Genomic DNA, 125996 nt, shown 5'->3' on the forward strand with positions numbered 1-125996 from the left:
GCCCCAGCTAGATGGCAATATATAGTCGATCTTAATGGGTCTTGGTGCTAATGAAGTACAACTGATTAGTACTTCTGAATTTTGTACCTGTCAAGGAAACTACAATATAAACATCCTTGAAGTCACAGTAGACTTGACCAAGTTCCTTGTTAGTGCTTATTCTTTTGATCCACTGGAGGCAGTCCTCAGGGCTTTTCAACCTTTTCACACACTGTACCACTTTTAGGATATGGCAACATCCGAGTACCACCAGTTGCCTAGCTCCAGCCATCTCTCGCTTAGGCTTGTGCGGTGCTGCCACCAGTTCAGTTCATTCCCCTTGCCTGCTACTTTTCTAGGATGGTCGCATACCACCTGCCAAGTACCAAATACCACAGGTGGTACCTGTACCACTGGTTGAAAAGCCCTGCTCTAGCAGTTGTAAAGCGAATGGGACCTGATTTTATGACTTTTCACCAGGTTCATAAAGAAAATCACTGTAGTTAGGTGAATTGTATGGTAAAATGAATCTGGCTCCCCCCAACTGGGCTGGTGGTGACAGTAGTTAAGACTGGTCATAATTCACTTTTTTTCAGTGCTGCTGGAGGACAACCTGTAGGGAAGTCTTCCCATGGATACGCCAATCTCCATCTCACACAGTATTATTCTGCCAATATTTATCAATCTCCCAACCCCACCCGTTGTTTTTATGAAGAGATCTCTCCATGTTTTTCCTGCACACCAAACTTCTTTCAGCTTGTTTGAATTACTGCAAACTATATGGCAAAAAGGGACGTGGTGTGGCTCAGTGGGTTAGGATGCTGAGCTTGTTGATCAGAAGATCAGCAGTTTGGTGGGTCAAATCCAGCGTGCCGTGTAGCAGAGTGACGTGTTACTCATCCCAGCTTCTGCCAACCTAGCAGTTCAAAAACACGTAAAAATGCTAGAAAAATAGGGACCACTACAGTGGGAACGTAACAGCGTTCCATGAGCCTTTGGTTTCTAGTCATGCTGGCCACATGACCATGCAGACGTCCTCAGACAAACGCTGGCTTTTCGGCTTTGAAACAGAGATGAGCACCGATCCCTAGAGTTGGAAACAACTAGCATGCATGTGCAGGGGAACCTTTACCTATATGGCAAAAATCCCTCTAAACTTACAATCTAAATGCACCAGATATTCATAGTTTCTAGGATAGCTGGAATTGGTATTTTCCATTTTGGAAATGCTCTCCATGTTTGTTTTAGCAGTCCCTCACACTAAGCTGTTCATAACTGTGGGACTACTAGTTCCCACAGCAATTCTTATAAGGTATATTTTTAAGAATTCAAAATTTAATCAATGTAATGTCGTTGCAGGGGTCTTCAAACTTGGCCGTTTTATGACTTGTGGACCAACTCCCAGAATTCCTCAGCCACAAGTCTTAAAAGGGCCAAATTTGAAGACCCCTGTCTGATTGTGATCCTTGAGGTCTTCTCAAAAACTGCTCTTTCCATTTCCTAACACTCCCGTGTGATTTAAATTATAAACCGTTGTTTTGTTTTTTTTTAAAAAAACTTCCTGGCAGTGCCTCTGCCACCAAGTTGCATATTTGCCCACATGAAATGTTTGTATCCTAAATCCCGCATTACCCTTAGCCTCTCATTTCCCCTTTCTTATATGTTATGCACAATCCTTCTTATAGTTTATCTGTATAATATTACATGTATAGATTCCATCAATCCTGCTTATATCTACACATTATGGGGTAAATTGTATTTGAAAGGCATCAGGTTGGGAAAGATCATCCAGTTTTGACTCTGCAGTTACACTAAGTGTAAGAACATTTGTTGGGAGTTTTGAGAAAGACATCTTTCGTTCACTGAGCTTCCTCTTATTTTGAAGACAAGATGGAAAAACAGCTATTCTTTTTGTGCTGTTTTTACACAATTGCAGTTCTGTTATTATTGTTGCAGATTTTTTTCACCAGTATGAATTGAGGTTGGAGATCTTGAGCCAGGAATTTCAAGAAAATGGATCCTGTATTTATTTTATGATTTAAAAAGAAATCTTGTTGGTTTTCTGTGTAGTAACGTTAGTATGTTGCTTTAATTTTTTTAAGAAACCGGATGAACTTAACCAAAGAAAGAAAAGTTAAGTCTAGCTTATGTCTTTAATCCAAATATGCACAGAAAAGATCCTCAGTTTAATTTTGTAATTATACAAGAAAAAATAAGAAGTCAGAAACTCTGGAGTACACATCTCAGACAGGGCTAAATTGGGAAAATGATAATTATGTTAAACACAACAGTACAAAGAATGGATCTAATCAAATGTGATTTAAGCATGACATTATATGAAGACAGACTTGATTACACTTACAAGTCAAATTATTATCTCTCGGATAATAGCAGCCCGCTTACATTAATTGTTATGAAATGTTTCCAAACTGACAAGACACAGAAGTGGCAAACATCATTTATTTTTTTTAACATGAAAGAGGCCAAGTCTATACATAAGCAAAAAAGCACATCTCCATGAAAATGTATCTTGGGATAATAAAACTACTGGGCCAGAAGCTTCTGAAGAAATGTAGAACCAGAAAGGACAGCTACATAGAAGGAACATGTGGGCTAAAAATCTACAACTACCCTGACCTATGGAAACAGATGCGACTCCTCTCCTCTTGAGCAAACAAAACGAAAACCAAATGCCCCATTTGGACACAGGAGCATTTTCAGAGAAAGCGATCACCACTTGAGAAGAAAGCCGTCATGGAGGCCGACTGTTGCTTTTGTCAGCTGTCCATCTAGGCTGGTATCAGGATTAAGAAGAAGTTCACGAGTTATGCCAAAACATGATGTTCTTTATCTTCTTATGAAACAGATGAAACAGATGTTAAAACTGATCTTGATTCTCAAAACAATTTATGTCTAAAAAAACTCACCAAGAGTAGTCCAGTTTATTTGAAGGGGCAGTAATTCTTTACTGGGGGATTCAATAACAGCTTCTTCCTCAGTGGTTTTAAAAAATGAATCTCTATATTGTTCCCACTAGGAGTAAAAAAGGAGTCAAATTGGAGAGCATAATTAGCTCAATATGTTACCATATTAAAGCAAAAAAAAAATCAGTCTGTCAAACAAAAAATGGAGATGTTCAAATCTCTATAACCATTATCTAAGTAATCATTTTAGGGAGAAGCAACCAGGTTTTTTTCCTTGATGAAAATTTGGGAAAGAAGTGTTTATAACAAAGGGAACCTGTATACTGTTCCCATTAGAACGTGTAAAAAAATTCAACTGGAGAACATGATATATATAGGTTTCTAGATTATCTCAAATTAATTATCCTTTCAATAAAAAAAAGAAAATCATGAAGTATCTCTGCGAGAACAAGAGATAAAATTTATCAAGAAAAAAACTGTTCAGACCATTTTAACATTATCTAAGCCAGTATTTCTCAACCTCAGCAACTTTCAGATGTGTAAACTTCAACATCTAGAATTCCCCAGTACCATGCTAGCTGGGAAGTTGCCAAGGTTGAAAAACACTGATCTAAGCAGTCAAAATCTACAATAACTCTCCAAAAAAAGCAGAGAGGTGCAGAAGAAGAGGACAAAGGGGGACCAGAAGAGTGGAGGGAGATAGGTGAGAGTAGATTAAAGTTGGCAGCTCCCTCATTTTGTCTCCATGGAATGTGGTCCATTGAAACAAGTAGTACACTTTTAGATTGCCATTCCCTCATCCCCACTGCTACTATCAGCCTTAGAAGACATGGCCTCACCCGGATCAGTGACCGGGGAAACATGGGAAGCAAGGGTGTTTTCTTTTTGTGGCTCATCAATGTTGATTGGCTCACGTAGTGCTGAAAATTTCCGGTCACCAAAGGAAGCACTCAGTTTGGCTTCAAAGAAGCGTTGCAGAACAATGATGGACTGGACATCCTCCTTATCCTAAAAAAAACAGGGGGAGAAAGAGGGTAAAAATGGGGGGGGCAGTAAAACATTTGAATCCTGCCTGATACCACCAGCCAAGATCAGTGCAAGCGGAATGTGCCACGTTCCCAGATGTCATATATACTCAAGTATGTGACATGTATTATATCAAAATCAGCAGCTGTAGCTACTGCCAGAAATTGATGCACCACCCCCTTTGCAAACAGATACAGCGATGTATTTGATATTTTAATTCATTCAAATTATATTCAACTGAATATTCTAAGAGGCCAACAGATAAAAAGATAATGTCAATGCTGCAACTTTATTTTCAGTTGCCACAGTTTGGGGGGGGGAAATGTCTGCTTTCACGGTTAGACAAAACAATAAATTTTCCTGTGGGAACCAAGGTCATTGCTGCTTGGGTTTTGGCAGGCTGAGCTTTCCGTTAGAAAGCCTGCCAAGTAGTTTATTGGGGAATGTGATTAATGACATATTACTGGGGTGGGAAGTTTTCAACACAGGAATCATGCAATCCCATTATGATACACCAAGTGATTGCCTAGCTGTTCTATCTTTCACCATGTGAAGTGTCCACGTGTCAAAGAAGGTTCATGATTGTCCTTGTGATAAAACCTCACCTCAGTCAATTTGTTAAACTGCCTAAACATCTTCCAAACATCATCTGCAAATTCATCAGGAGATGTGTAGGGTGGTGACAGCTTCCGCTGTAGCTTTGCTCTAATCAAAGTCAAGTCAATTGTGTTCTGCCCCTCCTGGAAAATAAAGTAGAAAGGAAAACTTTATGGTTTTATCTTCAATATTCTATCAAAAGGTATTCCAATCATATGCATTTTAGAAGACCACAGCTAACTTTTCTCAATAACTTGTAATGGTAATTTGTGAATATGATTGTAAGCAGCTACATGAAAAACAAAAGCATTTTATTTATAAAAAAAATATCCTTAAGAAATTATTTTTAATATACCGTATTTTTCGGACCATAAGACGCACTTTTCCCCCCCCCAAAAGTGGGGGGGAAAAACGAGGGTGCCTCTTATGGTCCGAAGGTGATCCGTATGGCCAGCCCCAACCTCTGCAAGTGGAAAGCAAGGGGAGATTGCCAGGAGCACGAATCGGCATGTGCTGAGAAACGCTGATCTCACGCTCTTGCACTCTCCCTCGCTCGGTTTCAGCTTCCCTTGCTACAAGAGAAAGCAGGCTGAAACGGAGTGAGGGAGATTGCCAGGAATGCGAATCGGCTGATCTCGCGCTGCTGCAATCTGCCTCGTTTCAGCCTGCTTTCTCTTGTAGCAAGGGAAGCTGAAACCGAGCGAGGGAGTTTGCAGGCGCGCGAGATCAGCCAATTAGCATTTCTGGCAATCTCCCTCACTGCATTTCAGCTTGCTTTCTCTTGTAGCAAGGGAAGCTGAAACCGAGCGAGGGAGTTTGCAGGAGCGCGAGATCGGCCGATTCGCATTTCTGGCAATGTCCCTCACTCCGTTTCAGCTTGCTTTCTGCAAGAGAAAGCCAGGCTGCAGGGCCGCCTCCATGAGTACTACTCTAATGCAGAGAGGGAAGGAAGGAAGGAAGGAAGGAAGGAAGGAAGGAAGGAAGGAAGGAAGGAAGGAAGGAAGGAAGGAAGGAAGGAAGGAACAATGGAAGAGGGAGGGAGAGAAAGAGAGAGAAAAAAAAGGGAGAGAGAGAAAAGGAGAATTTTTTTTCTTGTTTTCCTGCTCTAAAAACTGGGTGCGTCTTATGGTCCGGTGTGTCTTATGGTCCGAAAAATACAGTGTTTATAAAATACCCCATAATGCTTATATTACTCTAAATGTAAACATTCATACAAATATACCAGTGTTAATTAATAAGAGCAGACCAAAATGACAGAACTAAGGAGTCAAAGCTTGAAGCACAGAATTAGATTTCTTCTTTGACACTAAGGAAAATAATTAATACTTGCCAAGCATCTGTTAATTTTTTTCAACTACATTAATTGCGCTAGAATCCAAGATATTTAAATTTACAACTCTGGTTCACAAAATATACAACTTGATGGGAAAAACTCACTGGAGTGTTGGAAAGCCGGTGAAGAGGTCTGCATGGTTCAGAACAAAGTAGCTCAAGAAGAACTCGTTCACATCTCTATAGAAAACAAGGTGCAAAGCTAGATTAATATCTAGTCTTAACAACAAATGGAGATCATTTGTTGTATTACACTTCACTTCCTTATAATCAGACATAATTGCCAGATTTAAATAAAGCAAAAGGTTTTTTTAAAAATCAAAACAAGCCTCCACCCTAACAGATTTATCAGAAATTTCTCATTTTCTTCCCTAATCTTCATGGCTTTTATGTTTTAGATATAGGTTACAATTTTAAAAAATTATAAGCAGTATATTGTCCAGTACTTAATCACAGTATTTTAAAAAACTTTCCTTCTGTGTAATGTAGAAATCCTACACTCACATTTGCTGCCTGGTATTTACAATAATTTACAAGGAGGTGCTGGTGGTGGCATCTGTAAGTCATTCTTGACTTCTGACAATTTTCTGGACTGCCCTTGTAGTTCTTTTGGCAAAATTTTCAGAAAGAGTTTGTACTCCCTGCTTTTCAGGATTAAGAATGACAACTGGCTAGACTAGAATTCATGACCTCCAAGTTTCTACCCTCTTTAACTTTTTTTTTTCTTGTCAATGTTGCGCTGTCCCATTTGGTTATGGGATTCAAAGCAAAAATTTGGCCTGGTCTCTCTAGTACAGACCTGGGCATTTTACAGTCCAGGCCTTTGCCTATCCTCATCCAGTCTGCATGAGGTCAATTAGGAATTAGAAATCAAATGTAAACAAGTGCTGGGAGAAGGAGAGGCCATAGGAAGGCAAGAAAGCACTTTTCTGCAGGAGCAGAAGTAACAAGGCCTGGCTGATCTGAGGCGAGATTGCCTCTTTCCTCATCATGTCAGCGCCAGTGGCTAAAATCATCAAGGAGGAGCTTAACTCGCAACTGTGACTGGGCTGAGGAGATCTCCAACACAAGAAGCAACAGGAAGCAATTGAACGTTTTAATGAAGTACAGAATGAAACAAATTGAATTCTATGCCACATTTTCATAGCCTTACTGTAACATGTATTCTTACCAGTAGCAGCTAATCAAAATCATATAATTTACTGCTTTTTATAAAGTAATAAAAGTAATATTAAGCAGTATTAAGTTCAACCTATTGGTTCAGCCGTCCACAACAGTCCCACTCCTGTTCTAAAACTAAAATATACTCTATTATGGGCAAATTCCAGTAAGCCTTGCCTCGTTCTTTGGAATGTGTGTGGGTAAAGAGACTAGCTAGAAGCTTATCATGGCCTATTCTAAATCTTCAGCTGATCTATCCATCACACTCCAATAGGCTCCTGGATACTAACAAGATCAGGATTTCAATATTTGATGTCTTTTATTGTCTCAAACCAATTCTGAACTGTGCGTTTAGCATCAGAACATACTATTTTCCCTGCAATCAGTGTCACCCCATCTCTCAGACCAACCTTTTGATCAACATTTGACAACATTTTTGGTTCTCCATCTTTGAAGATTGCAGCCAAGTCAGTCCCATCTTCTCCAATGGCTATTACTGGATCAGCACATAGTAGACATTTCCAATCCTGGCTGCAAAATGAAAAGCATGTACGTTGACTATACAGATCAGTTACAGCTACAAGGCAGGCAATGGGGCATCTAGACGCAGATAGGTATAGCAACTGTACCCAATAACTGTTCAGATTGCTTCTAATTTTAATTTAATTTAATTTATTAATATTTCTATACCGCCCTTCTCCCGGAGGACTCAGGGCGGTGTACAGGGCAAGAATAAAACACAAAGCTACAAAAATTAAAAAGTAATTAAATACATGCCCAACAATAAATACATTAATAAAACCCCAATAAAATGATAGTAAAAACCCCACCAATCCCCCCTCAGGCCAGGCCGGCTTGTTCGAACAGGTATGTTTTCAGATCGCGGCGAAAGGAGCGAAGATCGGGCGCCATCCGGAGCTCAACCGGTAACTGGTTCCATAGCTCCGGGGCGCCCACAGAGAAAGACCTCCCCCTGGGGGCCACCAATCTACATTCTCTGACCGGTGGCACCCTGAGGAGGCCCTCTCTGTGGGAACGCACAGGGCGGAGGGAAGTTGATGCCGGCAGCAGGTGTTCCCTGAGGTACTCCGGACCCCTGCCATGTAGGGCTTTAAACACCATGACTAGTACCTTGAATCTCACCCGGAAGACAACTGGCAACCAATGCAGCTCACGGAACAGAGGTGTAACATGGGAGTATCGGGAAACTCCCAACACAACTCTCGCGGCTGCATTCTGTGCCAGTTGGAGCTTCCGGGTGGTCCTCAAGGGCAGCCCCATGTAGAGAGCGTTGCAGTAGTCTAGTCGAGAGGTCACGAGCGCGTGAGTGACCGTGCATAGATCATCCCGGCTTAGATAGGGCCGCAACTGGCGCACCAGGAGAACCTGGGCGAAAGCCCCCCTAGTCACAGCTCCTATGTGGTCTTCCAGAGTGAGCCGTGAATCTAGGAGGACTCCCAAGTTGCGAGCCCTATCTACGGGGGGTAATAATTCGCACCCCATAGAAAGAGATGGAATGTCCGAATAAACCCGGGATGAAGGTATGCAAAGCCACTCGGTCTTGTCGGGGTTGAGTTGAAGTCTGTTCCTCCCCATCCCCATCCCCATAATTAAAGTTACCATGTTTATTCTCCCAAGAATGCTTTTAGGCCCTTCTATGTAAACCCAGATACAACTAGAAAATACTCCTACAACTAGAAAATACTCCTTCTACAATCGTAGAAAGAGTCTTAAGCTATAGGGCTGCCTGCCTTATGTTCAGGTTCTTGAACAGGTAACATGTTTTTTTGCCTGGCCAATTTGACTTTCTATGAAATAAATGAGCTCAATCATTTGTACCAACATCAATTATATTCTGAACCTGATTTGGAAGACTGGCAAAAATTATGGGATAGAAATATTAAATTGACTAAAGCAGTTTCATATAAAGAAAATTTATATAAAATATTTTATAGACGGCATATGACACCAGTAACATTAGCTAAAATATTTAAAAATACTTCAAATAATTGCTAGAAGTAAACAAAGGCCAGGTACCTACCACCATGTCTGGTGGGTATGCCCTAAAGCGAAAAGGTTCTGGCTTAAGATACATACATGGTTGGAAAAGATGACTAAAATACAGGTTGAATTTAAACCAGAACTGTTTTTGTTAGGAATATTAAGAGCTAAGTATGAGAAAGAGAATGTGTATCCAATATTGCCATGTATTGACAGCAGCCAGAATAGCATTTGCGCAATACTGGAAAAATGAAAACCTACCGAGATTTTAATCAAGAAAATTTTAGAATGTGCAGAAATGGACAGATTAACTTTAGAGATTAAAGACTAAGAGGATTCAATTTATTTTAAAACATGGGATAAACTTTACCAATGGTTAGGAAAACGAACTAGCGAGAAATGAATGTGATGTTATTTTGAATATTTATTAGTAAGAATGATATGTATTGACTAATTGATACCGTATATGATTATCTTTTAGCATATATATTATAGCTATTTACTGTTATATTAATTAGTGTTAATTGAACATATGTACCCAGACAATAGTCTGTTCGCTAAAGCTTGAAAATGTTATTGGGGTGCAACCCCAATGTTGTTCCCAACCCTGTTCCTACCCCAATCCCGATCCTAACCCCATCCCAAATCCTGATCCTTACCCTGCTTATATCCTCTTCCTAACCCTATAAAATTCAATAAAACTCTTATAAAAATTATTTTCTAAACTTAAAAATTAGATCAGCGCTATACATGTCATCACTGTTCGTCATATTTCTTCCCAAAAAATTACACTGATAGCCTGTTCTAGTCAGACCACTAGTCACTATATGCCACAATGTTTAAAGTCATAGTTTTTAGTGGATGAGCGCTTATGCTTTTTATTAATGTTACCCAAAGATTTTGTTTGAATATTGATAGATTCTATTATACTACTCAATCACAACTTTGCTGAACTTAAGATCTGAAAATATTTGTTGTTTAAAAAATCTAGTATTTTACATCTTTGTTACTGCATGCACCATAAATAGTACAAGATGAGGGACTTAAAGCAGTGACTAACTTATTTCAACGGAGTCACCAAACTTCGTAACAAACCCTGTCTGCACTTTTCTTCCCCACCACCAAGTGCCTGAGATCACATTAGAACAATTCTTACATTGTCTGAAAAGGGTGCTTTTGTTTCATTTCCAAATCTTATCTGGCTTAGAAAAAAATGAAACGGACAGCTATTGTTGTACCATATGAGCTCAGCCAAAAGGAGAGAAAAGGCAATAGTTATAATGACACAGACACAGCAGCTCCTTTTCTGGGATTTTGGTTTTGCAATAGATGCAAGGACGAAAACACTGGATTTGTTGCAACTACATTTTCTACCTTCTATGACAAGAAAAACTGCACACACAAAAGCCTTTACCCAGGGATTTCCTGAAGGGCAGGCAGGTGACAATCCAGGTGGTAGCACTTTTTGCAGGTATCACACATGACCACAGCACCAGCTTTCAGGCAGATCCTACAGCAAGCATTTTCCTCCCCATTAGCTGTGCCATCATGGCTGTGAACGGACTGCATTTCCATTGCAGAGCTGGTGCTGCCACTGGGGGAAATCAGTCGGGGGGCTGCAGAGCCTTCTGGAAGGAGGGCATCCTGGTGCAAGACAACTGGCTTCGTGTCTTTAGTATCTGGAGCAGAAGTAGGATGCTCGATAGCTGCCTCCATCTGCTCCTCCTAGAGGATAAGAAGAGAGTGACAATGCGTAAGAAAAATAGAAAAAAAAGCAGAGCAAAGAGGAAAAAAGCAACAAAAGGAAACTCGTTAGGACAGATAATTTAAACTGTATCCTGGCATGGACTTGGTAGTTTTATTACTCTTGAGAAGATCTCTATACTTCATGATTCATTGTTGTCATCTTTATGGGTGATTGTATTCAAGGTAGAGGAGATCCTAGACCAGGGGTAGGCAACCTTGGCTCTTTTATGACTCATGGACTTCAACTCCCAGAATTCCTGAGCCAGCTCTGGTGGCTCAGGAATTCTGGGAGTTGAAGTCCACGAATCATAAAAGAGCCAAGGTTGCCTACTCCTGTAGTATGGTTTTATAAAGCGGTACTAATACTTCACATGGTCTTGATTCTATGCCTGTTTATACAACCCAGGATTGATTTAGCTTTTTTGGCTGTTGCTGCACACTGTTCGCTCATAGTCAAGTGATCGTTCACTAGGTCCCTCTTACAGTTACTGTTTTAAGTCAGGTATCGCCCAATCTGTACTTGTACCTTTGAGCTATGCTGGCTCAGGAATTCTGGGAGTTGAAGCCCATGAATCATAAAAGAGCCAAGGTTGCCTACCCCTTGCCCTAGAGAATCACTGCAAGTCGTACTCGTATTACGTGAAATAGTTGTCAATTCCAAACCCAGAGAGAACACAGCAAAATCCAATCAAGTTCAATCTTTTACTTCTGCCTAATGGACAAAATTGAATCTAGATATATCCTCAGATATTCTAGGGTGTGGCTACCCTCAACTCTCTCCCTCGTCTCCTACCATCCAGCTTAAGACTGTGCAGTTTCTTAATCTGGGCCTCTCTCTGGCAAAGCTGTCTGCTGTCCAAAATCAAGGGAGGATTAGGTTTGTACACATTCTATCACAATTTTCTAAACTTCTCAGAAACTCCCCAAAAGCCATTTGATCAGCTGTAGCTCAAAGGAGATAATTCCTTCTAGGCGATTATGACCCCCTGAATAGGCATCTTGTGGCCTACTCCTGCTTCCATACTGCAAGAGTTGGTGCTGGCATTTCATAATATATGCAACAGATAACAGCTGGATTAGCTTTAGGACTTCTATCAAGCAACCAAACAACTGCCTGCTGTTTCTGCCAACTTATCCAGAAGCAGACTATTCTAAAAAACAAAACAAAACACTCAATGCTGACCTTCACTGCAGCACCTGCAGTTGGTAGCCCTGCTTGTTGGGTAGCAGCTTGCTGACCTCCTTGTTCAATCACAATCAGATTGTAATCTTCACGGGAATTGCCCGGAAAGACTTTGAAGACAGGTGGCTGGTTATCTGATGTCAAGTCCACATCTAACCTCTCCAGACTAACCCGGGGCACTTTCCGCACAAGACCAGTTTCTCCATCCTGGACACGGCCTCTAGGAACACGCAGGGATCGTATTAGGTTACAGGCCAGAACTAATTCTAGCACGATAAAATCCTAATTCACTGGGCTAAATTAAACTTCATACTGAAACATTATCATTTTTTTGACAAGAACTAAGACTTATTTCACAGTAGCTAATCCAAAGTGTATCTCCAAGTTCGGATCCTTAAGACAATTATCTTATAGGCCTTTCTCCATGGAGAACCCTGCTTATGATTGTAGATCCTGATTGTACAGTTGCATGGAGTTCAGCAGTACATTTTTTTAGTACTGTTACCTTTTGGAGAAGGAGGGTATCTTGTTGAGTCAACTTTAGAATAGTCAGATCTTATACATTACTCTTTCCTGTAGTTTGTGCCAAGCAAGGAAAAAAAGTTTATACAACTTAGCTCCATGGCAATGCAATTTAGTATTCTCAATGGCTGTCCCCCATCTACTTTCAGAAAAAAAAAACAAATGTATTATTTATAAATTAATCTTCTCTTTTCTGTATAAAGTATTCTAAGCAGCTTATAAATCTAAAAGGAATGTTGTCATCAGGAAAAAAAATTATGAAGATTTGCCATCACTCATGATCACAGACATAAGGGGGGGGGGTTTTCGCTACTCTCCATATGTGGAGTTCATATTGATGGGACCAAATCCTTTAAATTCATCCATAATAACTTCTACAATTAAAGTCTTCTCTGTAGATCAGGGGTTCCCAACCAGGGGTGCTTGTGTCCCCCCCCCCGGGGGTGCAAGACGATATTCCAGGGGCTGTGAAAACTTGGGTTTAGAAGTTCCAAAATTATAGCGTATATGCATTATTCATTTTGAACTTCTGTAAGGGGTGTGAGAATATATCAGAAACATTCTAGGGCTGCGGGGTATAGAAAAAGTTGGGAACCACTGCTGTAGTTCAAATGCTTCTTCAGTGGCATTTCCTGTATTCTAGTATATACAGACAAAGGATATGTAATAAGACATGTTTCTCTGGAGTAAAATAAAATAATTTCAACAGTTCAAATAACCCATTTTAAGCTCCAATCTGCTCTAAGATTTCATTCTCAATATAAAGCCCTGAATGCCAATACTGCTATCCATAATCAAGCAAACTTTTGTCTGTAGGACAAGAGCTTGTTTTCTGTCACATAACAGGAGGCATGATTAGGAGTAAAAAAAATGAAATGGATGTTTGAAAGTCCCAGTACTCAAGACATCTAGAGCTATTACAGGATGGACTCCAGCACTCTAAAAAGACAACAAAAACAAACATGATTTACCTTTTCATTCCAGATACTTCACCAGAATATGATCCTTCTGTCATACAAAAAGAAAGAAAGAAAGAAAAGAAACAAGTGTCAAGAAGCTCATGAGTCATCCCACATTCTATCCTTCCAACAAAAATTCACTGAGATTTTTTGCCCAGGAATAACATTTTACTTCTATTAAGCCACAAGCAAAGTGAAATGACAACCCAAGAACAAGTTTTCCCTGGGTTTGCTCTAGACTTTTTTTGTACACAGGACTTTCCGCTTATTCCTTACCTACACCAAAGCCATCACCCATGTCGATTGGCTGAAAGAAATTTGAGAAAAAAGTCATATTAAATGCAATACACGGATAAGTCCAAAACTGCTTCCTCACCATCTTTTAGCAATGTATATTTAGTTGTTCTTGGCCTTGTATAAAACAGGCCCCCCGACTGCAGGCTTTCAACTTAGAATTTTCTCTCCTAGGAAGAATCAGCACCAGCTTCCGTCTCATTTCAAGAGTGCACTATCAAGCATGCTCGTGCATTAAGGAATCTTCCATGTCCTGTGTTCTGCTCACCTGTCCAGCAGAAGAGGCACTGGCATCATTGATATAGCAGTCGGGGATGGCCTGCCGCTGGCTGTTGGAAGGCAGCACAGGCTGAAGCAAAGCTCCCTTATTCATTATGCTTGTCTGCAGAGACATCTGTTGGACACCCTACATAGAAAAGTGCACCACGAAGCCTGTAACTGCCCTGTTAGCATCTCCCAGATTGTAGAGACGGGTTGACCAGCTGAAACTGCTGGTTCAGATGCACCAGGCTATCACTGGAGAGAAAACTGCACAATCAAAAACCAGTACCTGAGAAGGGGGGACAGAACCTTGTCTGACCGCCACTCCTGATGCAGCAGAAGCAGCATTAGTCCGTTGTTGGGGTGTTTGGGCATTAGCAGTGACCGGCAAACCACTCCGTTCTGAGACTATCTGACCTGAGGAAAAGAATAAAAATCTGAATCTGGCTGGTATTTCCAGTCCCACAATATCAACTTTCAATTAATGCTTTGGAAAACTCAGGATTTTCCACATTCTCTAACTTTGCCAATCCTTACCATTTCTATCCTGATGCATCCCCTTGAAGTACAACTCAAATCAAAGACTCCAACATCTTCCTGAACAGGAAGCATTTCATTTCACCATCACTTACCAAACGTCTCTGCACTCTTGATCCAGGCATTTAAGTCCCACTGGAATTTCATGTCTCCATGAGGTTCCACAGGATCTACAATCATCTTTAGAGCCCTGTGCAGCTGAAAATAAATCTAAAGCAAGAAAAAAATGGGAGAGGATAAGAGAGGGACAAAATACCAATTATATGTGAAACAATAATAATATCCTATGTTCTGCACTGCCATTAGATACATAAAAATAGAAAAACTGAGGCAGACCACCTGGTCACTTAACCCTTAAACTTCATTTTTCCCCTCAAATCATTTATTAACCAAGAGACATTTACCAATTTCTTTGAAAGCAGCAATGCAGTGTTATTGTCACTCTCCAAGGCCCAATTAGCAAAGCGCAGGATATGTTCTTGGTGACGCTGCAGCTTAGTCATAGCCCAATGCTGCCTCTCCAGTTTCTCTTGTTGGCCCTCAGTGACTTTCTGCAAAACAGCCAAAATTAGATGAAGAAACAAAAGTGGGAGATACGTTCACATAATCAATGCAGAGGCAGCCTTTCCTAGAAATTTTACAGTGATAGCATGCAACCTCCCATGATTCTGTGCTATCCTGTCCCTTGTAGATCCATTTTTTTTCTAACTGAAAGCAGATCCTGAGAATAGGAAGACAGCATAGGTATCTAGTGTAGATCATTGGTTAGCAAAAGGTTAAGCCACAGTAGAATATAGTGCAAGCTATTCAAAAGATGCTGCCTCAAACTAAAAAACAAATTTAATTTCTGGAGACTGTGTGGTACTAGGGATGGTTTATACCTCATTTTACCACCAATCAAAAGCTTCAAGGACTTAATTACAAGGTGAAAGACTAATAAAGTTTGATTAATTCCTGACTATTTCAAGAAATAAAGAGACTGCTTTCTGTGGACATCTTGTATTAAGGTTACAGATTTTAATCTTCCATTTGTTTTGCATGTCACAGTTATCTAATGTGGATTCAGGGGTTCTGCAAGTCCAAGAGTTTGAGGAAGCTTGAGGAAGGGGAATATCCAAAAAGCTTCTTGCATAAGGAGCAATTATGTAATACATAGAAAAGAGGCTTTTCCCACGAAATGGGAAGTGAAATCTAGCTGTGGGATTTTGCATTCATTGGATGACAGATCACTAGCCATTTGTTTGACTAAAGAAAATGAAAAACAAAAGGAAAAACAGTGAAACAATACACTGTAAAGGTAATTGTTAAAAATCTGGAATATTTTAAAAGAAAGATAAAACCAAATCATTTCATCGTGCATCATCAGTCAAATACTGTTTTACTTTAATAAGGGCGATTTAATCACTTGTGCCAGTATGAAATCTCCAGATCCAGGTAACAAATTAAAAACCAAATAGATGCAAGAAACAGATGAAAGACACAACAAAAATAAAGAAAGGATTTACAATGGTTAATGTATTTTCAAATAATGGGGGGGAAAAACCTTTAAAAAAGAAAGTATCTTGAGAAAGACAAAATAATTTAAAACATATAGAAAACAAGATCATTTATTAGATTGTATCTATACACTGGAACTGAAACACTACACTCAGACAGCAATCAAAAATTGTGACAAACTCAATAAAACATTGCAAAGAAGTTAAGTACAGTGGATCAATGAAGTTATGGGGGTTCCATAAACCCCATCCAAGTTCTAATTTAAGAAAAAAAATGAATTCCATTGTTAATTCTCAAGATGGACAAATTACATAACAATAAATAATGGAAATATCATAAAAAGGGACAATTTATCCTAAGAACATTAGGTCAATTTTTTAAAAAAAAATAATGGAAATAAATCAAAACATTCAGGGAATTTAAAAATAAAATCTGAATTGAAATCACATATATATTTTTCTTAGAAATTATTCAGAGTATAAATGTAAAGTATCACAACAGCAACAAGAAGCAGTTATTTCAATTTGGGAAAGAAAAACCTTGTCAACAATACAAGAATCAAAGATCAAAATTGGGAGAACATGCAACCGTAAATTATATATATTCACAACAGAAGTCAACCCCAAACTCAAGAAGAAATGTGTCTTACAACAGATTATACAGCAAGGCAAACAACGGTATTTGGAATGTAGCTTTAAAAAAAAATACTAAAAGCAATTTGAAAAAAAAATGACTTAAATTGATATCAACAGCTATTAAAGTTTAACATATAAATATCTAAGTAAGAGTGCTTGTTGAAAAAAATGAAGCAATTGAACTTTTTACATTTTAATTATACTGTTACCCTACTTCTTGCATTTCTATTTTTGATCTATTTTTTCTACAATCCTTAGACTAATAAAACTAATCAAATACTTAAAAAAGAGAAAATGAAGACACTGTATAAGATGGTATTGAATCCTACAATTATAGAAGTTTGTAGCTCAACATTACATACACAGCACTAGCCAATATTCTCTTTCCTGTCTTACCTGTGCATCACTAACCAGCACTTTAGCACGTTTATTGAGCTCCTTCATAATTTGCAGGATAGACATCTTCACATCTACCTGCACACGTTTCTGCACATCTGCCACCTGCCGGATCCTGTTGAGGCAATAGCAAATTATTTATCATGCAAAAAATGAAAAATACATTGTTTCCAACCCAAAATAAAGATATTATTCTTGTTTCAAGTAGGCTACTGTTTGGAAGATGTTATTTCAGGTTTCAGCTGAAATAAAAACCAGAGCTTCTCATGGAATAATTTATGCCCTTTTCTGTTCTACATAACCTACATGTGTGACAACCTTCCTATCTTCCTTAATCTGCCAACACTACAGGTAGTCCTCAACTTACAATCACAATTGGGACCACAATTTCCATTGCTAATCAAGGCAGATGTGTGAGATGCCCAATTTATGACCATTTTGCCATGGTTAAGCAAATCACAAAGTTAAGTGAATCACATGGTTAAATGAATCCAGCTTACCCTATTGACTTTGCTTGTTGGAAGCCAAGTGGGAAGATTGCAAATGGTGATCACATGACCCCCACTGCAATCATTGTAAATAAATGCCAGTTGCCAAGTGCCTGAATTTTAATGAGTGTGGAAATGCTGCAATGGTTCTGAGTGTGGGGCCTATTCATAATTCACTTTTTTCATTGCCATCGTAACTTTGAATGGTCACTAAAAGAATGGCTGCAAGTCAAGTACTACCTGTACAAGTCTGGAACATATTTCTGCGTGCCAAATGTATTGTGCATCCCTATTTATCTTTGGTGCCAATCTTTTGTAGAAAGATTGCAATTGCCACCTTTCGTGAACCAGGATTCATTCCGCTCAGTCGTTCAGTCCCTGGTGATCTCATGGCTGGATTATTGTAATGTGCTCTACATGGGGCTACCCTTAAAGAGCACCTGGAGGTTACAGATGGTGGTGAGTGCAGAGGGGCGGGCAGTTTTGGGGGTATCAAGAATGGCCGCTGTAATATCACAGCTTCACAAGCTGCACTGATTGCTGGTCTGCTTTCGGGTGCAATTCAAGATGTTGGTAATCACCTGTAACATGGCATGGCCCCGTACCACTCATGCTGGCAGAGGAGGCATGTTGCCCGATTATTCCGCCTGGCGGGGTCCAGGAGGGCCTTCTCTGCTGTTGCTCCTACCCTCTGGAACATCTTGCCCGCCCTCCACAAGTGACATTGTCCCCAGCCTCCTCTTTTCATAAGGGCCTAAAGATATGGCTCTGCCAGTTAACCTGGACCCCAGTGGGGGAAACAGCACAACAGAGGTAGTTGATCAATCAGCAACAGATCCCACCTCCTCCATTCTGCCCCTGCCCTCCCCACGTGTCCTTGGTTTTTAATTCTTGCTTTTACTTTATTATGTTTTAATGTGTGTGTGTGTGTGTGTGTGTGTGTATATATATTATAAGCCACCCAGAGTTGATATCGTAAGGTTGACGGCCAATAAATTTTATAAATAAATAAAATACTTCACAGAAGATTCTCTATACTTTAAAAGATCATTGCTGTGAGAGCCCTTGAAAATGGCGCACTAAATGGTGGGCCTTTCCCCCCCCCCCCATTTGCTGACACAAACAGTTAACTTTCCTGTCAGAGTTGGCTCTCTGGACGCATGCTCCTCAGATTTGAATGGAAGAAACTAGAGATGACCAATGACAACCCTTGGATGGCCGTGTAATTGCCTGAGAAATCTACACAACTGCAACTGTAAGTAAGAGCAGTTGGGTCTCCATCTTTTCTTGCAGCTGTTTGTATTTTTAGGCACACTTCTGTTTTTAATATCACTTTCTGAAGCTTGTTAACAACTTGGTTGAATGCTGATTTTCCTATACCTTTTTTCTTGATTGCAAAAGTAAAGTTTGTCTTATTTTAGAGCTTTAAAGTATTTTCTCTTTCACTGCAAGGAAATCAGCAATCCAAGGGTTTTCTTTTTTTAGTGTGAGTGATCTGATTTATAACCTTTATTTTAGGATGCTATTCTAAGGTTTTTGTATTTTACTACTTTTTGTAAAAGAACTCTGTTGCTTCATTTATATTTATATATACTTTTTTCTTTATATACACTCTTGTTCTCTTGTTGTTGTTTATTCTCTTGCTGTAAAAATCATTACCTTAGTTTCTTCTGTGGTTAATTTGTTATAGAAATCTACTCTTTTGTCCTTGATTAAAAAAACTGCTTACGCTTTGTTGTCAAAGCTTGTGTCAACCCTACAACGAACCTGGCTGCAGCCATTTTATTCATTCTAAGTTTCCACAAGATTGGAAGGGTGGATGGGTGGAGGATTTCTACTAGTCTAAACATTTTACTGTCCTGTGGGAACCAAGGTCATTTCTTTCAGTTAGATGGGGGCATGAGCATTTAGTTAGAAACCCCGCCAAACTCTTCTATAGCTAATTGCATAGCACTGGGGTGGGAAGTTTAACTTTGTAATATTGTTTCTCTCTGAAGGGAACTTCAGACTTGGTTTCACTTTTGACCATGCAGATACTATGTAACCAATAAACATGTTCTTTGAGGAAATCTCAAGCCTTGGAGTTCTGATTTATCTGGTCTTGTCTATCAGAACCCTGACAGCTTGGTTATAAGGAAAAGTGGGATTGTATTAAAACCAAGGCAATAATAAATTAAGGACTCTGAATATTATACATTCTATATGTTCTATAATGCCCCCCCCCCCCCGCAAAAGAGATATAAAAGAGATGGGACTCAGATGATTTTAACATTAAAGCCTTCTCGGAAACCTTTGTAAAAAATTTCTTTGCTAACTTACAAGTTTAAATGAAAAATTAGCAAAAGATTTGATGAATTTGTCACTATTTCAAATCATCCTAATCAGCCATGCAATTGGATAAAGTGAAAATAAATTTGCTGTTAAGATTTGAAAGACAAAGGGTTTGCTTGAAAATTGGAGATTTGCTCGGGAAGGCTAAAAGGGGTATTAATGAACAGGACTTTCTTAGGAAAGTTGATGAATACTGTGGGGAAAAACCGTCATGTATAACAGCTGTCAAGAGACATGATCCAATTTGCAGGGAAGTTTATTGAACAAGTACTATGGAGATATCTTTAATGCAGAGCTACAATTTTTTGGGAGTGAGAAGCAGATTCTATTTATAATTTTAAAGAAAAGATGATAGACTGGAGGTTTTTTATTAGAATCAATCGATATTTGATCCTGGATGAATCAAAAACAATGATTGCAGTGGATTTATGAGAGATTCAAGGCTACTTGTGGAATTTCTGCAGGTTAAATATAATAATAGATTGCTAACAAAGGGCTTTGAAGTTTAGCTTTGTTGTTGGAACTATCCGTTACCTGCATTTTTATAGTAGATAGTAGGTCCAATCTGTTGATGGATAATATATTTCTTTCTATCTATCTATCTATCTATCTATCTATCTATCTATCTATCTATCTATCTATCTATTTGATTTATATACTGCCCTTCTCCCGAAGGACTCAGGGCGGTGTACAGGGCAATAAGAATAAGAATACAGGATACAAGATTTAAAGTTAAATGATTGTGCCCAATGTAGTAAGTTAGTTAAAAATAATGTTAAAACCCCAAACCCATCAGACCAGGCCGGCTTGTTCGAATAGATAAGTTTTTAGATCACGCCGGAAGGAGCAAAGGTCGGGGGCCATTCGTAGTTCAGCCGGTAAGCGGTTCCAAAGGACTGGTGCGCCAAGAATGCTCTCCCCCTGGGGGTCACCAGTCGACATTCTCTGACCGGTGTTACCCTGAGGAGGCCGTCTCTGTGGGAGCGTACAGGACGGAGGGAAGTTGACGCCGGCAGTAGGTGCTCCCGTAGGTAATCCGGACCCATGCCATGTAGGGCTTTATATGTCATCACCAGCACCTTGAATCTCACCCGGAAGGCAACTGGGAGCCAATGCAGCTCACGGAGCAGAGGTGTAACATGGGAGTATCGGGAGACCCCCAAAAGAACTCGCGCAGCTGCATTCTGTACCAGCTGAAGCTTCTGAGTGGTCCTCAAGGGCAGCCCCATGTAGAGAGCATTGCAGTAGTCTAAACGAGAGGTCACAAGTGCATGAGTGACTGTACGTAAGGCATCCAGGTCCAGATAGGGTCGCAACTGGCGCACCAGACGAACCTGGGCGAAGGCCCCTCTAGTCACAGCTCCTATATGATCTTCTAAGGAGAGCTGTGAATCTAAGAGGACACCCAAATTGCGAGCCTTATCTACAGGGGGTAGTAACTCACCCCCAATAGTAAGAGATGGGATAATCTGAATTTCCTGAGATGCCGGTATATACAGCCACTCAGTCTTGTCAGGGTTGAGTTGAAGCCTGTTCCTCCCCATCCAGACCCGGACCGCTTCCAGGCAACGGGACATCACGTTGAGGGCATCACTGGGGTGGTTTGGGGTCGAAATGAAAAGCTGGGTATCATACCCCACTCCAAAACCATGGATGATCTCACCTAGGGCTTCATATAGATGTTAAACAGGAGAGGTGAGAGGACCGACCCCTGAGAAACTCCATAAATGAGAGGTCTCAGGGTCGATCTCTGCCCACCCGTCAACACCGCCTGTGAACGTTCCAGAAGGTAGGAGGAGAACCACTGAAAAACAGTGCCTCCCACTCCCAACCTCCTGAGATGCCACAGTAAGATACCATGGTCGATGGTATCAAAAGCCGCTGAGAGGCTTTTATTGTATTTTAATATGTAGCAATTTTGCAAATATAGATGTAGAGGTTCATAAATTATGGACCTGTTTTGCAAGTGGGGGAACAGCTACAGCTGAAATATATTTATCAGCATTCAACCAGGGGACATTTTATATATATTTGAATACTTTGTCCTATACATTTTTTTCTTTGTCTTTGTTTGGTATTCTTTCTTTTTCGAATCTATATTTTAACTTTGAAAATAAATATAAAATTTACAAAAAAATCATCTCTGGAAATATAGAGCAGCAATCCAAACTAGTGGAAGATGTCAAGTTAGAGAAGACTAAGCTAGTAGCAGATATACAACAATCCAGGGAAAGTTCTCTTTCCAAATAGGTGCCTTCTTAGATTGACAAATATTTGTATTTTTATTATAATTTATTTATTAAATAATTATATACATGGATAAGTTCCATTATATTAGTTTTAAGGAAGAGATATGCACCTCCTAAAACCTGTTCATGGCTGGATAATGTATCACAAGACAAATCTAAACATGGCCAATTATGTTTTACCCACAGAATAAACACCACTTAATTGTTATTTACAAACCACAATGATTATGTTTAGACACAACACTAACCCAAAGTTAACAAACCATTTTATTGCTGTGGAGAATGTGTAATGAGAAAATTGGGTCTTTCACATGAGCCACAAAACAGGCCAGCTTCAAAAGGAGTTAAAGGAAGAAAAAAAATAAAGTCCACATTGAGTTTGGTTATTTCCTATTATATATATCTAAAAAAAAATTTACACAAATATGAGCTGTCACTGTTGTGACTACTGCCTGTCGATGGCCTTTGGTTAGGCTGAAACAGGAAATAAAGATTTGTCCCATGTTTGGGGCCTAGCAAGGTAATCTAAATAGTTAACAAGCATTTAACATATATACAGTCATGCTCGAAATTGTTGGCACCCCAGAAATTTTTCCAGAAAATCAAGTATTTCTCACAGAAAAGTATTGCAGGAACACATGTTTTGCTATACATAGGTTTATTCCCTTTGTGTGTATTGGAACACAACAAAAAAGGGAGGAAAAAAGCAAATTGGACATAATGTCAAACAAAACTCCAAAAATGGACCGGACAAAATTATTGGCACCCTTTCAAAATTGTGGGTAAATAAAATTGTTTCAAGCATGTGATGCTCCTTTAAACTCACATGGGGCAAGTAACAGGTGTGGGCATATAAAAATCACACCTGAAAGCAGATAAAAAGGAGAGAAGTTCACTTAGTCTTTGCATTGTGTGTTTGTGTGTGCCACACAAAGCATGGACAACAGAAAGAGGAGAAGAGAACTGTCTGAGGACTCGAGAACCAAAATTGTGGACAAATATCAACAATCTCAAGGTTACAAGTCCATCTCCAGAGATCTAGATTTGCCTTTGTCCACAGTGCGCAACATTATCAAGAAGTTTGCAACCCATGGCACTGTAGAGCCCAGTGTCAGAAAGCTGGGTTTGCGTCCGAGATCTTGGGTCTTCCAGCAGGACAATGACCCCAAATATACGTCAAAAAGCACCCAGAAATGGATGGCAAGAAAGCGCTGGAGAGTTCTGAAGTGGCCAGCAATGAGCCCAGATCTGAATCCCATTGAACACCTGTGGAGAGATCTTAAAATTGCTGTTGGGAAAAGGCGCCCTTCCAATAAGAGAGACCTGGAGCAGTTTGCAAAGGAAGAGTGGTCCAAAATTCCGGGCGAGAGGTGTAAGAAGCTTATTGATGGTTATAGGAAGCGACTGATTTCAGTTATTTTTTCCAAAGGGTGTGCAACCAAATATTAAGTTAAGGGTGACAATAATTTTGTCTGGCCCATTTTTGGAGTTTTGTTTGACATTATGTCCAATTTGATTTTTTTCCTCCCTTTTTTGTTGTGTTCCAATACACACAAAGGGAATAAACCTGTGTATAGCAAAACATGTGTTCCTGCAATACTTTTCTGTGAGAAATACTTGATTTTCTGGAAAAATTTCTGGGGTGCCAACAATTTCGAGCATGACTGTGTGTGTGTGTGTGTGTGTGTATGTGTGTGTGTGTGTATATATGTATGTGTGTGTGTGTGTATACACACACACACACACACACATATCCATTCAGCTTATTGTTCTTACAAAGAATTCAGATCAATTAATTTCACGATTTTATCCTCAAATTTCAAGATTAGCAAGGTTAGATATAAAGACTCTTAACTCATAACTATGTTTGTCAATTTATAGCCCAAACTCCACTAAAATGTATCAGAAGGAGCTGTCTTTCTGTCTCCTCAAGATTAGACATTCAATGTTAACTCATAAGGATCACAGTTTCTTAATAAAGGACACTTACGAGGTGCGCACTTCCTTGGTTGATTTCTGGAGATTGGCATTTTTATCCCCAAGGCGCTTGACCAATGAAGCCAGCATCTTGCGTTGATTCTTGACTGCATCCTCCAAGAACTGGTACCTACAGACATATTATTTTAAACATTTGTTATCAAAAGCTTTTCATGAGTACACAGTTAGTTTAGCAACCACAGGAGAGAGTTTTCCTAAAGTATTTGACATTACAGGGACTTAATGTTAATTGACAGCAATTGGGACCAGAATTGCCATTGTTTAGTGACACAGTCATAAAGTGTGACATCACATGATCATGCCACAGAGTGATAGCAATTCTGGCGGTCACAATTGCCTTTAGTGAGTATCACATTGGTAGCTAAAGGAGGATCCACATGAATTCAAGCTTTGACTTTCTTATGGCTTCCTCGCTGAAGTCAGCAGGGAGCATCAGAAATTATGATCATTTGATTACAGTATCATTGCCACAGCTGGAACTCCAAGGGCCAGTCATAAGTACAATTTGTTCAGTATTGGCGCAAGTGCAGTCACTGAACAAAGCACTACCTGTATCGATACTCCATTTCAACCAAGGCCAGAGAAAGAAGACTACTGCTAGACATAAAGAAGACAATTTGCTAGACAGCACACAAGTTCAATTATCTTCTAATACATTATATTGAGTTTACCTTTTTTACAAAGTGGGAAAAGGAGAATTAAACTTATGAAAGCTGCTGAATACAGAAATAGTCTATGTGTATTTTAAGCACATTTAATGGAACATGCACATACGTACAACAAAAAATAAAAAGAGAAGCAAGATTAGAATGATCACTTGAAACTCTGTCCCCCAGAAACTGCAGCATTTGCAGCATCCTCAAACAGTACCTATCAGTAGTCAAAATACTCAAAATGTTAAATGCTCAGAATCTCAGGAAATAAAACTAAATATCTTAAAATCACCATATTCTTATGTAGATATCATTTTAAAAAATGTGTTAAGAGGAAAGTTCACAACACTGCACAAAGACAGACAGGAGTATCTGAGAACCTGAAAGGACTACTAAGCCATGGCCCAGGATTATGAACCCTACACATAAACTGCAGAATCATCCAAAATTAATGGGTACAATCTACAGAAAAGCTTACTGGTGATCTTTGTGAGCATTCAGCTGACAGTCCCGGCACGTCAGGGTGTCACAGGTGTCACAGAACAGAACTAGAGGCTCATGTTTATGGACGGAGCAGTAGATAGTCTTCTCCCTTGCCTGTGATTTGGAGGAGCCTCAACAGAAACAGAAGCAGTAATAGAATGGTTACTTATAGTTTGGCTTGCAGAGACCAAAAGTATAGGACAGGACTTTTCAACGGGTGATACATGTACCACCTGTGGTACTTTGCCACATGGCAGGTGGTACGCGATTGCTAGCCAAGTGTAGCAGGGGAGAGGAATAAGCCGAAGCAAGCCAAGCCTGAGGGAGAGGTAGCTACAGGACTGTCTGGGCTTGGTAGAAACCCCAGGAGCCGGCAGAGCTCCAGCTAAATGGTGCTTCCGGAGCTGGAGGTGAACCGAAGAAAAAAGGGGGGGAGAGAGGAGAGGCTATAAAAGGAGGTGGTTTAGGCAGGAAAGGGGGGGAAAAGGGGAGAGGAGAGGTCAGCCGGCAGGGAGGAAACGGACAGAGAAGCAGCAGCTGTTGTTGAAAGAAAAGGTCCCCTGGTTCGTTTTCTCCAGCCAGGAGAATGCAATCAGCGCTGATGAAATAAAAAGCCGGCATGTCGGAAAGGAGGTGGGTTTATTTAGTTCTGGGTCAGCTGGCAACTTGATTGGGTTACCGTACAGATTTCTGTAGTTTTTATAGCGTTTTGTAATTCAGAGGCTCCTTTGTGTGCTTTGGATATTGGAATATTTTAGTCTGTATTTTAGGCCAGGGCTTTTCAACCTTTTCACCCATTGTACCTCTTTTAGGATAAGGCAATGTCCGAGTACCACCAGTGGCCCACTAAGGTGTCAAAAACTTGACCCCCCCAAAAAAAGGAAAAAAATTGATAAAGTACAGGTAGTCCTCGACTTACAACAATTTGCTTAGTGACTGTTCAAAGTTACGACAGCATCGAAAAGTGACTTATGACCTTTTTTCACACTTATGACCATTGCAGCATCCCCAGGGTCATGTGATTTACATTTGGATGCTGGGCAACCAATTCATATTTATGAGTCACATTGTTCCAGGGTCATGTGATCACCTTTTGCAACCTTCTGACAAGCAAAGTTAGTGGGGAAACCAGATTCTTAACCACGTTACTAATTTAATCTCTCTCTCTCCCTATTTTTCTCTCTCCCTCCCTCTTTCTCCTTCTCTCCCTCTCCCTATTTCTCTCTCCCTCGCTTTCTCCCTCCCACCCTCTCCCTTTCTCTCCCTCTATTTCTTTCTCTCCCTCCCTCTCCTTCTTTCTCCATTTCTCTCTCCCTCTCTCCCATTGTCCCTTCCTTCTTTCCTTCCTTCCCTCCCTGTTTTTTCCTCCATCCCTCGCTCCCTCCCATTGTCATTTCCTTCCTTCCTTCCAAACCCATTTTTACCAAGAAACCTGATGCCCACTTAACTCTTTATGAAGCACCGGAGGAAAGTTGGGGAAGATCTATCAACGATACTCGGAGGTTGCCAGCTCATTTAATAAGCTTTATTCCAGCAACAGAAACACCTCATATTCGCTCAGTCGATCCATGTGCGCCAACAATGCTGCTGTGGACCGCAGGGCAGGAAGGCGCCCTTCACACGGGAGGGATGGACGTCACGCCAAAGCGCCCTTCGCCCCGCTGCCTTCTGCAGATGCGGCTGGAGTCCCGGGTGGGGGGAGATCCAGGGCTGAGGCGCACTCAGGGAAGCGCACGACAGCAACTCACTCCAGCTGCTCTTGGGGGACAGAGGCACAAAGCCGGCCAGACAGGGCTCGGAGTGGTTGACCATCCCGGACCACAGCTGCGCTTCCACCTTTCCCAGGGCGGCCCCCACAGACAGAGCGCAGCACAGGGAAGATGCAGCAAAGCTCGTCCCGGAGCCTCCTTCTGCTGGAAGCCTGCGGTGGTGGCATAACGGGGCTTGCAAAAAATCGGGCGGGCGGCGGTGGCTGCTCACAGCGCCGGCCAAGGCCACTATCAAGCTCCGGGCTTGACAATCAACCAGGCGGGGGGGGGGGATCCACACAGCAACCCGGCTACCCGGATTTGAGCCACCGACCAGAGGAGAGCACTGCTGATCAGCAACATTCTGCAACCTTCTCTCGGGGCCGCTAGCACAGTCAGCTGGGAAAACCGGTGCTTTTGAGCAGGAGCAACTTATTATTATTAATTTTATTTGTATACCGCCCTTCTCCCGAAGGACTCAGGGCGGTGAACAGGGCAATACATGTTAAAAGACAGGATACAAAAATTAAAAAAGATTAAACAAGTGCCCAGAACTCTTAAATAGATTAAAACGCATTTAAAAGTAATAAAAACCCAACCCCCTCCCATCAGGCCAGGCCAGCTTGTTCAAAGAGATACGTCTTTAGATCGTGCCGGAAGGAGCGAAGGTCGGGCGCCATCCGGAGCTCAACCGGAAGACGGTTCCATAAATCCGGCGCGCCCACAGAGAACGCCCTCCCCCTGGGGGCCACCAGTCGGCATTCTTTGACCGGTGGCACTCTGAGGAGACCCTCTCTGTGGTAGCGTATTGGGTGGAGGGAAGTTAATGCCGGCCACAGGTGCTCCCCAAGGTATTCCGGACCCATGCCATGTAGGGCTTTGTAGGTCAATACCAGCACCTTGAACCTCACCCGGAAGACAACTGGGAGCCAATGCAGCTCACAGAGCAGAGGTGTAACATGGGAGTATCGGGAGACTCCCAACACAACTCTCGCGGCTGCATTCTGTACCAGTTGGAGCCTCTGAGTGGTCTTCAAGGGCAGCCCCATGTAGAGAGCGTTGCAGTAGTCTAAACGAGAGGTCACGAGCGCATAAGTGACCGTACGCAGGGCATCGGATGCCGGTATGCACAGCCACTCAGTCTTGTTGGGGTTGAGTTGAAGTCTGTTCCTCCCCATCCAGACCCTAACCGCTTCCAGGCAACGGGACATCACGTCGAGGGCATCACTGGGGTGGTTTGGGGTCGAAATAAAAAGCTGGGTATCATCAGCGTACTGATGATACCCAACTCCAAAACCACGAATGATCTCACCCAGCGGTTTCATGTAGATCGTTGAACAGCTGTCAAACCCCGGGCTCCCAGCTGACTGGCAGCCCTGAGAGAAGGTTGCCGACGCTCCCAGCTGTTCAGCAGCATCAGGGCTGCTCACTGGGACTTCCAACTGGCCAGTGGCGTCGGATCCAGAGTCCCAGCCTCCCAGCTGATCGGCGGAGCAACGAGCGGCTGGCAGGCCAGGTAGCCGGGTTGCTGCGCGGATCCCCCCCCCCCTCGGTTGATTGTCGAACCCGGGGCTTGACAGCCGCTCCTGCTTGAAAGGCAGGGCTTGGCAGCCTGTGAGGTGCTCACTCGGGGCTCTCCCGGGGCTGGCAGGCTGAACGGGGACTGGCCTCCCCCTCTCCACGCTAGAGCGGTACCCGCAGAGGTGGCCAAGGGCAAGCAGGGGAAGGCCGCTCCTGCTCAAAAGGCAGGATTCAGCAGCCAGCGAGGTGCTCGCGTGGGGCTCTCCAGGGGCTGGCAAGCCAAATGGGGACTGGCCTCCCCCTCTCCGCGCTAGAGCGGTATCCGCAGAGGCAGCCAAGGGCAAGCAGGGGAAGGCTGCTCCTGCTCGAAAGGCAGGGTTCGACAACCAGTGAGGCGCTCGTGTGGGGCTCTCCCAGGGCTGGCAGGCCGAATGGAGACCAGCCTCCCCCTCTCCGTGCTAGAGCGACACCAGCAGAGGTGGCCAAGGGCAAGCAGGGGAAGGATGCTCCTGCTCGAAAGGCAGGGTTTGGCGGTTGGCAAGGTGCTTGTGCAGGGGCTGTCCAAGGGCTGGCGGGCCATGGGGGAGGAACAGGCCGATTGTCTTACTGGTACCTGGGACTCTGACGCACCTTCCCAGCCATGTGTGCCCCAAAGAAGCGCTGATCAGAAGTCAATCCCGTAGCTGCACGATGAGTCCCTGGGGAGGGTGGGGCCTCGCTCTGCACCTGCGGGCGCCCTCTGTAGGATTTTTGCAGGCTGCTGCCAAGCAGCATGCTTTCCGGCAGCAACTGAGCTGGGAAGGAGCGGAGCACAGGCAGGGGGAAGAGGAAAACAAAACACCGGAATTTGGGGTTGTTTTTTTTGGTGAGCCTTTCTTGCTTGATTCCTGTGTCTTTAAGGGTACAGGGAAGGGATTTGGGGGGGAGAGGGGTGCATTGTTACTACACTGTGGAAGGAGAACTAAGAAGGGCTGACCAGCTAGCTCAGGGATGTACAAAGTTAGAAACTTTAAGACCTGTGGACTTCAACTTCCAGAATTCCTCAACTAGCCATGATGGCTGAGGAATTCTGAAAGCTAAAGTCCACAAGTCTTTAAAGTGCCAAGTTTGAAGACTCCTGAGCTAGCTGGTAGTGCTGCATATTAATAAACATGGATACATTCATCATACATTTGTCAGTGCAAAGGGAAAGTGATTCAGCAAAGGAACAGCCACCAAAGAAATTAAAACTGGTACTTTTTTTCCTTTTTTCCTACTGTTTGTAATATTTTATTAGATTATAGAATAAAATACAAAAGCAAATAGTAGGACACAGTGGGGAGGAAAAAGGGGGGAAAGTGAAGGGGAGAAGGGAAAAAGAACAGACTTCCTCTGTTGCAGTAGAAGGAAACATTAACGTGGAACCTCAACTTTTTACTTTTCCATATTATAAACTAGCCATTTCTATAACAACCAATGAATCTAATCAGTAAAACCCAAAATCCTCCCCCTTTTTTAAGTCATCACGTTTTTGACACCTTGCTAAGCACTGGTGGTACTCAAATATTGTCATGCCCTAAAAGTGGTACAATCTCTGATAAGGTTGAAAAGCCCTGGTATAGGAGATGCCAATGTGTATATGAAAACAGCTTATTTCAGTGTACCAAGTGTAGTAAGGTTAGAAGGATGTTCATTACTTTTCTCAGCCACAATTATTTGTATGCCTTATCTGTTTAGCATATTCACCAAGTCAAGTTTACATTTTTTTTCATACCTGTCTCTATGATTAGTATCATGAGGCCTTCTCTTTGTGTTACTTCATACCTGTGGATCGGACTGTATGGTCCTTAGTGTACTTCACTCTCTGATGGGCCTCCACACATGTCTCACACAGAGGCTCTTGGCACTCCACACAAAAGCTGGTGGCAGGAGCATTATCCTCACAACTAGTGCAACACTAATAGGAAAAGGCTACTGATTAATCAATCAAATAATAATGATAATGATAATAATGGTAATAATAACAATAATATTTTTTTAAAAAAGGTCTCATCTCCAAGTCTGGAGATGTAAAATAGACAAGCCACAACTATTACCTGATTAGCATCCCTAGCATCGCCAAGAGCTTCCGTGTCACCATCCCTCAAAAAGTAATTCTCCACAATGTCTTTAAGATAACATTGATGCTTGCAAACTGGACAATCAACCACTGGGGGATAAAAAAGGAAATTTAAAGTCTACAGGTGTATAGAACAAAAGCAAATACTTCTTTTCAAATATCATTCTAGCTATATTTTCAGCAACTTTTCCTGATGGCAACTGATCACTTTACAGTTAAAACCAGCACTTTGAATTGTATTTGGAAGCTTATTGGTAATCATTTCAAGGTTCAGAAAAGTATATAATCTAACATGTGAAGATCTTTGCAGTTACACTCACATCTATTGTCAGTTTCCAATAGGAACAGGCAAATAAAAAGCGTGTGAGAGCTTGCTTGCTCGCTCTAGATGTATTAAGTCTAATAAACTACATCTATGGTTGATCAAAAGTTTTTAAAATATAAAGGGTTGAAAAACTTTATTCTGTCAAAATACTGCTGAATTTTTCTTTGTTCAAATTTCCTGTTTTCTATAAATTTTGTTTATAAAAATTAAGAGTAATATTGCTACTAACATTACTGATTACTTATATTTATGTCACACTCCTGTCAGAGATTATTATCTATGAGTATGACCAATGCCATTTCGGTTCCATATGTGAGTCCAAAACCTGACTAAAAAGAGTCCAGATAATCTTTTTCCACCAAGATTCTCTGGAGTTGTAACGCCACCACCTTCTCAACCACCTTTCCTAGAATGGGGAGATGGGAAACTGGAAGAAAACCATCCAGAATGGTAGGGTCCAGCAATGGTTTCTTGAGTAGGAAGCAATCTTTAAAAATCGGGACAATCCCTCCAACAAAGATGAATTCACCATCAGATGGAGTCACCCATATGATACCTAAGAGGCAGCCTTAACCAGACAGGAGGGGCATAGATTAAATGCACACATGATGGTGTTTGCATTCTGTAGGACTCTCTCTACTTCCTCAGGTCCAACAGAATCAAACTGATCCCAGATATTTGGGTAAAACTGCTTCCCGGGCCATCTTCACAGGATTTGCTAACAAGCTTGGTATCCAAATGGGAATGAATCTGAGCAATTTTATATGTTCGGAGAATTCCTTCACACAACTCTGCAGATGGATCTTTGGGCCTTCCCTTTCAAGGAGTCTGGGTGAACCTAAACAGGACCACCGGGTAGCATTCCGTGGATGCAGTAACAGCTTCATTTTCCTATAGACATCTGGACTGTTTTTAGCTCCCTCGACCTCAATATTATTTATTGCTTTTATTTATATAACTTGCCTTTTGTCTAACTTTTTCTAAAACACTTGTCTTTAGGACTTTCCAGACACCTGTTTCAATTTCTACTAGTTGAAGGCCAAAAGAATGGGAAATATGGCAATATTTTGTTTATTTGATAAAATTATATAAAAATGTTCTTAAAAGCACATTCAGAGCCCAATGTTTTTTCTTTCCATTAGCTGGCTTTCTTATCTGTTTATTAGCTTGCAAGCACCAATGATTGACTCCATTGGCCTCTCATTTGTACACTTATCTGACATGCAGGCTCTCAAAAACAGATGATATTCTTCTTTCTCTTTTCTCCCCCTCTTCCTAGCCATGTCCTCATTGATTGCGGTTACTTAGTAATCAAAGTATCTTCATTATGTCAGATCCAGCAGCTTGCATCAAGTAATCTTACTCTTAGCCATTTTACAAAAGAAATGCTTACAACAGTGCTTTGTCATTTAAATTAAAAAAGAATCCTCTAAAGCACTCATGACATGGGGTGGGCACGGTTTCCACATTTGACATGCCTGCTCTAAAGGTTTTTCAAAGGCAGTATCAGGAAATAACTCATTTTCAAATTATGGTGCATCACCAGGAGAATCTGGGATACAGTTGCAATTTCCATGCCAGAGCAATTTTATGTTTTAAATTTTGCTTAGAAAAAAAACTTGTTCAGTTCAATAAAACCTTACTCAAATCTTCTGGTGTTATTTGATCTAGATCCAATTAAAATCATTTGGAATTTATTGAACATAATAGCAATTATTTGCTACCATAATTTAAACTATCTTGTTGGAACTGCACAAGAAAAATTTGCCTCATTTTTTTAACACACAAATAATATTTACATACACATGCATATACATGCGTGCATCTCAGTTTCATCTCACTGTAAATCCTGGTTTCTTGCTCAGACATCCTGCCTTGCATCCTTCCTATAATTCACAGTGGCCCCATCCTAAATGATGACATTCTGTCCCCTTAAGAGATTATGGGGCAGAATTCAGCAAGGCAAAAAGCAATGTTTTCAATAGATGAACCAAGAAAATTAAGTCTGATAGGGTGTGTATGAACATACCTACCACCAGATGTTGTTCAGGGAATCAAGTTCTATTTACATAAAATAGTCCCAGAATTAAACTTTTAAATACCACTATCTCACAACATTCATCTGCAATAATCAGGGCAATATTATCTCCTATCATAGTAATGTTTTCAAGACTGAAACAACAATATAAAAGTATGTGAAACATGACTTCCATAACAGAAAAACTATCCAGAGGTAGAAGAGGCCCTACAGATGTCATACATACCCAAATAATGTGCCAGACTAGACTAGTTAATAGTTTAATCAGAAGCAGCTTCATATAGTCAACGTAACTACAATCTGCTATTTACCAGTAGCATAACCATGCAGGAATAAGTACACCTTAGATTAGAATATGGCTGAACATGTATCAAATTAAAATCATTTCTTAGGTTTGTTAAGATGTCAATGTAGAAATTGTTTTGCCTGGGAACAACTTTGCTTTAATACTTTCTCTCACCTACCTTATTCAGTTACACATTGCCCTTCTTTGAAGCATATGAGCACAAAGGTTTTGCACATAGCTGAGTTCACAGTTCTGGGGCAAATCTACCTTCATCAAAATGTATTTGACTAGACCCTCTAATCTTGAACAAAAATGAATCTTTCAGGGAAGAATAGAAAACAGCTGCAGGTAGTATATCTAAATATGCAAATTATTTTAACTACAGCTTATTTTGCTCTCATTTTCATTTGTACATACTTTAATATTATGTGATTAGCTCTAAATAGAACCTAAGGAGTGAATAACATTATTTCACAATGTCTTCTCAAGCTTCAGTTCTGATGATGTACACTATACTTTCTTGAATATTGAATATAAATGGTTGTTAACCAAGTTTCCATCAATTTGAATTCTGTTTCCCAATCAAAAGACATTCACAGGTAGCATAATATGAGAGGATAAAAATCTCCTGATGTAAGTGCTTACCCTTTATTATTCCTGGAGACAGGAAAAATCGGTTTAGGGTTTTTTTGTGTGCTACTTTGGGTACCATTTACTCCCACTAAAAGGTCTACTCCAGTGTTTTTCATTTTTGGCAACTTGTACACATGGACTTCAAGTCCCAGAATTTTCCAGCCAGCATGCTGTGCAAGAGTTGAAGTCCACACATCTTTTAAGTAGACAAAATTGATAAACTCAATCCTGTAAAATCCCAATAGGAAAATAGTTAAGCCTTCACTTCCCTATTACCTCCAGAAAATAGGAACCTGTGCACTGCTTTTAGCAAAAAGAAAAATTAGAAAAAGATATGTTTTTCTCATGCCATGCACAGTAACCTGTTTGCAATAGGAAATGGATACCCTTAAAAAAATCTATTCAAATCTATAACCTAGCCTGCAGCTCTCAGAGAGAAATTTATCAAGGGAAGATGCAGTCCCTGGCAGGAGATAGCTATTGATCTCAAAATGGTACTAAGGACGTATTGTATAGTTCTTGTTTTGCTATGGCTGCTCTTAGATAATTGAAACTCCCATAAAACTATTGAAGAGACTTTGTCTATTCTTTCTTTTCTTGCATAAGTTACATCTATGGAGATGTAATTAAAGGGTCAACACCAGAATCAGATCTGACATTTTAAGAACTGGAAAAAAACCTGCATTGCTGAATTGGTGCTTCTTTCCCCATTTCTCGTTGCTTTCCACCTATCAGAAAGCCTATATAGTAACTGCCTGATCAACCAGAGGTCTGCTGGAGCAGAAGTCCCCAACCTTTGGGGCACCAGGTATCAGTTATGTAGAGAGCTTTTTCCGCAGACCGGAGGGGCCATGGTTTAGTGTGTTGCCTGGTGGATGGGGCTCCGCTTGTTTGTGGGACCCGGTTGCTGGCATGTTGCGGCCTGGTATTAGTCCACCGACCGGGTATTGGGGACCCCTGTGCTAGAGTAGGGCTCTGGTCAAATGAACATGTGGACTTTAAAATCTTAGCTCTCTTAAGTGTGCCAGACATTCATTCATTGGGTTTTTTGGAAATTTTGAGAACCAATGTCAGAATTGCCATTATTTGCTAGCTGCTAGTCTGTGTGTGTGGGGGGGGGGAGGCCTGCAGAAGGAGGGAAAATGCTTATCTCCAGAGACACCATCTCAACATCTCAAGGTCAAAGCGCTGAGAATGAAATGCAACTGGCTGTTGAAGAGACAGTTCCCAAAACAATTTATTCAAATACTATTGGACAAAAAGGGACTTGAAAGGGGGTGGACCTGGGGAAGAACTGAACAGATAAAGTTAACTGGGAAAAGTCAGTTTTGACTTTGCTATATTGTAATCCACTTGGTCTTTAGTAAAGTAAACCTTTTATATCAAATGGAGTCAAGGATCATTCTTACTTAAGGAACCAAGTTAGGGCAGGACTGGCAACCAGTTTAGTCTACTGCTTAAGCCACCAGGCTAAAAAGTGGGAGATAGTCCTGTGTTAGGCATGAAAGCCAGCTGAGTGACATTGGGCCTGTCACTCTCAGTTCAACCCACCCTCCCCTTGTTGTAGGGAAAAATAGGAAGATGTGTTGATATGTTCCCCATATCAAGCTACTTATAAAAATAAAGGCATGGTATAAATAAAACTATTTTTAATCACACTTTTATTGTTTTTATAAATAACTTAAGGCGGTGAACATACTAACAGTCCTTTTTCACACAACTACCCTGTGAGGTGAACTATGCTGAGAGATATTGGTTCAAAGTCACCAGTCAGCTTTCATGTCTAAAGTGGAACTAGAACTGTTTCCTGGTTTCTAACCTGGTGCCTGAACCACGAGACCAGGGGTAGGCAACCTTGGCTCTTTTATGACTCATGGACTTCAACTCCCAGAATTCCTGGGTCAGCCATGCTGAGGAGAGGTTTCCATGCTGAGCCATGCCGGCTCAGGAATTCTGGGAGTTGAAGTCTACAAGTCATAAAAGAACCAAGGTTGCCTACCCCTGCACTAGACCAAACTATTCTGAAGACCTGGGATTTCTCTTCCCCTTTTATTTATAAGACAAGCAATGTTTAATTCAGTAGTACAGATTTCTTTTCAGTCAAGCAGCACTTAAGCTAAGACTTAAACAATTATTTCATCCCTTTTCTCCTCCACTCTCCTGCTGCCTTTCCACTTCTTTTGTGCTAAGGAGGCAGCAAATCAGTGACTTGATTTATGAATAGTTGTTCAAGCATTACTAAGTTAACTATTTTTGCCTATAATGTAATTAGGTTCAAGCTGTACAATTAGTAGCTATTTGTAAACACACACACACACACACACACACACCAATTAAGAATTAAGCAGGACATAATTATACTTGAGAGGCACTTTTGGTTAGCAGGACATTTGTATTCTTTATCTTCCTCTGGAAAATGATCTCACAACGGATTATCTTCCTACACGTTGTATGGTCATTTCCTTTTTTCAGTGGTCTTCTGGAAATCCTTCAGCAATTAGCCTGACTCTGGAAGAAGTTTGTCTTCAGCAGTTAAAGCATCCAAAATTATCATAATATCTACAGTGTGCTCAGTTTCCCAGAAAAGGGGAGAACACTACAGCATGCTTGCCTGATTCGAATAGCCCACCAACCAGTTTTCTCCTTCTATCCAATTAAGGGCTTAAATATTGTATACTTTTACTGCACATAAAGAGGGTATTTGTGCCCTGAAGATCTGATTTAGCTCTGTATGCAAGCCCTTAAATTTTCAGAGGGTTACATAACCCATTCTGAAATTTGGGCAGTCTTGGGATTTTTTAAGTGCCAAGATGAAAGATAATCAGGAGCCAGATTACATTAGAAAAATAAAAATTAATCTTATAGTGCAAATGTGGGAATACATGCACATACTGCGGTCCTTATTTCTGGCAAGTAACTTTGTGTTTCACTCAGGTTGCACTAAAGACTCATTTTTAACCTCATTACAATCATTACAATCTGTACAGTTAACAAAACAATAAACAAATCTTAAGATCATGAAAAATTGAACACCCTTCCAGACACCAATAAATCCCTAAAAGGTAGTTCTTTGACTCTTGTTACAATGCAATCCTCTGTGTTTGAAGAAAATCTCCATTCAGGAATTTGCTATTACATTACTGTAAAATGAGATGGATTTTCAAAAATTACTTTTTTATTGAATTAACGTTAACTCAGAAATGTAACTACAAATAATAGTGTCTGAGACTGATGTTATTAGGGCTTGATGATGCTACTCCCCATGATGTATCCAAAATACATAGTATTTTCCTCTTTCCACCAATTCTTTTAGTATGTAGAATCTATACAGGCTACATGATTGTCATCCATTATATTTTTAAAAAGGTGAGATGACCTGACTATGAACAGATACATTTGGGAATGTTGGGAAACACAGGTATGTTCAAATTCCTCTGATCACTGGGCGCTAAGACTTCCCTTCCACAGCAATTTGCCCTCCCTCTCATTTTTAGAATTTCTTACATATCCCTCACTTTCTCACTCCTTACTTTACATGTCAACTTCTCTCTAGGCTTCTAAAAGAGAACAGATTTATTTTATTTCTGGAAGAGGAGACAAGTTGATATTATTCCACTTTAAACTGTATTCTGAAGTTTATCTTTACCTTTAGATGCAATAGCATTGTTTTGCTTGACTGCAATATGCAAAACATGAGTTCCTGTTATTTATGTGAGATTCAATCAGCTCTCCAGAAAGTAGTTTTGCCCAGAAGGTTGCTTTAATTTTCAGTTCTACAAGAACTAGATAAGATATGGCAGGATCTGTCTCCCTTCTTTCTGCTCCTGAAACCACTCTCATTTTTTTATTATGCATCATTTTAACTTGGGAGATGCTCAAATGAGAGCTGGGAGGATGAACAAACAAACCAGATCAGGGAAGTCTGCAGAGTTCTGAATTAGGCAAAGATTACTGCCCCTATGTTCTGAATGATAGATGGTTTTCCCACTACCTGGTGATATGCTGAAAAGGTATAGTAGTTAAACTAGGAAGAAAACCAAAACAAATTATCTTGCATACAGTAGAAGGAATGATACAATAAAAACCAGGACACACTTAAGCAACTTTTCAGAAGAGAGGGAGAAGAAAGGAAGACAGGACTGATAACAGGACAAAAAATCTTGTGCCATTGTGCTGGATAGCACTTGAACACCAGCAGTATGAAACAACCCATTTTTTGTCATCTAAACATTTTTTGGGGGGGAGAGGGGGCATATGACTTTTCCGTTCAAAAATACAAGAGATGAAAATCAGAAAAGAACTGAAAAAATATTTTTATTCATTCTTTAAAATTCCAATATTTCTGGTTAGAAAGGAAATACCCAAATGTACTCCATCTTTTTAGGGGAAAAAATACCTACATCCAATATACATTTAGACTCTTAAAAATAACATGAATGCACATTTCCTATGAAATTATAATTAGCATTTTGCAGTTAGTTCATTTGTAAAGGTAGTCTTCCTTGCTATAAACTGTCATCAGGATTTAAATTGCATCACCCCTTTTATAAACTATCCATTTCAATGACTTTAGAGAATTAAAAGTGGTGCATTTTCCTTATACTGTTTTTCTTTAACAATAATGTATAATCCACATAAAAACAGATGATTCCTAACTGTACGTCCTAAATGCAGAGAAAGCCCATGATCTGGGCTAATGCCTCCTTAAGTAACACCAGCTGCCTGCAATTAGTGCAGGTTCGCATCCCACCAGGCTCAAGGTTGACTCAGCCTTCTATCCTTCCGAGGTAGGTAAAATGAGGAGCCAGATTGTTGGGGGCAATTAAGCTGACTTTGTAATAATGCCGCTGGGGGGGGGGCGAAAGCCCTAATAAGCAGGCATATACATAGAATGAAGGTTATTGCTAAGCACATTGATTTGTGCTTTAGTTTGTAAGCCGCCCTGAGTCTTCGGGATTTAAAAAAAAAAATTAGCTGCGATTACGCAAGCAATATAAATTTGAGGGGGGCTGCCCCCCCAATACTATGAACTAGCTAAAACACGGGTTTGCGATTTTTCAGCCCGCATGTCGTGAGAATACGAACAAACACACGGGATTAAGGAAGCTACTTCCTTTCAAAAATGAAGAGAGGCGGACACTTCAAGAGGTTTTCAGCCTGTTGATAAAAGCAGCCTTACGACTTAAAGAGGGGGTGGGGGCTGTGGCGTCCCCCTCGCCCATCCCTCGTAGGCTTCACTTCTCGCGATACGCGCTCCAGGACTGTGCACGCTCGACTCGTCGGAATGCGCATGGCTACGCCCCTCCGACTGCACCTCCGCCGCCATACATCAGTCCTCCCCGAGCAAGCCAGACCATCCCCCTCCCCAAGCCCCTTATCAAAAAGAAGCAAGCTAATGCAAACTTCCCCTTGCAACAAGTTCTGTCATTAAGGAACCCAAAATGCACAGCTGGAAGAAAGATCCAAGGACTGAACCCATTCACACACACCCCCCGCCGCCTCGTGTGTTTCCTCCACTACCCTCTCCCGCCTTCATTCACCGCCCCTTTTCCTTTCCTCCATTTTTTTTCACACCAATCTACAGACGTCCTCAGCACAATCGCGCGGGCCTCCCACCCCACCTCCCTCGCGTAAACACACCTCATGCAAGCCTCCCCTTATGCGCGGGACCAACCGCAGTTAAGAAGCGGATTAGTCCATCGGGAGACAACTCTCTGGTACGGCAAAGAAATAACGGGGACAGGAGAATAATAAAAGCTCTCCGCAAAAAGCACGTTTGCATTCTCCGCCCATTGCAAACCTTTTTTTCTTGCCCCTTGCAGAGAAGGGCCAGCATCCTCTCCATCATTTACCCCAGAAAGAGTTCCCGGGCTCTCCCTGCCCAAGCTCGCCACTTCCAGGTCTCTTACCTTGCCCATCCTTGTTGTTGCCGGCCGAGACAGGCTCGACTTTGATACACTCCTTGCAGACGGTGTGGAGGCAAGGAAGGAGCCGCGGATCACGCTCGGAGCGGAGCCGCTCTCGGCACACCCCGCATTTCTCTAGCAAGTCGATACCTTCCACGTTGAGAGGAGTAGAGGAGGAGGAGCGTTGCTTGTCCCCGGCGGTGCCGCCTCCGCCGGCTTCCGCCGGAGCAGAGGCCGTTGCAGTCCCAGAGGCCGACATCGCCGTCCCGGAGCTAGTACTGCTGCTACTTACTGTCGCCGCCACCGGCACCAAGCCGAAAAGCCGCGAAAACGTAGGCGCGAGCAGGTGTGGACCTCGCGAGTCTTGGAACCGCTGAGGCCTCGACGGCACAGCACGCGAGGTCGCTAGACAACGAAAGCAGCGCGCGCAGCTCACCGTCACAGAGGAAGGCCTGATTCTGTCCCCGCTTGCTCGCTTCGGTGCCCCTCCTCCTTATGCACCTCCCACCTCGCCGACTGAACCACGGGTAATTTGAGGAGGGGGCGGAGGGGGAAGAGAGCAAGCTGCTTAGTCTTTTACTGTTCTCCGCCCAGTTGGACCGTATTCTTCAGAAAGGGTGTTTCATTATTAAATAGACATTCAATCCAGCCAATAGTCAAAGGTTGTTTTTTTTTAAAGGAAAGTTCACGTAAAAGAGAAAGATATATCTACCCAATGGAATTCGGCTAGTTTTGTTTAAATTTTTATTCCAGGACAAAAGTTCAAGATCCGCCTCTTAAACAAGGGGTGGATCAAACGAAAGAAGATTTAAGAGATTTGAAACCATGGCAACGTGGCATTCATCCGGGCTGAAAGAGAGTGGGGTTTGGGATTGGCGGGAAAACAGCCAGTAACTGCCTCAAACTGAGAAGCTACCTGAGGGTCGGGCCAATCATTTGATACATCTGTGCGGCTTCCTAAGCGAATTCCTCTTAGCCTCCATGTTGGAAACCAAACTGCCCTTTTCGAGTAAATGACTGAAATGGGTGAAGCTTTTAGGTTACTTACTGTTTCCTAGATGACTGCAAATAGATTCTCAAGTGACAGTATATGGAGAGAGAGAACTATAAGCAGAGACCAGCTTTTGGAGCTAATTTTTTAAAATGGTAGCTGAATTTTTAAGTTACGAATGCCATTAGCCAAAACAAGCCAGAGTTCACATATTAAACTTAAATGACTATTTTGAATCCACAGTAGCTGGGCTTACATATAGACTAGTTTACAAACAAAGCCAGTTGCGGTTAAAGCATCAAACTGGCAATGAGAAGACGGGTTTGGGTTTTAACATGGCTTTTAACTATTGTATTATATTGGGCATGATTATTTAATGTTTTTTAACTTTTGTACTTTGTATTTTGATATTTATTGCCCTGTACACCGCCCTGAGACCTTCGGGAGAAGGGTGGTATAAAAATTTTATAAATATAAATATAATATAAATATAGTTCCAGTCCCATCTTAGGTGTACAGCTGTCTAGCATGACCTTGGTCCAGTCACTAAGCCCTAGTAAGGAGGCAATAGCAAACCACTTGAAAAACCTTGCCAAAAAAACTGCAGAGACTTGTCCAAGTAATCTGAGAATTGGACATAATTGAGTGGAAGAAGTTTATAAACCAGTATAGCTGAGCTCACACAATAAATACATACAATGTGTGAATGCAGTATAGGTGATGCTAAGTTTTGTTGGGGATTCATATACCAGTGAAGATTGATCCACCACATTTTTTTATTTTGCTGATTATTGAGCGCTTAGAGAAATAAGGATAGTAGTATATGCTTAAAATTCTGCAATATTTACGGTAATAAATATATTTATTTATTTGTTTTTATATACCGCCCTTCTCCCGAGGGACTCGGGGCGGTGTACAGAGTAAGGTAGGTATACAGTTAAACAATAGTAAAAAACGATAGTAAAAACAAATGAAACCCCAAGAGCTATCAGGCCAGGCCAGACTGCTGGAACAGGTAAGTTTTTAAGTCGCGCCCGAAGGTCGGGGGCCATCCGGATTTCGGTAGGCAAGCAGTTCCAGAGGGTTGGCGCACCCACTGAGAATGCCCTCCCCCTGGGGGCCACCAGCCGGCATTCTTTGAGCGGTGGCACCCTGAGGAGGCCCTCTCTGTGGGAGCGCACAGGACGGAGGGGTGTTGACGTTGGCAGAAGGTGCTCCCGTAGGTAAACCGGACCCATGCCATGTAGGGCTTTGTATGTCATTGTTAGCACCTTGAATTTCACTCGGGAGGCAACCGGAAGCCAGTGCAGCTCACGGAGGAGAGGTGTGATATGGGAGTATCGGGAGGCCCCCAAAAGTGTTCGTGCAGCTGCACTCTGCACCAGTTGAAGCTTCCGAGTGGCTCTCAAGGGCAGCCCCATGTAGAGAGCGTTACAGTAGTCAAGGCGGGAGGTCACAAGTGCATGGGTGACTGTAGGTAAGGCATCCAGGTCCAGATAAGGTCGTAGTTGGCGCACCAGTCGAACCCGAGTGAAGGCCCCCTTGGCCACAGCTCCTATGTGGTCTTCCAAGGATAGCTGTGAGTCCAGGAGGACACCCAAGTTGCTGGCCCTATTAACAGGGGGTAATAACTCATCCCCGATGTTAAGGGATGGAACGTTCTGAGTATCCTGGCATGCCGGTATGTACAGCCATTCAGTCTTGTCCGGGTTGAGTTGAAGCCTGTTCCTCCCCATCCATTCCCGGACCGCTTCCAGGCAACAGGACATCATGTCGAGGGCATCACTGATGCTGTTTGGAGTTGAGATGAAAAGCTGGGTGTCATCAGCATACTGATGGTACCCTACTCCAAAACCATGAATGATCTCACCCAGCGGTTTCATGTAGATGTTGAACAGGAGAGGCGAGAGAACCGACCCCTGAGGGACTCCACAAACGAGAGGCCTCGGAGTCGACCTCTGTCCTCCTGCCAACACCGACTGCGAGCGTCCCAGGAGAAAGGAGGAGAACCACCGCAGAACCGTGCCTCCCACTCCCAATCCCCTGAGGCGCCGCAGCAAGATACCATGGTCGATGGTATCGAAAGGTCTAATAAGACTAGGACAGAGGAATGGCCCCTGTCCCGGGCCCTCCAGAGATCATTCATCAGAGCGACCAATGCCGTCTCCGTGCTGTAGCCCGGCCTGAAGCCCGATTGGCACAGGTCTAGATAATCCGCTTCCTCCAGGACCTGAGGAAGCTGATGCGCCACCACACTCTCAACAACCTTTGCAAGGAAGCGAAGGTTGGAGACTGGACGAAAGTTATTCAATGAAGCTGGGTCTAAGGTGGGCTTCTTGAGGAGTGGTCTCACCACCGCCTCCTTCAAGGAGGCGGGGAAGTGACCCTCACTGAGAGAAGCAGAGATGAATGATGAAGATCCATGTTTTCATGAACTGAAAATACTTTTCACAAGTACTGAAAATCTTAATGAAGACATGCTACACTATATATTTTATATTGTGACTTTTAATACAGTCAAGGTGGTCTACATGGGAATTACTACTTTATCCCAACAACAGCTTTCTGATGATTCTGGTTGACAAAATGATTGGCCCAAAGACATCCTTATGCCTTCATGGATGAGAAAGACTTAAGATTCTTTCTGGATTTAAACATTGCAGTAACTGTTAATTAAATAATGCCTAATATCATGTCTAATGCTAACTTAAGTCATGTTTCAGAAATCAAAGTGGCTGGATTCACACATGTAAAACTGAACCCTACATTATGGCTTTCCTTGATGTTGAACCCCAGTAATTCTGTTTTTTTTTCTTCAGTTAACAGTGAATAAATAAACATTGGCCTTATGTGGTGTCAGGACATATCTCAGGCAGTCAACATTTCAGACTTATTTTAGAATATGACATAAAGCCAACTTCTGATGTTCATGTATTTCATTAAAGAAAAATCTAGCCTGCAAAAGCTGAAGTTGCTTTTTGTCTTTAATATAACTTTTTGATTTGCTATCTAAGAGTAGTACATAACAGAAAATATAGGAAGTGATGAAGGGAAATACAACCCAGATAAAGCATTCTGAGAGTATGAAGTATCTGACTTATTTTCAACCAATGTATGGTATGGGAAGTTAGCTCCCCAGAGAAGGAAATATTAAAAGGGCAGGAAAATACATTTCCTAAAAAGAAGTTAAAAGAGGCAGAAAAGCATGCCCAGTTTTTCTTAATAGCCCCAAGTCTCCCTCCCCCAAGCAGAAACCAACTCTATAGAAATGCAGATGTAAACCATTCAGGAAGGTTGAAGCTAAGAAGACTTCAGACATCTAAAATCTATAAACCTTGGCCCCAGGGAGGTGGGCTGGGACAGACAACCAGCAAGAATCCTAGGGGGGCACACCTAGGCTCAGGACAGAATACGTGACAAAGGAAATACAAAGCTTGAAACAGGAAATAACTCCAGACAATAGAGTCCAGGGGGTATAAAAACCCACTACCCACATGTGCACAGTCCTTTTTCTGTTGGATCCATCTTTCTGTCTGGCTTTCCTCTGCAATAAACTACAACCTTCTTCCCAAAGCAGTTGCCATGTTTATTTCCTGCTTGGAGGAACCATGATGAAGATTTTTCTTCCTACAATGGCAACATATATTATGACATAGTCTAGGTTCTGTAGTGATATGTAGTATAATGTACTAAAACGCACCAAGTTTAAAATTAGCAAAGTTTAGCATGTGTGAATGTAACTTAAGACAATGAGATTTCTTTGGGTCTACATTTTACCTTATAAACAACTCATGTGATACACAAACACATTGTTTTGAATTATTTATTACATTGAAGTCTCTGCCTTGCCAATATATTGAAAAATTACAAGATTGTAAAAAAACACCTCATAGTACAGTTGTATGGATGGCAATTTTAAAAAGCCTATATTGAATATATTGGGCAAATCACAATAACTTCCTCTATTTCCTTAGTACGAACCACCTGGAGGGTAAAAGATAAGGCCATTTAGATGTTAATACAGTAAAGTAGAACAATCAGGATTAGTTGTTCTTTTACACTGTCAGCAGAAATACAACCATTTCTCTTCTTTCTTTACTCAATTGCTACATAACAGAATATCTTGAATGGGGATGGGAATAGAAAATATAAAGGAAGATGGGCATTTAGTTACATAGCTTCTCTGTCCATGTGCTGTTCATTCTTTTTGAATTTATTAATCCTTGGATGACTTCCTGGTATTCTTCCATCATTCAGCTCTATGTTCAACATCTCACCTTTTGTTAAGTGTCAGAGGTTGATAAAACTATAAACAGGAAGCCCTATCTTATGTTTATATTAGCTATAGATCCTGGGGGTGTGAAAAAAGACAATGAAATGACCGAAAATTGTATTCAGTATAACCAGCATTATATACTGAAGGACACTGATGTATTAACAGGGAGTATGGATTACAGTTAGGTTCTATAAATGGTGGACAGAAATTGTTCATCATTTCAGGTATATTAACCTGAACTTACCTCTTTTCCCAAAAAGTGGTGCAGCTTAGACTCTACATTTCATGATGTAAAGAGACAGTGCTTTTAGACAATCATATCTTACTTGAAAATGAATTAAATGAATCCTCAATTTAACAGGCTAATGAAGTCTGTTAAAGTAGAATGTCTGTTGAATCTCATAAAATAGCAAAAAGACTTAGGCATCTGTATGTATAAAATAGTGAGATTTAATATATGGTATTTTACCAAAAATATAGGATATGATTTTATGGATGCACAGGAGCCTATAGTGTATTGAGGGAGTTTATTTGCAGTTGATTTTTTTTTTTAATTTTTTTTACAAATTTTTATTGATTTTCTGATATTACATTCACATATTTGAAAAGCAACGTGGTGGCTGAGTAGTAGTAATTCAATTACATAATATCATTAGTACAGATTTCAGATTGCTACCATAAACATTTCCTCTCTTTTTCCCTTCATATATTTGTAAATTAAAAGACAAGTTTTATCTTATCAATCACATAGAAAATAACTTCCTTACATATATCCATAGTTTTTAGTTAGACATATTCTAGTTATTTTAACATACAATCTTTTAAACAATCAATGACCTAATAGTTTCAATTTCTACTAACATTTAGATTTGACGTTTGATATTTATCATTCCCAAGATTTTTAATATACTCATCTATCACCATTCCTCACAAAATCTAATATTCAAAATACACATCCCATCTACTTAACTTCTCACCCTTTATGTCAACAAATTAAGGATACAATATGATATCCTTCAGTTTTTTGTTTTTTTAGTAATCAAAATTGCTTTTTATTTCAGTATTTAATATTTCCTCTCTTCCTCTTTGTATCTGCTATCTCTTGCTTAAACTAATAATTTTCATTTTTAACGTTCCATATAGACCTATTTATTACTTTCAACAATAAGTTTTTAGCTTATCTACATTATTCACCTTTACATGACCTTTATGCACAAATCAATATTCAAATTAGTTATTAGTATTTATACTGCTAAATTTTAATGACCAAAAACTTTTCTTTATCTCAGTTCATAACAATGTCTTGTATTCAGCATACACATCTATTTAAGTACATTCTGTTTTAGATTTCAATAAGATGGTCAAAACTCCATTCTTTTTGAGTCTTATTCTGGCTTTTTTCCTTTGCCAAATCATTTTCCATGTCCTTGTTTTTGGGTCATAGAACCAATCTCCTTGTAATATCATGTATATTAATTGATATTGGCAAAACCATCCAGTCGCCATTTTTTCAGAGGACTTGTAGGTATAGTACAGGGGTCGGCAACCGGAAAAAAGGAAAAGAGCCACTCAGAACCGGTTCCATCACACAAACAAAAAAGTGGGAGCCGCAAAAAGTGCGCGCGTGTGCATCCACTCACGTGCATGCGCAAAAAACATTTTGCACATGCGCAAAATGGGAGGCACCTACGTGGTGACGGGTCTCCCCTTTGGAGAGGTGCGCGCCGTCCCATCCGGAGACCTGCCGCGTTCGTCAAACGGGGCCAGGCCGGCGCGCGCAGGAGGGATGGGGCGATGGGGGCTTTTGTCCTAAGAACAGCGGCTTTTAAAAGTGGGAGGGTCGGAGCGCCGCGGGCAGGTCCGGAGAGGCGGGGGACAAAGCCCCGCTTGCCTGTAGGGGGGGCAGAGAAGCGAGCTACTGCAGGTCTCCAGATGGGATGGCGGCGGTTTGGCGAGTGCGCGTGCACCTCTCCCAAGGACGGCGGCGGCTTTCTGACACCTCCGGCTGGAATCGCACCCGTTAGCAGCAGCGCCAGGAACGTCCGCCGGGGCAAACGAGGGGAAGGGCGGCTCCCCCAGCCTCGCAGATACTTGGGAGCGGCAAGGACCGGGTTTCTGCTCAGAGGGAGGGGGGAGCGCAGCTCACATGGTCCGGCTTCGTCCTCTGGCCCGGGCCAAACGCCGCCTCTCTTGCCCCCTGCGCCGGGGCGCGCACCTCTCGGAACGGGCGGTGCCACTCTCCATTTGGAGAGGTGCGCGCGCACCACTGCCCGTTCGAAGAGGTGCGTGCGCACCGGGTGGCTGGGAGCCGCAGGAGACAGCTCAAAGAGCCGCATGCGGCTCCGGAGCCGCGGGTTGCCGACCCGTGGTATAGTGGGTCCATCTCTTTATTCTTCCATATTGACGTGGTTGTTCTGAATTGTTTATCTTCTCATACAACTGTTCTTTTTATAGATCCTCTAGTTCCTTCTGAGTTGTGTAATAAACCTTTTACTTTTTCCAAGTTGTTGATGTCTTTTCTGGATTTTCAAATATCAATATTTGTTGAATAGTAGATTCTTCTGTCATAGTATTTGAATGTTTCATTTTTTATGTTGTATTTTGTATAGATGATTCTTTAGTTGTGGTCAAAGTTTGGGCTTTCATATCTGGGCTGTCTTCTTGTTCCTTCCCATAGTATTTCATTGGTTGTGGTAAGAGTTTGAATTAGTGATTTCAACATATAGAGAGTTTGTTGATCTTCATCTATAAGGAAATTTTGTTCCTGGTCTTCTTCCATATTAGTATTTTTAACTAAAGGCTTTACACTTAGAAAATCCAAAAGAGAGAATTTTTTTCTAGGTAGGGAACCCAAAGTCTTTCACAGCTGTTGTTTCAAAGTTCTCAAGGTTATGTATCTTATCTATTTCCCTGGGCAGTCAGCCAGGCCCCTTTAAAAGTTTCCCTTTGAATCCCAAAGTTATTTCAATCTTTTCAGTTTTTCTTTTTTTTTAATAAGAAAAAAACCAGATTTCCAACAAAAGTAAATAATGAAACATAAAAAATCTTTCCGTCCACATGCTTGGAGAAGTAAGATTCCAATTGGGATTCAGTCACTTTTTCAACTTTTATTTAGTCACTGCTCTTTCTGGAGGGAGGGCTGAAATCCCCCTTCCCTCACTGCAGGTGGGGAGAATGCTTAGCAGCTTAAGGAGGTACAGAAAGTAGTTAGGGTATAAAAGAGATAGATCTCACCCAGACTCTTCTGCACTGCTTTAAGAGTTGCCTGGTGGAAAATGTGACCTTGGCTGTTCACAGCCTAGGGACAAGCTATAATGGCCAGTCCTTTCATCTGCCGGTTTGGAGGGATTGCCAGGTCTAACGGGAGAGTTCCGGCTCTCCCACGATCTAGTGAGCACCCCCCTTGCTGGTCGCCTCTTCGGGGCGACTTTCGGCCTTTTTCAGAGCCCCCCAGCAATGTGAAACTGGACATGGGAATGAGAGCAAGTTTCCCAGCCATCCATAGTGGCTGCGTGGCAAACCGGAAGCCTGAATTTTAAAAAATGTTTACTTCATACTATAAAATTGCATTAGTAAACAACTAATTGGCTGCTTCTGACTTTAAGTGATCTTTTTAAAAAGTATGACAACGTAACAGTAGTTAGGACAGGCTTGCAGTTTTGCAATTGTAGACTACAATTTTATGATACAGCTCTAAATGTACACAATTCAAAAGCAAGGTCAGTAAAGCCTTTAAGTTAAGTTCTTTGTACTCATTGTTGGTTTGTTATTTACCAGGCCATCTTCCACAGTAGATCTTAATTTCTTTGTCAAACTGTGGGTTCATTCCTTTAACTTTGACATGTTACTGAATCACAATTCCCAGAAATCCAAGCCAGAATTGCCAATGATGAGAGATGGATGGTAAGAATTGCAGAGATTTCCCAAGATCATAGATTACTTTTACCATATATCTGATGAAGAGTTTTCCTTCAAGAAGGAAAAGTCTTCATCATATCTTATTCCTGAACCTTATTCAATATCTCTCTAAATTTCAAATCCATCAGAAAATTCACTTTTTTTAGTTATTTCCCTTTTTTTGGTTAAAACTGCCTTGTAAATTGAATTCAAAATAAAATCATTCTGAATGAATCAAACATTTTGATGATCTGCAGAGATATATGCAAACGGAATAGTGTAAATAAAGTTAACCCCTAAAACAATGGTAAGATAAAAGACAGTTTCTAGTAGTCTTCTCACAAAGGTTTGAAAGTTTGCCTTATTTAGTACCGTGTGTGGATGGGCTATTTTGAAAAACAGTTTGCTGTTGGAGAGAGAAGAACTAATTCTTCCTAATGCTATGAATCCATTCTACAAAATATTTCTAGGCAGCAAAAAGGAAAGAGCTGTTTGTTCCTTTTGAGGATCTTGTAATCTCTCCTTAGATAACACATGGCATCAGCAGGATTTAAAGCAGTTGTCATTGTTGTCATTTTACATTATCTATCCATGGAATTTATTGCTGAAATACAATGCCTTCTGTGCAGCAAGAACTAATGTTGTGATTATCTATCTCCGGTATCTTCCTTTAGCTAGCCAATTGGAATGACCTCCACACCTGCTGGAAATATTCTTGGCATATACTCCTGGAATTTTCACTCATCACTCAGTCAACACACATCTGGCTTCCTGCTACAATAAGGCAACTCAGTGGGGCTTTAGGAAGAGAATAACTAACCTAAAATTATCAAAGATAAAATGTATTATCAAAGAGAAAAAAGTGATATTGCCATAGGTGTATATTGCAGGCCACCCAACCAATCAGAAGAAATAGATGAACTGTTTGCCAACCAGTTAACAAATGTATGTAGGAAGCATACCAGGAGACTTCAACTATATAGATCAGGGGTTTTCAACCTTTTCACCCATTGTACCACTTTTAGGATATGGCAACATTTGAGTACCACCAGTCACCTAGCAAAGGTATAAATTTATTTATTTATTTATTTATTTATTTATTTATTTATTTATTTATTTATTTATTTATTTAAATTGCATTTATATCCCGCCCTTCTCCGAAGACTCAGGGCGGCTTACAAGCTTAGCAGTAGCCTTCATTCTATGTATATGCCTGCTTGTTAGGGCTTTCACACACCCCCGCAAGCGGTATTATTACAAAGTCAGCTTATTGCCCCCAACAATCTGGGTCCTCATTTTACCTACCTCAGAAGGATGGAAGGCTGAGTCAACCTTGATCCTGGTGGGATGCGAACCTGCACTAATTGCAGGCAGCTGGTGTTACTTAAGGAGGCATTAGCCCACTGCTCCATCAAGGCTCTTTTAATTTGATGACACCCCCCCCCCAAAAGGACAAAAAGTGATGAAGTACAGGTAGTCCTCGACTTACAACAGTTTGCTTAGTGACTGTTCAGTTACAATGGCACTGAAAAAAGTGCCCCCCAAGACGCCTGCCCGCCCGGCGGCGCTCTTCCTCCTGTCCGAGGTTTTTATTGTTGTGAGCATTTGTGTTGAGGATTGGCAGCGGGGGTGGGGTGGGGTGGGGGGGTGTTTGGTTTTTATTCCACCTGTCTCCTGGGTGGTTGCAGAAGGTTTTGGTCACTTCACATGACCCTGGGACACTGTAACCATCATAAATATGAATCAATTGCCAAGCATCTGAATATAAATCACAAGACTCTGGAGATGCTGCAACATTCCAGCTGATTGGCGCTTCTTCTTGGCTCAGAAGTGCCAGGATCAGCACCGAGCTCCAACTGGAGCCTGGCGCTGATCCTGGCGCTTCCACTGAGCCCTGACAGCCCCAAAGAAGCACTAATCCTGGCGCTTCCACTGAGCCCTGACAGCCTTGCAGCTCTAGCCATCTCTCCTCAGGCTTGTGCGATGCTGCCACTGGTTCAGCTCATTCCCCTTCCCCGCTACCACTTTTCTGGGATAGTCACACACCACCTGCCGGGTGCCAATGTACCACAGGTAGTACCCGTACCACTGGTTGAAAAGCCCTGATCTAGATATCAACTGGGAGACAAACTGTAGCAAGCGGGAGATCAAACGGATTCCTAACCAACCTAGCCGACAACTTTGTCACCCAAAAGGTGTAGGAGGAAACTAGATGTAAAGCTTTACTGGACTTAATTCTTACTAATAGAGAAGAAGTGATAGAGGGAGTTGAAGTTGCCGGAACCTTGGGTGAAAGTGGCCACGTCGTACTGGAATTTAATATAATGCAAACACTAGCAATAGAAAACAACCCAACCAGTGTCTTAAACTTCAAAAGAGCTGACTTTAAAAAATTCAGAGAGAACCTAGGAAAGATCCCATGGATGGAAATCCTAAAGGGGAAAACAACCCAAGAAGCATGGGAAACCATGAAAAATATGATCATAAAAGCCCAGACCAGCACAATCCAGTGAAAAAAGAAAAAAAAGACATTCAAGAAGAAACCAACATGGCTGCACAAAGATCTCTCTGACAAACTGAAAGACAAAAAGGACACATACAAAAAAATGGAAAGAGGGGCACATAATTTAGGCCGATGATCAGCAGACAGCCAGAACATGCAAAGATGAAGTCAGGAAAGCAAATTCTCAGAACGAACAAAAACGTGCAACAGAAATCAAGGATAATAAAAAAAAAGTTTCTTCTAACATATTAACAACAAGAAAAAAGTCAAGGAAACTGTAGGTCCACTAAAGAGAGAAAAAGGCAAGGAAATAACAAGGAGAAAGCAGAGCAGCTTAACTCATACTTTGCATCAGTCTTCACACAAAAAAACCTCTAGCTCAAAATACCAAAAAAACCCAAAAGACAAACTAGAAACAAAAAATTAAATAAAATAGTAAGAGAACACCTATCTGACCTTGATGAATATAAATCACTGGGACCCAATGGATTACATCCCAGAGTTCTGAAGAAGCTAGCAGATATTATCTCAGAGCCATTGCAATACACCTTTCATAAATCCTGGAACACCGTGGAAGTACCTGAAGATTGGAAAAGGACTGATGTTCCCATCTTCAAGAAAGGGGAAAAAAACAGACCTAGGAAACTACAGACCAATCAGTTTAACATCAATACCTGAGAAGATCCTAAAAAAGATAATCAAATAGCAGATCTGCAAACAACTAGAAGCAAACAAAGTTATAACTAGTAGCCAGCATGGGTTTGTTAAAAACAGATCATGCCAAACGAATCTTATTTCATCTTATTTTATTTAAAGTGACTAAACTAGTAGACCAGCAAAATGCTGTGAACGTAGTATTTATTTATTTATTTATTTATTTATTTATTTATTTATTTATTTATTTATTAATGGGACTTATATCCCGCCCTATCTCCCGAAGGACTCAGGGCGGCTAACAACAATAACATATAATAAGTACAGAAATTAAGATAAAATTAAAGTCATCTGTGCAATAAATTAAAATTAAAAATTAAAAATACATTAAAAATTGTAAACATAATTAAAATGCCTGTCAGTCCAGGTCAGCCAGGTGGAAAAGGAGTGTTTTGAGGCCGCGGCGAAAGTACTGGAGATCTTGGGCCATCCGAAGCTCAGGGGGGAGCTGATTCCATAGGACTGGCGCTCCCAGAGAGAAGGCCCTTCCCCTGGGGTTCGCCAGCCGACATTGTCTAGCCGACGGTACCCTGAGGAGGCCTTCTCTGTGTGAGCGTACTGGGCAATGGGAATTCGTTCCCGGTAGCAGATGGTCCTGCAAGTATCCCGAGCCTAAGCCATGTAGGGCTTTAAAGGTAAGTACCAGCACCTTAAATCTCACCCGGAGGGCAACCGGTAACCAATGCAGCTCATGGAGCAGAGGTGTTATATGGGAGTATTGGGGAGCTCCCATCACTACCCGTGCAGCCGCATTCTGCACCAGCTGAAGCCTCCGGGTGGTTTTCAAGGGCAGCCCCATGTAGAGAGCATTGCAGTAGTCTATACGGGAGGTAATGAGTATGTGGGTGACTGTACGTAGGGCATCTCGGTCCAGAAAGGGGCGCAATTGGTATACTAGGCAAATCTGGGCAAATGCCCCCCTAGCTACGAATCCAATATGATCTTCAAAACTGAGTCGTGAATCTAGGAGGACACCCAGATTGCGTGCTCTATCAACGGGAGGTAACATCTCTCCTCCTATAATCAAAGATGGAACCTCTTGGACTAAACAAGATGACGGTACGTAAAGCCACTCAGTCTTGGTCGGGTTGAGCCGAAGCCTGTTCTTTCCCATCCAAATCTGTACCGCTTCCAGGCAATGGGACATCACATCGAGGGCATCACTGGGTTTGTTCGGGGTGGAGATGAAAAGCTGGGTATCATCAGCATATTGATGATACTTCACCCCGAAGCCATGGATGATCTCTCCCAGCGGCTTCATATAGATGTTGAACAGGAGGGGTGAGAGCACCGACCCCTGAGGCACTCCACAACTAAGTATACTTAGATTTCAGCAAGATATTTGATAAAGTAGACCACAACATACTCTTTAGTAAGCTAGAAAAAGATGGAATAGACAACATCACTTCCAGATGGATCTGTAATTGGCTGGCAAATCGTACTCAATGAGTTCAATGGTACTACATCCACATGGAGAGAAGTAAGTAGTGGGGTACCACAAGGTTCTGTCTTAGGCTCAGTACTCTTCAATATTGTCATCAATGACTTAGATGAGGGAATTGAAGCAGAACTCATCAAATTTGCAGATGACACCAACTGACAGGAGTAGCCAACACCCCAGAAGACAAACTCAGGATCCAAAAAGATATTGACAAACTTGAACAATGGGCCCTATCCAACAAAATGAGTTTCAATATGGAAAAAAGCAAAGTTTTAGATTTAGGCAGGAAAAACCAAAGGTACAAGTACAGATTGGGCGATACCTGACTTAAAACAGTAACTGTAAGAGGGACCTTGGAGTCCTAGTGAACGATCACTTGACTATCAGCCAACAGTGTGCAGCAACAGCCAAAAAAGCTAAATCAATCCTGAGTTGTATAAACAGGCATAGAATCAAGACCACATGTAGTATTAGTACCACTTTATAAAACCCTAGTACAGGGGTAGGCAACCTTGGCTCTTTTATGACTTGTGGACTTCAACTCCCAGAATTCCTGAGCACCACAGCTGGCTCAGGAATTCTGGGAGTTGAAGTCCACGAGTCATAAAAGAGCCAAGGTTGCCTACCCCTGCCCTAGTAAGACCACACCTGGAATACTGCAGCCAGTTTTGGTCACCATATTACAAAAAAGATGTTGAGAGTTTGGAAAAATTCAGAGAAGAGCAACTAAGATGATTAAAGACCTGGAGACTAAAACATATGAAGAATGGCTGCAGAACTTGGGTTTGGCTAGTCTAAAGAAAAGAAGAAATAGGGGAGACATGGTAGCAGTATTCCAGTATTTGAGGGGATGCCACCAAGAAGAGGGGGTTTCATTTCTCTCTATTCTCTCTATTCAAAAATACAATCAAAATACGGCTGCATTTTCCAAATCTCCGTGTATGACTTCTTCGCTTTTTTCATTTCCAGCTCAGCGACTTCTATGGGAAGTTGGCGTGGCTTACTGGTTGGCAGGAAGAGGGTTAAAACCATAGAGCTGGAACTGTCAAGTAAAGCGGAGGCGGGAGACAGGATAGACTCGAGGGGTGCTTTCCTGTGATTGAACCCGCCACTGCCTACACACGGGCACGGGAGTGGCTCTTTCCCAGGCCTGCGGTTGGCAAAGGCGTGCAAATCCCGCTTGGATTCCTTCAGTAAGAATGAATCGGTGAGATTCTGCAGAGAGACCCAAGGTGGAGACCGATTTATGGGGACAAGGACGGGCAGCACGTAACGCATAAAAACATCCATTTATGGGCGAACGCCTGTAAGAAGAGCAGCTCCATCCACCGCCTCCATTCACTCTTCGTCTCCCAGAGTAGTTCGCAGCGGGGATGATCTGCCGTGGAAAGTCCTGTCTATATTTCTCTTACGGCTTTTTCTCTCTTTATTTTATCTATTTCTGCGACGGGAGCATGATTGATATTGAGCACGATTCATTACTATACTTGTGTAGCATAATGGACAGTATTGGCTGTAACCTGTTTCGTCTAGGTCAGGGGTAGGCAACCTCGGCTCTTTTATGACTCATGGACTTCAACTCCCAGAATTCCTGAGCCAGCCATGCTGGCTCAGGAATTCTGGGAGTTGAAGTCCATGGGTCATAAAAGAGCCGAGGTTGCCTACCCCTGGTCTAGGTTGTAGCTGTAACGCACTGGTCTTCAAACTTGGCCCTTTTATGACTTGTGGACTTCAACTCCCAGAATTCCTCAGCCAGCATGCCTGGCTCAGGAATTCTGGGAGTTGAAGTCCACAAGTCATAAAAGAGCCAAGTTTGAAGACCCCTGCTGTAACGCATACCTAGAAAATACAAACACTGATTTCTTTCTAAGGGTATCAACATTGTTTATAGAAATGTTTCATTTAATTCTTCCACATTCTTTTCCTATTAGCCATGTAAAATTTAATTTATATTATGTTTATTTGTATATCAAACCTTTATTATTTTTATAAATAATTCAAGGAGGAGGATACCCCCTCATCCTATTTTCCCCACAATAACAACCATGTGAGATGGATTGGGCTAAGACAGAGTGACCAGCTCAAAGTCACTCTGCCAGCTTTCATGCCTAAGACAAGATTAAAATTAAGAGTTTCCCAGTTTCTGGCCTGGTGTCTTAACCACTAGATCAAATTTATTAAGAAAGCCTTTTTCTTATATAACTACAGAAGGAAAGTACTGAAGTTAGGTTAAGCCTGTTTGTCTAAGCAATCTTATTGAATGCTCTAGGAGCAGAATGATGGTATATAAATTATAAAAATAATAACAGTGTTAAATATTAATTGAATGAGGAGCAATATTCTAGATTCTCAGGTACACATTTTTCTATCTGAAAACTTTGAAATGTAAACTAAAACAAGTATCTACTGAACATATATCGCTAACAATACTGAATCAGGTAAAAAAAATCAGTAGAGATATAACTACCAAACAAAGTGGTGCCAAATTAATGGTAACAGTGCAATATTCCAGAGGCTAGTATTGCAGATACTTTAAGGCAGGGGTCTTCAAACTCGGCCTTTTTGTGACTCATGGACTTCAAGTCCCAGAATTCCTCAGCCAGCATTCCTGGCTGAGGAATTCTGGGACTTGAAGTCCATGAGTCACAAAAGGGCCAAGTTTGAAGACCCCTGCCTTAAGGGAACATAATTTCAATATATTTTAAAAAAAAATCCAAAATATATTTCTTTTAAAAAGGTACATTTGCTCCAACACATAATAAAAAAACAATATTGCTCTTCTAAAATTTTGATTGAAATGCTGGCAACATAACATATAGGCAATATCAAAACTTCTTTGGAAATGATTTCCTGATTTCCTCCATTTACGATGCAGAAATTAATTATAGCAAATACATTTAGAACTAATTTGCTCTCAGAAGACATACTAATACAATCAGCTACTCCTATTAATTACATTTTTATACCCTCATCCAACGAAGTTGATACTTTTTTCCTTTTTCCCTCTTAGGGAAAACTGCATAGAACCCTATTGGTTTACTTAAAAAGAAAGCCCATCCAATCATTGAGAGGATTTTATTTTCAGATGGAGTAGAAAACTACTTAGCATATCAAACTATCTGAATTACAATTCCAAACCTCCATCATCATTGGTTATGTGCTGGGAGCAGCTTTTAGGCAAAATTGGACCACAAATACCATACCCTTGCTGTCAGGCAAGTGTGTTAAGGACAGTATAGCCTATAAAAATGATCAGGATCAGAAGAGGTTGGCATATGATTTTTATGCAGTCATGGTCTTGTTTACTTTGCGTGTATTTAAATTATAAACTGATTTGGAAACCTGTCATTTTGAAAGAAGAAAAGTGAGTTGAATGAAAGATGAACCACTACAGATTAATACATCTAAATTTCACTGGCTTGACTCCAGACTTAGTCATGCTTATAATAAATTTATTAGACTCAAGATGACGCCTCAGACAAGGATCCCACTGATTTCAATGAGCCTACGCTAGGCATAGCTAAATCTGGATCCAACCAGTAAAAACAAATAATTGGGACCATTTATACTGATACTGAAGGGATGCGGTGGCTCAGTAGGTTAGGACGCTGAGCTTGTCAATCAGAAGGTTGGCAGTTTGGCGGGTCGAAACCCGAGTGCCGCCTAACAGAGTGAGCGCCTGTTACTCGTCCCAGCTTCTGCCAACCTAGCAGTTCGAAAGCACATAAAAATGCAAGTAGAAAAATAGGGACCACTACGGTGGGAAGGTAACAGCGTTCTGTGCGCCTTTGGCGTCTAGTCATGCCGGCCACATGACCACGGAGACGTCCTCGGACAAGCGCTGGCTCTTTGGCTTTGAAATGGAGATGAGCACCGGCCCCTAGAGTCGGAAACGACTAGCACGCATGTGCAGGGGAACCTTTATCTTTATCTTTACCTATACTGATACTAATCATTTTTAATTTACAGAATTTTCATCCTCAAAGAGAGAATATTCTGAACATATAGCACCATTATAACTTATTTTTAAAAAAGGAAAAAAAATCTGGATTATGCATATGTGAATTACAGAGCAGATAAGAATAGAATATATTTTTTTAAGCTCCATTTGTATTACATTGTTTCTTTTCCACCAAATTACTCAGCTTTTGGCAGGAGCGTGTGACTTTTTTCTTTTTTCTTTTTGAAATTCTGTTTTTCTCCCCAGCAGGTTCTGAAGGCAAAGTTATATCCCAGGATCTCAGAGGTGTTTACCAAGCTTTAGAAGAAAGCCAAAAGCCAGAAAATCATAACCAATATCTCAGTTCAGGGGTTGAAGGAGTCTTTTGAGGTAGAGCACTTTAGCCTCGTGTCAGAGGAGCTAGCCTGAAGAGTGTCAAGACAGGGTCTTCTTTTTCCTACCACCACCACTCTCGCAAGACTGGCAACCATGGGGGAAAAGTCCCACACTTGCCCTTACTGTGGGAAAGGTTTCCGGCGAAACTCACACCTTACTAGGCATTTAGCTACCCACTCTGGTCTGCAGCGCCCTTTAGGTGGGAAGCGCCTGGGACAGCAGGTGCCAGAGGAAGACCGTCCCTTCAGCTGCAGCTACTGTGGGAAGACTTTTGCCCGCAGTGCCCATCTGGCCCGCCATCAGGAGACCCATTCCGGGGAGCGACCCTACAAGTGCACCTACTGTGGCAAAGCCTTTGGGCGCAATTCCCACCTGACCCGCCACCACAGCACTCACACTGGAGAGCGTCCCTATGAATGTGGTGTTTGCGGCAAAGCTTTCACCCGCAGTGCTCATGTTACTCGCCACCAAGGAACTCACACCGGAGAACGTCCTTTCCGCTGCACACGTTGTGGCAAGTGCTTCACCCGCAGTGCCCATCTCCAGCGCCATCAGGGCATCCATAGTGGGGACAAGCCCTTTTCTTGCAGAGACTGTGGAAAGGGGTTCACCCGTTATGCACACCTTGAGCGTCACCGTGCTACACATTCAGGAGAAAAACCCTTCAAATGCGCCAGCTGTGGCAAAGGGTTTGGGGCCGCCTCTCACCTTGTAAGACATCAGAAAACTCATAAAGTTTAATGGCTGGTTTTGCGTCTGCCACCATCCAAACAAGTATGAAAATTGGCCAGTATGAAGTACTTGGACTTATCCTTTGTATCTGTTTTCTCCATTCTAAAATCTATTTTTAGAGGGAACTGAGTTCAACCCATTCAACAATATTTACACTTGATCTGCAGACAAATTGAGGCACTTTGCCACTTCAGTTCAGCAGCACCCATAGCAAAAACAATTTTAGATAGTAAAACAGCAAACTATTCTAATTTTTTTTCCTTTAGGAAAATGAAATCTCAGAACTTTTCTGGTAAGAAAGATTCCAGTCTTATGCATTTATGACTCCCTGGAAAGTATTTCAAAATCCCCTTCCTTGTCCTACAGCATCATCTACGTTGTGCAGTTATGATGTAAATGTGACAATCTGAATCAACAGAAGCATCTTTTTGACAATTCCCTTGGAATGTACTTGGAAAAAGTCTTTCATCAGCTTTGGATTTTGAACCTGTGGCCTGATCATATTGTTAGAACTACGTGCCATGCTCACCTAAGAGACAAGCATTGGAATAAGGAGTTATTGTGCCTGCATCTTAAGCTCCTCAGTAGCCTGTAGCAGCAGAAGAAATTCTTACTGCATCTGAGGCCAATTTTTAAGTTTTGTCTATCTCTTCCATGCCTCTCAAAACTTTGAGGCTTATCATCTAACTACAAGTGGTGCCTGCAACACCATATTTTTAGCCATATCATCTTTCAGAGATAACTCAAGTTATTTTTCCCTTCCTTTGAACTGTTTTCCTTTAATAGCATGTTGGAGCACCTATGCATGCTCTGACATTGATTTTCTTTTTAATTTTCTTTTTTTGAAGGGAGGAAGTTACTGCCTTTGGATTTTATTCCTAATTATTTTTCTCTGTTTTTGCAAATTTTGGTATTGTCACATGCTGATAATTTTCCACTTATTTCTCTTAGCCCCATTTGGGTTGCATAGCCATCATAAATGTGCATGTACTTACCAGCAATATTGATAGCTATTCCATGTCCAGTACTAGATAATTTTTTATGGGAGAAGTAAAGAATAGACCAAGACTTTTATCAAGTGACTTGGAATATGAAACTGCAAATATTTCAAGTCTTTTCCATTGGAATATATGAGTTCTTACATCTCCCAATCCTCCAGCTTTAGTGAATCTGAACTATTTTTTTCTTTTTTATAAATAATAGCTAGCACAGTTATACTGATAAATTTTCTTGCATAACATTCTAGTGTAGGTAAATAAATTAGACTCAGATTCAACAAATCACATTGTTGAAAAACCTGCTTTAATTTTTTGTTTATTTAAACTCACATTTTTTAATGGAGAAGGAAGATTTTAAATAGTTACTGTCTCAACAGAAAGAGAACTGTAAAAGAAATATGGAGACAGCTAGAACCTTTAGTAGAAATTTAAATGAATGTCCTGCTGTTCTGAAGTGCAACAGAAGACTAGAAGAGGCAGCAGGTAGTTTTTTAGCTGGAATTCCAGATAAACTGGCTACCCAAACTTTTTCTGCTTTGATTCTTCTGGGGAAACTTGCTAAGTTATCACAGCAATTTATTGTTGCTGTTGTGATTCTTATCTGCCTCCTGATCTGTGATTCTTTGAGGATGTGGGATTCCCAGAATGTTTAAAAGCTCTAATTATGCAAGAACCTGATGATTTTCTTACATCAAGGATGGCTACAGAATGCTCACCATCCCAATGATTGAGTTATATATGACATTTGGACATGAAAACAGCTACAGGCAACTTGGCTCTGTTGTATGGTCTGGTAATAACTTGGGCTATGTGGAACTCACCAGTAAGACTGCAGTTGTGCAGCAAAACTGTCAAAAGGATTTTCAAAAAGAAGTGGACAAGTAATAGTTGGGAATAATTGGAAATAAGAACTAATCACAACTTGCAAAATATAAATATTTTCACTTGATTGCCAAGTAAGCAGTGCTTTTAGCCTAAGTGAATTGCATCTGAATGAGCCTTATACAAGTTATGGTCAACTACTCTGAATTCATTCTGTTTTAACAGATGGAGGAACCATTTCCTGTATATTCCAGCATTTCTTTGATGATTATCTTGATCCAGCATTTGGAAAGAATATCAAGAATTAACTCTCCTATTCCTCTATGCTCTTGCAAATCTCTTATTTTCATCTATGTACACTGCCTGTGATACACCAGCTCTTTATACCAGAATATGAAGAGCAGTACGCTTTCTTTGGCTTTCTATGATTTGAAAGCTGCATTAAGCTGGACATTTGTTTTTCTTTCTCTCAAGTTGATAGGACACTGTAGAAATGCTGAATCCACAAATACTACTTTATTTGCATATTATTCTGTGTTGTAAAAATGTGTGATCCTTGGCTGCTTTTAGCATTCCAGGAGGCAGCAGTTGCTGAACTGTTCTTCAGATATTCTCCCTTACCCTAACCTAAAACATGGAAGGACTTTCTCTTGCATTTGGGGGGAATACCCCAAAGGTGCATTTTCAAGAAGAGGCAACTGGACTTTCTGGGGTTTATTCCCGCTTCTCATCCAAGAAGCTTCTTCAGCTTTGAGGGGAATAGTTTTTTCTGCTAAAGTTGAGGCTGGTCAATTTGAAGAATATAAGTCAAGAATATCCAGTCTTGCTTTAGTAAATGACCACATCTTTTTCCAATTGGGATTCAAATTATTATTAATTTTGATAGCACCTATTAAGCTATTGTAATATGCCTGGATTCACATATTGCAGTAAGTCATTATAGCTCTTTTGTTTATTTGGGGGATAAACATGTTGGATGAAGCCAACCATTTTGATTTGTAAATTATGATTTATAGTGTAATACGTGCAAATCTTGTCAGAGGTATAGTTCAGTAAAGCGTCATTGAACAAACCATGGCTTAATGGAATCTGTGGGGCCAGCCATTGCCTCCTACTGAATATTGAGCTTATGAATGGAGTATGCAGTTGCTTACATATAATTCAATCTGATCATGGAGAACTTTTTATCCTCCATTTTGTTTATTCTAGATTATTTGGATTAGAAAAATCCAAATCCCTATTGGTCAAGATTTAATTGTTTCCAGTTTATGTTTTAGAACCTTAACATCAATAGGGCAAGTTTGTCACAACTGTCTCAAATCCCATGGCTTTTGATGGTACTAAAATCCCCTTCCCAATCAGATATTCTTCAGACATGTTGGTTTATACACATGTAATGCTCCTGCTTGCAAAGATTATACAGGCCAGGAGACTCAGCAGGCCTGGAGGAATATCCACTGAGAATAGCTGAACTGGAACACCTTTTAACAGATAGATTACTATCATTCTTCCACTAAATCCTTTTCCTGATATAGTTTAGCCATCCCCCATATTGTGAATGCAGATTTATGCTAAAAAAACAGTTAATACTTTAGTCAGCCTATCGATGGCACAGAAGAGAAATACAAGTAGTCTTCACTTAACAAACACAATCGGGACTAGCAATTTCATTGCTAAATGATGCAGTCAAGTGAGATATTATAGCACTACAACTTGTGATTTTACTGCCAGCTTCTCCATTAACTGTTTATCAGAAGCTCCCTGTGAAGTGTGCAAGTGGTGATCACATGACAGCAGGTTGCAACGGTTGTAAATGCCAACCAGTTGTGAAGCACCTGGAACTCAATCACATGACCATGGGGACACTCCAATAGCCATAACTGCAAGGACTGCTCATAAAGTTAGTTTTTCACACTATCATATACTAAATAGAACAATCCTTAAATGAGGTCTGTCTGTACTGTTATGCTGTTCCTGAGCCTAAATCAAAATGCACCTATAAAAAAGAACCAGAGCCATGCTCATCTCTTTGAAGGCAGAAAAAAAACAAATTTGAGAATGAAAGAGCACCATGGGATAAATGACTTTCTAAAAAGAAGGAACCCGTTCATTCCCTAGTCCAGGGGTACGCAACCTCGGCATAGCTGACTCAGGAATTCTGGGAGTTGAAGTCCATGAGTCATAAAAGAGCCGAGGTTGCCTACCCCTGCCCTAGTCTGTCCTAAAAGATATATTACCTGTCTCGAAGAAAAATCTAATGAACCTTTCTTGTACAATCAAGTTGTATAATACTAAAAGGAGAAAGAAATAGGGATGTTTGGACTTGGCTGGTATTGTGGAAATGTTTGAAAGAAAGAAGGAAGACTATTTATTGATCTGGTGTTTTATCAATCTGTATACATTTTTCATGTGTATACTGTGTTTTTCTTGTTCATAATACAAATGCCATATTTTAGAGAAACAGAAAATAGTATGGTCACTTGGTGATCCCTCCCCCAAGATAAAAATAGAAAATAATTGAGGAATGTGAGTGGCAAAAGAAGTTTATAAAATATTTTCTCTTTTGAAATGAGTGAAATAGAGGATTTATTCAGAGTGTAGTATGAATATTTTTATGTAAAAGAATGCACAAAATTGGAAGGTGATTATTCCTATGTATAAGCAGGATAAGCAGCTTTCAAATATTATGGCCAGGTAAGCAGAAGTTGACAGGAATTGATAGCTAAAACTTCTGAAGAGCTGTTATCTAAATGCATTTCTATACTTTGAGTGCTGCCATCATTTTGATAGAATTCATGCCTTTTTAGTTAGAAATTGTGAATGTTTGCTGATATGCAGTGATTTTGGTTTGGAAACAAATATTCCACAACTGTTGATCTTTTGCATTGATTCTTTTGCATGTGAGTTAGATATTTTGTACAAAAATAAGAAAAGGTTTCAAGACTGTTTTCATATGATCTCTTACTTGGGATCCAGTAACTTCATGGAATTAGGAGTCTTGACTTTGAATACATTAGGTTAAAATTTCTTAGTAACTTTCTTAAGCCAAACACTACAATTCCATGTGTTCAATTATAAATGATGTTCTTTATCTGGTTTTTTTTAAAAAAAGAAAATACATGAAAAAATCTTATATTGCATGGATTTCAGGCTTTCCCAACATTTCCAGTTTTTATCTGGAAAGAAAACTACTGTGTTTTCCTTCAATTCTTCCAAACCTTTGGCAATATTACAAAACATTGGTACGTATGTCATTCTAACCAATATTTATATTTACATAGCATATCAAGATTAGGTATTTGATTATAATACATTTTCTGGATATGTATGCTGAATTATGAAATAGCCCATGAGACTGGATTCATACAATACATTAATTAAAAAAACATAATCAAATCAATGATCTGGTACAGCAGATTACATTAGGTCTCAGGTTTATCTAATCAGTGACTTTGATCATATAAAACGTAAGAAAAATTGCAAACCAAAAGTGACATTCTAAAAAGGCTCTACATAGATTTTTTTTATATTGTGTGAGTGTTATAAGACTAATTTTAGGGTTACATGCTATTTTTCTTCTATAATTTTAAACAAATGAGCTGAGTTTATACTGCCTTCCAACAAGATCTAAAAAAAGCAAAGGTTAATTCTCAACAGCTGGCCATCAGTATTGCAGTTGATGTATGCACAGCAGTCAGGGCTGTTCTTCAGTTCAAATTTTATTTGGATTTGCAAAGAGAACACAGCAGGTTTTCCCTTGCAAATATCTGCTCTCAAATTAATAATGGAGATGGATCCTTCCCTCTCTCCTCATTATTTTAATTCTGTGCAGCAGCTCCAACTAGTGATAGTTAGTGATAATGATTCCCAACTAGAATAGCCAACTATACATTGCCATGAAAAAATGCATCATCAAAAGAAAATACATGGACATGGATGGTTAAAATTCAATACTGTAGGAATGCAGTGGATTTTCAGTGAAATGAGAGGTGATAGAAAAAGCTGATATGGTTCACCCATTGCACTAAATCATATATAATCGCTTTTCAGAGTGAGATGGAAAGCGTGTAAACTTGCTAAATTAAAAAAAATGTACGAAGCTTTTCACCCAACAGTTCCTCAGTTCTTGAAAGTTAGCAGTAGGGATTCAAGGAGATAGATGTTTGATAAAACATTTTTTATTACAGATACTAAAAAGGCAATAATGGAGCAGATAACCAGTAAATGCCAGTTGCATGCTACAAGCCAAGTGCACATGTAGCATTCCCAAAGTTCAAACCCTACATCCCTGAGAGCAGGTTTTGTTTCAGTGGAACGGGTAGAATGCATTTGTTCATTGATGTTCTTCCACTGATGTTATGGTCCTGTCTGATCTTGGGATCTTGACCTTTGATCTTGATTATTCTGGCCCTCATAATTTGCTTAGTTTGAGTTTAGTATATTCAGCCAAATTTAGTTTGCAGATCCTGGTTTGTAACTTGATATACAAAGTTCTAATTGTGATTTATTCAATAAAATGTGGCTAAACATACCATGGTTGAGCACAGTGTGTGAATGCAGTCAATGACTAAGTAACTTTTATGCCTACTCAGGATGTTGCCTTGGGAAAGTTTATCAACCTTCATGTTTAGATTGTTGTTCCTTTCTGGATGGTTGTGATTAACCTGGACTTCTGAATAGAGGTGAGGAGAGAATCTTTGTTTCCCAGTGTTTCTGAACTTAAATTTCCAACATTATTCAACTCAGTATGGTTTAAGGTGCCATCGGGATGATTTTTTTTAGCATAGTTGTATTCTGTAACTCAAGCTTCCCCTGTAGCTCCATTTTAATTAGAAGATTGTAAATTCTAAAATAACTCTTCTACACTTCAAACTTGGGATAGGATTTTTTTAAACTATGAAGTTTTATTACATTTTAATATTAGTGTACTAGTCTCTTTAAAATAAATATGTATATGTTAAGGTTATAGTAATCCATGCTTCCTGTGCTCTTTTTAGGAAAGAACAGGACAGGATACAAAAGGATAGGATGCAAAAGATCCTCTGGAAAACATCTATAGACTTCTTTATTTGTGGGACCTCAACTAATTGGCCATACCTGTCTGCTTTTTCTTAGATTTTTCCACTGAAATATTGTCACTTCCTACATTCTGTAGGTTCTTGAGAACTTTAGTTATACCATAACTCAGATATTTAGGGTCCAAGTAGTTCAAAATGCAGACATATAAAAATGGTCTCTGGTAACAGGTGATAGGCAGGAATCTTTGCTTAAATTACTGAAAACCCAATGTAATAGTGAACTTCAAGTTATTGAAGACCCAATGAATGATTACGCTGATGAACAAATTGCATTTCATTAATATTTTCCAATGTACCTGGCTGGATTTATATAGCAGTAAGCCAGAATTTGATTTTATCTCTCGTTTTTTTTAATCTAATAAACTGTGCTTTGCAACTTGTAGTTTATTGCTGAGTGTTGTATGTGTATCCAGCCATTTTGGCTTATTCAGCTTACCATGATTAAAATAAACCATAGGCTTGCATGGTTCTACTTTCCACTCCAATATATATTAGTACACTTTGTTGTTGTGCAGCTTTAAAGCATTGTATATAATATACTTTACCATTTTTGAACCTAGTGACTTCTTGGTATATTGGAGGATAATTCTCACTATTTCCCAACCAAAATAGTTACGCAGTTTTGTCTGAACGGGGTTAAAACAGTTAACAGTCTAAATGTTTCTGAACTTTGCAACTCTAAGATACGTGGCCTTCAACTCCCAGAATTCCCCTGCCAGCTGAAGTACAAGATACAAATTTTAGAGTTGCCAAGGCTGAGAAACACTGGTCTACAACATTTAGAAAGCCAACAAAATTAGGCTGTGGTCTCCTCCAGTAAGATGAAATAGTTGCTAAAAGCATCATATGTCTAGCCAGGGCTTTTTTTGTAAAAGCAAAAGGTGCTGGAACTCACACGTCACACAACCTGCCTTGCCTACCCTACAAGGTTCCATCCAAAAAAGGTGCCGGAACTCCATTCTGAGCGTTCTATGAGAAAAAATGCCCTGTGTCTAGCACAGACCAGTAACTTGCTAGTTACTGGGCATCTTTGCTGTAGTGAAGAGAGTTTTATCTTATGGGAAAATATAGGTACCTGCACTGCAGGAGGAGCAGTCATAAGGCAAACACTAGAGACACAATTGATCTCTTCTTCCTCTCTGGCTTATGAAAATCTATTTAAGTATTTAAGGCCCACTCTATAGATGAAATGGAGAAGGGTCAAAGAATGGATTACCTCAATTCAAGCTGTGGGTAGCACAGTCCAGTTGTGAACATTCTGTATTAAAAATAATCATGCACATATACAAACCTTTATGCATTTTAAAAGCCCAGTAGGAAAGAATGCTTATCCATCTGCTAGATGTTTTGTTTTTCTGTTTGTGTATATGTGCTTTTGAAACAGCTAACACCATCTGCATTTTCTGTCCATTCTGTCTTCTTCCTGACCCCATTATTGCTATATTCTGCTTTAGTGTAAACCAGATTTCATTCTACAAGCATTGGTTTTGGACCTGTTGTCTTTAGTTCTTATTTATCTATTATTTCACCTTACTGATTCCTTTCCCATGGTAAGGAATCATGATAAATCATGATAGTAAGGAACATATGACAGGAAAAACTGAAGTCAGGGCAAAGATCATTCTGGTACATTGTAGGCTTGGGCTAAGAAGAAAAGTTTTGTTCATAATGTATGGTCTGAATGCACCCAGCTATGGTACATTTTCAGTAATCCATTGTTAATAAACCACTTCATTTTTCTCCTGATTGCTCCCATCCTAAACACATTTTTCCCCAAATATGATTAGGTTTTGGTAGCATTGGTTTTCAAGCAAGCCTGATTTAAGTGGCTGTCTTTCAGATGCAAGTTTATGATTTCATTATAACTTTTGGTATTATCTGCAAATGAAGTTGTGGTATTGTTTTTCTGATTAAGGAATATTAATGGAAAATGTGTTTCATTTGACATAAGGTTGTAGCCAGTACCAGTTCAGTTAAAACAAGAGCACCAAGCCTGATTCTCTCTGGCTTTCTTTCACATTATAAATTCATTTTGGCTTGCTGTGGCTTGGGTGCTGTCTAGAGGGCAAGAGTAAATTTGTTTTGCTTGTATATGCTTTAAGGCAGGATTAGACTGGGATTTATTTGGCAGACTGTTTAGATTGTTCGTATTTTCTCTTGATTTGTAATAGTGCCAAGGGATACAATTTAACAATTATAAATAGTATTGCAATATAGCAAAACTGATGTCTGGGTTTCCCAACCCCTTAGTTTTCCTGATATTGCCCTTGGTATCTTTCTCTGTTTTCCTATTATATGAATAGTATCTGTCTTTTCTCTGTATGAAATAAATTCTTTTGAAGAGGTTCTGAAATGTCTTTTTTTTAAATCTAGTCCAACTGTGATGCCTGTGATTATTTTTACAGGAATTGGAGACACTTCTAGAATGACTTAAATATAAAACAGCAATTAATAATGATGATGATGATGCCACTGCTTGTAGTCAGTCTGTATGATCTTCTTGCAGCAGCTTACCAGTGGACCACAGACTGACTACAAGCAGCGGCATGACAAAGTAGCAACAATGGTGCATTGGAAGATCTGCAAGAAATATCATTTGCCTGCAAGCAAGAACTGGTGAGATCATAAAATAAGAGAAAGTCATAGAAAATGAAAATGTTAAATTGCTCTGGGACTTTAGAATTCAAACAGACAAGCACCTGCCACATAACACCCCAGACTTGTCTATAAGAAAGAAAAAAAAGTCTGGATAGTGGATGTGACAGTGCCTGGAGACAGCAGAATAGACAAGAAATAACTGGAGAAGATAACAAAATACAAAGACCTACAAATAGAAATAAAACGACTGTGGCAAAGGCACAGAAGCCTTGGTGGAGCAGTGGGCTAATGCCTCCTTAAGTAACACCAGCTGCCTGCAATTAGTGCAGGTTCGAGTCCCACCAGGCTCAAGGTTTCCGAGGTAGGTAAAATGAGGACCCAGATTGTTGGGGGCAATAAGCTGACTTTATAATAATGCCGCTTGGGGGGCCCCAAAAGCCCTAATAAGCAGGCATATACATAGAATGAAGGCTATTGCTAAGCACATTGGTTTGTGCTTTAGAATTGTAAACCGCCCTGAGTCTTCAGAGAAGGGCGGGATATAAATGGGATTAAAAATAAACAGATAGTACCAATAATAATAGGTGCCTTAGGTGGAATCCCAAAACAACTGCCGCACTGCTTGAACACCTTTGGCATTGACAAATTTGCCATTAGTCAATTACAAAAGGTGGCCTTACTAGGGACTTCTTCCATCCTGCGATGATACCTGTAATACGATCAATTCAAACATCAACATCTGCCTATCCCAGGTCCTTGGTAAGGACTCGATAGGTAGACAAAAATGCCAAATCGAGTCTGAACGTCTGGCTGACTGTGCAAATAATAATAATAACAACAACATTGGAAGGGATCTTGGGGGTCATCTAGTCCAGCCCCCTGCTCAGGCAGGAAACCCTATACCATTTCAGACAAATGGCTGTCCAGCCTCTTAAAAACTTCCAGTGTTGAAGCATTCACAGCTTCTGGAGGCAGATTGTTCCACTGATTAATTGTTCTAACTATCAGGAAAATTCTCCCTAGTTCTAGATTGCTTCTCTCTTTGGTAAGTTTCCATCCATTGCTTCTTGTCTTGCCTTCTGGTGCTTTGGAGAATAGCTTCACTCCCTCTTCTTTGTGGCAACCCCTGAGATATTGGAACATTGTTATCATGTCACCCCTCGTCCTCTTCATTAAACTACACATACCCAATTCCAGCAACCGTTCCCTATATGTTTTAGCCTCCAGTCCCCTAATCAACTTTGTTGCTCTTCTCTGTACTTTTTCCAGTCTCAACATCTTTTTTACATCATGGTGACCAAAACTGGATACAGTATTCAAAGTGTGGCCTAACCAAGGCATTGTAAAGTGATATTAACACTTCACGTGATCTTGATTCTATCCTTCTCCATAGGTGGGTAAATAAGAAAGTAAAACAGTTATATTCTAGAGCTGATATACAATTTCTTCATATTTTGAGTCTGATACATGGATCTGGCATTCAATAGATCCTGACAGATGAATTTGTATCCTAAAAACCCCTCAATTTTTATTTTAAACTATAACATTTATAAAAAGTTTCCCACAGCCAAAGCTTTCAAAATAATAAGCAGTTTAAACAATTTTAAATTGCAAATCTAATAAAATATCTGAGATCACTACAACTAAAAAAAAAGATCCAAGGAGTTATAATTAAAATCAATAGATTCATAGATTTGTCTCATAGTATATCAAAGTATCACAAGTGTAATGGATAAGATGTTCAAGAGATGTTGCCACAGCAAGACTTCCCTGCTAATATTCCATCAAGGTTATTTTGTAATGGAATATGTCAGTAAAGGCAGGATGTATGGGTGTCCTTATCCTTTGGCTTTGTTCCTTCTCGTGCCATCTTGGGGCATTCCGAGTATGTTGCCCCAATGGATTCTCCAAGAAAGCATAGAAAATAGTTACATTCAACAGTATTGGTTTCTTCCAGAAGTGCAGCCTAAGCACATGGTTCCCCCTGGCCCTCAATTTCTATTTTTTTGTGCACATAGTGACCATGCGCAGGGCAAGATGTACAGTTTAAGACACAAGGCCATTTGCTGAATAATAAGGATGAGTAAAATTTGAATATAAGTTCCTTGGATTCCTGTCCGGTGCTTCACCGTGTACATCTAAGCAGTCCTCTGTATTAGCAACTCTGATAAAAAAAAAACAAACAGACTGACTCTTGCTTTCATGCCTTGTGTTAGGACTGCCAGGAATAGTGTTGGCAGATGAAAGATAGTGCAGAGCCAGCATGTCTATACATCTTCAAGCTACCAATGTTGAGAAATAAAGTCTAAGGTCACAGTTAGGAAGAGAAAAATAAGATTTTTTTCTGTTCAAAACTGCATTTAAACAATAAAACCAGCCATCTCTTGTCCCTGTCAATTCCCTTACCTCCATGTATACTGTATGACAGTGTTTCTCCATCTCAGCAATTTTAAGTTGTATGGATTTGAACTTCCAGAATTACCCACTCATACATTGTGGAATTCTGGAACTTCCCAGACATAGAAAGGAAACTGGAATGCTATGACTGTATTTTTTTCCTCCTTGCCAGCAAAATATTCCTTTAAAATTCACAACGGAGAATTCATGTCACCATGGATCTCTTCACATCCACCTGCCCTTCTTCATTTCATGTTAATTTCCTGAATTATATTTCTCAAAGGAACAAATTGATGAAACAAATAGGTGGAAACTGAAAGTGATGTTGCCTAAATGTAATAAATAAAAAGGGTGATGGTACAGTTATTATAAAAGGGACGCGGTGGCTCAGTGGGTTAGAACGCTGAGGCTGTTGATCAGAAGGTCAGCAGTTTGGCGGGTCGAATCCCGAGTGCCGTGCAACAGTGAGCGCCTGTTACTCGTCCCAGCTTCTGCCAACCTAGCAGTTTGAAAGCATGTAAAAATGCAAGTAGAAAAATAGGGACCACTACGGTGGGAAGGTAAGAGCGTTCCATGCGCCTTTGGCGTCTAGTCATGCTGGCCACATGACCATGGAGATGGACAAGCGCTGGCTCTTCGGCTTTGAAATGGAGATGAACACTGGCCCCTAGAGTGCAGGGGAACCTTTATCTTTTTACAGTTATTATATGGCCTTTTCTGGAAGTGTCTCAGCAACTGGACCACTGACTGGACAACTTATCAAATAACTTAGCTAATACATGCAAACTTATCATTATCTTACTGCTTTCATACCTGTTTTTTAATCAGGCTTTCAAGCTGGAATGCAATTCAAGTACAAAATGCTTTCTGGAGCCCCAAGAAATGAATGATTTCGGCTGGACTGACGCCATAGCCCTTAAAACTTGGTTAAAGTGTAGGGAGTGAATAAACAACCCAGCCCCGTTGGTTCACATACTGTGATGATTGGTCGATCGTGTTCTATCGATACAACCAATGACTGGATTCCCTCATGAGGGCCCCACAAAATGCAACCTCTTTACATCTCGCTTTATTCAAAGTCTGAATAGGCACCGCGCAACCCCTCCCCCCTTCTTGGGGGGGGGTGGTATCCTTCTTGGGCGGAAGGCTTCCGGCCGGCTTTCGCCCCCGCCCCCCGGGCTTGTTCCGCGTGCAAGGCAGAGGTGATGCCGCTAGAGGGCTCTGGCCATTGTCAAAAAAAGAGAGGGAGCGAGCGAGTGAAGCGGCTGTTCTTTTCTTTGACTGTTGCCACCGCTGCTGCTACAGCTCGCGTTGCCGCTGACGATTTTGGGGGCTGAACTTCCCAGGTCAGAACCAGAGAGAGCGAGTCCTGTTGTTGCTGTTTCTTCTTCTGCTTTCGTAGCAGCCGCCCGGAATCGACCGAGTCCGAGCGCCAGCGAGCCTCTGGATCGTACCAAATCGGGAAGCGTGGAGTATCGGCTTTATTTATTCTTCTTTTGATAGGCGAGATTCCCAAGTTGGCAGCTCGAGGAGTTAGAGTCGTCTAGGTAACTCGAGGTGATTGCGAATAGGCACTGGCCAAAGTCCAGCCAGGCAACTTCCTCAGTGAGGGAGGGAGGAGGGAGGGAGGAGAAAAAAACCTATCACAAACGAGAGGAGGCAACGCATGGCACTTTCTTCAGCGCCTCTTTCAAACAACAGTTGTCCCTCCTTTCTTGCCGGTATGAAAATCCGAGGGCTTCCTAGACTCATAACAAGAGACCTAGGTTAGGAGAGTGAAGCAGCAGCAGCAGCAACAGGGCTTCCAGGGCGAGCGAATGGCAGATTGTAAGGATGGATGGATGAGTAGGGAAATCTCTACACACTTCTCCCTGGTAAGGCTTGAGTTACTACAGCCCACATGCTCTGCAGAAATTCAGTTGGTGGAGCTTTCTCCTAACAGCTCTTCCAGGGCTAGGGAAAGCTTCACCTGTTGAATTTCCAGATGACCTTAACAGGGTGTAGGATGTGCAGCAAGACAGGTAAGTAGGACTGTTGTAGGATTGGCACAGACTACAATTCCTTATGTCCCTGGCAATCAGTAATGCTGATTAGGGTTGATTGCAGTTTAAATTCAACAACTAGTGGAGGGATGTACATTCTAAACTTTATAGGGTGGCAGAACCAAAGGCCAACTGGTGTGAAATCAGACTTGCTAAAACCATGACTGAAAGGCCAACAGAGTTGGTTTTGGCTTCTGAGCAGGGAAAATTATTCTTTCAGAGGCCAGAGCCTTCTGCAGAAGTGACTGATGTATTTTGCTGAGATACAATGGGCCCTTATGGACCCATGCCAAAGACCTGTCTACAGGGACATTGTGCAGGACAGTTTTGGGACTCTACTGTCGCTAGGTAAGGACTTTTATTTTTCTTTCTTTTCTTTCTTTTCTTTTTAAATTAAAAAGAATATTGAGACTATTGTAAACTGAGAATCCCAAAATGAATGGGCATAATTGTATTAGTTTTTGTTGCTTTCAGAAAATGTTAAGCCTCTGAAAAACAGAATTCTTCATCAGGCAGGACAGACTCTGTAACCTGGAAAATTGCATTACACTCTGTCCAAAAATGTCTCCCAAGTAAAATCATCTTCATATGCCTGTTTATTATAAGTAATTAAAAGAAACTAAGCTCGGGATTATCCCAAGTGGTGATAGGTGAAAAGATAAACGTAGCGTATTTCTTGCCCCTGTATATTTATATAATTTCATAGCTTCTGAATCATTTCAAACATTCTGATGGAATTTAACAGAATTCTGCTAGCTAGCTACCAAATGTCAGGAACTGGCAAAAAGAGTTAGCACTTCCTGTCTGTGTCTTCTTCTGTGCCACAGCTCAGATTTGGATATGATAGTCTAGAAAGTGTCTAAGTGATGACACTAGCAGAGTGGGAAGGTATTTTTAAATGATCTCTGATCCAGTTTTTCCATAGAGCCTGGGATGGGCAATACAACTAAAAATAAGCCTGCACCTGGTAAAGTATCCACTACTTTCCTTAGAGTAACATAGCATGAATGGCTGTAACTTCCCCATCACCACTGCTGGCTTCACTCTTTTTCTTTTGGCAGACGGAGGAACCATGAATTCAAATTCACAGCCAGGTGGGCCTGAGGATGTGCAAAAGCAAGTCCAAGGGCGATCTGAGGGCTCTGCTTATGGGGGACAACCTCCAGCTGGGCAGCAGAGTGAAGAGGCAGGAAAAGGATGGGTCAAGCCACCTCTTTTTCCTCCATTGACAAATGACAACACCACTATCCCACCCTGTGGAATTCATATGGGGCCTGGCCCCAGCCTTTGCATCCAGTGTGGAGAAAGCCTTGCCCAAACTCGGCAAACCCTTGCCCAAACTCAGCAAACCCTTGCCCAAACTCAGCAAACCCTTGCCCAAACTCAGCAAACCCTTGCCCAGACTCAGCAAACCCTTGCCCAGCCTAAGAGATGTGCCCTCTCTGCTGATAAGCAATACCCCTGCTCTGATTGTGGGAAAAGCTTTGGTGTCAGCTCCCACCTCACAATTCACCGGAGAACTCACACTGGTGAAAAGCCCTATGAGTGCAATGACTGTGGAAAAAGTTTTAGCCAGAGCTCCACACTTGTCCTCCACCGGCGCATCCATACAGGAGAGAAGCCATACAAGTGCACAGATTGTGGGAAGAGCTTTTCCGTTAGTTCCCACCTGACCAAACACCAACGAATCCACACAGGAGAGAAACCATACGAATGCCAGTTATGTGGGAAAAGATTCAGCCAGAGCTCCACCCTCATTCTTCACCAGAGGATCCATACAGGGGAAAGGCCTTATAAATGTGATGAATGTGGTAAGACCTTCAGTGTCAATTCACACCTCACCATCCACCAGAGAATCCACACAGGAGAGAAACCATTCCGTTGCATGGAATGCGGGAAGAGTTTCCGACAAAGGTCTGGTCTTAGCACACATCAGAAAACTCACATGATGCTTGTGAGACCTTATAAATGCCCATCTTAGAAAGTTGAACTCACAAGCCTATCTGCAAATATCACCAAAATTCTCCATCTCCCACACACACATGCACACACACACAAAGTAAAAAAAAAAATACAGAGAAGCAAATTGACAACAATTTTGTACTGGGAAAGGCAGACTTCAGGAACTCAATTTAGATTTTTATAATTATAATTAGAAGAAGTCTTATACATATTTTGCCTTAACTTGCTTTCTCTGTGATAGACACATTGCTGGATAGTGTGGAATTTTGATATGACATTTGAACAAGTGAGAAGTAAAGCTCTCAACTGAGTAAAGATCCAGAACTTATATCTACATGCTAGAACAGGGATGAATCAGGTCTACTTGGAAGTTAAATTCCTGGATTAAATCCCTGTTTTCTGATAAGCCTCTACAAGTCCAGCTTCCCTCTGCAGGGGGCTGGTCTGGTCTAGTCCCTGACACATTTTGCTCCATGAAGAGACTGATTGGAGAAAGAATCTTACTGAAAATTATGGGAAACTTAGGGTAAACTGAGTTGCAAGGATCTTGCCCCCAGCCCACGATAAAGATACAGAATTATGTATCTTTAAAAAAGCAATTCAGTTCCAACAATATTGAATACTGAATTTACTAAGTAGACCTATCACAATTTATCATTTCTGGGTTCATACACCTCTTTCCAATGTTATTTGGAGAACATCTGAAACATGATTACACATCCTAATACACCAATCACACAGTGCTGGTGGCATGATGGAATCATCCTCTTATCATTTATTCTTCTTTCTTGGGCAATGGCTAAGTAATTCTTAAAGATTCACAAAGCATTTTAAAAGTGAAAGAACACAAGTGGGAAATGTGAATACCAGCAATTCATATCTTCATATCAGTGCTCTGCCATGTTGTAAACAGTTCCTTTAATCTAGCTGTTTCCCATTTCTATCTTTTAAATGGTTGTTAGTGTAAGTGTTAGCTATTTTCTCTGTTGTATGACTGTGAGCCTCACCTGGGCATGTAGTGTTAATTAAGTGGGATAGCAATTTAATTAGTCATAATTAATAACTGCTTTCTGAAACAAAGATGATCAGGGGACTGGAAACTAAAACATAAAAAGAATGGTTGCTAGAACTGGGTATGTCTGGTGTAATGAAGAGAAGGACTAGGGGTGACATGATAGCATTGTTCCAATATCTCAGGGGTTGCCACAAAGAAGAGGAAGTCAAGCTATTCTCCAAAGCACCTGAAGGCAGGAGCAGAACCAATGGATGGAAACCAATCAAGGAGAGAAGCAGCCTAGAAGTAAGAAGAAATTTCCTGACAAAACAATCATTGGAACAACTTGCCTTCAGAAGTTGTGAATGCTCCAACACTGGAAGTTTTTAAGAAGAGATTGGACAACCATTTGTCTGAAATGGTATAGGGGGTTGGACTAGAAGACCTCCAAGGTCCCTTCCAACTCTGCTATTCTAAATGTTTGAAGGACATACCCCCTCCCTAATTCACTACCCAAAAAGGATACATTTCCTCTGTGTTTTAATTTAAAAGAAAAAAGAGAGAGTAGGCTAAAACGTAACACAGAGCAAGACATTTCTTGAGATCGGGTTTGTGCTTTTGAAAAACCCAGAACTACAGAGTATCCAAGCAGTGTGTCTCCTGTGCTAATTCTGGTTCACCTGATTTATTTTCAGTTTCTTGCTTTAGCTTAGTGGTATTCTGAATAGAAAGACTGTTGAATACACCTACACTTATTTAAACGTAAATGGGATCTCTGAATCTGTCTGGAAAGCCTGTACTAGAAACATATAAGTTATCTTTTGTCAGCATGATGCAGATCAAATTAATTTTTCCATGTGTTTCCAACATAATGCTAGCTGAAAATTACAGCAATTAAAATTCAACATAAGTGGAGATCACCTGTTTGAAAACAACTAACATAAGTGCTACTATCAGAACTAGCAAAACTTAAAGAATTCCTGTTTGTTTTCTATGATAACCTATTGTTACATTTTTGTAGCTTTAGAAGCTTTTTCCAATTATCAGCCATTTATATTTCTTCATCAATAAATCTCTTGCTACAGTCTGATCCTGTAATCTGACTTCACTAAAAAGAATTAAATTTCAAATAATTGCATGAAAACATTTTGTGTGCTTATTTTTAAGTGACTGCCAGCAGAAGTATTGTTTTTATACAAAATTTGTATCTGGATTTTTTACCTGAAGCAGCTAGCAATCGAATAAAACAAATGGACACAACTGAAAAAACCCCAGTAAAAATAGAATATGATTGTAAACATCAATTTAAATTACTCACATAATTACCGTACTGCATTTAATTTGCTTCCTCATCTGAAACAAAATATTTAGAGAAAATGTCACGAAGTTATCTTGACAAAAAGAAAAGAATTTTGCACTGATCATTTATTCTGTGAGTGATATTTCATAAATCAGCTCATAACTTAGAGCTATTCCTGCTCTTTGTAGCCACCTAGTAAGTCTAGATTTTTGCAGCTCAGACACAATTGAGATGAGAGCTATAATTGATGTTTTCATTAAAAGTAATAGTGTTTCCTTTGTTGTAGTCGAAGTGACAAATCTCATCTTAATATACATTAAATATAAATTTTCTTTCACTTTCTATAATAAAACCAACTAAATAATGTGTGATGTAGTTTTAATAATTTGTGTATTGGAACAGCTCTTTTTTCTAATAAGTATATTGTGGGTGGAGAGATAAGAACATGTGATGATGTCTCTTTAAACTACCAAAAAGATAAAAATACACACCTTCCACATATTTTAAATATAACACCATCAACTTCAATAATTAATTTAATGGTAAGAGTTGGTCAGAATTTTAGTCCAAAGCGGTAAAGGTAAAGGTTCCCCTGCACATGCGTGCTAGTCGTTTCCAACTCTAGGGGCCGGTGCTCATCTCCGTTTCAAAGCTGAAGAGCCAGCGCTTGTCCAAGGACGTCTCTGTGGTCATGTGGCTGGCATGACTAGATGCCAAAGGCGCACGGAATGCTGTACCTTCCCATTGGCAGTTTGGCAGGTCAAATCCCGAGTGCCGCATAACAGAGTGAGCGCCTGTTACTTGTCCCAGCTTCTGCCAACCTAGCAGTTCCAAAGCGTTAGGAATATACAAAATAGCCTTTCCCGATAAAAGTAGGATTGTTACTACCTCTACTGTGGTGGCGAACCTATGGCACGGGTGCCACAGGTGGCACGCAGAGCACTCTCTGTGGGCACGCGTGCCGTTGCCCCAGTCCTAGGCCTTCAGCTGAGTTTTATAAAAAAAGTTCGCTTAGGCCTGTGCCACCGTGTGCAAAAAAAAAAGGTTCAATCAATTTCAACTTCTCATGGGAAAAAAAAATCTCGCAAAGTTGGAATTGATTGATTGAACTTTTTAGTCCCATCCAGTCTGCCGTTACCACCACAGCCAGGCCCAGCCAATGGGCCACGCCCACCCAGCACCCAACAATACATAAGTGGGTTTTGGGCACTCAGTCTCTAAAAGGTTTGCCATCACTACACTAGTCAATATGGCAATTGTGCATAATAATACTGTAGAGCAGGGGTATCTAACCTGGATGACTGAGGAATTCTGGGAATTGAAGTCCACAAGTCTTAAATTGGCCGAGGTTGGATACTCCTGCTGTAGGAGTAAAAGCTAACTGTTGTCAAAATACTTAGTTATAGGTGCACCAGGAAAAAAAATTCTATATTAGATCCCCCCCCTTTGTAATAACTTGTCTTTTAAAGAATGATCAGACTGTTTCCATGTTACTAACTGACCATATCAATTTCCATAGTATTGTGCAGCCTGTCTTCAGATCTCAATTTAGGAAATGGTAAAATAATATTTATTACTTGTTGATCCCAGCTTCACATTATCAAATTAACCTAAAAGGAAGTCTACTCTGAATTTAAGATGACCCATCTCCCTAAAATGTAAATTGGACAGAAAAAGAAAATTAGCTTGTCCCTTTTACTGTAGTTTCAGTGCATTTATATTGACATTTCATTTTAAAGGTAAATTATTGCAGAAAAATAAAAATGTTGATTCAAATGAATACAAAACTGATATCAGATAGTTTCTCACGGCACAGTTTCTTTCCCCATGGATATGGCATTATTACAAATACTATTTTCTGCCCTTTTAAAAATAGCAAAATTCTTTTTTCATTTAATACTGTCCACTCTCACACGTTTGCTGATGTAACTCATGGGACATGTAAAAAAATGAAATTTTTAATCAATGGCAAAAAAAATTTAAAAAAAAATCACAATGTTCAGGAAAGCAAAGCTGGGAAAGAATAGCAGAAAAATGGCTGGTACTATGGGTTTTTCTGGGAGATCTCATGGCTGGGGTGCTCCAAACATGAATTCTATCTTCTACAGTATAGATTAAATACAATGTTAAAAATCAAAATTCAACTATTTGTTTTGGGGGAAGGAATGTGGGAGATCAGTTTCAACATTTTTTATCAGCCAAACCAGAGGAATATTTTAAAGAAAAAGAGGATGAGAAAGAATTACCTAAAATAAGTTCTATTGAACAAACATGTGAATTTCTATGTAGTCTTGAATAGTATTGGAAAAGAAATAAAAAGCTATTTTAGTAGGTATAAAACTACTAAAACCATCTCATAAAACCATCTCATTTTCTAAGAAATGTTCATTATTGTTTCTTGGGAGGTGCCATGGTCCCAATGAAATTCTATAGAAATTAATGTAAATCGCATTTTATCTATGTTGCCAAGTTACACAGCCACAATGTATCAGATTAAATCTAAGCAAATGTGGCTGACTTTTGAAAAAACACTGGTAATATGTAATTCTATTTGAAAGCTTTTTGAAAAAAGTTTGATAAAACGATAACGATTGTGGAAAATATTCAGATACATCTAGCTGTATATAAATTAGACTCGCAAAAGGATTGTAATCTGAAAGCAGTAGATTTGCTGGAAAGAAATAAGGGCTCTACAGACTTAAATGCTTACAGAATTAAGAATTAACTGGACTTGATTCTGCATGCCTCTTTGAAGTTCAAGTCTGCATTCTGGGGTGTCAAACTCGCAACGTCACTTGACAAGTTGAGACCTATCGCGACTTTTTTTTCATTGCAGGCAATGGGGCGGGCGGGGTTTCAACATAACGCATCCGGCCTGTGGGCCGGCAGTCTGGCACCCCTATAACAGAAACTTGACTGAGTAGACAGGTGATAAATTGGCTTTCCCTAAGAAAATTGAAGGGGATTAGGGAATAGATTTATCATATTTAACTGCGAAACAATTTCACCTGGACTTTTTGGGATAGATAAACTAACTTTGGAAATTGGGCCTATTATATTTAACCAGACAACAATTGATAAGAGCTAGTATTAAGAAACAAATATTGGTATTTGATCCAGGATGAATCATGGTTCTCTTCTGGAATGATTTGGGATAAATTTTTGGAATGATAAATTTTCTGCAAATTGATTACAATAATAGTTTTAACAGGTTTTGAAATTTTAATGTTACAGCCATGTGTTTATGTAACCATGCTAGTATTTCAGAATGATTAATATTAGTAAATTATTATTAGTAAAAAGCAGATAAATGTTTTATTTGCTTAGCCGTTTTCTTAAACGTTTTCATCTTGTACTGTTTTGCTATAATGCTTCAGGAATCGGCACCGGGTTGGTGAAATGCCTTACAAGGGAAATACGACTCCTTCGACCACAGCAAATAAATAGAATCCGCTGACTCGAAGTACAGTTCCAAATCTGCAGAACGCGAGACTGGGAAAGGCAACTTATTTTAGTCGCATCTCTGAAATATATTTTTGGAGAGCAGCGGGGGTTAAAACCATGGAGCAATTCAGGTTCCGTTCTTCCCTGTGGCTAGAGCGGTTAGTTCTTCCGATTCTGGGCTCGAAATGGTTCAATTCCTGTCTTTTCTTCTTTCAGTCCCGCCCTAAATCATTTTCAACGCAGCCTCAATTCCGAGCATCGCGAGATGCGACATTTCCTTGCGGTTGGAGTGAGGGGGTCTCAAACTTGAGCCGTAATTGAGCGGAGAAATGAGGTCAGAAGCCAAGCTTTCGGAGGAGTGGCCAGGTGTTAAAATGGCAGAGGGATACGAAAGTTTTTCCATCTTGTGCAGGGAAATATCGCGTGCACGGGTAGCGTTGGACCATACGCTCTGTGCACGCAAGGATGGATTGAAGTATTAGGAACAGAGGATGCAAAGCTGTCAGATCTATAATAGAAAATCACCCTGCATTGAGAACGCTTTAATGCGGGATTTCTCAACCTTAAAAATTTTAAGATGTGTGGACTTCACTTGTCAGAATTCCCCAGCATGCACACTGGGGAATTTTGGGAATTCCCTTTAGGAGGTCCACACATCATAAAGTTGCTAAGGTTGAGAAACCCTGCTTTAGTGCAAGAAACTCTTCATCTCTCCATCACATCCCAGGAGCTCCTGACATTTGGCAGCTACAGTATTTCACTTAAAAACTTAAGATCTCTTTTCAGGACCTTCAAGCTGTGACCAGGAAATCAAGTTTTCCTGGCCATAGGAAAAGAAAAGAAAGAAAAACTCAACAATTAGAAGGGCTTTAACCTAAAATTGAGGTGGGAGGGTGACTAATCTTTAGAATCCGTTGAACACAAAACCAATCATAAATCCCAAGAAAACAAAACAATGAGGTAGGGAGTGATGAGAAAAAAGAAAAACTCAGGAGATGCAGGAAACATACCCACGGACTAGCATAAAATGCTTATATACAAATGCTCAAAAGCTTGAGGAACAAACAGTACATGAGAGCAAGTATGACATAGTTGGCATTACAGAAACCTGGTGATGAAACCCATGACTGGAATGTATGGATGGATGATTACAAATTGTTCAAAAGAAACAGATCTACAAAAAGAGAAGAGGGAGTTGTACTATATGTAAGAGAATACTACATATCTACAGAAGTGCACATGATCAAAGATAGAATCCCTACAGAATGTATATGGGTCAATATAAAAGGGGAAAAATGACATTGCCATAGGTGTATATTACAGGACACCCAACCAATCAGAAGAAATAGATAAACTTTGCCAACCAGTTAACAAACGTAAGTAGAAAACATACCACAGTAAAATGGGAGACTTCAACTATTCAGATGTCAACTGGGAGACAAACTCTGCAGGGAGTAGATCAAACAGTTTCTTAACCAACCTAGCTGACAACTTTGTCATCCAAAAGATAGAGGAGGAAATTAGAAGTAAAGCTATACTGGACTTAATTTTTACTAATAGAGAAGAAATGATAGAGGGAGTTGAAGTTACTGGAACCTTGGATGAAAGTGACGATGTCATACTGAAATTCAATAGATGAGGGAATAGATGGGAAACTCATCAAATTTGCAGATGACACTAAACTGGCAGGAATAGCCAACACCCCAGAAGACAAGCTCAGGATCCAAAAATATCTTGACAAACTTAAACAATGGGCCCTATCTAACAAAATGAATTTCAATGAGAAAAGCAAAGTTTTACCTTTAGGCAGGAAAAATCAAAGCTATAAGTACAGATTAGGTGAGATCTGGCTCAAAAACAGTAACTGTGAGAAGGATCTTGGAGTCCTAGTGGACAATCGCTTGACTATGAGCCAGCAGTGTGCAGCAGCAACCAAAAAAAACTAATATAGTCCTGGGCTGTATAAACAGGCACATAATCAAGATCACGCAAAGTATTAGTACTGCTTCGTAAAACCCTAGTAAGACCACACCTGGAATACTGCAACCAATTCTGGTCACCATACTGCAGAAAAGATGTTGAGACTTTGGAAAAAGTTCAAAAGGAGCAACTAAAATGATCAAAGGCCTGGAAACTAAAACATGAAGAACAGCTGTAGGACTTGGGTTTGACTAGTCTAAAGAAAAGAAGAAACGGGTGACATGATAGCAGTGTTCCAGTATTTGAGGAACTGCCACAAAGTAGAGGGCATCAAACTATTCTCCAAAGCACCAGATTGCAGGACAAGAAACAATGGTTGGAAACTGACCAAAGAGAGAGGCAACCTGGAATTAAGGAGAAACTTCCTAATAGTGAGGACAATTAACCAGTGGAACAGCTTGCCTTTAGAAATCATGGGTGCTCCATCACTGGAGGTTTTTAACAGACTAGACCAGCGGTCAGCAACCTTAAACCCTCAAAGAGCCACTTGGACCCATTTCCCACAGAAAAGATAACACTGGGAGCCGCAAAACCCCTTTGACATCTAAAATGAAGGTAACACTGCATATAGAGCCTTGGTGGAGCAGTGGGCTAATGCCTCCTTAAGTAACACCAGCTGCCTGCAATTAGTGCAGGTTCGCATCCCACCAGGCTCAAGGTTGACTCAGCCTTCCATCCTTCCGAGGTAGGTAAAATGAGGACCCAGATTGTTGGGGGCAATAAGCTGACTTTGTAATAATGCCGCTTGGGGGGGTGTATGAAAGCCCTAACAAGCAGGCATATACATAGAATGAAGGCTACTGCTAAGCTTGTAAGCCGCCCTGAGTCTTCGGAGAAGGGTGGGATATAAATGGAATTAAAATAAATAAATAAAATATCATTTTTTACCTTTATGCTATGTATAAAAAAACTATAGTGTGTTGCATTTATGAAATCAATGAACTCTCCCTCTTTCTCCCTCCCTCTCCCTCCCAGCAAACCACTTACTGGGAAAATCTAACAAATTCCAATCCTTTTTGTCTTTTAAAAGGGGGTGTCTGCCACTCGCCTGTCTCAATAGCTGACACAAACAAGAAAAGTAAAAGGACCACAACAGCTTGCTTTCCATGTTTTTCCCAGGCCTCTGAAAAGACATTTGGAAACCAAATTGATGCTTCACCATTTGCGTTGGGAAAAGACCAGCCTCTGCTGCAGTTCACATGCTCTCTCTCTGCCAAATGACACTGCCAAATGAATAGGCCATGCCACTCCTGCCATAGCCTGTTTGCTTCTCCTTCACACTCCACATTGCACCCCCTTTCTCCAGAATCCCCTGCGTAGAGTTGGATGAGGCTTCTTGAAGAGAAGGGGGCTATCGCGCCTGAGTAACTGATTGAAGGAGCGGTCTGGGTGGGAAGGGGGTGGCCAGAATTGAGCCCAGAGTGCCTTTACCTTCAGCCTCATCGAGTGGGAAGATGCCTCCGCCGCCGCTTCTGGCCACCTTTCCCGCGCTCCAGGGCATGAATGAGGTCGGTGCCTCATGCATAAAAAGCACTCCGTGGGGCGAGAGCACGTGGCGGCTATAAATGCTGACCCTTTCTTCAGGCCCTGATAGAGTCTCGCTGGAGGCATTAAAACTTCTAGAGCACAGTCCAGCCGGCACCTCTTTCCAGGACCGCAGTTTGGTCTGCGCACCTTTTCTGATTTGGATTGGTCGGTTCGCGCCAACTGAAGTGACCCATGCCGAAACTAGCGCTTTGGGTGGTTCCTGAGGAAACGCTCTTCCCACTCAAATCAGCTGCTAGCGGCTTGGATGGCTCTGCTCCGTCCAAGTTGAAGAAAGCAGAGGCCAACTTGGACGGATTAAATGCACGTCTGACCTATACAACTGCCATGACTTTCATAAACAATTTTTACATTTCAAAGCTTAATTAAGAGTTGGTGTCTAATTTGAACACAACTCTGAAAGTTCATGCTCCCTGGAATTTAAGATCAGCAGCTCAATTTGCTTCGTAGAACTTTACACGTTAGGGCTCAACCCTCAAATATATGTAATGGGGGGAAAAAATAAGACCTGCATACATGCCATAGTTTTTTCAGTTCATTTAAATGATACATGTAAGAGTTCAGAAATTGCAACAATTCTATGGCAGCAAATATGGATATTAAGTAATCTTCCATATTGTATCTGTTCACTTATTAATCAAACTGGCATGCTGCCTGACTTCCAATGATTCTGGGTACACCTCACAACAATCAAAGCATGGCAATTACAACAAAACCAATTAACAGAATGGGAAACAACAAACGATGACAAGGACCACAGATTGGAGGGAAACAAATCAAAGGATCCCATCTTCCCTTGTTCTCTGCTGTACCATTTTGTTTATTCCTCAAAGTAAAAAAAAAAGTTGGGAAGTCTGAGTATTGCACAACACAATAAAGTTCTCTGTCATGGTTCCATAAATGAGACAGTTCAAACAAAATGCAGGCATTGTTTATCTAAAAAGTCTTAATAATGAAACGAAACATCGGCACTCATGGAGGGATGCCAGAATCTGAAATGTCCTCCCCCCAAACCCATTGTAACACACACAATCCCCGCCCTTATCTACACATCATAAATCACATTATCCAATTAGTTTTACATATGAAGTTTCACTTCCCATTCTGTACACGGGCTTTTTTTATCTTCTCAAAACATCCGGCTGACTTCCCCCAAAGCAAAGTAATTAAAGTAACAGGCTCTTATATTGTCAGTGCAAAAATATGTCAATGTTTGCAGCATTGACATTCTCAGGAAAATCTCGGCAACCTTTACAAATCAAGGACAGTAATAATAATAATAATAATAATAATAATAATAATAATAATAATAATAATAATAATAATGTAAACTTTTGAATATGCACCATGCTCTACATCTATGAAGTGACATCGATAGGTTATACCTGTGAAGAAGAATAGGGGGCAGAGGGCTACTGCAAATCCACCAAACTAGAAGAGGAAAAATGAAGTTTGAATGACTATGTAAATCAAAGTACAGAAAAATTGCTGCAGGCTGTAAAAACAGAGAGCATTATAAAAATATCAGAAACAAAGGCAGAATAAGGAAAAACAGCTGGATGACAGATTAAATAGATGGAAAAGCAAAGCTTTGCATGGAGAGCATTTGAAAAACATTGAAGGAAAATGTGATAACAACTTGACATGGGCATGGCTTAAGATGGGAACCATCAAGAAAGAAACAGAAGGCTTAATACTGGCTGCTCAAGAACAAGCACTACAAACATACAATGAAAGCAAAGATACAAAAATCTACTGACAATCCAAATTGCCGACTTTGCAACGAAAAAGTTGAAACTGTTTCACATTTAATATGTGAGTGCAGCAAAATTGCGCAAACTGATTACAAAACTAGACATGACCGAGTTGCTAAACTAATCCATTGGGCATTGTGTAAAAAATATGACTTGCCTCTGTCCAAAAAGTTGTGGGAACATAGGGTGAAAAAAGTTGTTGAGAATGAGAGGGTGAAGATCTTGTGGGACTTCCGAACACAACATGCCAGATATCGCAGTCATAGAGAACCGAAGCATACAGTTGATTGATATCACTGTACCAGGAGATGCCAGAGTCAAAGAAAAAAAACTGGAAAAAATTACGAAATACCGCAACCTGGCCATTGAAACTGCGAAATTATGGATGAAATGTGTAACAGTGATACCCATTGTTGTAAAGTTTTTTATTGTTTTTTTAACCTCTACATACATATGTTAGTTTTTCAAACAGTGTGCGATCTGGATTCATAAAACGCTAATACATAATCAAGTCCTATTCTTTGGTTCTATCATTTGTAGAATAAATTCCAGCTTTGGTAATATTCTATTTCTTCTTTATCTTTCAGCCTCATAGTTAGTCTGTCCATCTCTGTGCATTCCAGTATCTTTTTTATTACCTCTTCTTCTGAAGGTATTTGTTCATTTTTCCAACATTGCGCATAGCTTATTCTTGCTGCAGTTACAATACGTAAAACCAAGTATAAATTTTGCTTATTAATCTTTTCTGGTACTATACCTAATTAAAATAAATCAGGTTTAAATACCACATGTTCTAATATTTTTTCTAGCCAAGCATGTATTTTTCCCAATAGGCCTTTACCTTGTCACATGTCCACCAGATATGATAATATGTACCTAAGTTATGTTTACATTTCCAACATTTACCTGATACATTTTTAAACATTTTTGCTAGTCTAGCTGGAGGTAAGTGCCATCTATAAAACATTTTATACAAATTCTATTTATGCGCAGTTGACATTGTCAATTTATGATTTCTCTCCCACAATTTTTGCCATTTTTCTAATTCTATATTATAACCAAAGTTTTCCACCCACCTTATCATTGTCCCTTTAATTTGTTCACTTTCCATCTCTAAAGTTAACAAAAAATTATACATTTTCTTAATTAATTTCTCATCAGAAGTTAATAATATCTTATCAAATACATTTTGTTCTTTATAAAATCCATACAATTTCATATCTTTTTCATATCTATTTTGTATTTGTAAGCCTACCCACCATGACATATTGATGCCCTGATGTTCCAGCTCTTGTTTCAATTTTAATGTCCCGTCAATATTTAAAATATCTCTATATGTCCAAGTTTTTTTCAAAATTAACAAATTTGTGTGTGAAAAAGCTTCAACCACCCTGGAATTTTTACATATATTTTCATTTTAATTTTTTCCCATACTGTTATCAAAGCATTTCTAATACAGTGATTTTGAAAATATCCATGGATTTTGTTTTTCCCATACCACAAAAAAGTGTGCCACCCCAGCTGTAAGTCATGTCCCTCCAAATATAACAACCTTTTATTCCGAAGCATTATCCATTCTTTCACACATGTTAATACAGATGCTTGATAATACAAAGCCCACTCAGGTAGGCCAAACCCTCCATTTTCCTTAGTATCTTGCAAGGTTTTCATCTTTATTCTAGCTTTCTTTCCTTGCCATGCAAACTTCAAAACTAATGAATTCAACTCTTGAAAAAAAATTTCCCCAAGTTTATCGGAATTGTCTGAAACAGAAATAAAATCTTAGGCAATATATTCATTTTAACTGTAGCTATTCTTTCTAATAATGACAGTTTTAAGTTCTTCCACTTTTCTAGGTCTAGCTTTATTTGTTTCAATAACCTTGTGTAGTTATCTTTTAATGTTGAGCACTTAGCTGATATATACCCAAATATTTTACCTTTTTCACTATCTGTACCTCTGTCACTTCAGCATTTTTGCTTATCCGTAAGATTCTTAACTATTATCTTAGTTTTTTCTTCATTAATGTTTAGTCCCACTATTTCACCATATTGTTCTAATTGCCCCCACAATTTTGGAATCATCTCCAAGGGGTCTTCCAAAATAAATACTAAATCATCAGCAAATCCTTGTAATTTATATGTTTCACCCTTTATCTCCAACCCTCTAATTTCTGTATCTTGTCTTAAATTTCGATTTAAAACTTCCAAAGTGAAAATGAATAACAGAGGGGATAGAGGGCATCCTTGCCTTGTGCCTTTCCTTATTTCAAAGCTCTCAGTACAATCTCCATGCACAATCACTTTGGCTGTTTGTTTATTGTATATTGTTTTTACCATATTTATAAAGTTCTGTCCAAAGTCCATTGTTTGTAATTGATGAATCATAAATTGCCATGAAAGATTATCAAATGCCTTTTGAGCATCTAAAAATATTAATGCCATTTGTTTCCCTGGATGTAGCTCATAGTATTCCAATACATCCATTATTACTCTTAAATTATTTTTAATTTGTCTCTTTGGTAAAAAGCCATTTTGATCTGGGGTGCATAAATTCAACCAAATATTTTTTTCAATCTCTTCGCCATTATTGAAGTAAAAATTTTGTAATCCACATTGAGCAATGAAATCGGTCTATAATTCTTAATCCGGGTCAAATCCGAATAATCTTTTGGTATTAAGGTAATATTTGCTTCAATCCACGTCATTGGCATTTTAGCTTCTAATAAAAGTCCGTTACAAACATCTTTCAATGGTTCACTTAATATCTCTTGTAAGTTCTTATATAACTCTGCCAGAAGTTCATCTGGACCAGGAGTTTTCCCATTTTTTTGTCTCTTTATGGCCTCTGTTATTTCCATCATTGTAACTCCTTCGTCTAACATATTTTTAAATGTCTCTGAAATCTTTGGAAGATTACTTTCTTCCAAGTATTTTACAGTTTTCTCTCTTGAAGTCTCCTCTTTATCATACAGTTCCTTATAAAAATCTTTAACTATCTTTTTTATTTCTTCATTTTTATATTGTAAATAATCTTTCCCATCAAGTAAATTATATATCATTTTTTTTCTTTCTGTTTTTTGAGTTTATAAGCTAATCATCTTCCCGGCTTATTGGCATTTAAAAAAAATTGCTTTGCTGTTTTTATCGGTTCTGCCACTTTTTCTGAATCTAACAGATTTAATTTATGTTTTGTTACATCCATATCTCTTTTTAAAGTCTTTTTTTGTGGATTTCTATGCAGTTTTGATTCTAACTTTCCAAATTCTTCTTTTAATAATACATATTGCTGTTTTCTCTGTTTATTTTTCCTTGACATATACGATATAGCTATACCTCTGAAATACATCAAGAAATTGCAGCTTCATGCAATAACTCCAGCAAAGCTACAAATAACTGCGCTACTCGGAGCATCTTACATTTTAAGGAGATACCTGGTTGATACCTAAGATGCTGGCAGCAATCCATGTCAACCATTAGTGCCAGTCAATCTGAGTGTTCAGTTGACTGAGTTTCATGTTTTATGAATAAAAGTTTTATAATAATATTATTATTAATAATTATAACTTTTAAGATTATCTGCCCAATTCTTCACACACGAATGAATCTGTGTTCTAGCATCTCATTCTACGCATTCTCATGTGAAACAAAAAAGCAATACAGATGCGGATTAGTTATGGGTTTCCCCACGAAAGGCTTCTGCTCCTGTGGGGGACCCTTGACCGCTTTCCACTATCAGCCCACAGAGTGAAAACCCCGCACACGCAAAACCCCACCACCACTCCTCCAAATTGCCATTGCTCTCGCCTGCATTCTCACAACCAGCCGACCCCATTCCCCTTGCACCTAGCGAAAGCCGCCGCCACCACCCCTGCAATCCCTCACCAGGACTTGGCAGGGAGATGAGAGGCGCAGCTGCTGCTGCCGCCACCTCGCATTCTCCTGAGCTCCCCCTCTGCAATTTTAGGATTCAAGCCCAGGCACAGAGGCTCCTTGGGACAGTTGAGAGAAGAAGGCAAGAAGCACCTCCCATGAGGGTCCCAGAGAGCACGAAAGGCTCCACTGGAACTTTCTGCAGAGCTCTTCCTGGGCCAAGAAGCCTCCTGTGTCTTTCCGGGATGTTCCACTCTACATGACCAGCCCCAACCTGCCCGTGCCGGTGGCTTTACTTAACTGTCTGTCATGGCCACCTCGGCGCCTCCATCCTGCATGCAAAGCTCCAGGTGGAGGAGGACTTTCTGGGGTGGGCTGGGAGATTGTCAGCCTTTCCTGTAGCTGCTCCTCACTGAGGAAAAGCAGCTGAATGCTGCACTGCAGAAGAAAACGGAGGCCAACTTCTGCAGTGCAGTGCATCCAACTCTATGCAGGGGAGTGTGGAAGACGAGGAGAAAAAGAGCGTGAGGCCAGGTGAGAATATCAGCGATGGTGGCTGGGTAGCTGGGGTGGGGGGGATCATGGCAGTGGCATTGGCAGCACTCCCCACCTAGCCTGTTTCCCCAGCCATCTCCATACAATGCTTGGCAGAAAACCCCCCCATGCCCCTCTGACCCACGCACCTTTCCAACAGTCGCTGTCTCTTCCACCGCTGCCACGTGCAGTCCCAATAAGAAAAGAAGTTTGTGGGCAGTCCCATAAACGAAGTTCAATCAATCAATTCCAACTTCACAAAATCTTTTTTTTCCATGAGAAGTTGCAATTGATTGATTGAACTCTCACTTTTTTTTGTGGGACTGCAAATAGTGGAAGAGGACTGGGAGCCACAGCAGAAGGTTGAAAGAGCCCCATGTGGCTCCAGAACCACAGGTTTCTGACCCATGGGCTAGACCAGTGATGGCGAACCTTTTAGAGACCAAGTGCCCAAACTGCAACCCAAAACCCACTTATGTATCGTTGGGTGCTGGGTGGGTGTGGCCCATTGGGTGGGCGTGGCTGCAGTGGTAACGGCAGACTGGGTAGGACTAAAAAGTTCAATCAATCAATTCCAACTTTGCGAGATCTTTTTTTTCCCCACGAGAAGTTGAAATTGATTGATTGGTTGAAGCTTTTCTTTTTGCACATGGCGTTGGAGTCCTAAAGCAAAAAGGTTTTATAAAACCCAGCTGAAGGCCTATGACTGGGCTGATGGCGTGGGTGCCCACAGAGAGGGCTCTGCGTGCCACCTGTGGCACCCATGCCATAGGTTCGCCACCACGGGACTAGACAGTCACTTGCCTGAAATGGTATAGGTTCTTCTGCTTGAGTAGGGAACTGAATTAGAAGACCTCCAAGGTCCCTTCCATCTTCTATTCTATTCTATTCTATTCTATTCTATTCTATTCTATTCTATTCTATTCTATTCTATTCTATTCTATTCTATTCTATTCTATTCTATTCTATTCCATTCCATTCCATTCCATTTAAACACCAGGAGGAAAGTTTTTAGAGATTAGCTTTGACTGGTGGGTCAAAGAACTGCAGTCAGAACCATCGCAGCACAATAGTCACATTACGTGGTGCTAAATGGGTGGCAAAGACCATCTGTGATTCTAGCCACCAGCTCTGCCCCTCAGTAGAACTAAAAGAAGAACCTCTACCTGCAGAATATTACGCTAGCTTACTACATTTGTAAATATAGTTAACATCATAGGATTGGGAAAGCGTGAGACTGAAATTGCAAAATATGTAATTTAACCACTGGAGGACACTGTAAATTAGAGTGTAAGCACAAACTGCATTTGGAAGGAGAAAACAGTCAAGACCAGTGCTTTTCAAATTTAGTAACTTTAAAATGTGTGGATTTCAACTCCCAGAATCCCTCAGCCAGCATACTAGCAGAGGAATTCTGGGTGTTGAAGTCCAGTCATCTTAAAGTTGCCAAGTATGAAAAACAATGGCCAAAACGAAAGCTCGTTGATTGAGAAATCAATTTAATCAAGAAATACTCAAGTGCTGATGAGCCCATGGAGGAATAGACCCTGTACAGCTGCTCTACACATTGTGGGTGTCTATTCTCCATCCTACTATATGAGATCTTTCTTGCCTCATGTTACCAAATATCAGAAAACACACCAAGCCTGCTCTGATACAAGGAAGAATGATCTAGAGGTGCTAGTTTTGGGCTGTCATTTAGCAACAATAAGTAAACTTTTTGAAAGAAAAATCTTCATCAGATCCAGTCCAAGCTGGGAATAAACAAAATGGAGACTGCTTTAAAAAGAAGGTTCTTGTTTATTTACTTCAGTGACAGCAGCATGTTTCTGGGGTGGCTGATCACATGGAGCTGGAGTTGTGGGTTTTTATACCTTCTTGAGCTTTTGTGTTTGGAGTTGTTCTGTTTGAGCCTGTTCCTGTGGCATGAACTTTTACCTGAGATTTAGTGTGCCCTTTTGATATTCTATTGGTGGCTTAAACCTATTATGTCCTAAAGGTCTTGTCCTGTTCCCTGGGGCTGGGGCTGATGACTATGTCCTGTTTTGGATTTTTGGGTGAGTGGTTGCTGGTTCTAATCCTATCACTCTGCTATTGTTAGCTATCAGTTTTGCTGCAAGGGATTTTGTTGTGTATGCCACCATAACACCAGGTGGCATTGGTCAGGCGACCTGATTGGTCAACCTGTCCAGCGGGAAATATAGGACACCAGGTTGGGTGTCACCTGGCCGGTGGGAACATAGAGCAACCAGGTTGGCTGACTTCAGGGGCATCAATAACCTATAAGGGGCACCAGGGGTGGGGGCAGTTCAGTTCCAGCTTGTAATCAATAAAGGCATTACGTATTATGCTGTCTCCTCATTGTCTCCACGTGGTCGCCCACGCTACAACAGTGGCAACGAGGGTGGGATCCCGTGAAGCGCATTAAACAGGACCCCAGAAAAGCCGGATAGCGTCTGCCGCTGAAGGCAGAAAGACAGCTGCGCACTGTGGGAAAATTTGAAAAGCCGGAACAAAAATGCCGGTTAGGCATTGTGAGGGAATTCGATACCCGCCACCCTGAAGATTGGGAGAATCATGTAGGGCAAGTTGAAGGATACTTGCTGGTCAACGGCGTCACGGAGGATCGTAAGAAAGCAGCGGCTCTATTGTCCCATCCAAAACAATGCCAACAGTGCCAACGGAAGCCAACAGTAACACTGTACCAGAGGAACGGCCTCAGCCAGAACTCACCACAGAGCATACACGGGGGGGGGGGTGTCAGCCAGTATCAGAAGAAGCATCTCAAGGTAGTGAAGCAGTGGTTGGGGAGCAACCAGGAAGGTACCCGGTCAGGATTCACAAACCCCCGGCATACCTGAAAAATTATGTGAGGTCTTGAAGGGTAGGGGTTAGAAGCAGTAGTTAGAATTTAAGAGTAGTAGTGTTCTCGTTGGGGGGGAAGGGGTGTTGTGTATGCCACCAGAACACCAGGTGGCATTGGTCAGGCGACCTGATTGGTCAACCTGTCCAGCGGGAAATATAGGACACCGGGTTGGGTGTCACCTGGCCGGCAGGAACAAGGAGCAACTGGGTTGGCTGACTTCAGGGGCATCAATAACATATAAGGGGCACCAGGGGTGGGGGCAGTTCAGTTCCAGCTTGTAATCAATAAAGGCATTATGTATTATGCTGTCTCCTCATTGTCTCCACGTGGTCGCCCACGCTACAACAGATTTCAAAATATTTTGTATTGAATGGGCTTCTGCCTGCAAGTATTTGCTCATGAATGGGGCCTAAATCTTTCTGAATGGAATTATCAAATCTGCATTTCTACAGAGCGGGTCTCTGCCTGGGGCTATTAATAAAAAACTGAGCCTCCTTTTCTGCCTTTTAAGATTCTTTGGGGAAATATAATATTCCACTTTTCAATATTTCCTTCTCTGGTGAGGGGATGCTGTTGTCCTACACTATGACCCCAGAATTATTTGTCATCCCAGTATTTCTATTGTTCTGGGAATTCTGACATTTCTCTAGTTAGCCTGGTAAAAATTATAATTCCTAAAAGGCTAAACAATGCTTTAAGAAAGATCACTACAAAGAGGAAAATAATGAGAAAACAACCACCCTTCCCATATGCCTAGCAACCCTTTTCTGTTTACATCTTCATCTTGCCCTCAATAATCTACCCAAAATGTTTACTGCAGTTCCTGCCATTTTAAAGATTGCCTCTCTCAATTTCAGAAAATAATAGCAAGCTTGAACTAATCAGTTGGATTCAGTAGAATAATGTGCCTGAGCATGCAAGAGTAATGGAAAAGTTAGAAGTTTATCAAATCGGGAACACAAAAATGAAATGAGCAGATGCTTCCTGAAAGCTCCTTAAGAAGATAGAAACCTTTTATCTGCTCCTACAATCACAGCAACAGGTATATGCACTGCCTTACCTCCTGTGAACATCGAAGATGCATTTACCTATGTAATATTCATTGACAAATGCTCCATGAATTTGTTAAACTACAGCAAAAATTAGGACTTCTACATCTGTTCTGCGAAATGCAAATGACCAGCAGAGGGCAGCAAAATAACAGAATATTGTTCATATCCTTGCTGTTAGTTCAGTAATCCTTAATTTATGACTACGTAATCACCTAGCAACCATTCAAGATTCTAACAGCTGGCCCTCTATGGTCACATATTTGCATTTTGACTGCTTAGCAACCTTCCCACCTTTACAGGACTTTGTAGTGTTCCTCATTCTTATCACCATTAGTTATGACATTTTTTTCTGGAAATTGGCATTTATTCCCGGTTTTCAGCAAAAAATGTCCATTGCGGACAATGCACAGGGAATTTGCTTAACGACCACAGTATTTGTTTGATAACCATAATGGTAACCATATGACTGCTGTATTTACTTAATGACTGCCGCAAAAATAATCATAAAATTGGGTGTGGTTATATGGTTATCCACTTAATGACCAGCACGACTTACAACTGTAATTCTGGGTTCAGTTATGGTTTTATATCAGGAATTACCTGTACTGGTTGTCTTAATGATTGCATCCCAGTTCTAGAAGCTGTAGCAGTCCTAGAAATGACTTTTCAGTAAATATAATCTCAGCAACTGCAGTAAATGAAATACCGGGATGTGTTCAGTGCAGAATGCAGTGTTTCAAAGATCACGTGTAACTAGAGATAAGATGCATTCATTATCATTCTCTTTTTTTTAGAAGTTAATTTCTAAAGAAAGGATTCTCAGAAGTGAACTGAAAATGGTTGTTTCTTTGTGAGAATGACAAGTTATATAACAGTGTTTCACTTCTACAGAATATGGTTGTCTTTCTAGAGGTTGTGTAATAAATTCATAGTTGTTATTCTGCCATTTCATCCTAAAATGAAATATCTTATTGTAGCCCTTCTGCTGTGGGAAAAGGACACTGAAATATTTTGTATTTAGAAAACTAAACTGGCTAATGAGCTTATGAAAGTCTACTTAAAAGTAGGGCATTTGAGTTTGAGAGAGTTACTCTAAAATAATTAGGCATAGAATTCTAGCCTTCATGAATGAGCAAAGTTGAATTTATTAATTAATCCTGCATCAATAACATATTTGATTGATTAATTATGTAGCATCAAGCCATTGTTAACTCTTAGCAATTGTATATTTTCTCTATGATGACTGTCTCTAATCTGATCCTTCAGTTCTTCCAAAGATGCTCTCATTGCTACTGTAAATAAATCTAGCAATCTTGCTGCTGGTTGCCCTTTCCTTCTAACTTTCTCAGCATTAAAGCTTCTCCAGAAAGATATTGTAATGTGTCTAAAATAGGATATTTTGAACCTTGATCTTTGGTAATATTGGAGGCACTTGCAGGTAGGAAATGTTTTCTAAGGTATCTTGAATATTGCCATCTCGCCTGTACAGTATTTTGGTACAGTTTTCCCATCTTAATTTGATCACCTTTAAATTGAATCTGTCCATTGGTATCCTTTAACATGAGGACCCCAATCTTTTGGGCACCAGGGACCGGTTCTGTGGAAAGAGGTTTTTCCACAGACCGCAGGGAGTGTGGTTTCATGTGCTGCCTGCATTCCATGAATGGGGCTTTGCTTGTTTGTGTGGCCCGATTCTGGCATGCCACAGCCCGGTGCCAGTCCATGGACCAGGGATTGGGGACCCCTGCTTTAACATACTAATCAAAGACTGAAATATTATTCTGTGCTCAAAGAGCTTTTGAAAGACTCTCCTTATTTTTCCCTACCTTATTTTCATCTTTAGTATCTTTACAGTTAATGATGTAGTACTGCTTCTATGTGCATAGAAATATTGTGTATCTCCTTAGCTTTAGGGTTACACATAAAAGTTTTAAACGAGCCATTTTAGGAAGAGCAAATGAAGATTGTAAAGTCAGTATCTGCCATATGTAGCCTCACCATCACCACCACACACTTCTTTTGATTGCAAATGATTTGCTATCCAATTAATTGGGACATTTCAGATGGACATAAGAAGTAAAGTATGGTTCCATGGTTTATTTTCTGGGTTTGGTGGCATGATCTTATATATATTTCTACTCAAAACTCCCACTCAATTCAGTGGAGGTTTCAGGTATCAGATGTCAGCTTAAAACTGTCTCTAGTATCTTTTGGCAATGCTTACCTGATCTCCTAAACAGGGTCAAAACTGATTAATATTTGGGTGGGACATTATCAAGACATCCAAGAATTGTAGCCTAATCTGGAAAATTGAAAACTATTGTTTAAGGAGGCAGTGACAAACACTTTCATACAATTTCCTTCCCCCCCCAAATAATTTTAATAAAGATAATTACAACAGTAAAAACTGTTGCAAACTAAAAGAAAGATAGCAAAATAGAAAGGATAAAAGGTGCAAAAGGAAAAAATAGGATAGGCATAAAATTAGAAAAATAAGAACATAATAAAGAAAAAAGAGAAATATATAAATAAGTGATTTCAACGTTCGTCACAACAATCATAAACAATTTTAGTAACTTATCACCTTTTCTTAAAATATAACAAACTATATTTTCTTCCCAAATCCCTTATTTTTTTCTATAAACAAATCCATAAAGCACCATCATACATTTCATTGTTTTGACCTAGTAGACTAATCAAATATGTTGCTTATTTGTTATACTTTAACAGAGATATTTGAACCAAGGAACTGCCCACTGTGCGGCTCCAAGAATACTGTCTGCAGCAGGCAGAGGTGGTCTCAAGATGAGCAGAAGAAGATACACCAGCATGCAGATCCTCGCCAGCGCCTCACTTCCTTAAGTCTGGCACTCTCTGCTATTGCTGGACACTGCAAGGCAGGAGGGACAGAGGCTGGAGCCAAGGAGGAAGAGATGGGGAAGAATGTGCCTGCTACAGTTTTCCAGCTATGCTGTTGGCCAGGTGGGAAGGTGTCACTTCCCTCACCCCACCCCAGCTTCTCTTTCAGGTAGTGGCTCCTCTGTTGGAGGGGAACCTTTGGGCAGTGATTGTGAGGTGCAGCACATGGTCACCAAAGGTGTGATTGATGTGCAAGTGGTGGTCATGGTGGGACCACATTAGGGCCTTCTGCAATTAATGGTGGAGAGTCAGCGCAGGAGCCTCAGTCCTGGTTTGAGGAGGGGGGAGAAAGAGACAGAAGAGAAAAAATTGAGAGCCTGCCACAGAGAGAGAGAGAAAGAGAAGTTGAAAATGGCCAGGGGAGGAGGGATATCTCGGGTGTGAAGCCCATGGTGGTGGACCGGGGTATGTGGGGCTCACAGTGGGTCAACTGGGGTGGAGGGAGCTGAGATGATGTAGCTACAGCAATGTAGCAGTGACCAGTTGTCCCATTCGGGCATCTCTTTGTCTCTTTCTTCAAGATTATCCATGAATTCCATTGCCCTCATTCAGTTTTTTGAGATTTATTGACCTACCGGTTCTTAAAAGCTGAAGGGCAATTTACTAGCAATTTTCAAATGCGATTAGAAAAGGAAATATGCAACCTTAGTATCCTTTTAAAGGGTTTGAGGGAAGATGCCTATTGTCTCCCAGTGCTCAAAATCTATGGTTGTCTTGTAGTCTTGCAAAAAGCAGCTACTGGAGGATTTGTGGGGATCTTAAATCCTTACCTTTATCGAGAGAGATTTAGAGAGTTGGTCTACCCATCAGATCTAAAGTTTTGCTCTGGTCATCAGTTCTCCTTTTTGTAGAGCTATGTTCAGCCAACCATTTCTTTCTCTGAGATCCCATACTATATTTGGGGAAACTGGCCATAGATATGTCCACGGAATCATCAGGGCTCAAGCTGGACTGGGAAAACACTATATACTTTGAGTTTCATCCTAGATAATTGCTATCTAATCACATTTGTGACCACCTTTACTTTCATCTTCCACAAGAGGACAAAGACATTTGATCTGATCCTGAAATTTCTACCTCAGAACAGATACCTAGAAGATCAGCTGTCTATCTTTTCAATCCTCTGTTAGTTACTTTCTGACTACAATAGCACTGGTTTCATAGATACTTTTATACCAGAATGTAAAATAATGAAAACTAAGCAAATTGAGTAGCAAATGAAGGTAACCATTTGTACCAAATCAAAGCATGTATCCAAACTGTAAGCTGTAGATTGTTTGTAACAGCACTGTAAAGGAAATAAATAAGGGTTATTCATTTATAAATTGTATAAAATGTAACACTAAGGTATGAGGCTAACTGTTTCCTGCCCAGGCAAATTGATTCACAAATGGTAATCAGCAATGACTTGCTAAAAGCTTCCAAGAGACAGGAACATCGGCCCAAGGTAGAAATTACAAGTTAACGAGATAAGATCGTAACAGATGGACGGAAATTGTCAAATGGAAATGGTCAGAATGACCCCTTTAGAAATAGAAAACAACTTCAAAGAATGATTTAAGCTTCTTAGGGGTGGCGTGTATCGTGAAAGAGTATAAAATGCCTAGCTTAAAACTTGCTCAGGGCGCTCTTTGAACTCAATCCAATTTGGGAAGGGTCTAAGAGGCCGTGCTTGCAATCGCTTTTCTTTTTTTGTTTTCAATTTTCTTTTCAATAGATTTTTGTTTTTGTTAACCAGACTTGTCTTTGAGTTGTGAGTATCAAATTTTGGGTTTTTAAAACTCACAATCTTGGCGCCTCCAATGTGCGGCTTGAAAGGGCCTCTAGGGGGTGCTGTTCTCAATAAAATCCAGGCGCTGTTGATTTCAACTGCCTGGAGTTATCTGATATCTAGCTTCCCATTGCAGGCTCCAAGCCAAACTAAATTAACAAATCTGGTCTACAAAATCAAAGAATAGGAAAGAGCAAGAGAATCAACAACTGAGGCCCAGGACCAGGTAACCCATTGCACTGGCCCAGATAAGAAACTTTTGCTCCGAAGGAGGGAAACATGCAATTGTACCTGGGTCGTCAGGAGAGCGATTGTGGGAGGTTTCTGTGATAATGGCTGTGTGAGTGTGATGGGCTGTGTTCTGGGAACACTGGTAAGTCCAAAGCAAGTGCGGACCTGAAAGGTTGCATTTCCTTTACCCGTGAGGGGGAAGGACAGCCTGAAGGGAAGCGAACTGGTGTTGAAAATTTTGAGTGGCCATTAAATTGAGAACCTCGGGGAACCATAATCAGGGAAACTCTCAAGAAGATGGGCAATTGTTGTAGTTGTTGCAGACCTAAAGAAAAGAAAATTCAAAGAACTGAAAGCAAGTTTTTTTGTCTCTTTTTCTTTTAATCTGGCTCTTTGGACTATTCAATTCCCCTTTGTCAGGTGAGGAGAGGAGGCTGCTATTTTTCCCCTTCTCCTTCACACCTGCAAAAGACCCCAGGTTCAATATTCTTTTTAGTCTTTCCCCACTGTCTTTTGAAGTTGGTGGAATAAATTGGAAGTAACCATAAATCTGTTCCCTCCTTTTAATTAAAAAGGGAGGCCTGTTTTGGCCTCAAACCCCAAATTGATATGTTTTGTTTTGTTATATATATATTTGGGCATTTGGAACATTAAGCTTGGACTTGGAATGGTGAGAAAAATAGGAAATGGTTAAAGGGCCCTATAAAAACCATGTTTGCTTGGAATCACCTCATGATTTTTCTTGCTTCTTGCAGGACAAGTCATATGTCTAAATAAATGTTGTTTTAATAGTATCTGTGTATATATGTCTGTCTGTGTTCTGTGTTATTTCCAAGATTTGAAAGAGGGTCAAAATCCTCTCTGATAGCACCAAATAAAAAGGCCTTATTTAAAAATGTATGGTTTGGAGAAAGTATGAAATGAAATTTTTGTATGTGAAATTGTTTATGCAAGCAGTTAGAATGGAAGTGAATGAGTTAATTTGCTGATATGTAAATGTGTGTGTTAGCCCTCAAACACCACCCACCCCATCCCAGGCTATGAAAGGAATAGTAAATTGCAGATTTTATTGTTGTAAAAGTAAATGGAAAATGCATGTGAAGGAGAGCAATTTTTTGTGGTGAGATTTTTTTGTAAAATTCCTTTTATTTTTTTTTCTCCTCTCCCCCCCCCCGGTGTTACTTTAAAGGTGTGAGAGAGAAACAGAAGAGTAGGGTGGGGGCTGGTCTATTCTTGCACTTTCAGCTTGCAATTTTTTTGGAAAGAGGATACAGTAATTGTTGGACAATTTTTTTGGAAATCTTTGTTTTAGTTAGACATATATATATATATCATCACCCAAAAGAAATTACTCTGAATTGTTTTGCTTAGATTTGTAGATGTTTTGGCCTACTTGATGGAAGTTTGTTTCCATCTGAATGGAATCTGGTAAAATTGGAATTTGACTAACTTTATATTAAAAGCAATACCAGAGTTTGATATAAAACTGTTTCAGTGGCTCAGAATGTCTCATTGGGTTTGTTTATCTCTTTGTGGAGTTGTTTTTTGTTTTATTTTTTATTATGTTTTTGTGTCTGTGTGCAGGACACATTGATGGAGGGTGATATCTGGGAGAATTGGGGGAATTGTTGTTCTTGTTTGGAACAGGGAAAGAGTTGAGAAGATTTTTAGGATTGTGAATGGCTATGTTGTTTTGACTAACGATTTGTATGCAAAACTGTTAGAAAAAGAGGCAGCCAGTGACATTTTTGAAATCTTGGTGTTAAGTGTGGGTAATTTTTAATCAGAAAGCCGAAAGGAGGTATCAACTTGCTCATAGCAAAGTAGTTGGGAAAACAAAAAGAAAAAGACAAAGAAACACACAATGAAGGTGCAATAGTAGATGGGAAGAAAAAAATGTGAGTGGAAGCTGGGAGAATTTCCCTCCCTGAGTCAGCACTAACCTGTGTATTTTATTCCTTACAGCAAGCTCTGAGGTTGTTAATAAGGGAAAAGGGAAACATATACACTGACTCCAAATATGCTTATGGAGTCTTCAATACTTTTGGAGAAGAGAAATGAAGAGCATTAATAGTTAAAGGAAACAGTTGGCTCACGTAAAGTTGATAGAAGCTGTACTTATGGAAGCAGAAAAGACAAAAGTTAGGCCAGAGTGGCAGAAGGGCAGTGAATGAATGGATAATAGAAGGGAGAAACAGGAAAGTTGTTTTTAAGTTGGTTTGCACAGATTTGTGAATTGCATGCATTAAAATTGTGTGAATTGTATGCCTTAGCACAAGCCTTAGAATGCTGAAGGAACAAGAATGTACTATAGAAATATGGAAAGAGAGAAACCTGGGAAGTAGAAGAAAGTGAGAGGTGGATGTTGCATGATGGGAGACGGATGTTGAAAAGACAGAAAGAAAGAAAAGCAATAGCTAGAACACAGAAGCAGCACTAAAAGGGAGTCGCAAGGGATAAATGCTGATGATACTACGCAATGAACACTCAATACCTCATAGGATGTGTAATAAATGAAAGACTGGTTTGCTTTATCAGAAACTTCTGAGATTTTTGCCATGAAGAATGTGAATTTCAAATTGTGTTGAAAAAGTGAAAATATCTCTGATATTTGTCATTCCATTCTTCGTTCACAGTTTCTCTCATTCCTACAATAGAAACTGATGCAACTAAAAAAATATGTACAGATTAAAAAAAATACTGTTGTATTTATATTTTAGTTAAAATACAAGTAAATAAAAAGCTTTACAAAATTTGGCGGTGAGGCCATTTCAATATAGGCTTCAGTTGGAAAGCTGTCTTTGTCCCTTTCAAATGATGTATGTGAGTCTTTTGTTACATGAAGGTTCAAGAATGTCAATGAGGAAGAGTAGAAAATTACTCAGTATTTAATCTTTCGCAGGTTTTGTCTTCTATCTCAGTACAGGCCCAGGCTGCCCTACCACTTGTCTCTGGCCATTGTTGTTCCTGGAGAATGGGTTCAGGTGAAAAGAACTGTCACCTAGAAATACCAGTCCTGAGTGGTCTCAACCATGCCAAGTTCTCCTGATTTAAGGAATCAAGGCATGAGTCCATGGAAAGTCCCATCATTCCCACTCCAGTGACAAGCTCTGCAGCTGGACGGCCTGAAAATGAAATTTCAACCTGCCTCACCTGTTGAACTGTTTCCATCTAAGTACGAGAAAACCTCACTGGATTGGACTACCCAGAAATTGTGTTCCTGGAACCTGGACTATGTATTGCAATCAATCAATCAATCAATCAATCAATCAATCAATCAATCAATAAATAGGAGTTGTAATATGTAACAAGATTACATATTCTACTTGCAAAGGGGCAACAGGGTCACTTGTTATGCTCCTGTCAATACAGTGCAGCTTTACCAACAACTTTAAATCTGGACATATGGAGGAACATACAGACATTACCTTTTGGGGAAGAATAACACCAGACTTATGGACAAATGCCAGAAACTTTTTTTGATGCATGTAAAGCTACTGACCATAATCAAGCTAAATGGACTAATTGTGGAGACAGGCCTACTCATTAAATGCAAAATATGTTTGCACATCCTACCCAAGCTGGCATAATCAAAGGATTCCTGAAACCCAGTGTGCTTTAAGATAACCAGACCAATGGATTTTTCAGCATCACTTGAACCTGCTATCAGTTGAACCAGATACAAATATGGGTTCAAGTTGATCTTCACGAACTGGAAACCACATATGAGATTCCCTCAGTATTAAAGACACTTTTTTATGGGTCTTGCCCAAAAGAATTGTTTTCATTTTTGAATGTGAAGCTTGTTTGATAATTGGAAAGGGATATTGTTCATTGTGGTTTTGGTCTTAGGAGGGTTGTTGTGTTTCTCATGCCTTATCCGACTTATTTAGAGAATTGTTAGATCCACTCTATCCGGACCAACTTTTGCTGCCATTCCTATCTATAACAATAAACCAGCTAAAGCAATGATTTTGAAACCTTTACCTGCTGACTATATTCCCCTCTTCAAGAGTCCCTGAGCCTATTCGGCTTTTATATTAAAAATGGGGGAATGAATGAAAAAAGCATGACTTTAATAACAACTTCAATAGAAAGTGGGAAGAAAGAAACAATGTTAATAATGAAGGTAGGAAAACAAAGGTTGGGGAAAGAAGATTCAAAATATAACAACTTACTTCCACAGGAACCTAAATAAAATTTAGGAAATTATGAATTCTTAAAAGTATAAAAGAATAATTCAGGTAGAAGAAAAAAAGGGTGGAATTAAAGGAAATAACTAAATTATAAATTTATTTATAATTGTATAAAATGTAACACCAAGGTATGAGGCTAACTGTTTCCTGCCCAGGCAAAGTGACTCACAAATGGTAATCAGCAATGACTTGCTAAAAGCTTCCGAGAGAAGGTGGAAATGACAAGTAAATGAGATAAGATCATAATGGATGGACAGAAATTTTCAGATGGAAATGGTCAGAATGACCTCTTTAGAAATAGGAAACAACTTTAAAGAATGACTTAAGCTTCTTAGGGGTGGCGTGTATCATGAAAGAGTATAAAATGCCTAGTTTGAAACTTGCTCAGGGCGCTCTTTGAACTCAATCCAATTTGGGAAGGGTCTTAGAGGCCGCGCTTGCAATTGTTTTTCTTTCTTTCTTTTTTTTTCAATTTTCTTTTCAATAAATCTTTGTTTTTGTTAACCAGACTTGTCTTCGAGTTGTGAGTATCAAATTTTGGGTTTTTAAATCTCACAACTGCCTTCCTATCCTAAGGGTACATCAGAATCACAGTAAATGATAAAACTGGGAGAAATAAGAATTTTGTAGAGTTTACTAAAATTCTCAGGATTGGGACATATGTAGCATGCAAGGGTCATCTTGCAAACTGTATCAACTTTCCCTCTTATTCTTAGCATAATAAATGTTGAAGGGCATCCTGTTTCTTGAAACATTATCTTTCCCAGTCAGGTAACTAAGCAAGTAGAATTCAGCTGACCTATACAAAGACAGCTACGCTTCTCACCCTTTGCTTCCCTTTGATGTTTGATCAGGGTGTCCATAGGGAAGGGTCAAAAAAGTCAAGGTCTCAATACATATGAAAAAGGGGGGAGAGCTTTGATTGCATGGCTGTGACCCCCATCTTCCTTTTTGTTCCCCCTTTCAAAGAATCCTATCTGACTTCAAAGGAGGATGGACTGTATACAGGTTCTCCGCTCTCTCTTGAGACTTCCTTTGTGTACAAAAGCCTTATCTGGTAGTTTTCCCAGACTTGATTATCTACAAGTTGAATTTAAGTGTTTGGTCGACAGATGGTTGTTATTTTCTCCATTTTCTATCATATCCCCCTCCCTTTTTAGTGAAGGGTTGGCATCTCTCCAGACCTTCCACTGGGTTCTGATATCTGTTTATTAGAGAGGAATGTCTGGATGAATTCCTTAGCTAAACACAAAATCAGTAACTTGATACTGTTGCCCTAACTAGTGTTGGATTACACATCTGAATGGCTGTAGCATAAGATATCAGTGAGTGAATCTCATTCTAGTGTTTCTCATCTTTTATAGTCAAACAGATGGTTAGTTGTCTATGACTTCAGAAAATTCACTGTCCCAAAGCTAAACCTTGAGACTTTGCATTATTCATTTTTGGCTTAAGTTTCCTTTCTTTGGTGCTAGGAAAAAGGGATTGAAAGATAAATAATTGGATGCTCCCCACTTTCATTAGGACTATCCCCAATTTCATATCAAGTGCAGCAATATTTAAAACAAATAGAAGATTAACGTTTGCCTCCTTTAAAAAAACTTTCCAATTCTTGAAAGCTGTTTTGGCATTCAGGAATTGAAGGAACTTTGTTAGGTTTACTTTTTGAATTAAATATTGAGATATTTTGTTTTTGTGGAACAATGAAGTATAGATAGGCGAGAATACTTGGGAAATCATAGGAGCAACCTTAGTTTCTTGAAGGTTATAGTGTTGAAGGTTACATCTGTTTGAATGCTGGTACCTCCTCCTCTAATTTAATTTGACTTGATATGTTGCCAAAGTTGTTGTTGTTAGTTGCGAAGTCGTGTCCGACCCATCGCGACCTCATGGACAATGTTCCTCCAGGCCTTCCTGTCTTCTACCATCCTCTGGAGTCCATTTAAGCTCACACCTACTGCTTCAGTGACTCCATCCAGCCACCTCATTCTCTGTCGTCCCCTTCTTCTATTGCCCTCAATCTTTCCCAGCATTAGGCTCTTCTCCAGTGAGTCCTTCCTTCTGATTAGGTGGCCAAAGTATTTGAGTTTTAGCTTCAGGATCTGGCCTTCTAAAGAGCAGTCAGGGTTGATTTCCTCTAGGACTGACCAGTTTGATCGCCTTGCAGTCCAAGGGACTCGCAGGAGTCTTCTCCAGCACCATAGTTCAAAGGCTTCAATTCTTTGGCGCTCAGCCTTTCTTATGGTCCAACTTTCACAGCCATACATTGCAACTGGGAAAACCATAGCTTTGACTATACGCACTTTTGTTGGCAGGGTGATGTTTCTGCTTTTTAGTGTGCTGTTTAGATTTGCCATGGCTTTCCTCCCCAGGAAAGTGGTGATCTTGGAGCCCAGGAAAACAAAATCTGTCACTACCTCCATTTCTTCCCTGTCTATTTGCCAGGAATTGAGAGGGCCGGATGCCATGATCTTGGCTTTCTTAATGTTAAGTTTCAAGCCAACTTTTGCACTCTCCTTCTTTACCAGCAACAAGAGGCTCTTTAGTTCTTCTTCACTTTCTGTCATTAGAGTGGTATCATCTGCATATCTTAGGCTGTTGATATCTCTCCCGGCAATCTTAATTTTTTTTTTAAAATTCCATTTATATCCCGCCCTTCTTCGAAGACTCAGGGCGGCTTACAAGCTTAGCAGTAGCCTTCATTCTATGTATATGCCTGCTTATTAGGGCTTTCACACACACCCCAAGCGGCATTATTACAAAGTCAGCTTATTGCCCCCAACAATCTGGGTCCTCATTTTACCTACCTCGGAAGGATGGAAGGCTGAGTCAACCTTGAGCCTGGTGGGATGTGAACCTGCACTAATTGCAGGCAGCTGGTGTTACTTAAGGAGGCATTAGCCCACTGCTCCACCAAGGCTCTGCTCTGCTTAATTCCAACTTTTGATTCATCTAGCCCTGCCTTTCTCACGATGTGCTCTGCATATAAGTTAAAGAGGCAGGGTGACAGTATATAGCCTTGCTGGACTCCTTTCCCAATTTTGAACCAATCAGTGGTTCCGTGTCCAGTTCTCACTGTTGCTTCTTGGCCCACATATAGGTTTCTCAAGAGACAAATAAGATTTAATTTTAATTTAATTTTATTAGATTTATATACTGCCCTTTCCCAAAGGACTCAGGGCGGTTTACAGGGTATTTAAAATCAGTAATACAAAATACAAAAGTTAAAAAACAATTAAAAAAGATTAAATTATCCCTTAAAATAAAAACCCCGGTTAAAAAATTCTCAGCCTGGGCCAGAGAGCTCAAAGAGCCAGGTCTTCAGGTCCCAGCAGAATGAACAAAGGTCAGGGGCAGTCCTTAGCTCCACGGGCAGCTGGTTCCAGAGGGCAGGTGCACCCACAGAGAAGGCCCTCCCCCTGGGTGTTAACCGCCAGCAGTCTTTTACCGGCGGGACCCTGAGGAGACCCTCCCTGTGCGAGCGCACTGGACGAAGGGAACTTGATGCTGGCAGCAGGTGTTCCCTCAAATATCCCGGACCCAAGCCATTTAAGGCTTTATAGGTCATCACCAGCACCTTGAATCTCACCCGGAGGGCAACCGGAAGCCAATGCAGCTCGCGGAGTAGAGGTGTTACATGGGAGCATCGGGAAGCCCCCATCACAACTCGCGCGGCTGCATTCTGCACCAGTTGAAGCCTCCAAGTGGTCCTCAAGGGCAGCCCCATGTAGAGGGCATTGCAGTAGTCTAAACGGGAGGTCACGAGCACATGAGTAACTGTGCATAGGGCATCTCGGTCCAGATAGGGTCGCAACTGGCATACCAGGCGAACCTGGGCAAAAGCCCCCCTGGTCACGGCACCTATATGGTCTTCAAAATTAAGCCGTGAGTCCAGGAGGACGCCCAAGTTGCGAGCCCTATCAATGGGGAGTAACACCTCACCCCCCATCGTTAAAGGTGGAATGGACTTAGTCCAAGATGCCGATATGCACAGCCACTCAGTCTTGGCAGGATTGAGACGAAGCCTGTTTCTCCCCATCCAGACCTGGACCGCCTCCAGGCAATGGGACATCACAGCAAGGGCATCGCTGGGTTGGTTCGGGGTAGAAAGAAAAAGTTGGGTATCATCAGCGTATTGATGATATCACACCCCGAAACCACAAATGACCTCACCCAGTGGCTTCATGTAGATGTTGAACAGGAGGGGCGAGAGAACCGACCCCTGAGGAACTCCACAAATGAGAGGCCTCGGGGTGGATCTCTGCCCTCCCGTCAACACCGACTGTGAGCGGCCCAGGAGATAGGAGGAGAACCACCGTAAGACAGTGCCTCCCAATCCCAGTCCCCTGAGATGCCGCAGAAGGATACCATGGTCGATGGTATCGAAAGCCGCTGAGAGATCTAATAGGACTAGGACAGAGGAGCAACCCCTGTCCCGAGCCCGCCAGAGATCATTCACCAGCGCGACCAATGCTGTCTCTGTGCTGTACCCGGGCCTGAAACCCGATTGGTACGGGTCGAGATAATCAGTTTCCTCCAGGAAGAGAGGAAGCTGATGCGCCACCACACTCTCAACAACCTTTGCCAAAAAATGAAGGTTGGAGACTAGACGATAGTTATTTAAAACAGCTGGGTCCAGGGTAGGCTTTTTGAGGAGGGGTCTCACCACCGCCTCCTTCAAGGTGGCGGGGAAGACACCCTCCTTCAAAGAAGCAGTTATTACTGCCTGGAACCAGCCTCGTGTCCCCTCCTGAGCTGCATAAACCAGCCAGGAGGGGCACGGATCCAACAAACAAGTGGTGGAGCTCAGCCTCCCCATGATCCTGTCCACATCATCAGGGGAAACAGGATCAAACTCAGTCCAGATAACATGCTCAAGACCGTCCAATTCCTCCACGTCAGACTCCACCCAGTCAGAGTCCAAACCGGCCCGGATCTGAGCAATTTTGTCTGTCAGATGATGACTAAACTCCTCGGCCCGTTCCTGTAAGGGATCCTCCCTCACCTCCTGGTGAAGAAGGGAGCGAGTCACCCTAAACAGGGCGGCCGGGCGATTATCTGTGGACGCGATGAGGGCAGCGAAGTAATTAGCCCTCGCTGTCCTCATCGCAGCAAGATAAGACCTTATAAAGGTTCTTAGCTGCAATCGGTCAGATTCGGAACGGCTCTCTAGACCCTGTCTCTGATGCTTCATCTCCCGGAGCTCCGCAGAAAACCATGGAGCCCAACGGGATCTGCGCCGGGTCAGAGGTCGCAAGGGTACAACACAGTTGAGTGCCTCAGTGGCTGCCTTTTCCCAGGCATCCACCAAGGCATCAACTGGGCTGTGAGTGAGGGCGATGGGTATAGACCCAAGTGCCATCTGGAACCGTTCAGGGTCCATTAGGCGCCTGGGGCGGAACCATCTAGTTGGTTCCTCCACTCAGCAGCGGGGGGTGGCATAACGGAAGACCAGCTGCAGGAGATGATGGTCGGACCATGACAGGGGGGTAACAACCGGTAAACCCCCTCCCAAATCATCCAACCACTGTCCAGATAGGAACACCAGGTCGAGAGTGTGACCCCCCACATGGGTCGGGCCTTGAATTACCTGTGTCAGGTCCATGGCCGTCATGGAAGCCATGAACTCCTGGGCTAGCTCCGATGACCCTCCCAGGGAAGGCAGGTTGAAGTCACCCAGTACTATGAGCCTGGGGAACTCCACTGCCAACCCTGAGAGGGTGTCGAGCAGCTCGGGCAGAGCTGTTGCCACACAGCTGGGCGACAGGTATGTAAGCAACAAGCTCATCTGAATCTGAGAACCACATCTCAGGAGGAGGGACTCACTGCCGCCAATCTGGAAAATGGTGGTCTGGTACTCCCATCTGTTTAAGAACTTGCCACAATTTATTATTATTATTATTTATTATTTATTGGATTTTTATACCGCCCTTCTCCCGAAGGACTCAGGGCGGTGAACAGGGCATACAAATAGAAATACAAAAGTTAAAAAAAGGATTAAATAATTGCCCAATTAAAACAATCAGAATATAAAAAGCCCATTAAAACCCTGACATTCCCCCATCAGGCCAGGCCAGCTTGTTCGAACAAATGGGTCTTTAACCCGCGCCGGAAGGAGCGAAGATCCGGTGCCATCCGGAGCTCAACCGGCAGTTGGTTCCATAAGGCCGGGGCGCCCACAGAGAAGGCCCTCCCCCTGGGGGCCACCAGCCGGCATTCTGTGACCGGAGGCACCCTGAGGAGGCCCTCTCTGTGGGAACGCACAGGGCGGAGGGGAGTCGACGCCGGCAGCAGGTGGTCCCCGAGGTATTCCGGACCCATGCCATGTAAGGACTTAAAAACCATCACCAAAACCTTGAATTTGTTATGATCCACACAATCAAATGCTTTAGCATAGTCAATGAAGCAGAAGTAGATGTTTTTCTAGAACTCCCTAGCTTTCTCCATGATCCAGCGTATGTTGGCAATTTGATCTCTAGTTCCTCTACCTCTGAAATCCTGCCTTTACTTTTGGTAGTTCTTGATCCACATACTGCTGGAGTCTAGCTTGTAGGATTCTAACATTACTAGTATGTGAAATGAGTGCAATGGTGCAATAGTTTGAAGATTCTTTAGCATTGCCTTTCTTTGGAATTGGAATGTAAACTGATCTTTTCCAATCCTATGGCCACTGTTGAGTTTTCCAAATTAGTGTAGCACTTTTACTGCATCATCTTTTAAGATTTTGAATAGCTCAGCTGTCACCTCCACTAGCTTTGTTGTTGCTCAGCTTTCCTAAGGCCCACTTCACTTCACATTCTAGGATGTCTGGCTTGAGGTCAGTGACCACCTCATCATGGTTATCAGGGATATTAAGCTTATTCTTGTATAGTTCTTCTGTGTAATTTTGCCACCTCTTCTTAATCTCTTCTGCCTCTTTTAGGTCCCTGCCATTTTAGTCCTTTATCATGCCCATTTTTGCATGAAATGTTCCCTTCATCTCTCCAATTTTCTTGAAGAGATCTCTGGTCCTCCCTATTCTATTGTTTTCTTCTATTTCTTTGCACTGTTCATTTAAGAAGGCATTCTTATCTCTTCTACCCATTCTCTGGAATTCTACATTCAATTGGTTGTATCTTTCTTTTTCTCCCTTGCCTTTCGCTTCCCTCCTTTCCTCAGCTATTTGCAAAAGCTTCCTCAGACAGCCATTTTGCTTTCTTGCATTGTTTTCTTTGGGATGGTTTTAGTTGCTACCTGTTGTACAATGTTGCGAACCTTCGTCCATAGTTCTTCAGGCACTCTATATGTCAGATCTAATTCCTTAAATCTTTTTGTCACCTCTACTGTATATTCGTCAGGGATATGATTTAGTTCATACCTGAGTGGCCTAGTGCTTTTCCCTACTTTCTTCAGTTTACGCCTAAATTTTGCAACAAGAAGCTCATGGTCTGAGCCACAGTCAGCTCCTGGTCTTGTTTTTACTGACTGTACAGAGCTTCTCCATCTTTGGCTGCAGAGCATATAGTCAATCTGATTTCTGTGTTGACCTTCTGGTGATGTCCATGTGTAGAGCCGTCTCTTGGGTTGTTGGAAGAGTGTTTGCTATGACCATCATATTCTCTTGACAAAATTCTGTCAGCCTATGCCCTGCTTCATTTTCTACTCCAAGGCCAAACTTGCCTGTTATTCTGGTTATCCTTTGGCTTCCTACTTTAGCATTCCAATCCCCCATGATGATAAGGACATCATTTTTTTGTTAGTTCTATAAGGTGCTGTAGGGCTTCATAGAACCAGTCAATTTCATCCTCTTCAGCACTGGTGGTTGGGGCATAGACTTGGACTACTGTGATATTGAATGGTTTGCCTTGGATTCAAACTGAGATCATTCTGTCAATTTGGGGATTGTATCCCAGTATTGCTTTTCCTACTCTTTTATTGACTATGAAGGCTACTCCATTTCTTTTTGAGAGATTCTTGCCCGCAGTAGTATACCTGATGGTCATCTGAATTAAATTCACCCATTCCTGTCCATTTTAGCTTGTTGATTTCTAAGATGTCGATGTTCAGTCTTGTCATCTCTTGTTTGACCACGTCCAGCTTGCCTTGATTCATGGATCTTACATTCCAGGTTCCTATGGAGAAAAAATCTCTACAGCATCGGACTTTCCTTTCACCACCAGACACATCCACAGCTGAGCGTCCTTTTGGCTTTGGCCGTCACTCCATTTTTTCTGGTGCTACCAGTACTAACCCTCTACTTTTCCCCAATAGCATATTGGACGCCTTCTGACCGGAGGGGCTCATCTTCCAGCATCATATCTTTTTGCATTTTGGTACTGTCCATGGGGTTTTCATGGCAAAGATACTGGAGTGGGTTGCCATTTCCTCCTCCAGTGGATCACGTTTTGTCAGAACTCTCTACTATGATCTGTCTGTCTTGGGTGGCCCTGCATGGCATAGCTCATAACTTCATTGAATTACGCAAGCCCCTTCACCACAACAAGGCAGTAATCCATGAAGGGGGTTGCCAAAGTAAGTGTTCAAAATTACCCGGCAGGATTAATAGATAAAATAGCTTCTTTAAGACTAGGAATAAGATTCTTTCATTACAGCAAATATTTCTATCAAAAAGCAATGTAAATTGCATCATAATCCAGATAGGCTTCATATATTTTTTTTCTGCCTGGTAGGATTTTATCCATTATTCTTTAGGTTACAGGAATGCCGTGACAACCAAGAGATTTTTATAAATTGAAACAGTGCTTGAAATGTTGGAAAGGTTTTCTTCTGTGTAGAGCTCATGTCCAATCTTATTTGCCAGAACCATTTGGTTAACTATAGACAGATAATTGGGGCCATTTAACTGATCCCATAAAATTCTGAAAACAGGGAAACTTGTCACTATGTTAGTTCATGGACACCTAACAAAATCTTACAGCAGGGGTGTCCAAACTTTTTTCAAAGAGGGCCAGATTGGATGAAGTGAACATGCTGGAGGGCCGAACATTTTTCCGAACATTCTTTGAACAATTGCAATTAAATGCAAATGAATTATTTTATGCCAAGTTAATTGCAAATGGCATACTTTTCATTTTATAACATTAAGATCAACTGTCAGCTGAGTTTTCACAATGTATTTTAAATAAATTTAAAAAAAAACTTACCTGCACTAATGTGAAGGGTGAAACTGAGATCTGTACTGCAGCAAATAGGCTCGGTCTGGTACAAAGGCAGTGGTTTTGATGCGCAAAATGTCACGGAGATGTGAGTCACTTAGTCTTGTCCTCACACGGTTCTTATTAAAGTTCATAGTAGAGAATGTCTTCTCACACAAATATGTTGAGCCAAACAAGCTCAGCATTTTCTTTGCAAATGTCCGAATCTCCTGAAACCTGCCCTTATCTAGTTGGCGGTAAAAGTTCACAAGAGAGAGCTGTTGCTGACGACTGCGTAACTCACTGTCACAATGCAGATCAATGAGCTCAAGCTGCAGCTGATCTGGAGCATCATCGGGGTCAACAGAGAATGGAGAGGAGAAAAGGCTGATCTCCTTTTCAATAGCTGCAAAATCTTGAAAGCGCCGTTTAAACTCTCCAGCCAGAGATGCGATGTCTGCTGCATACCTGCTCATTTGCACACTGATATTGTCCTGTGAAAAACTGTTCATTATTTCCTGCAATGCTGGGAAATGTATGGTATTGGGCTGTGTTTGTGACAAATGCCTTTGGAAAAGTTGCAGCTTTGTTCCAAAGGCCTTGATGTGTGAATAAAGCTGGTTCACCACTGCATCTTTTCCCTGAAGACTCGTGTTTAGTACATTCAGATGCTTTGTTATGTCAACTAGAAACCCCAAATCAGCCAGCCAAATAGGATCAGATAGTTCTCGCATCGGTTGTCCCTTTGTTTCCAAGAATTCTTTTATTTCCTTTCTGAGAGAGTAGAAACGCTGCAGTGCAGACCCTCGACTGAGCCATCTTACATCGTTGTGATATAAAATATCTTCATATTCAGCCTGGATGTCCAGTAGAAACTGTTTAAACTGGCGGTGGTACAGAGCTTTAGCGCGAATAAAATTAATAGTCTTTACAACCGGTTTCATAACATGATCATATTTGAGATATTTAGCACAGAGAACTTGTTGATGAATGATACAATGGAGTTTAATAGCTTTGCCTCCTTCTTCAATCACCTTGTTACAGATTAGGGTTGATAAGCCACTTCGTTCACCAGCCATAGCAGGTGCCCCATCAGTAATAATCCCAGTAATTTTGTTCCAGGGCAGTTTCATGTCATCTATTGCGGAACTAACAGCAACAAATAAATCTTTTCCTCTAGTTTGGTCCGTAAGGCTCTGGAGGTCAAGTAGCTCTTCAGTCACATTTATTTCATCGTCCACCCCTCTCAAAAAAATCAGCAACTGAGCTGTGTCAGATAGGTCTGTGCTTTCATCACAGGCTATTGAAAAGAAGTCAAAATCCTGTCCTTTGGACGTCAACTGTCTCTTAATATCTGATGAAATATCTTCAATTCTCCGTGCTATAGTGTTACGAGCCAGGCAAATGTTGGCAAACTCTTGCTTCTTCTCGGGACAGATATTTTCAACCATTTTCAAAACGCACTCTTTAATAAAATCACCCTCAGCAAAAGACTTGCAATTTTTAGCAATTAACATTGCCACGTCATAGCTTGCCTTTGTGGCATTTTCATTTGACTCACGGGCTCTTGTGAGAAATCGCTGTTGTGACATTAAAACTGCTTCAAGTTGCTTCAACTTTTCACTGCGGTCACGCCCTGTTAGTTTGTCATATGTGCTATGTTTTGTCTGGTAGTGTCTTTTGATATTAAATTCTTTATAAACGGCCACAGTCTCTTGACATATCAGACAAACACAGCGATTCCGTATTTCAGTGAAAAAAAATTCCACTTTCCACCTTTCCTGGAAACGGCGGCCCTCACTGTCAACTTTCCTTTTCTTATTTATAGTCGCCATTTTCTGTTTGACCTTGGAAGATGGAAACTGTGTTATTTGCTTTGACAAGGTCAGACTCTCTGGTAACAGCTCACACACTTCCACTACTTCACAAATTCTGCCCCGCCGCTGCCTCACCTTCCCCCCTGCCGAGGAGAGAACCAGCGCCGCACGCCCACCCCTTGCCTGGCCTTGAGGCTGCTGAAGAGTAGAGGGTGCCCAGGTAGATGGTCACAACCAATTGTTTCTGGCTGACAAAAGAACCATTGCACAAAGGGGCTCTGAAAGGCAATTTTCTCGGCTGCCACATACCAAGGGCTTCACCTGCATTCCTGGTTAGCACTTGAGAGGGGACCAACCAGAAACATCCGGGAAGAATTCAAGCCGAGCCCTTTCCGTGCAGCGGACAAGAAAATTGCCACTCGGAGCCCGCCTGGCAACCGAGCGGTGCTCGCAGCGCAGAGAGAATCCGAGGGCGTGGCAGGCCCTTTTTCCCTGGCCACCGGGGCATCTCCGGGGGCGGGAAGGCCGTTGGGGTCTTCCTGGCACCAGCTCGGAGATTCCGCCCGCCAGGCCCTTCTCCCGCTCGGCCAGGCCAGGCGCACACCGTCAGCCTCGCTGCACCGGCTAAGACGCCGCGCCAAGCCCGGGGTGGGGGGAGGAGCGTGGCGGTTCGGCCAGCCAGGAAAAGGTGCGGGAAGCGGAGGCTAACCCTCTCACTGCCCTCCCTCGCAAGGCGGCCGCGGACTGGTAAACTGGTACAATTGTTTAATCAAGATAGGAAAGTCTAATTTGCTACATCAAGTTAAATCAGTTGACAGACTGTCATTTTAAGACATGTTGGCTTAATGTTTCACTGCCATTTTGGTAGGGTATATTAGTGTAAGAGGCACTATTTTGTGGCTTGTTTTGATGTTAATGCCGTCAACAAGTCACAAAGGCATTTCTATTAAAATATGGGCAATCTTTAACTTTCTCCAGTTCTTCCCTTTTGCTTCTGACAAATTCCCAGGAGTGCCGTCTATTTTACTTCCTCAGGCTTCAGTCCCAACATTTGCTTTCACACCAACCCAAATTATATTCAATGCAAATAAATTAAAATGCAACTGAAGTGAAGTGTTTTAACTGCATTTTCCCCCAACTCTGGAAATGAGAACCTGGAAGAGAAAATTATCACTTCAAAAGACCATGTGTCTAAAACAGAGTAGACTCAATTTTTATCTTTTCCAGGCTGGGCTTCCTCCGCTAACATCTAGCTTCTGTAAACAGATATGTTTTCTGAACTTCTGCTTTCCCAGGCAAACCTGCCTCATCCTCCTCCTTAAAAAGGAGTTTCACTTAAAACAGTGAAAATTCTCATTATCTAATCACAGAGCCAGTTGGTAAACAGGCCCAAAGGATTCACTATTTTTTCCCCTTCAGAACCCACTCCTTCCTAACTACTCCCGGGGCGCCCGCTCCACTCTGCTTGCCGGCGCTGAGCGAGCGCACGCTCAGGGCAAGGCGGCCGCAGACCAGTGAGTGAAGAGCGCCGAGGGAGCGGCTGGCCGGGCAGCACTGTTGCCGAGCGGAGCTCGCCCGGGGCGCCCGCTCCACTCTGCTTGCCGGCGGCGAGCGAGCGCACGCTCAGGGCAAGGCGGCCGCGGACCAGTGAGTGAAGAGCGCTGAGGGAGCGGCCGGCCGGGCAGCGCTGTTGCCGAGCGGAGCTCGCCCGGGGCACCCGCTCCACTCTGCTTGCCGGCGGCGAGCGAGCGCACGCTCAGGGCAAGGCGGCCGCGGACCAGTGAGTGAAGAGCGCCGAGGGAGCGGCCGGCCGGGCAGCGCTGTTGCCGAGCGGAGTTCGCCCGGGGCGCCTGCTCCACTCTGCTTGCCAGCGGCGAGCGAGCGCACGCTCAGGGCAAGGCGGCCGCGGACCAGTGAGTGAAGAGCGCCGAGGAAGCGGCCGGCCGGGCAGCGCTGTTGCCGAGCGGAGTTCGCCCGGGGTGCCCGCTCCACTCTGCTTGCCGGCGGCGAGCGAGCGCGCGCTCAGGGCAAGGCGGCCGCAGACCGGTGAGTGAAGAGCGCCGAGGGAGCGGCCAGCCGGGCAGCGCTGTTGCCGAGCGGAGCTCGCTCGGGGCGCCCGCTCCACTCTGCTTGCCGGCCGGCTAGCGCGTCCGGGGAAGTGGCCTACCTACCGAGAACAGGGTGGAGGACGCCGAGAGCACGAACTGGATGCAGTTGTAGCAGCGAGTCCTCCCAGGCCGGCCCCGCGCCTGCGCTGCTCGTCTTCCAGGTTTGGGCGGGAGGGCTCCTGCCCAAACCTGGAAGACGAGCAGCGCAGGCGCGGAGCCGGCCTGGGAGGACTCGCTGCTACAACTGCATCCAGTTCGTGCTCTCGGCGTCCTCCACCCTGTTCTCGATAGAGCTGTCCGAGGGCCATATTAATCCGCCCCGCGGGCCGCAAAAGGCCCGCGGGCCGGACTTTGGACATGCCTGTCTTACAGGGTACCCTTTGCACCTTTTCAGTTGTGTGTGGCTTTCTGGACTAAGTGATCTAACTGACTTTGCATTTCCAATGTTTGCTCTGTGTTCTACCAGGGCACAATCTGGCTTGCTTTCCCCTAAGAACATTTCTGAGAAGGCTGTGTGTTTTAAAAGGATCCTAGAACTTTTGTTTTCAAAACTTTTTAAAAAAATTGTAATATAAGTATATATAGTCTGGTCCAGATCAGGATCACCAGCATGTATGTGAAAAGAAGTTCAATTATCTCCCAAGTTTGTTTGTTGTGTTTTTTTAAAAAATCAGCTTCTACCTGCAGTTGTGTTTGTGACTTTATTGTACAAACCTATCTTAGAGAATGTGGAATAATTTTTCCTCTGTGAAAAGGCTGTGGAAAAGGAGTAAACTTCTTCATATACTGTGTTCCCAGACTTCATTAGCCACTTTCAATTTCATCAGTATAAAATTAAAATGGGACACCTATTGACCATGTTTACATACAGGGAGTGCAGAATTATTAGGCAAGTTGTATTTTTGAGGATTAATTTTATTATTGAACAACAACCATGTTCTCAATGAACCCAAAAAACTCATTAATATCAAAGCTGAATATTTTTGGAAGTAGTTTTTAGTTTGTTTTTAGTTATAGCTATTTTAGGGGGATATCTGTGTGTGCAGGTGACTATTACTGTGCATAATTATTAGGCAACTTAACAAAAAACAAATATATACCCATTTCAATTATTTATTTTTACCAGTGAAACCAATATAACATCTCAACATTCACAAATATACATTTCTGACATTCAAAAACATAACAAAAACAAATCAGTGACCAATATAGCCACCTTTCTTTGCAAGGACACTCAAAAGCCTGCCATCCATGGATTCTGTCAGTGTTTTGATCTGTTCACCATCAACATTGCGTGCAGCAGCAACCACAGCCTCCCAGACACTGTTCAGAGAGGTGTACTGTTTTCCCTCCTTGTAAATCTCACATTTGATGATGGACCACAGGTTCTCAATGGGGTTCAGATCAGGTGAACAAGGAGGCCATGTCATTAGATTTCCTTCTTTTATACCCTTTCTTGCCAGCCACGCTGTGGAGTACTTGGACGCGTGTGATGGAGCATTGTCCTGCATGAAAATCATGTTTTTCTTGAAGGATGCAGACTTCTTCCTGTACCACTGCTTGAAGAAGGTGTCTTCCAGAAACTGGCAGTAGGACTGGGAGTTGAGCTTGACTCCATCCTCAACCCGAAAAGGCCCCACAAGCTCATCTTTGATGATACCAGCCCAAACCAGTACTCCACCTCCACCTTGCTGGCGTCTGAGTCGGACTGGAGCTCTCTGCCCTTTACCAATCCAGCCACGGGCCCATCCATCTGGCCCATCAAGACTCACTCTCATTTCATCAGTCCATAAAACCTTAGAAAAATCAGTCTTGAGATATTTCTTGGCCCAGTCTTGACGTTTCAGCTTGTGTGTCTTGTTCAGTGGTGGTCGTCTTTCAGCCTTTCTTACCTTGGCCATGTCTCTGAGTATTGCACACCTTGTGCTTTTGGGCACTCCAGTGATGTTGCAGCTCTGAAATATGGCCAAACTGGTGGCAAGTGGCATCTTGGCAGCTGCACGCTTGACTTTTCTCAGTTCATGGGCAGTTATTTTGCGCCTTGGTTTCTCCACACGCTTCTTGCGACCCTGTTGACTATTTTGAATGAAACGCTTGATTGTTCGATGATCACGCTTCAGAAGCTTTGCAATTTTAAGAGTGCTGCATCCCTCTGCAAGATATCTCACTATTTTTGACTTTTCTGAGCCTGTCAAGTCCTTCTTTTGACCCATTTTGCCAAAGGAAAGGAAGTTGCCTAATAATTATGCACACCTGATACAGGGTGTTGATGTCATTAGACCACACCCCTTCTCATTACAGAGATGCACATCACCTAATATGCTTAATTGGTAGTAGGCTTTCGAGCCTATACAGCTTGGAGTAAGACAACATGCATAAAGAGGATGATGTGGTCAAAATACTCATTTGCCTAATAATTCTGCACTCCCTGTACTATACTATACTATTGTAGTTTGTTTCAACCTAGTGCATTATGGGGACCCATTGTAGTTTGCTTAGCATGTTATATGAATCCAGACAATTGTACTTATTTAATGGTTAAGCAAATATTGTATGGTTTAATACAATATGCAAACTCTGCTATTATAGTTTCTATGAGTTTGCAACACTACAGGAAAGAAATAGCGTATAATATTTATTTATTTTATTTTAATTCCATTTATATCCCGCCCTTCTCCGAAGACTCAGGGCGGCTTACAAGCTTAGCAGTATCAGCTGGCTAAGTACTGTATTACCTTTGACTGTTATTTCCCATGGTTGTGTTCAGAGAATGTGCTAAACCACAAATCAGCCAGCCATATTCTAGGTTAGTGTGTCAGGTCAACCAAGTTTGTTATGCAGAATTGGGCTATGAAATAGCCAAGTATGGATAACTACATCACATGAACACAGCCTGAAGGGGCTTCTTTTATTTCCAAATTGTTATCCTTTTGCAAATTGCTTGTCCCAATCCTATGCCCTGCAAAACCACACTTGGAGATGGCTAGGCTGCAGTTTTACCGCCAACAATTCATGGCCTTTTTTTCTTCCAACCAGCCTCCCTAAGGATGTTCTCAAAAGGGAAATGATCATGCAGAGAATTGAGGATGGTGAGCTCCAATTGTCACCACTTTCTTTGAGATTAATTAAAAAGATGTCTCCAGACATTTCTCAGCCTGGAGTGTAAATAAGCTCCAAGGAAACTTTTTGTACATGCTTCTCCTCCCACCTAAATAGCAGTTGACTAATTAACTAAACTTGGATGCTGTTAAAAAGTTAACACTTTATGTTGACAGCATCAGAAAAATCAGGTGCATCCCTGGAGACTTGACGCAGCTGGCATTCAAGACTTTGCACAGTTGCCATTGTGGTTCCTCCTCTTTATAATTAGCACAGCTTTCAAAGCAAAAACTTTTTACATTGCCGAGATGTGAGTACATGAATTGAGGCATGCTGGCATTCCTTTGTGGATAGGAGCCCCACACGCTCTTCCTAAAGGACCTGATGGGATGGGTAGATATATACCCATGCCAGGTAAGACCATTCTGAAGATTACCAGCATCTTGAATTGAACCTGGAAGCAAACTGATAACTAAAATGTAGCTTGTAAAGCCAAAGTGTAACATGCACTGATCTAGATATGTTCATAAATCCCCATGCCATGTTTTGTACTAGCTAAATCTTCAGAATGATCAAGGGTAGTCCTTGTAAAGCACATTACAGTAATCCACAAAAGAGTTTTATCAGGTATGAGTGATTGAGCTAGAGCTACCTGATCCAGAATGGGCATAACTGGCACACAAACTTAAGTCACAAATCTGCTCATCAAGCAGGAGTCATGAGTTCAGAAGGACCCCCATATCATGCACTACACCTCTCTGGGGCAGTGCTCCTTCATCTAGAATTAAATATACTGAAAGCCACTGAATCTTACCAGAGTGGAATTGAAGCCTTTGTTCTCCATCCAGATCTCAACAGACACTTGGCAATGAGACAGCTCTGTACAATATATGAAATGAAACCATGTAGCTTCTTTGTACTTCCATGAGTCTATGGGCCGTGCCCAAGCCAAAAACCAGAATTGCAAAGCCCAAGCATCTATCAGTAAATACATCAGAAACTGGTAAAAAACACTATGTTGCTTCCCTATAAGACTGCTTGGTAACAAAGTAGGGATATAGCAATCATGGCTAGTGGGATTTATGAACCAGGATATTTTAATGGATTTGGCTGGTGGTTGAAGGATCCTAGACTGCAATGTAGGGGACGGATGGTCTGCAAAATACTTTATGTTCCAGTAACATTTTATTATTGACATACTTCCTGACATAAAACTTCTGGTAATGCAGCAAATATTCAATGTGTTTGTTTTATTATACTATTATAATTACCTAAACATAATCAAGATGCCTCCATTTGTTGAGTATGAGGCCAGGGCACACTCTTCTCTGACTGCTCAATTCATTGTTTCTATAACTAGTACTGAATCTGAATTTTTTTAAAAAAAAACCCATCAACCTTTCCCTGTGATGAACCAAAGAACAACAGCAAGGTGATATGACTGGCAGAACTCAATCACTGTTCCATTTGGAAAAAACAGGTTACATTTTCCCATCTGCATGTAGGACTGATTCCCTAGACAGAGGTTTTCTGACTCTCCTGTCAAGTAAGCGAATTTTGATTCCACAGACATACAAGCATAAAACACTACTTAATGCCAATTAACATATAAGACATTTGTGATCTGCCCAGTGTCACTGTATTGCCAGCAACATGAGCCATTGAGATCTGCAGTTTAACTTATACATGGTTAGAGAACTTCTATCATTCATGTAGTCCAAATATTATATATTATCACTGTCTTCCAGTATCTCAGGTGCAGATTTCCCAACCTCTGCTCTTTGATATCCCATTAAGTGGAAACATTTTTTTTCATGCTTTTCTATGCTGTAGAGGTAATCCTCGACTTACCACCATAATTGAGCCCAAAATTTCTGTTGCTAAGCAAGACATTTGTTAAAACAATTGGCCTGTTTTATAACCTCTCTTGCCACAGTTGTTAAGTAAATCACTGCAGCTGTTAAGTTAGTAATACAGTTAGTAAGTGAATTTGGCTTCCTCATTTGACTGTCCGTAGGTAGCAGAAGGCGATCACATAAATCACTGAATGTCATAGATGCCAGGAACCAAATGTCCAAATTTTGATCGCATGACCATGGGAACGCTACAACAGTCGTGTGAAAAAAGACCATGTCACTTTTTTCCAGTGCTGTTGTAACTTTAACAGTCATTCTATGAATGATTGCAAGTCAAGAACTACCAGTATGTGGGCTCAAGCAGCCACTATTTTAAGAGTCCATCTACAGCAAATTTATCACATTCTTACTACTCTAAAATTTAGACAAGATTCACACACTGCTTTATTCCTAGACAGAAAAAGAAAACAGAATGGAAAGGTGTTGGTCATTTTCTTAACAAAATAAAACCAAGCCGGCTTAAAAATATAAGCCAGTAATACATTAGCTGCAAATAGAGAATATTGTGCTTTCAACAGAACAATCTATAGCTCAGGGTTCAACTGTGGGGTCCTTGGCGCTTTCTTAGCTCGGCTGTTTTCTTGCCCATTTGCAAGAAACAACCAAGCTCAGAGTACCAAGGACCCCACAATATTGTGCTTCTTATTTGTTGTTACAATGAGCTGACCTGTTGGAACAAGCCAAGTGTTCATGTTCCGTATGTAGCCAGACGTTCCTGGGAAAATATATCCCACTCCAGCGCCTATTAGTCTAGTGATTTATTGTCATATATGTAAAAATTTAGCAACCATTTTCCAGCATTAAGCTATTACATTGCCTTAGTGTAGGTCAGCCTATTGGTCCAACAAGATTAATGTGATTCACTCTTTCTGGAAAATCCTGTTTTGGATTCCAGTCAAAAGGCATTCCCAGTCCTACTGACATACCATTTTTAACTGATAAAATTAGGGATTCAACTTATTATGACTCCCAGCATGCAAAGCATATGCTATACTATTGCACTACAGGCAGATTAGAGACAGGTCTTGGATACACTCTCCATCAGTGTCCTTCAACAGCAGACTGCATGGTCTACCGCAGTGGCACTGTCCCTTCTAGAATCTACAGTGGTAGCCCCAAAGTCTTTGCCAGATTGCAAGATACCACAGCAGATATTTTTCCAGATTAAAGGAAAGCCTTGATGCCACCTGTAAGTCACGAGGGCTGGATCAAGCAGCAAAAAAGGCCCAGATATTTTAGACAGTATGAGGCTGCATGGAAGTTTCCGAAGTAGACTCTCCTTTCCAGGCCGTAACTGAGTTTTCCCCGGCAGCTTCTCCCTTCCAGGTTACCAGTCGACTTTCTACCTGGCTCGGATCTCCTGTCTTCCAACCACTGATGGTGCTCTCAGCAGATGGCTCCCCTGCTTTCCAGGCCACAGAAGTAGGAATGATGCCTGCCTCTGCAGCAGGAGCAGCCGTGGTGGCAACATTTTGTTTCTCCTTCCAGTCAGCTGGGGAGGAGGATGTGACAAGAGCCCTAGGGGCATCTGATGGTCCCCCTTTCCAGGCAGTGTGGGTGGTCATGTGGCGCTCCAACAGAGTACGGTGAGAGAAATATTTGTTGCAGATGCAGCACTGGAAGCGTTCAGGGCGGTGGGTGCGCATGTGCACGTTGAGGGAGCTCTTCTGGGTGAAGCGCTTGCAGCAGATGGAGCACTGGAAGGCTCGCACACCAGTGTGGGTCACCATGTGCTTGAGCAGATAGTCCCGCAATGAAAAGGAACGCCAGCAAATGCTGCACTGATGGGGCTTCTCACCTAGAAAGGGAACAGCACAGCAGGCCAGTTGAGAACCAAATTTTCATTTCTGAACAAAATTTTGCTCTTCAATGGGGGAGGGGAGAAAAAACAATCAACACCCCTCCTTTTACAATCCCAAAGCATCCCCAGATTATGGAGGGAGGCCTGTTAAACCTTTGTTTGGTTTATCACATCTATATTTTTAACTTAATCCTAGTGCAAAAGAAACAGAAAAAGACAAATGCATTCTTTCCAAGAATTTCACTGACAACATTGCATTACCCATTGCAATACTTGGGGACCCAGAAGGTTTTCCTCATACAGTACCTATAAAGGTGCCTTGTCTGTTTTGCAATGCAGATCCTTTCATTGAATATAGTAACAAGGTAGGCACTGTAGATATCTCCAGGACAATTACACCACATATAGTGCATAAAGGTAGTCCTCTACCTATCACAATTCTGGGAGGGCCAGAATTTTGGATGTTCAGTGAAGCTGTTAATAAGTGACCACTTTGCTCAACAATCTCAATCTTAGCTCTCCCAGTTGTGGTCATTAAGCAGCCATGTGTGTTTTAAGTGGAATGCTCAAAAGAGGACTTAGACACTGTGTGTTCGGAAGAGGATTTGGACCTCCCACATCACCCTGGAGGCTGGGCCCTCTCCCCACCCCACAGGGAGAGCTATCACAAGAATGATGGCATTTCCCAGTGTTTTTGCCATAGTTGTGGTCTTCTTGATGTCAGAGAATTTTTCCTCCCTACATAGGGGAGAAAATCTACCCATGCATAAAAACTTTTGGTGCACTGCAGGAACAGATCTCAAATCCAATGTGAGTCATAAATGGCAACTAGTCATAAATGCAAACAGGTATCCAAGCACCCAAAATGTGGTTATTTGAACAGGATGGTGCCAGGATGATGTTTTACAATGGCTAGAAATGCTTCCCCATTCTGAGGCTGTTGTCATTAAACAACTGGTCATTGAGGACTACTTGTATTGTCCTCAGGTAACTTGGCTGTTAAATGGATATTAAATGGACATGTTTTCTTGGCAAGGGTTTTGGAAGTGGTTGCCATTCAGAGTGACTGGTTGAAGTGCACCCATGTGTAAGATAGGGTTCCTCATTCCTCACCTGTTAGATCAAATTATTAATTATTAGGCAATTATAAAAGCAAAAAAGAGTCTTCAGAGAATACTGGGATGTGATTGTCATCCCTGTCTCCAACTCAAAGCAGCTAAGTCCCAGTGATTGTAATGCTGTATTCGCAGCACCCTGTGATAAGATTCATTTGCATTTTAAAACTTGGCTTGTTACAACCATGATTGTTTGAACCATTCATAGTGGCTTAGCCTAAAATCAAACAAACCCTATCAACAGTAGTCACCAAAGGTTTGCCTAAAGTTAGTTAAAAATTAAATTAAATAATTTAGCTGAAGTGGTGTAATGGAGAAAATCAATTTAGGAAAGGGTTTTTAGCCAAACATTGGGTTTTATTTGAGATACTCACTTTTTGTTTTAACTGCACCCATTTCCCTTTTGCCCCATCCCTATAGCTAATATGTTCCACAAAATCATGTCAGATGGCTCTCAATTTAAGGAATTTGTGCACAAAATAACTAATATCAAGTTGGTTTGGCTTCCCTGAGACCCAAGTATTTAAATCCCTAGTACTAGTTTTTGAGTAGGAGGAGAAAAATAAAAGGACTGGCAGGAAAAGATATTGCAGCAATTGCAAAAAAACTGGATTTTCTCATCCTCAAGCTTCTTGCATCAAGCTTCTTACATTTCCTCCATTCACTCAACCTTTTGTCCTTAAAACATGTACTAACAAAATAGTCAATCCTACTGTCCTTCTGTGATAAATTATTTGTATTTCAACAAGAAAGGTATGAAAGATTTGAGTCAGATGTGAACTGGCCAATTCCAGTTTCTCATTTTTATTTCCTAACTTTCATCCATCTGCACATTATTACAGACAGTTCTTGACTTACAACCATAATCTAACACAAAATTTGTATTGCTAAGCAACAGTTAAGTGAGTTTTGCCAAAATTGTTAAGTGAATCAATGCAGTTGCTAAGTGAGTAACAGAATCATTAAATTAATCCAACTTCCCCAATGACTTTGGCTGCCAGGTTATAGAAGATCGCATGATCCCAGGACACTGCAACCATTATAAATACATGCCAGTGGCCAAGCATACAAATTTTGAATCACATGACCACAAGGATGCTACAATGATTGTTAATTCTAAAAAAGTCATAAGTCACTTTTTTCAGTGCCATTGTAACTTTGGTCACTAAAAGAATGGTTGTAAGTCAAGACCTACCTGAATTGGTTTGAGCGTTTGCTTTTTTAAAACATCTGTGGCTTGACTTGGAATTTTTGGGTGTATTTTTCCTAGATGCATGTATTCACTTACAACTTTTCTTGGAAATTGGCAAGAAATGTTTTTTTTTCTTTTCAGCTATTCTCTAGTGTAATGTTTCTCAGCCTGAGTATCTTTAAGATTGCTGGCTAGTGAATTCTGGGGGTTGAAGTCCACACATCTTAAAGTTGGCCAGGTTGAGAACCATTGCTGTAGTGTCAGCTCCGTGCTTCTGCCTTCATTTATCAATCTCTCCAAATAGTAGGAAAAAATAAGCTTTTTTCAACCACTGAATAGTGCTATTTTCTGATGCCCAGCCTTGCTCTTCCCCAGCACTGACCCTCCATCTCCCAGGCTTATTACCCTCAACTTGATTTCATTACCAGAATGGATAAACATATGCTTGGTGTAATTCTTCCGAGAGCTGAACGTTTTCTGGCAGTGGCTACATTGATAGGAAGGCTCCAAGCAGCGGGAGGTGCCAGGCTGTTGGTTCTGCTGCTCCCCTCCATGAAGAGCACCGGTGACCATTGTGTTGGGGCTGAGCTGCATCATATTGCTGGCACCCGACTCCTGTTGCTGCTGCTGCTGTTGCTGCTGAATGCTGTAGAAAGTCTGGGCTACACCACCAGGCTGGGGCAGATGGAACTGGAAGATGCTGGTATTACTGGTGACTGTGCTGGTATTGGTGACTTCTGCCTTGAGTTCCCGCTGGATGCC

General features: G+C 41.1%; 3 protein-coding genes across 9 annotated transcripts in view; 1 reads left to right on the plus strand and 2 right to left on the minus strand.

Moving 5' to 3' along the window:
• Positions 1–2118: 2118 nt before the first annotated feature.
• TRIM28 (tripartite motif containing 28) lies at positions 2119–40283 on the minus strand. 3 transcript variants are annotated; one of them, XM_083376266.1, is made up of 19 exons: positions 39811–40283; positions 30597–30709; positions 30325–30457; positions 25248–25383; positions 24109–24225; positions 17051–17165; positions 14927–15073; positions 14618–14732; positions 14275–14402; positions 13993–14130; positions 13707–13737; positions 13443–13479; positions 11950–12169; positions 10435–10745; positions 7430–7550; positions 5964–6038; positions 4535–4669; positions 3743–3911; positions 2119–3012 (listed from the first exon to the last, which is right to left on the minus strand). In XM_083376266.1, the coding sequence occupies exons 1-19, from the start codon at positions 40064–40066 to the stop codon at positions 2999–3001; spliced, it is 2511 nt and encodes an 836-aa protein (XP_083232392.1). In that variant the 5' UTR covers positions 40067–40283; the 3' UTR covers positions 2119–2998. The 3 variants fall into 3 exon arrangements, with proteins under 3 accessions (XP_083232392.1, XP_083232391.1, XP_083232393.1); XM_083376265.1 differs by having other exon boundaries at positions 2119–3911; XM_083376267.1 differs by lacking the exon at positions 13993–14130 and having other exon boundaries at positions 2119–3911; positions 39811–40282.
• A 31556-nt stretch (positions 40284–71839) lies between these two features.
• On the plus strand, positions 71840–76678 carry LOC310649600 (uncharacterized protein). Of its 4 annotated transcripts, XM_083378172.1 has the most exons (4): positions 71840–72137; positions 72853–72980; positions 73694–74443; positions 75792–76678. In XM_083378172.1, exons 2-4 carry the CDS (start codon positions 72881–72883, stop codon positions 75890–75892), a joined length of 951 nt encoding a protein of 316 aa, XP_083234298.1. In that variant the 5' UTR covers positions 71840–72137; positions 72853–72880; the 3' UTR covers positions 75893–76678. The 4 variants fall into 4 exon arrangements, with proteins under 4 accessions (XP_083234298.1, XP_083234296.1, XP_083234295.1 ...); XM_083378170.1 differs by having other exon boundaries at positions 71840–72147; positions 73694–76678; XM_083378169.1 differs by having other exon boundaries at positions 73694–76678.
• Positions 76679–121492: 44814 nt separating this feature from the next.
• The window catches only part of ZBTB45 (zinc finger and BTB domain containing 45), an 8456-nt gene continuing 3952 nt past the window's right edge, over positions 121493–125996 (minus strand). For both annotated transcript variants that reach the window (XM_083378648.1, XM_083378647.1), the window contains exons 4-5: positions 125660–125996; positions 121493–122924 (exon numbers count right to left, since the gene is read on the minus strand). The exon at positions 125660–125996 is cut by the window's right edge and continues 1292 nt beyond it. In XM_083378648.1, coding sequence (XP_083234774.1) covers positions 122362–122924; positions 125660–125996 — 900 coding nt within the window. In that variant the 3' untranslated portion in view covers positions 121493–122361. The remainder of the gene's footprint in view (positions 122925–125659) is intronic.

This window comes from Vipera ursinii (genome assembly GCF_947247035.1).
Source record: "Vipera ursinii genome assembly, chromosome: Z".
Taxonomy (NCBI): domain Eukaryota; kingdom Metazoa; phylum Chordata; class Lepidosauria; order Squamata; family Viperidae; genus Vipera; species Vipera ursinii.

Excerpts from the sequence above, each read along its gene's own strand:
- LOC310649600 (XM_083378170.1), top strand. The coding sequence starts at position 72,881 with ATGTATTTTGCTGAGATACAATGGGCCCTTATGGACCCATGCCAAAGA. Across the intron at positions 72,981-73,693 it reads TGGGACTCTACTGTCGCTAG|ACGGAGGAACCATGAATTCA; the intron begins GTAAGGACTTTT and ends TTCTTTTGGCAG.
- TRIM28 (XM_083376265.1), bottom strand. The coding sequence starts at position 40,066 with ATGTCGGCCTCTGGGACTGCAACGGCCTCTGCTCCGGCGGAAGCCGGC. Across the intron at positions 17,166-24,108 it reads ACCAAGGAAGTGCGCACCTC|GATCCGGCAGGTGGCAGATG; the intron begins GTAAGTGTCCTT and ends TTGCCTCAACAG. Across the intron at positions 14,131-14,274 it reads GTTCTGTCCCCCCTTCTCAG|GGTGTCCAACAGATGTCTCT; the intron begins GTACTGGTTTTT and ends TTTTCTATGTAG.